This window comes from Rhopalosiphum padi, chromosome 3, assembly GCF_020882245.1.
Source record: "Rhopalosiphum padi isolate XX-2018 chromosome 3, ASM2088224v1, whole genome shotgun sequence".
In the NCBI taxonomy this organism is placed as follows: Eukaryota; Metazoa; Arthropoda; class Insecta; order Hemiptera; family Aphididae; genus Rhopalosiphum; species Rhopalosiphum padi.
Genome location: NC_083599.1, coordinates 39,062,872 through 39,184,922, shown reverse-complemented (window position 1 = coordinate 39,184,922; position 122,051 = coordinate 39,062,872). Strand labels below are relative to the sequence as shown.

At 27.4% G+C, this 122,051-nt stretch overlaps 5 protein-coding genes, 1 long non-coding RNA gene and 1 other non-coding gene across 11 annotated transcripts; 4 read left to right on the top strand and 3 right to left on the bottom strand.

Moving 5' to 3' along the window:
* The first annotated feature begins 7,201 nt into the window (after positions 1-7,201).
* Positions 7,202-20,066, top strand: LOC132925068 (protein pellino). The gene is made up of 10 exons (XM_060989493.1): positions 7,202-7,989; positions 12,731-12,808; positions 12,917-13,046; positions 13,460-13,561; positions 14,992-15,213; positions 15,288-15,476; positions 15,551-15,649; positions 16,109-16,354; positions 16,419-16,540; positions 16,936-20,066. Exons 1-10 carry the CDS (start codon positions 7,979-7,981, stop codon positions 17,048-17,050), a joined length of 1,314 nt encoding a protein of 437 aa, XP_060845476.1. The 5' UTR covers positions 7,202-7,978; the 3' UTR covers positions 17,051-20,066.
* Positions 20,067-23,664: 3,598 nt separating this feature from the next.
* On the top strand, positions 23,665-56,915 carry LOC132927093 (uncharacterized). The gene is made up of 15 exons (XM_060991549.1): positions 23,665-23,772; positions 34,017-34,198; positions 34,401-34,668; positions 40,621-40,863; positions 42,060-42,134; positions 43,131-43,329; positions 45,225-45,471; positions 46,171-46,367; positions 46,850-46,991; positions 48,640-49,292; positions 49,766-50,418; positions 51,172-51,280; positions 51,417-51,607; positions 53,606-53,830; positions 55,685-56,915. Exons 2-15 carry the CDS (start codon positions 34,040-34,042, stop codon positions 56,065-56,067), a joined length of 3,744 nt encoding a protein of 1,247 aa, XP_060847532.1. The 5' UTR covers positions 23,665-23,772; positions 34,017-34,039; the 3' UTR covers positions 56,068-56,915.
* Positions 56,916-58,233: 1,318 nt separating this feature from the next.
* LOC132927094 (heterogeneous nuclear ribonucleoprotein L-like) lies at positions 58,234-72,039 on the bottom strand. Of its 2 annotated transcripts, none has more exons than XM_060991550.1 (17): positions 71,647-72,039; positions 70,820-70,907; positions 68,335-68,402; positions 67,199-67,265; positions 66,696-66,784; positions 66,498-66,588; positions 65,050-65,116; positions 64,805-64,855; positions 63,706-63,759; positions 63,287-63,340; positions 63,056-63,110; positions 62,567-62,687; positions 62,394-62,512; positions 61,818-61,944; positions 60,974-61,085; positions 60,809-60,913; positions 58,234-58,754 (listed from the first exon to the last, which is right to left on the bottom strand). In XM_060991550.1, the coding sequence occupies exons 2-17, from the start codon at positions 70,874-70,876 to the stop codon at positions 58,447-58,449; spliced, it is 1,545 nt and encodes a 514-aa protein (XP_060847533.1). In that variant the 5' UTR covers positions 70,877-70,907; positions 71,647-72,039; the 3' UTR covers positions 58,234-58,446. The 2 variants fall into 2 exon arrangements, with proteins under 2 accessions (XP_060847533.1, XP_060847534.1); XM_060991551.1 differs by having other exon boundaries at positions 71,643-71,681.
* Positions 72,040-78,728: 6,689 nt separating this feature from the next.
* On the bottom strand, positions 78,729-88,557 carry LOC132925042 (dynein regulatory complex subunit 7-like). The gene is made up of 14 exons (XM_060989473.1): positions 88,389-88,557; positions 88,253-88,286; positions 86,832-86,991; positions 85,732-85,857; positions 85,261-85,452; positions 85,038-85,187; positions 84,720-84,953; positions 84,514-84,652; positions 84,187-84,450; positions 83,994-84,123; positions 79,904-79,991; positions 79,233-79,664; positions 79,043-79,168; positions 78,729-78,959 (listed from the first exon to the last, which is right to left on the bottom strand). The coding sequence occupies exons 1-14, from the start codon at positions 88,555-88,557 to the stop codon at positions 78,729-78,731; spliced, it is 2,475 nt and encodes an 824-aa protein (XP_060845456.1).
* Positions 88,558-90,747: 2,190 nt separating this feature from the next.
* LOC132924664 (uncharacterized) lies at positions 90,748-105,201 on the top strand. Of its 3 annotated transcripts, XM_060989091.1 has the most exons (10): positions 90,749-91,034; positions 93,328-93,732; positions 96,176-96,322; positions 96,807-96,995; positions 98,017-98,215; positions 99,441-99,681; positions 99,989-100,229; positions 102,002-102,241; positions 102,966-103,091; positions 104,137-105,201. In XM_060989091.1, exons 2-10 carry the CDS (start codon positions 93,390-93,392, stop codon positions 104,310-104,312), a joined length of 1,902 nt encoding a protein of 633 aa, XP_060845074.1. In that variant the 5' UTR covers positions 90,749-91,034; positions 93,328-93,389; the 3' UTR covers positions 104,313-105,201. The 3 variants fall into 3 exon arrangements, with proteins under 3 accessions (XP_060845077.1, XP_060845075.1, XP_060845074.1); XM_060989094.1 differs by lacking the exon at positions 93,328-93,732 and having other exon boundaries at positions 90,748-91,034; XM_060989092.1 differs by lacking the exon at positions 96,807-96,995 and having other exon boundaries at positions 90,748-91,034.
* Positions 105,202-112,657: 7,456 nt separating this feature from the next.
* Positions 112,658-116,013, top strand: LOC132924564 (uncharacterized). 2 transcript variants are annotated; one of them, XR_009661345.1, is made up of 4 exons: positions 112,658-112,782; positions 112,877-112,969; positions 114,010-114,071; positions 115,503-116,013. It is a non-coding gene; the product is annotated as an uncharacterized LOC132924564 (long non-coding RNA). The 2 variants fall into 2 exon arrangements; XR_009661344.1 differs by lacking the exon at positions 114,010-114,071.
* Positions 116,014-121,133: 5,120 nt separating this feature from the next.
* On the bottom strand, positions 121,134-121,328 carry LOC132928109 (U2 spliceosomal RNA). The gene has a single exon (XR_009661983.1). It is a non-coding gene; the product is annotated as a U2 spliceosomal RNA (small nuclear RNA).
* Positions 121,329-122,051: the final 723 nt, after the last annotated feature.

Below are 122,051 nucleotides of genomic sequence, written 5' to 3'. Positions count from 1 at the left end.
TTTTATGCAGTACACTTTACAATAAACTTGTGGTTATATACGAAGTTTTCAAGAAATTTGAATGTTTTTTTTTTAGTATTTGTATACACACTTGCAAATTGTTATAGTACAAAAAATGGGTTAAACATAAGCCTATAATGCATATATTAAATTAATGATTTAAATTTAAATAATATAATAAAAGGTAATAATATTATTTTATAGCCATAGTCTTACGCTAAAATAATGTATTAAAAAAAAAACTCTAATATAGGTAAATAGAGTTACAAATAATCTACTACCCGCAATACTTACAAATTTTAAAATCATAGAAATGTTTAATAATTTATTACGAATCGGTTGTATGTAATTATATTTTTGAATAATATAATATAATTTGTTGATAAAATAATGAAATGAGTTACTATAACATTAATAGATAACGCTGGTAAACTATTAGAAAATTATTATATAATAATTACTAAATGGTATGTCTTTTAAACTTAAGTTTAAGACAATATATTATCTAGTAATAATTTCACAAAATTAATGACTTTTAAAAGTACAATATTGTGAGCTTATCATCACGATCGTTCGATCGTAAATCATACATGATACATATACATTTTAGGTTTCTATAAACTAGTATAAACACTATAAACAGTAAGAATAAACTTTTATTAACCCTGCATAGGTCGCGTGGATTACAATTGTAATCCATTTTTTTTTTGTTTTTTTTTTTATAGGTTCTAAGTTTTTATTGAACATTTAAATTATAGTTATATACTAAGTACATACCGACAAATATAGTGAGTTGAAGAAAAAATTTATGTTTTTTATTTTTTACTTTAGAATATTAATTTTAACTTAATGAAAATAAATAATAATTTATTAGAATATATTTTCTTAAATTGTAATGCTATTCGATGTAATTAAATTCTTATAATATTTCTGTATAAACATATTAATATTTAAGTATTTTACATATACCTTAGTTCTCTATAAAAAAAATTACAAAAAACAAGAGTACTTTATAATTTTTTACATTTTAAATCTTTTAATCATAAAAAAATGCATTTTTATTGAGTTAAATTGTTTTAAATTGATTCCTCACTCTGTTCTTGATCTCAACACCCAATGCAAATGTATTTCAAATGATATAGACACACCCATACACAACAACATTCTCATGATTTCCTCGTACTTTTGTTTTTTAATAATTAAGTGAATCAGATATTTCAGTACTCGAAAACTGGTTTTCTAATAATGACCTTAAGATTAATTTTGATAAATCAAAATGTATTGCATTTACTAATAATTCTAGAACTGCACCAAATAAAACAGAATTGACCATGATTGCAACACTAAGCACATGTCCTGCCCAAAATTATCTAAACACACATCCGTTAAATATCTTGGAATAATAATTGATCAAAATTTAAAATGGAACCTTCACATAGAAAATCTAACAAATAAATTGAGACAACTTACATACTTTTTCCTAACAGCTAAAAAAATACTAAATAAAAACTACCTAAGAATAACATACTTCGCAATGATTCAATCTTTATTACAATACGGAATAATCGCTTGGGGAGGTTGCAGCACTACATTAAAATATAATTTATCGGTAGCACAAAAGAATATAATAAAAATTATCTTAAGTAAACCAAAAACTTACCCTTCAAAAGAGCTACTCAAACTATTACGAGTACTGAACATTGAAAAACTATACAAAAAGCAAGCGATGTGTTTTATTTACAAAACTAAAGCATTTAAAATTAAAAACAATCCTCATCATTTTAGAAAAAAACATCTCGAAATTCCTTTTACTAACACCACAAAAGCATCTAATATATATAATCAAGTTGGTCTAAGGACATTATAGAGATCATCCCAGATGAAATAAGAGAGTGTTCAAATTATTTGCAATTTAAATACAAACTAAAGAATTGGTTTTATGATAGTTTGTAGAAATTATTTTATTATTCAAAACTATTATTTATGAAAAGTTATACTGAAAGACATTTATTAAATAGCTTACTTATTAAAAATCCTAAATATTCAATTACTAAATGATATTTTATATAATTATGATTGTTAATATACTTTTAAGTTCTTATTGTATTCCTTCTATATCAATACTCAATTTGTGAATTTTTTGCTTTTTAAATTTTATTCTTTATTTTTAATTTAATTTTTAATTCATTCATTACATTTTATTTCTTTATATTCAAAATAAAAATCTAGATAAGTATTCTTGCTCTACGATAAGAGGTTTACCTCAGTGTAGAGCAAAGCTAGTAACTTCATATATTCACCCATTATACTTTGTACACATTTCTTCTACTAGCAATAAATAAATTATTATTATTATTATTATTATTAATTATGATTAAAAAATAAACGTGCGTGAAAGAACGCGCGGCATACACTGGACAATCTTTGAACTCCGATAACAACGACAAATTCTGCAACCAGTGCAACCCTTATTCGAAAACGAACTGATTATATTAAGCAATATGTCATTCGAAGGTACTGTAAAGATGAAATAATTCCATTGGTTTTCAAAATACGAAAAAAAAAATTTTATTTTTAGATGGATTACAATAGTAATCCGCGCGACCTAAATTAATTAATTTATTTATTTAATCATTAAATTGTTTATATATTTTATCAACTTTACGTTTATGTAGTATATTATATATTAATTCAACACAGCCACACGGAAAATTACTAATAAGATAATAAGTTATCCAAATTGCATTATCTACATATAATTATTAATTTTTATTGTCATATTGAATAACCATATACATATTCTAATCTAATAAAAAGTTTTTTCATCATATTTTCGTATAACACTAATAGTTACCAATATGATGATGATGTAATATTTGTATACCTACGATAGACAACTAAAAAAGTCATTTTGTGTAAAATAGTTTGAACAGGTGTAGCTATGTGAATGATTTATTAACTAACATGATTTAAAGATGTACATTGTTGATATGATTATTATGATTTGAATTCTGATACGTATATACAGGGCCATTTTTAAACATCGTATACTAGGACAACATATTTCAGCTCCTCCCAATAAAAAAATGTATTTCTTAAAATGTAAGGTATAAATAGCTATTTGTGTGATAAACAATGTTAGTCCAAAGAAAGTTGATTCTACTAACTATTAACCAATTCTATCCACACAAATATAATATATTGGTTAATTAAAAATGTATTATGTTCATAGAAAAGAGATTATGTTTATGTATGTTTTTGTAAAATTTATTACAACGTGTTAACTAGTGGTAAAGTTAATAAATTTATAATTTATATTTTAATTTTTATGTATATAAGTAAATAATAAAAATACAAATTATTAATTATATAGGTGACAGGTGTATATTCTGATATTCATATAATGGCGTATAATACTATATATTACTATTTACTATATGCTTTTGATAATATGACGTATTTATACATTTTGATGGCGTGGGCTTTTCATGGTTGTTTAGTGTTCCAAACAATATTTTTCGAAGCAAAAAAAAGAATTCAAAGATTTATATGTAACATTTTAAAGCTTTTCAAAAATGCTAACTTTATTAATATGAAATTTAAATTGACTATAATGAACAAATTTTTAATTTTTTTAGAAAGTTTTGAGTAAATTGTAAAAATAGCTTTGTTTAATGGAGGACGGAGGTATATAAGATATAACTATTATTTTTTTTTAAATTTCATTATATGTATTATATTTTTTCATAAATTTAGAAATTAATATAATAGAGTGTTGTTATAAATTCGATCCCAAAACTTTGAAGTACCTACTACCTACTTATAAAATATTATTGGTCACGCCAGCTACGGACTTAGGAATTTATGACACCCTCACTTATTGGCAACCTATAGAATATATAGATTTAATAATAATGGTTTTAATAATGGTTTTAATAATAGTTATTTAAATATGTAATATTGTCCAATTCTGAACTTCAAATATTTATAAAAAAAAAGTTCATATATATTTTTTGGATTTTCTAGTTCCAATTTACTACTTATGAGCAATATTGTTTTAAAATTTCGAATCTTATAGCTATAACAATTGAAGATTTTATAAATGTTTTCTATAAAATACTCGTACTTTGTAAATTTTCTTATTTTGACGAATTTTGTAAAAATTTAAATTTAAAATAGGTATATTTAAATAAAAAAAAAAACTTATATGCAATATCACAGAAAAATTTCAAGTATTATGACCAAGCAAATAACTTTTTATTAATATTTATAGAAATAAATTGAATATAAACAATGCCTATAATATCTCAAAATGAATCAAAATTGTAGGTACCATATAAAGAAAATGATAATATAAATACAATTTGGTAAAAATTTCAAGTTTCTGCAGGCCCGGAAGTTCATGTATTTGTACAAGTTCGTACAGAATGGAACAAACAATTCTAGATTAGCTATAAATTTAAGTTATATTTATACAAAATTCTATTTTGTATAGTTTGAGTATTTTTATTTATACAAATATTCTTAAATTTTTTCTCTGAAGAGAATTAGTGTCAGATATTATGTAATTATCGAAATAAATTACTTCTAAATTCAATAGATAAAATATAAAATTTATTTGAAGTTTTGTTTGACGGCGCGGCACCGATCAAATAAGTCTTTGATTATGAATTTTAATGTTAAAAAAAAATAATAATTTAAAAACTTTTATTATTATCTATTTTTCTATTTACATTTTTAAATTATAATAAATTTATACTTTTAATTACAATCAGTCAACGAAATAAATATAAAAATTGTAGTATAAAAGGTCTTTTTAGTTATATTTATAATTATAAATTTAAAAAAAAAACAATTTAAGGGCATACGTATTTTAGTGTTTTTAAGCGTATAAGTACATGTGTAATCCGGTAGTTTTTTGTATATAAGCTTTCGGGCAGTAACTCATTACAAAACATGTATTAAGTATTACTGTTTTGTTTTCAACTTTTTTTATTGATCAGATCGAATGGAATTATTTTTGAAATTAAAAATTTAACACGTATAACATTTTAGTATCATATTTATGTAAAATATTTGAGTGATGGTAATAATAATTATTGCCGGCAGGTGATAAACTGATCAGTAGCTAGAATTTTAGTTAGCAGATGGAAATAAGATAATGGTATAATACCTAGGTAGTAGGTATATTAAATATAGTTAAAATTATAAAATATTCGTTTTGTTATTTGAGTCGCAATATTCGACCATATAATGTTTATATTTTTAACATAACTAGAGTGGCTTAAATTTTTTTTAAAAGCGGATAGGCCTGCCACTCCAGCATACACACTAATGTGGCCATGTGGCATGTGGGTATAAAATACTGAACGGTTAATAATCGCCACATTGTAGAACGATTTTATCTATATCGGGGTACCTGCAAACATTATACGACGGTTGTAATTGCATTATGCATTATTATTACGACATATCATATCATATCTGTATTGAACAGCTTTTATTACGTATTTACGTATATAAAATATAATTTATAATAATAGGTACACCCTTAAGCACAAAACCATGACTAGTATAAGTACCGTATCTATTATATTATAGTCGTAGGCAGATGCGCAGATGACTTATAGATTTAATAAACACTATAGTCACTACTCACTAGATATTGCAGGAGCAAGTATGCACTCATACGATTTTTTTAAAGATTTAATTAATAAATACCTAGCATTTAAAATAAGAAAATAAAATAATCATCGGCCCTACTTAATATATTTCATATTATTGCCTAATAAATAATAATTACAAATAAATGTCTAAATAATGAAAATAATTGTTATGTTTATTGATAAGGAAATAGTCATTGATCGATGATCGATACTTGATTTGTTAATCAATTGGCACGGGTGTGGTGTGCGGGCGCATCCAAAGCTTATTAGTAAAGAAATAAGACCCAAAAATTAAAAACTCCAAAAAAATTTGCAAACGTGCAAATATATAATATATATTCGGCATAAAATTATATAATTGGATTTGTCGCAACATGTGACAAATTTGTATGCATATAGTTGGTCTTTTTTTACGAATACGCAAGACAAATGTATGCAAATACTAGTGGTCCTCTGCCCTAAACGTAAAAAGCTTCTTATAACGAGTGCATATAATGACAATTATATGATTATCCGTAAAATCATAATAATAATAATATATCTGCGGTACCTACTTACCTACGACCTACTCACAAGTATGCCCGGGGATATAGATTACTATATAGTGTGCAGAGTGATGTAACACAGTAATAGTAGCAATACGGAATAATAATTTATAAATAAAAAGATAAATAATAAGACGATAAAGACACAATCGCAAGCGGGACAAGTGCATATCCGTTGCGTAGGCACACCGCATACAGCGTCGAATCGAATCGAATAATAATAATAATAATAATAATAATATATGACGTGTTTTTTTTGCTCGGTGCGTTCACGAGTCGACCGATAGAATAATATTATTATGTCGCTGTAGTGTAAATAATAATAACGGCGACGTAAACGCACACAAAGCACGCCGCGGCGGGAGCGATACGCCACACGCACACGTTTCGGGTTGGTGTCGTATGTCGCACATCTTCTCCGCCCGCCCGCCCGCCCGCCCGTCGCGGCCACCGCACCACACCCGCCGACCGGACGCGACGAGCAGCAGCTGCGACGTCGCGACGACGACGACGACGGTCGCTTTTGTAGTGCGTTTAACCCACCGCCTCCGCCTCCGCCGCCGCTGCCACCGTGGCGCACATCTTTCAACCTTTGTGCAATGGTAAACAATATAATAATATAATAGCGGACCGGACGAGGACAAAATGCCCATAGTCCCGTCTCCCGCTGCCGCCGAAACAAATAGGTAGTAATAAAAATGACGGCGGAAAAAAACAAAAAAACAAAGAGAAGGCGAGACGCGGTGCTCAGACCTAAACTGCTAAAGAAAGACGCACTACGCACGTTCTTGCCGTATTACTATTATTATTACTATGTGTATTATTACAGTATATAATATACAGCGGCGGCGGCGGCGGCGTTCGCCACTACCCGTCCCGGGCAATCGCTAATGCCCTCCTCCTACCCGCGCCCACCGCTCCGTCGACGGACACGCAACCGCACACTGCCACCACCGCGTCTGCCCTAAAGTGTGTGTACGCCGTACAAGTGTACAACTGTACACCGTAAGCGGACAGTCCGCGCGTTAACAATCCGTGACGTCTCCTATCATAGACATTCATTATTATTATTATTATTATTATTATTATTTATAATATTATTCGTACGTATTATTATTATTATTATTATTATCATCATCTCCGTAATATATATATATATTTATAATAAAATATGTATAATAAACGCAATAATAATAATAATAATAATAACAATAATTCGTACGACGTTGTAATAGGTATATAAATAATAATAATAATAAATAATAATAATAATAATATCATTACATCAGTCAATCGGCACGGTCGCCGTCGGTCGTGCGGGTCGAGCGGATCGTCGCCCGACAGGTCAAAACTTAACTGTACGCGTTCACTGCAGCTGCGGCATCAGCTTCGAGCAGTGGTACGTCGGCGTACGCGTTCCGATCTGTTGAGACGTGTTCGCGAGTTGTGTGTTTTTTTATTTATTCGTCGTGTGTCAGTGTCAGTCGTCGGTGCGTTATTTTTTTTTTACTCAGCAGTTGCGCTCGCGTCGTGTCGCCGCAGTGTCAAAGTCCGCCCGCTCCTTTGTCGTCCCTTCCTGTCCGCCGCGCGCAACCGCTCTCGACCGGAGCTCGACATGACCAGACCCGCGTAAGTTAGTCGACTGTTCGACGACTACCGTGTGCGCCGTGTGCTAGTGTCTTAGATAGTTAGAGGTACCTACGCCTACGGTTTTTGGATTTTCGTTTGTGTTTTACCACTGATGTTGGCTGGACGACGTCGTACAACATGGTTAAAAGGTACGTACTGCTGCACTGGTGTATGAGGTATGCGGTTCGTCTCGAAGAATTGGTTTTTGGTTTTTCGAGGAATGAGTAGAGGTAGGTTATTTTTTTCTTATTTGAGTCATGCAATTTTTTTTATGTAAATCACCATCAACAACACTGTGACCGTGTTACTGTAATAATAGGTATCAATGTGTTTAAATATCAATCGCTGACCTTGTAGTGTTTCTATACAGTTTTTGTATTCATATAGAGTTACGAGTTGCATTTGATTTCCATTTCATATTCATTATATTTTAGGTATAAGTAGATACTGAATCACAACGACATACAATTTCAACGATACTCGTTGCCTCTTAAATGTTTTCGATACATCTGATATATATAGCCATCAACCATATTTTGTAGACCAGTTTTTTTGTAGATGATTTGTCTTTATTTTAGACATTTCTTTCATTTATTGATTAATAATAATTATATTTTGTCGTTTAACTTAGTATAAATTTCAGCCACCTATATTATCAGATTAAACTAAGACTTTTTTATCAATATAATCAACACATATATCAACTAAAACAATTTATCTAGCTGTCACTATTTATTAGTTTATGTATACATCTATCAAAACTTCTGTTATTAATACTGTTAGCCATTTCATAATACACTTGAGGACTTTCTTTATAAAAGCTTAAGATGATAATTGAATAAAACAACTCACGTCTAGGTCAACCATTGTAGGCCAGTTGATATTGCTATCCAAAGTGTCACTTTTAAACTAATCACATTATATAATTGTACCTGTAAGTAATATCATTCATTATGATATGTATATAATATAATAATACAGAAAATGTATTATTTAAACTCCAAACCTATCTAATTTAGTGTTAAAAAATAATGATTACCTGCCTAGGTTTATTTTTAAGGCCAATATGGTTAAAATATTATGTAATAAATTATGAATTTAGGATAATATTTAAAAGAGTTGTAATTTTTAATAAATATTGTGATCCTTAAGAGGACACCAAACCTGTAGTCTCTGTCTTACAAACATATAACATAATCAATTCATATGCAGCAGAATTAATTTTTTGTTATCTATTTAATATTGTAGTACCTAAATCAATTTATTAATAATTATTATTTAATTATATCAAACCAAAAAGCAAGAATATTATCTAGGGCATCTTGTTGGTTTTTATTGATATTTAAATAATTATAAAATAAATTATGTTAAATATTAAAATTTTAATGATAATTAACTTGCTATAAAATGTAAACATCAATAACAGCCTATTAGATACTATTCTTGTGTTATGTTTGATAATACAACAATTTATTATAATATTAAAGCTAACATTAATTTGGTTTTTCTCATATGTAGGTAAATGCATATTTAATCTAAAACTTGGGTGTGCTACAATTATTTACTCCAAGAAAATCTCATAAGCTTATCACTGTATTAATTAATTTGAAAAAAAAATGACAAATGTTTTATAACATTGATATTTGAGCTTCTAAGTTTGATATATGATCAATATTAACGTGAAGTCATTTTATTAGTATTATTACTTATTAGTTATTATGTGTAGTATATCAACTATGGATTCATCACATTTAAATATCTATCATGTAATTGATGCATTACAATAAATTTAAATATAAAATGCAATGCTATAAAGTAGCAAAGTTTTATTAGAATATTATTTATTTATAAAAATATTTACAAACAACTTGGCCACTTGGGATAGGTAAGTATATTTTAGGTAAAATAATACATTTGAAGTATACCCCCTTGGCCCTTGGTAAAACTGAGAACCAAGTGAAAAAATGATAACCTTATGCCAACAGGTATTTGAAAAATATACAAATTTGGTGAATAATTTAGAGAAATATATTAATGAAGTCTTTTGTTTTAAGAAATAAATCCATTGTCACTTAAATGAGTAATACCTGTAGGTATATTGATTTTGGATTCGGTATTTTAGGCTCCATATTTGTTTTACCACTATAAAATATAAATTTATGGTTATTTAAATATTTATATTTTTAAGGTGGTTCTATAAAACACTAGCAATATCGATTTTTTTTCATTTGTAATAATTAAGTAAAATATATTCAAGATTTTTCATGTGACATTAAATATGGGGCCGTTATCTGGTTATCATATAATGCCACTGATATTTGTCAAGTTGAACTGTTTTATGAATTTCGATGGTTTTCACCTAAATATTCCTCACACCCAAATCATGATAATAAGTCTATTAGCCAAGCTCTAAAATTTAATTCCTCTTCAGTTAGGGCAATAAATTTAGTTTCAATTTCATTTGTGGTCTATTTGAGGGTTGAGTCGATGCACCTAGGCTTCTTGTATTATTTTGTTTTTGTATTCCTAATAATACTAGGCTTCATGTTTTTTTTACCCCCTTATCATTGAATCTAACTTCTCCAAGAATGTTCCACTTTTGAAAAATGATGATATGTAATGTAAACTTATTTTAATAATAGTATTAAGGCTCACTTTTTATTTCTCTTATCCTTACAACAAATTGTAACATGTTTTATTTTTATTATCATTCAAGTTTACTAAGTTTAGTCTTAAGTTAAACAATTGTTTTTTTTATTATTATATTGTATTTAAATTATTGTGTATATAGTAAAACCTCAATAAGACAGAACTTATGAATTATGAAATTATGAGCCTTAATTAATGGTTGAGGTAGGCAGAAAGGGTGCATTATGGGTAACGTGACCATACATCTCTCTATGGCAGTGTTTCTCAACCGGTGTTCCGCAGCACATAAGTTTGCCACGAGTCATGACCATGGTACACACGTATAGTATTATTAGGTGTTAAAAATGGAAATTTCCCAGTACTTAAGAGAACGCTATACCTGCATGTGTTGTATCTGTCTTACTAATGTAGATCATACCAAATTTGCGTTCAGCAGAACACATTTTGTGATGTTAGCTTTAATATTAGAGTAAATTTACCTATTATCAAATTTAAAGGTAAGAATATTATCTAATAAGTCACAACTAAAAACATTATATTGGTTGGTATACCATAACTGTATACTGAAATAAATTTTATACTGTAACCCTCATAGGCAATAGACTATAATTTAATTTGTTATAACATTTGTTTGTGTTTTTAATTTGCGTTTTTATACCTATAAAAAATTAATGTTTTTTTTTCTAATAAAAACACTGTTTTACTATATTTATAGTGTTGTCATTTTAGACAAAAAATATTATGGTTTTCCTTTTAAAATTTACAAGTGTTCAGCTTTGAGTAAAAAATGTATGGTCATATTTATTATGGGGCCCCTAATCAAAAATTAGGAAGTTAAGATAGTTATGATTGATACACAATAAAAACTTTGATAGTCTTGTAAATATGAGTTCTTTTTAATGTTTTTATACACTAATTATAAATTATTTAGCCATATAACGCAAATAGTAAATGAATATAAAGTGTTTACTTTATGTTTCTATGGGAATTAATAACAACAATATGTGATAACTGATAATATTATTATTTTTTTTTTGAACCATGATTATTAGTTAAATCACAGATATATAAAACATATAAAACAATTTATAATAGTTTATATATTATTTCTATATAATATGCTCAATCCACGTGTGTCTCACTGTTATGTTCTATTGTTAGGCACTTAATATACTATTAGACAGTAGTACACAAATGGACACAGATTAGTATATTATCTATACAAAATACTTACTTTTTAATTATCTATTTCAGTTTTGTTAATTTTTAATTTTACACGATGGATGATAAAACAAATATATGAGTGGATATCAAAAAAGATAAATGTATTATTAATTAAATAATTAATTTATAATGAGTTATATATGTATATGAGTATGAACATTAGTATGAATGGTTCATGTTGATGTCTTGGTGGGGACTTTTTACTATTTGCTTCAGGTTAGAGCCCATTATTCTATAAATTTATGCTTTTCTATAAGTACTTACATCTATGCAATTACTATATAATAATTAATAAGTAAAAAATATTGAGTTAAAATAGTCCAATTAAATGGATAATGAGGCAGTTATCTAATAAAATATATCATTAAGCTTAACTCAAAGTTTTAGCAGTGTTTAATACAGTGATTTACAGCTTAAGAATTTAGGGTTTTTTAATTACAATATAGTAGTGATTTACACTTTGAAAATGTTGGAAAATTTAAGAATAGTTAATCTACCATGTCCAATACACATATACTACCTCTAATAATTAACAAAAAATTATTGGTTTTTTTTTGTTACTACAATGATTTGTCACTATTAGATCAGGTGTACATTTTATTGAAGTATCAAGTGAAGATAAATTGTTTAATGAATAATAATTGTACATATATTTGTTTATAACATAATATTTAATTGTTGTTGTTATATTTACATTTTTAGTTTATATTTTTTGGTATTATAAACTATTTTATGTACATGCATATCATACTTACATAATTTACTTATATACCTCTAGCTAGTACCTTCCTATTATAGATGAAATTCTGAATTACATTTTTTGTAACTACACAAATTCATTCAGGAATTTTAACAAAACATCAGGATTAAGATTCAAATTAAAGACTGTCTTGTAAAATATGGGGTTGTAACAGGATCCCTTTCTATCAATAATGCTAAATAAAATTTTTTTTATGAAAAAAATGTTTATAGTTTATATTTAAATGGTTAATTTTTTTTTTTATTGGGTTATTTCAGATCTGATGCAACTGAAGCCAAAAAAAATGGCACGAAACATGAAAATGCTATAAAATATGGTGAACTGATTATACTGGGGTAAATAATATATGTATTTAGTTTTGTCTTAGTACTTATGTATGACATTTTCAGTACTGATACTTCAGCAATTTTTTTTTTATGAATAAGTTAATCATTTTGTTTTAGGTATAATGGCCAATTGACAGCTGGTGACAAACGGAGGCGACGCAGCAAATTTGTGTTATGGAAACGTGATATTGCCAACGGTATAAAAAGATCAAATCATTATGTTGTTCCATGCCCTCAAAATTCACATGTATGTACTTCACTATATTTATATAAAATAATTATGTACCTACCAAAGTATTTTAACAAATCTCAAAAAAATTACATAAACATATAAAATTAAACTATATACTATTATGCTATTATTTAAATATGTTATTATCTCTATATAGCTGAGTGTTGAGCTTTTAGAATCTTTATATTATTATTTTAACAACCACCTAGCTTGTACTTTGCTAATAAGAACAAGTATACAATTCATTATTTCACAAAGTTGGTCGTTGGATATTCACTATCCACTTCAAGAAATATATTCATGTTTTAAAATTGGTTTTAAATAAAAAAATGTTAATATTTTTTTTCTTATTGTAATATTTTCAGCCTTACTAATGACTTTATTGCGTACTTTTAGTTAAATATAATGTATTTTATTACTTTTTTTAGGCTGTTCTAGATAAAAATCAGCATTCAATTTCCTACACTTTATCAAGAACGGAAGCAGTAATAGTGGAATATGTTAATGATGATCAAACAGATATGTTCCAAGTAATTAATGATCAACTTACCTATATGAATTATGATTCAATAATATTAAAGCAAATTAAATATTAATTGTTCAATATACCTAATTTATAAAAAAAATATAATTTAAAATTAGTAAAAATAGTTATTCAAAATTTAAAATTATAATAAATAGGGTGCTGATTTTAATGTTATATAAAATATCTAAAAATGCTCTTTAAAAAATGCAATTTTTACTTAAAAGATAAATGTCATTAAAAAAGTCCAAATTGTTAAAAAATCTAAAAATTTCCTCTTCTTTTTCAAAGAAATTTTAAAATATCTAACATGTATTTTTAGAAAAATATCTATTAAAATAAACATGTTAAATATATTTACATATATTATGAATTTATATTTATACATTTTTAAATAATATTATTCAGTTATTTATAAATATGAGTATACAATATAATATTATACATTAAGTAATATCTACAATCATTGATAATGCGTATAAAATATATAATATAATATTTGTAGTTAATAGCTAATCATTTCAACATTTTCTTTTGATCTATAAAAATTCTAGAAGAAAAAGTAATTATAGTAAATAATAAAATATCTATAAATATGATAAAAATAACAAAAATACATTAATGAACATTAAGGGGATTCTATCCCGTGATTTTTTGCCTTTGTCTAACATATATGCGTGATATAGTATTTTAATTTTTAGACATGTTTTTTGCCAAACATACCAAATGATCTATGAAGTGATAAGAATTCTGAAAACAGATTTGAATTTGTCGTCAAGTCTATTTGGAATCAACTTTCTCATAGCTTTGATATTTTCCTCCAAATTCCTAAAAAAAATATGTTAAAAAAAGAGTAGTTAAAAATTGCCATATTTCAATTTTTGGAGAAGTTAAAATCAAAAAGTAAAAAATCTGGGAAAGTCAATAGTAGACTCGACAACAAATTCAAATATGTTTTTAGAATTCTTATTTTTTTATTGGATCAATTGGTATGATTTGCAAAGGATCATTCTAAAATCCTATGTTGCGCGTGCATTAGACAAAAAACAGAAAATCACGGTATGGAATCTCCTTAATGAAGAAAATATGGAAATGTATTTTGAAAGTATTGTTTTAAAGTTTAAAAAAAGCATTTAGAATTGAATTCTGATTAATTTTTGTTTTGTCATGTTTACGATGAGTGACAATTAACACAAACATTGTTATTACTTATATTCAACAATTCAATATAAAGTTAAATTTAATGTCAATAAATATATTATATATATTATTTATATATATATATACATTTCAGTTTAGTTTTAAAACTAAATCGACGTTTGATAATAATTAATTTATACATTCATAATTTATTTATTTAATAATTAGATACCCCTAGTGGTATTGGTTACATAGGTTAACATAATATTTTGTATTGTATAACACTATTATTTGTAGGTTGGGAGATCCTCGGACTCGCCAATTGACTTTGTCGTTATGGATACAAATGCAGAAAAAAATGCAGCTGCTATCAATAATTTACCTATTGATAATAAAAAAGCAGCTGCAGCAAGTACTATATCAAGATTTGCGTGTCGCATAATTTGCGACAGGAACAATACAAACATAGCTCGATTATATGCTGCAGGATTTGATTCTTCTAGAAATATATTTTTAGGGGTAATAAAACATTAACTATTTGTTTTCAGTATGAAGATATTGTATTTTGGATTGTTGGTTGATTTATAATTTAGGAAAAAGCAACTAAATGGAAAGACGGTGAAGAAATTGATGCACTTACTACAAACGGAGTGTTGGTTATGCATCCAAGTGGAAAGTTCCATAAGGGAAATACCGAACCTGGCATTTGGCTGGAGGTATCGGTGTGTGGAAAGTTATTTTCTTTGCGTGGGTCTCGATCAGCCCAACTCAAAGGTGATATGGTATGTGACATAATTGTACTTAATGTTATATGATTCCTATTATTATCAAATATGTATACATATATTTTTTTCAGGTTGAAGATTCTAATAATATTTTAACTGATGGAACATTAATCGATTTGTGTGGTGCAACCCTGCTATGGAGATCAGCAGAGGGGCTCAGCTTATCTCCTGTAATTATAAATTAATGATAATGTTGTTTTTGTTTCTATAACACAACATTTAATTTTTTTTTATTTATCCCTCAAGTAAAGTATTCTATTAAATAAAAAATGTCCTTTAAATATTTTTTTTATTAAAATTAAAAAATAAATAATTCATAATTTAAGTATTAAAATGAAATTTCAGATTTAAAAAAGATATTTGACTTTTAGACTCTAGAATATACATCTTTAAAAATAATTATTTCAATGATTGAAAAATTTATTAAATGTAAAATACTTTTTTTTAACCAAGCTTTCCCTAAATCTTTTTTTTTATTTTTATGAATTTATACAATTTGTTCTACTGTTGTATATTTGTTTAATTATGCTATATTTTTTTTTGTGTGATTCTGTTTTAAAAAAGTCTTATTTTTAAAATAATTTATAATTGTTTCTAAAATTAGGGTGTTAAATTATTTTATATTTTAGAGTAGAGAATATTTAAAAAAGCTGATTGAAAGGACAAATCGTGAACGGCCTACGTGTCCTGTTGGTCTATACACATTAGTGTTTCCTCATCATTCGGAAGACCATGCTGCTGCGGTAGCTTCTTCGGAAGTTGCAGATATAAAGCAACAGCCATATGCATACTTACAATGTGGTCATGTTCAGGGTCGTCATGCGTGGGGATTGAATAAAGACTCCAATAGTAGAACATGCCCAATGTGTTTAAAAGTAATTTGAAAATTTAAGAGTGTTTATCAAAGTTTTAAAATTTAATTAAATATTTAATTTATAGGTTGGTGGAATTGCCAAGTTGAGTATGGGTATAGAGGCTTCATTTTATGTACAGGATAAGGAAAAACCAGATTTATATGCCTTTAATCCATGTGGTCATGTGGCTACAGAAAAAACCGTTAAGTAAGATTTAATAATTTTTTTTTACACTTAATAAGAAATTGTGGTAATATTTTATTTAGTTGAAAATAGAAAAATAGCATTATTTTTTTTTTTATATAATATATTTATATTTTTCCACTTATAATTCTTAATCCATAAATACTTCCAAATTAACCATACTTGGATCATAGTAAAAATAAGCAGTTTCTACGATTCAAATCTAAATAACATTTCTAAATTTCTTTATGATAAGATAATTGAGTACAAGGAATACAGCAGTCAGTACTAATGGGGCACGTTTGTATATTTTATGTCATATACTAAGAGCAGTTAAAATAAATATTTACTTTTAACTATTATACTGTTAAATAAAAATAAGAAATATTAAATTTAAAAAAACTTTTTTATTTTTTTAGATTTTGGTCAAATGTTGGGATACCCTATGGGACAAATGGTTTTGAGGCATTTTGCCCATTTTGTGCAAAACTTCTTGAAGGGTATCCAGGTTATGTGAAGTTAATTTTTAATTAATTTAAGTAAAATTTTTTCACATTATAAAAATAAGTAGATTCCTTTTTATAGTTAATACTTATTTATCCTAAACCTTATAAAGTGTAATGGTATAAAAGGTAGTGTGATAATATTAACTTTTTTTTTTGTTATCAATTTGTGAGTTTTATTTTTGTCCTTGATTTTAAGACAATTTTTTTATTTGTATTTTAAACTGGATAACTAGGTTATTATATTTTATAGGGTTAAAACGTATGTTATTGAACTATTTTTTACTTTTGCTTTTAGTTAAATATTTTTTAATTTTTTATATTATTTTATCACTTCTGCCTATATCACCGGTAATCTCTAATCAATATAATTTTATTTTTATGAGGCAGTTTAAAATTAGCGACAATCTCTAAAAAAACTGTCTTTAATCAACAAATCTCAGTATTAGTTATAAAATTATTATTGAATATCTTTTATGATGTTTATATTTTTGAAGATCTTAACAATACTACTTTTTGAAGATCTTATTTGCTATAATTAAATTTAAGTAGAAAGTATTGTATTAGGGTTGCCATGAATAATTTATTTCTATATATCTACTCAGTCACATACATTTTTTATAACTATAAGTCATGAGTACTTTTAAGTTATTTTTAATAATATATTTTAATCACATTATCACAACATGAATAAATTAATGATTTCTGGGAGTTTTTTGTTTTAAATAACTTAAACATGAGCACTTCACTGCTAAGTAGAGGGGTGTGTCTGAAAAAACTCAAATATTTTTAAATATTAAAATATAATAGTTTTATTTTTTATGAGATTTTAGTTTCTGAAATAATTGATGAATATTTTGCTTTTACACTGTTATATTTTATGTTATTTAATTATGTTCACTAACATAATGATCATGTTTAAAATGTTTAAAACTTTTTGATAAAAGTTGAAATTAGGATAAATGGCAATCCTTATATCTATACTTGATGTTTAGTTTTGATTATATTTTATGTGGAATATCATAAGGTTTTTTTTTATTATTATTAAATTTATTTTTATTACATAGGTAAGGTTTTAATCAACTTAGTAAATAATAAATAGTTTTCATAAATGTATTGATTCAATTATTGCGATATATTTGTAAGAAGTGGTGCAACTAAAATATTATATATTCATTTTTAAATATGTATTTTCTTTCCGTATTGATAAAACAATGTGTTTTAAAGTACAATTTTACTATAGTATTCATACAAAATGTATATATAATATATTTAATTGCACAGTTAATATATTTTAATTATTTGGTGTGTAAGCTGGTGTGATATTTCAAGACTGCAAATTGCTAATAATAATTTAAATCAATAATGGTAATATTATTAATATCTATAGGCTTTTAAAATAGTTTGAGAATGTTAATCTTATAGATATTAATAATGAATGCTTTTAGTATATTTTCTCTACGATTGATTCGTATTTTATTTTCATTATTTTATTATTATTTTTTTTTTTTAGCATTTGCAGTCGTTCTTTCAAATTGTATATATATTTTTTTTTTTTTTGTGTGTGTAAGGAAATAATAGGCATTATATTGATAAATTATTTTCAAAAACACATTTTAATTATATTATTATAATTAGTTTTATTATTAATATTATCATTATTATAGAGATTATTATTATGATATATATTTACACAAATCTTTTTTTTTTTGTGCGATAAAGAAATTCTAAATTTTTGTCAGATGATAAAAATTATATTTTGACCATATATAACAGATAAATATTTATATTTCCAGTGCTTGGAAAGTTACTTTAAAAACAAATTTGTTTCTATTCCTATAATTTATTGCTTAGAAAGAACATTTTTCTGTTCATATTCAACACTTAGTGAACAAGTTAATTTAATTGCCCCATAAAAATAATATTTCTTAAAAAAAAAATAATCAATAACTTTAATACATCAAAAAATCAAAAATAACTTTACAAATTATTAACTTTATAATATTAAATACATAGATTAATTTTATTGTTAATATTATAGATTTATTTCTTTTCTATTCTTGGTAACTATTTTTAAAACTGAAAATTTGTGTAGATTTTTAATTCTTATTTTGTGTCAAAAATAAGTTAAATTATTATTATAACTTTAAATTTCTAAATGATTATTTTTAATCATAAGATCTACCATACTCATAGTTACTAGGAATAATTACTATATTTTTATATTAATATAAAATCATGGAACACATACTTATATTTTAATATAAATTTGATCCAGTCCAGTTTATTCATAGTTGTTGTTAATAATAATTACAATATTTTAATATGTAAAAAATAAACATCATAGATATTATACAGTGGTATACTGTTTATACTATGTAACTATTGATTCAATAAAAATTTAAAAAAAAATTATTTACTTTACTTTTATTTTCTTAATAATAAAATTCTGTTTTTGGAATTTTTTGCCAAACTCGTAATTTTCAAGCACTGGATATTTTATTGTTTAAATGTAGTATGCAAAGAAACCACAAATAAAATTTAATTGTTTAAACATTTTTAGTGTAAAATAATAGAAACGTAATAAAAACTTACATATAATTACTATGTAATATGTACTATTATATTATACTAAAATATTTATGTTTTATACAGTAATGATGTATAAATAATAAATTCGTAGTATATTTTAATTTAAACTATCGAATTTATTTATTTATTTTAATTGAAATTTAGTAAAAATATTTATTATTTTGATGATATGAAATAGAATGATTACATATTCTGATAATTGAACATAAAAATTAATTGTCTTATAATTGATAAATGATAATTATTGTACTTAGCTAAATGCTAATCTAGCTTATTGTAAATGTATTTTAAAATATTTTATGGTATATAGTTATTTTTGTGATTATGTTTTAAAAAGTAATGTTATCATTGCAATTATTACTGAATACTGGTACCTGTCTCATTCAACCTGTGTTGTGTTTTAACTAATAAAATATTTATTTTCAGCTACTGAACTGTAGTCCAATCATTATAAATTTATTATAATTTTTTTGTACTCCTTAATTCATTTTCTTTTCTTTTTAAAGAACAGAAATATTCATGGTATGTTAGTTAAGTTTCGAATATGTCTTATCTCAACTTTGTTAATTTAACGTAGCTAACTTGTGACCAATAGCTACACAAATAATTCTAGTTTATGATAAATATAAATAATATTGTATCATTTTTGTAATTGGGATAGTGACAATAGTGAATATCAATAGGTAATTCAATATTTTCTTTATTTTAACAATTTTATCAACTATAATTGACTTTCAGTCGTATTCAAATGAATGCATAATGTATGGGTGGATAGAGGTATTTAATAGTTGAAATGTAATTTGTAACACCATACAATTTTTAATTGATATCTTTACAGTTATAACAATGTGTTAGTATATCATTTCATTTTTATTAACTAAAATCTTAAAATCATTTTTTATACAAAATCAAAATAAAAGGAATTAAATAAAAATCCTAACCTAAATCATTTTTCTATTGTAACTGAAACTCATAAAGATCATTTAGATTACAATTTCTAGTAATATCTCATAGACAAGACAATTAGACAATGTTAATAATTAATAATATAGAAGTATTCAGTATATTTGGTACAAAATTGGAGGTACTATAGATACCTACCTTAAAAAACACTATGTATTTGTTATTCATATATTAGGAGTTTATCCAAATAATTGGTTCTCAGATTTTATTTAAATTCTTTTCCGTTAAGGCATTTATTCAAATTTAATAAATAATTAAGTTGTGTTAAAAACCATTAACAGCTTTGTATACAAATACAACGTTAGTTAACAAAACCCGACGGTTTTTTTTTTTTATTCGTGTTTTATAAACTAAAACCATTGTTTTTGTCCGCCTATTGCCTAAGTCTAATAGTTAAATATTTTTTTCCTAAACATTATTTCTACTTCCACTGCACTGCGGTCGTGCTATCATGTCTACAATTTAAAGTTAACATATTTTACGTAGGTACCTAATTTAATATTTCCTTTTTAAAACGAGCCTTATCTAATTGCTCATGTAATACCGAACGGCGAACGCTGTTGGAACGCGACGAACGACAACACCACGGCGTTGTACGCATTCCACGACGCGGAGACGTCGTCGTTCAACCATCACCTGATATTACGTCGCGATTGTTTGAACGCACGATATTTCGTTGCGTACAATTTAGAAGCATACACATATCGTACGTCAATTTGTCGCATTCACTTACGAAACAAATAATTTTTGGTACGCTATTTTTTTGACATTGAAAGTGTTTGTTAAATTAAAATACATAAACCTAGGTCTTAAAAATCTAAAGTACATGTACCTACCTATACGGCTTTATGCTTACCTATAATAGGTACATTGAAGGAAGTTAAACCAACGTACGAATCGTATGATCAAGACTAAATTAACGTAATTTTATGACGAAAAATATACGAGTATACATACCCTATTCATTATACATGTCGAAAATGTAAAATAAATCTATTTAGTCAAACACTTTTTTCAGACAATTCATACATTTTCAGATAATTGCAGGTTTCCTTGAACTTAGCATCTTTGATGAAAATTCCAGTGTTCCTACATGTAGTTTTTTTAAGACTAACAAAACAGTTTTTTATATTTCAATTGAAATAAACAATAGTGGTTTTTAGAATTTTATTTCAACGTTTTTTCAAAATATGTTGTTGGGGGTGGTAATATTTTTTTATTTTCGGTATTAGATATCATTATGTGCTCTCTAATAATATCGCAAATAAGATCCTACCTCATTCGCGACACGTATAAATAAGTTGCAAGGGCTACTAATAATGGTTTTAGGTCACTATTTGTACGGTCGAGCATTAAAAGTTCGAAACGCGGACACTGTACCGTCGGGTAAAATTTAAGATAGCATGACGTGGGCATTTTGTACAATTATACACAATATACATAAAGTATACCTATATATAATAATATGAATAAGTCTGAAGTCATTAATTTTACTTTTTATAAATACCTAATTAGGCACCTCATGGTTGTGTGTGGAGGGGAAAATGTTTTTATATTTTACCTATAACCCCCCTCCCAATACAATAAATGTATTTGTCATAAGCATCTTCTTTCAGTGCAATAAATGTCTGTACGTATGTGACACGGCCACACGGGCCACACGGAAACATATAATTACAAATAAATGTAGTTAACGTTAACGGCGGTTACCATTTTTTGCCATGGGGGGGGGGGGGCGACTGCCACTTTTTTCTATTTAATTATACTTCATAAGTCAAATTTTTCATGTATCATCTAGGTATCCATAGATAATTATGTAAAATTAATTAACCACTTGATACCCGCAGTAGATAAAGAGTGTATATTACGTATACTCGTTCAAACTTTTGGATCAGGAGCGGTACTGCGGTAGGTAAATTTGCAACAAGCCATCCCTCAGTTTCTGGTTAACATAATAAAAAATGCATATATTTACATATATTTACATAATTACATTACGTTATCACATATGGTAACAAAATGTTGTAATTATTTGTATTATTTTTATACATAATTGCCATTTATGTACCTACTTTTTAAGTCAGTTTGATACAGGCAGATGTCAATATGGCAATGAACACGTCATGCTTTAACTACCCATCAAATCACTTTTCAACTGTATTTTTTATTTATTAATTGTCGGGAGTATATTTTCTCCTAAAAATTCTCCGTACTTATCTGGTGAAAAAGTATTGATGATCGCAAGCCGCAAGAAACAATCGGTAGAAAATAATAATGAACGTGACGACATTAAATAATATATACCTAATGGCTAATAAACAATATCTTATTCAAAATTCCAAAGTAGATGATAAGTCGAGATTTGATCATATTATTTGATAAGCGTATTTATATATACTAACTAGGTTAGTAGTAAGTCAGTGTAAAATTTCACAATTGGCGATAGCTGATAACTATTTTACCACTGTAACTAGGCTTTGATAAGTTGAATTTTAACACATGTTTAACTATTCGTCATTCGACAAGGCCATCATAAGAGTAAAGTACCAAAGTGTCTAGCTGATGTCCGGACCCCTATCGAAATTCAACAAGAACAACAATTTTAGCAGTTAACACTAAATAATAATATTAGATATTGATCGAGAATACTTTTATATTTTCAATAAATATTTAAAAAAATATATATACCTATCGCAACCCCTTCCCCCGCAGGAAATTCGTTTTCAGTTACGGCCTTGTTATGGGTACAAGATTTGTGTTCGGACATCAAAATTAAATCTGACGTCGGGTTAACATTATAATACAGCAATGCAATTTTAATATAATATAATAAATAATATACTATTAATAATGCATTAATGCAGGCATTATATTTTAATCGCAACATCGCGTATATATTCCGAAACCGCATACCTACATATATTTATACGCGCTTGCCAAACGTCGATGGTGATTTTAAACGGATATCGCACACAATAATAATAATAATATATCGTGTTTCGTTTCGCGTTCGTGTGTTTGGGTTGTCTTGACGACACGCAGCTCTGACCGTTTCGACAAAACGCTCGCAAAGACATTAGACTACAGCCAGCAAGCACAAGCCGCAGTCGGTCATGTGCCATCGGTAAGCAAACGTCTTGCCGTTTGCACGCAACATAACATACAGACCAATCAGCTGATGTTGGTCATTCGTCGGAGGTACGTAATATTTCAATTAGCACCGTATTTAGATTTTCGGTATAGATACTTATTATATTTGTTTGCCATTTAAGAGGATTGCACCTGCAGTTTATGGGGAGGGTGGATATAGATATTTTGTAGATTTGTTTGTTGCGGGGGGAAATATTTAAAAGATCTCACTTTTAAATTACATAAATTCAAGTGCTACACCAAAAAGAGCAGCTCGTCTCGCTCACAAAACCGCAAAAATGATTCTTTCGCCTTGACTCGGAAGGAAAACTATTTATAACGGGGTGAAAATCAATAGTATTTTCATCAAATAAAGAAATGGAAAACTTATTTTAAAAACTAAACGTATTATTTTCAGTAAAATTTTAAGGTCGTGGACACTATTCGCTCCTGTTCATACCCAAATCGTGTTATAATAAGTACTTAATATGAAGATCAGACATAACGTATATTCCATCCATGTTAATATGTTTAATGTTATACGAGTACCTATACCTAACGCAGGGACGCCTTCACACTAAAAGTGCATTAATTGCTGATGCTGCAAAAAACAAATAGAATAAACACTAAATCCATACCCGTGGGGGAGGAAGATTTTTTTGCGACCCCTCCAATCCTAATTGTTATAGATAATAAAATATTTGCAAACATAAAAACAACACATTAAGGATTGAAAAGTTCAAGCTCACTTGATTATAAGAATAAAACATAAAATTTACACACATTTAAACAGAAAATATGTACAACAGCAAAAAATCTAAGTATGATAATTTGTAGAACTTAATAGATTTGACGAAGATGAAGACATTGTATAGAATATACTGCGTGTAGTTATTTACCGGTGTATTGTTTATTTTATTTATTAAATATGTATTATGTATATAACATTCGTATTTTCTTCTTGTTTTTGAAACGTATTCATCGGTAGTTAAGTAATGAGGTCTTAGGTATTTGTTAAGAAAATATATTAAATTTATGAATAAATAAAAAATAGTTTAAATTCCGTAAAATTTCACTCTCAACTGAGTACTGAATTAATTACTCAAATTAATATAATATGTTATATACTCTTGGTAAATGATGATTAAACAGAAAATAATTTTATTTAGCAGAGCTCGGTGTCGAGTGTCGACACGTAGTCGATCGACGTAGATTTACAAGTTTTGGCGCGGCTCCACGCGATAAACACGTACAATATAACTCAACGAGTTAATACACCTTTTTCCTATTAATTTTTTCTGCTTATCATTAAATGACAGTCAAATGATTTTCATAATAGTTTTCTGAAATATAAAATAAGTTCAAAAATCTATCAGCTTAAAAATTAAAAATCGTTGGATATCTTATAAATTTACTTGTTTATGTTAAAAAAATTCATTATTTAAATTTATTTAAATTTCTTGGTTTTTTTTTAAAAAAAAATTGCGATTTTATTTTAAGGAAAAATATATTAAACTTTAAAACTCATTATCTTGAGAAAATGTATCAAATATCTTAATTTTGATATAAATTTACCGTTTTTAAATTTTTTCATTGATTAAATATCTAAATGAGGACAATTCTAATAGCACATTTTTAAATTACTAATAAGACATATTTTTTAAAGTTTTGAGCTGTAAGCTTATGCATTTTTTAAATATAAATACTTTTATCCGTTACTCAATATATTGTTAATTTTTACATAATATTTACTAAAAACTGTTGTGGGTTATTGTCTTTAAAATATATAAAATCAACATAAAATATTAAAGCAATAGATAAAACACAGCAGGTAGTTCGATTTTTAGATTGTTAATAATTACTTCGAAATAAATTATTATATTTTAAACATTTGTTATGTGTTTCTAAGCCAGTGGTGGCACATTTTTATTGTTGAGTGAATTCAGCTGATGTTAAGTACCTTTATATTAAATTGATTAAAATTGGACATAGGAAAAAATAATTTACTGATAGATAACGAAGTATGGTGCAACCAGGCATAAGTATATATATATATTGTGATTTACATACATTTCGATACATCGATATTTAGCAAATTATTGGTAAATTATAAATTTGTTGTTGTGTATTGTATACTAAGGTATTACTATATAAGTACTTAATTGGGAAACTTAATTTTTTTTATTACATAAATACATCTGTAGTCTGTAAGATATATTCTAAAATCTACTAATAAGTCATAATTATAACAGTATTTTGTAATTTTCTATAACTACTATGGAATATAGGCAGAAAAATAATATAGAGGTACAGAAATTTCTAAATGCATAATACGTAAATTCTCCTCTGTTACGAATAACACTTACATATAAAGAAGAATTTATAAGCTTTGAAAAATTGTATTAAATTATTTATGTAGGTACCTACTTAAATGTTTAATTTTTAATTTTGTAAAACTATAAAAACGAAGAACTAAATATTTTGTAATTGTATAAATTATCAATATTTTTCATATACATTTTTTATAGTATCTTTATCTATCCAAAAATGATTTATTTTTATATTAATTGTTAAAACAGTTTTTTAAACACGTTTAACTAACTTCGTTATCGTTTTTAATGAATGTTCGTGTTTTTACTTTACGTCTTTGTTCAAATTTTTACCTTAAGACTTTTAATAGGTAGGTAGTTTAATACTCACAAGTCATAAGTATAAGATTTCATAAAAATAAAATAATAGTTCTTCAAAATTTTAAGTTATATATAATTGTTTTATTATGTTAATAAAAAATATTACGCATGGTTAAATTAGGTGTAATATACATAATACCTCTAATATTATAATAAAAACAGGTCTAGTAATTTAGGCATTAACAACTATTAGGTAATATAAAAATGTTCTTATTTTTGTAATAGTTGTGAGAAATTGTAATATACAAATAATGTCCTAATATGTATAAGGTACCTTATCAATAAAGTTAAAACTGTGAATATCACTTGTAAACTGTATCTATATGTTACGAGAAAAAGTATTTAATGAAATATTATATTTAAAATACTATACATAATGCCTAGCCTATATTTGTATTCATGTTTTAGGGTACCTATATTGCGAGGTAGAGAAAGTTATTAGCTCATTTTTTGACTAATTAAATTAAGTTAATATATAGGCAAATGTAAGCTAAATTTAATGTTGTAAGTTAATTTTTTTTTGAACTTGTAAAAACTAACAAATTAAATGGATAAAGAATACATCCTAATTAGTTAAAAACCATTTCCAATTTTTTTTTTTTTTTAAAAACTTATTTTTAATGATGCCTGCCAAAGTATTATAAATCCAAATTTTAGTAAGTCAAAGTATAAATACACAAAAATATATATAGATAGTAAAAATAACATATAGGCAAATAAGAGTAGTTCACGAAAAATAAGAATAGAATCCCACTTATAATAAAATAAGTTATTAATTATTGATCATTAAATTTTAACGTTAACTCGATATAAAATGTTTTTTGTTATGTCGTGTACACAAATATTATTTTGTGAACATGAACAGATAACGAAATTTTATCCAAAAACTATTGAAAATCCTAGTGAGAACGAATGAAGACAAACCATAAAATGAAGAGAAAGTCACAATAGTTACAATTCAACAAGTTAAACACGCTTTAAAAATATTAAAACATTTTGTTGAAAGGTTGAGACTATTGGTAAAAAAAGATGGCACGTTTTTTGCATTATCCAATTTGGAAGAAATCGTGGAAGTCAGAAGTAATAAAAATACATTTTAATGACAGATATTATTTTTAAATTGATTTTATTGTATTTATATACTATTTGATAAAAACTCATGTTTCGAATTTTTCGATATCTTGATTTTTTTCCTGTCAAGATTCGAATAACAAGAATATACTGTAAATTGTTTGAGTGAGATGGTTATTATCGACAATTTGTATTTATACAATTATTCTAATTCCTATTGAAATTCAAAAATAGCTCATAAAACACCACCAGATGTAGTCTATAATTTGGTGTTCTTGTGTTTAGAATAGGTAAGTGACCTATCCCTATATATACTAGTAACATATTTCTGGTTGTTTTTATATAAAAACAATGATATTTAAAAAACTAAATGCATTTATAATTGATTGTGTTTATATATGAGAATTAAATTGACTTAACGTGACTACATATAACTTTAAAATTAATTAACTGATTAATAATTTTGTATTTTATGGAGAAAATTCAAAATGTATTCGTCAATTTCGAAATTACTTTTATAAAACAATAGTTGGGTAACTTGCTATATGTAACTTAATTTTTTGAATATTTAAATGTCATTTGTCATCCTCGGTGTATTGCATATTATATATCATGTATCTTACCTAATTAGATAGTATAAAATAAATATACATAAATATCTATATGTATTTTTTGTATAATTAATTTTGTAAATCATATTCTTATCTTTTTTTTATTCGTGAGAAGAATAGTTATTATAAATTATAATAACTGGTATAAATACATTTTATGAACAATGAAGAAACTGATATATTGTTAGATTAATTCAATATAATTTGTGTAAAAATTACCTAAATGTTAAATGGATTTTTATGAAAAGTATCCGGTTTTACTTAACTTTGATATAATTATTATACAAATTTAACAAATTTATTGATATCGATGAATGGAAAATGGAAAAAAACCAAATTAGAACTGAAGTTTTGTGAGATTACCCGATTTGGATTGTAAAAAAAGTATATATTTCAAAAAAATTATTTACGTTTCACAAGTTTATATTTTCTTATGCAAATATACAATATAGCCAGCTGTAGTTTTTAGTTATAGTATATATTTTACAATCACAAGAATTTTTCATAAATACATCTTTACTGGAAATTAATTTTAATGAAATGATTCATTACACTGTTCAAACCATTACCTTATTTTTAAGATTTGTTTGAAATATAACTTTTTTTGTCTAATAATAAACAATACTACAGTTGTAAAAATAACTATTAAACTAGCTATTATACTATACTATTGTGACTCAGTAGGGCGTCCTTTTTGTGGCACAATGAGGTCAACTGATAAAAAAGCATAGACTTTTTATTACTAGAAAATGTCTAAAGTAGGCGATAATAAAATCGGGTTAATGTTACATAAGATATTATAACAAAACTAGCCATTTAGGATAACATCACAACCACAAGCATTTGGTCTTTTTACACGCGAATTATATGGTAATCAAAAAGATTGACCTTTGGCTGGCCGAATATTATTTTAATAGTAATTGGGTCGAAAACACTCGACCTCGACCTCAAGACATCGGTTAACGTCTACTATACCGCGTAATTGTGTGTCCGAATAAAATTAACACTAAACTTTTGCGTGCATAATCGATTTCCAAATAACCATGTGACAAGGTCATAGACCATAGTATGTCCATATAATAAATATTCCAGAATGTATATATAGCATTTGCAAATAAATACTCCATTTTGTTTATTGCTTTTCAGTCAATAATTTTTTCAATGGCTTCGCTTTATAAAAATGTAACCGTTGATAAATGCTTATATTTTTTAATTTTCTGCGACAACAAACCTTAGGTATATCTAATAAACATAACTAATGTTGAAATGAAAAAAAGCTTAAAAGAGTAAAAATCATTAATATAAAATATTTAATATATTTAAACATTATACAGTATTTCGATAGGTAATTGTTGAAAAAAAATTGTATTTCAAATATCATAATTATTTAAAACAAAATAATCGTTAATTATAAATCTTCTACGGTTGTCAATAATATATAATTGTTTTAATACCGTCGAGTCACGATAACTCGAATCTCGTAACTCGAAAAACTTGAAAACTCGAATTTTTTTTCATTCCCCTAGAAATATAAATTATATACATATTATAAATTAATGTAAATTTGAGTTAGATATCTTGAAGCAAATTTTTATCTCCCTTCGATTTCGAGTTATTGCGACTCGACTGTATTAAAAAAAATTACAACCGAGAATTTATTTTTATTAAAAGCACCCCCAAGTACTTCTCAAACGCCTATAACTAAGCCATTAGAGTTCAGCAGAGTTGAATCTTTAGAAGTTTATTGATAAAATTCTTGACCTTAGTATTTTATCTAATCCATAGTAATAGCATTTATCTCGTCTCATCAAATATTACATAATATAATTGAACGAAATTGGTATTGGTGATATATAGGTTCCAATAAGTTATGTACTTTATCAATATGCATCGTCGTATCAGTTTGGTAATAATGTACAAGTTTCATGTTTATAGTAAGACATAACTTATATCTGTGCATTTATATTATAGACAGTAAGGTAATATCACTAATATCGAGCGTTTTAATGAATTTGTTATTATTTATGTAAATAATTAATTAAGTAATATACTCATAGATAGAAATAGGATAGGTATTAATAACTTAAAAACAGTAAAAAAATATACTTATTAAAAACATTAAAAATGACGAAAAAGGTTTGGTTAAGTTCTATTTTTCAGATGGTACCTACCTGTTTCCACCAGAACTCGTTTTCACCAAACGAGATATTTACCACGTTTCTCTCAACAAATGTCTGTACTATTTTTGTTTTTTTAATGATTTTTATTGACATTATACAATAATACTTACATAGTATTGCTTGTGGTGGTGATAGGGAGTTACATTAGTACACAATAGGTAATATTATTATTCTTGACTCTTGTACAATAAAAGAATGAAAAAATAACAACAATATTAATCATAAATTAAAAACAGTACAGATTTTATATTATATATTATATATTAATATAAATATTACAATAAATTCATATGCATGGACCGTAAATAATATTATTTTATAGATATAAATAATAATAACTATAGTCGTTCATAAATATTATTTTTAAGATTTCTCGTTCTACAGTACATATTTATTTGAATCAAAAAATAATTGATTTTAAAATGGGTGACTTAGTGTCTCTTAATACTTAGTAGTTGACGAATTTTTGACCTAATGCTTTTTCATATACCTAGTTAATATTAAAAAATAGGGGTGGGCAAGTGGGTTATCGCTCTGCTGTATAGTAGAGGTGGAGAGTAGGTCACTATAATGGATATGTTAAATTTGAATGCAATGGCAGGTATCATTGTATACGAAAAACGATTCTGAACGGAGTTGATTTTTCAGTCTAGGATAATAATTAGTAGGATATATTATATTATTATCTATATTTAAATTGTAAAATATTGTAGTTTTACGTTTTTTCGTAAAAATTGAATTTCATATGCACATAAAATGTTTTCTATATAGACGCTAGAATTTAATATTACATAAATTATTATTTTCAATCATATTTAAAAATATGTTTTTAATTTATCAAAACTATTTTTGTCATTATGAATAGGGAAATTAATTTTTTTATAATTAATTGACAATTTTTTTTGGTTATAAACTAAGTACTTTCGTAAGTTTACGAGTATTTTAAACTGTAATATACACAGTTAGTAAGTTAATTTAAAACACTAAGTTTATCGTGTTAAATATTGAAAAACAATGTATTATCAATTTTAATAGAATAATTTTTGTGTAATTATATTATAAAATTAATAATTCTATACCAGCTGTTGAATCTTAAATGCGTATTAAGTATATACTATGTCACTCAAATGTTAGGTAGCGTTTTAAGACGATAAAAAAGTTTTTATTAAAAAGAAAGAAAGTTGTTTTGTTTACATACAAAAATAAGATTCTTTAGAATTATTAAAATTACACGATATTTTACTAATGCGATGATCGTTAAACTGCTGTCTACTGCTATAGTCCACTCGCCCGTGTTCTGTCTTTGGACCAGTGTTGTGTGTCAGTGCATTCTTTACTGCTGTTACTCGGTCGCCCCCGTTGGGTGATCAGTTAGTAAAATTATTATAAGCATAATTAAAATGTTACTACAGCTAAAATAAGTGGCGGGAGCTCTAAATACGATACTGAAGTGCTCAGTAAGTGGATAGTAATTTAGTAGTAAATGGATCTGTTAAATTTGAATTCAATAATAAATCATTGTAAACGAAAAATGATTTTGAGCGGAGACAGTCAACTTAACACTTATTTTACATAGTACATTTTACGATTTTTTTTGATAGTGCTATTAAAGTAATTTATTTTGATATTAGTATTACGCGGTAGGTGGATTTAATTTCTGCCGAAAACATTGCATTATATTATTACTATAGTATTTAATAATAATAATAATAATACATATTTATACCATATTATTATTATATTATTATTAACTTTTGAATCAATATCACATTACCATAAAAGTGTAAAACAGCGCGTGAATAGTTTCATGGCATGAATAGATAATATCTTAAAATAATCTACATACGTATTTTGAAAATGTCATTACGCAAAGTAAATTTCAAAATATATGTAAAAGTTTTAATTCTCTACAATAAAGATTTTAAAGTATAACAATATATTGAACATCATTGTCGTTATTCAATGTTTAAATAAGTAATTTTATTCAAATTTTAACTTAAACGTGTTTAAAAAATGTATTTTACTTTCCGGAAATATATATTTTTTTTTTAATATAGGTTGAACACTTATAAAAAGAGTCTTGTATTCAATTTTTAAATCTTATGCATTTTTAGAGTATACGTCATTTCGATACTCGTCATTTTGACGCAAGAGAATTGGAGGACGCATATTATTAATTTTGACACGTGTAAATTTGACATAACTACATGTTGACGAATGTCAATTCGGCACTTTTTGTTTTATTTTTGTGCACATTATTTATAATATCAAATTTATCATTGGAAATTCCCGTTTACATCACGTTTATATCTCTATTACATTTCGTATCTTAAAAAATTGTATAAAACAATTTATTTCAAAATTCATAAATGCGCTAAAAAAAATATCATAGCTAAACAACAATTTTTTTTAGTTACTTGTCGGATATAATATGATACATACAAACAATTAAAAAGAAAAAAAATATAAAGATTTGTTGAAAAAAATAATAGATACATATTATATACATAATAATAATATAGTCGTTAATATCCAAAACATTCAACCGATGAGGCAATGAATTATTGAAAAGTATTGCTCACAATTTAAAATTGGATGAATAATAATAATTATATTTTTATATTTTTTATAGATCAATTTTTATTTTTTAATCACAATCAAAATATAATTTTAATTTTATGCATTGAATTGTCTTACGTCAAATTTATCGCGTCCAAATGACGTGATAATGCATTTTTAACTACAACAAATTTACTAATTTTTGCGATTTTGACAAAATTCGTTAAGACTTCAAACGTTTATGAAATTTTGTGAATGCACGCTTACATTTTGTTTTCTAGTAGTAACAATTTATTATACTTATAACGAACCTAAAATTTAATTTTCAAGGTTTTGACCGAACGAAAAATATTTTAAATGACTATATAAGTATAGTTTAAAAACAGTGTAAAATATTTTAAAAATTATGCTAATTTATTTTAAAAATATACTATCATAAATTATGAATATTCGATAATCTAAGTGATGGTCTTAAAACTAAATTATAATATAATATTTTAAATGATGGTAATAATGATGATATCTTATTTACCTGCTTGTTTATAACAATGATATTTATTATTTATTATCATATTATATTAAAAAAAATTGTTTAACTTTTCTTGAGAGTCATAGAAGTTAGAATAATTTATACACAAAAAACATGTGTACATTTGACACTTGTTATGAATGTTGACAATTAATAAGTGTTATAGTTGAACGATATTTCCGTAAATTAAGAACGTAAAAAAAATCAAAATTCTATCCATGTGAATTTTGGTATTTAAATTGTGAAGTCTGGAAATTTTACACATATTTGTAGATTGTAAGTATAATATGTGGTAATATTTCTTCTTTAACCTAAAATAAGACAGTTAGAGTTAGGTATAGCGTTTATTTATCGTTCATGGTTAATTTATTGACACATTAACATTATTGACACTGGTCTGTGTTACAACTAAAAAATTATACTATACATTCAGTATTGAACTTATACTAGTTATTGGTTATACTTTATTATAGACTATAGCAGTGTATTGATAATTGTTATTTATTAACAATTGCGATTAGACATCAAATTATGTAGCAATATAAAACTATTACACAATAATTAAATCATTATCACGATATTCATATAAATTAGAATTACATACCCATTTCTTAAAACTTAGTATACAGATATACTAGTTATATACTTAAATTTAAACAAAAATCTGTTTAAGGTTGGACATAATACGATTTCATAATGACTACATTGCGGACCACTACTACAACCGAATTTCGAAAGCGAGTATATTTTGATGGCTCTCCATCACACGCTTTCAATGAAAAATGCCTAACGCCTTTAATGAAAGCATGTATGTACGGGCGATCCGAACAAGTCAAACTTATTCTAGAAGAAAAAGTAAATAATGACTTATATTGTATTATATTATATTTATGAATTGTGTAATATTATTATATTAATAATTTTAATCGCGAACAAAAACTATGTAACAATCATATTATGTGATTAAAAATGTAGTAAATGTGCTTAAGTGTAAGACTGCTGATGGTGAAATTAATCTTTAATTTATGTTTAATTCTTTTTTTTTTTTTGTGAATAGCCATTGGCAGTAGTAGAACGAGATAGTGTTTTTAAGACAGCGTTGCATTATTGTGCCGAAAACGACGAGGAAGATGCAGACTGCGCTAAACTTCTTCTAGAAGCCGACCCATCTATAGTCGATATACCCGACGACGATGGTCATACGGCCCTACATTTGGCTGTGATCGCCGGTAATTTGCCGTTAGTTCGATTTCTGCTCGTGTCTGGACAGGCCGACCCAAATAAACGAGATGCTGAAGGTCACTCGACTGTACATTGGGCGACAGGTATATAATATTATGGTATCTTAAACATTAATCAACTAATAGTAATATTACTTTCATTGATGATAAATAATCATTATATAAGTTTCATAATATTATATATTATATTTATTTGTAAAATAATCTTCATATTTACTGTAATTATTAGTATAGCGCGGTATATTATAATATAACGTGTTTACGTGTAGTATAGTAAATGAACAAATTTATAAAGTTGGCACATTTTAAAAATGATCCGTTATAAAAGTGAAGGTCCGCATTGGTTAAACGCATCAAACCACGGTGCATAGAAGAATTATGAAGGTAGTGAAAGGTACGATAAAGAGAGTGGTGATCGTAAAACGATCTTATAAAACAGACTCACTGCAGACGTTAATAATACGTAATGTTCAGAAGTGTTCAATACATTTTGAAACGGTCATTAGACTAATTTGGACTGATAAACGATAATATGATATAATTAATTAGGTTTTTAAATATTTCACATTATAAATTGATAGTATCTGCTGTTGCTCCATGTAGGTATTAAAATATGCACACAGTAATTAAGAGTTTCCAAATTTTTTGAATATCCGGACTTGGTATAATATAATTGTATATATTTTTTATCTACGAATATAAACAATTTAATAGTAAATAAAGTTAGTGATATGATTAACAAAGCAACAACCTGCTGCAGCTATATGTATCCTCGAAAATTGAAATCATCCATTTTGTTTTAGAGATTAAGTTAAATATACCTATCTATTTTTTTTTAGATGTTGACTAAGTGTGATATTTATGGCTTAGGTATAGCTATTGATCGTTGTACTCATTATTTGGACCCTGGGTGATACAATCTAACATTTTTAAACATGTTATAAAAACAATAGCATATTAAATAGAATGGTCAAAGAATATAAGTGGTGTAGCTTTTAGAATAAAATGTAAAAAGGGTACTTGTCATAACTCATTTCCATAAGGTTTGTAAATAAATTACACAAAATTATTTTAAAAACCGAAAAATCTAATGATTTGAAGTTTAGGTATCTAATATATCTAATATAGGTACTTAAAATGTATCAAATTTTGAGTGTTTATTTAGTTCTTGTAAACTTGTTTTTATACAAATGAATAATAGTTATTGTTGGTGACACATTTATTTAAAGAGGTTCAAATAATTTGAGTGGCATTAAAACATTTATTAGGTCGTCATAACTTATGTTTCTGTAGATTATATATTTATAAATTCGTCGAAATACAACGAACTTATGAGCAATGATTATATATATTCATGTATTATTTATTAAATTGATATATATCCTATATATTATATGCCATTTGGGTACCTATATCAAGTTAAATTGATATGACTATTTATGCTAATATTTATCTATTTCTTTGAAATAAAAATTCAGTATAACAAACATATAACTAATAATAATCGACCATAAAAGCATATAGGGAAAAATAATTTTAAGCTACATATAACTCTTGAAAAACTGGAATTGTTTTATAGGAATCGCGTGACTATGAAAAAAACTTTCATATTCATTCTTCTTTAAGTTTTTGACTTTTTGTTTAAAATACGATAAAACTATAATAAAATATATACCCTTTTTTTAATCATATAGGTCTTATATTATAGGACATACGTACAACAATTAATAATTTGTTTCGAAATCAATACATAATAATATTCTATACTAAGGGATTGGAAAAACAAACTGCAAACTTATCAACTGCGTGTTGATAATATAGTGTAGGTAATGCGCGTAAGAAATAAAAATACAACATATTAAAAGTTTGTCATGGCGATGAAATCATCATGATTATGATTATAGATATTGATATATTTCTCTAATTCTTTTATTTTGTTATGTTTATTATTATTTATCTCATAAAAAGAAAGTTGGAGCAGTTAACAGTATAGATGATACTAGATAAACGGATAAAAGTGCATCATAAATAAATAAATAATTTATTAAACTGTTAGAGAAACATATAACATTATAATAAATGTATATTACATTGTACACATATTTGATGGAAATTGAATATTATTATGATAAACGAGCCACACGTTGAAAAAATATTTTAACTTTCATACAATACAAATACAATAATGATTTAGGCATGAACAATTTTTACTTCTTAAAATACGTTAATTTAAACACCATAATATTTTATAAAATAATAATTGTTGTCTATTGATTGCTATTTGATGTCAATTTAAAGCCTTTAGATCTTTCTAACGATTATTTATTAGTTTATGCCAAAAGTATAGCAAGCTAGTAAGTTGAACATTTATTTTGTAAATATAATACAAAATGACAAAATAAGATGTGATTTAAATATAGTCATATATATTTTTTGTAATTATTTTTTGAGATTTTCCATTTTAATATTTATACATTTTAGATCATAAGTAAAGTGATAAATGTATTGATTTTACAATGATGTGTATTTTTATTTGTCTAACTTAATGTTTAACGTTTTGGAGCAGTATTTCTTAAAATTCAAATATTTTTAAATTATTTTTGTAGATAAAATCAAACAAATTTTTAATTTCAATAGCTGAAGTCTTAAAATTGAACAAAAGGTTTATCACAATAGTTTTTTGTATAGAAACCAAAAAATCTCAAAAATATAAATGCATATTTTTTTATAGGCATAAGTTCAAATTTTTAAGTAATATAATTTAGGTATATTAGGTATATAAAGTATGTTATTTATATTTTCTTATAATTCTAAAAGTTTGATTCATAGGGACTCAAAAGTTTTCATCACTATATGTCTATATATATTATTATATACTTGATAGTTGATACCATACATTTTTCAAGATATTTAGATAAATTTTAAGCGATTTCTACCATGAACTTATTCATACCAGTCTACGTGATTTATTGGAATATTGACTTTTAAGTTAATAATTTAGTAATAGCTAGTAGGTAATATAAAATTAAATAATATTATCTTATATGCGATTTGTTTTTAGAACCTATTGTATTACTAATTAAAATATAAATTACTATAACATCAAAACATTCAAATAATAAAATATCCATAGAAATAAATACTGACGAGTGACAGACCATATATTCACTTAGAATTGTTTTTCGAATGCAACGATTTATCATTGAATGTAAATATAACACATCCTACAGTGACCTACTCAATAACGCGGAACACACGATTCCTACTGTCTGATGCATTTTTAACTTCTTTGTTACCTACTGGGTCACTGATAAATATTAATATTAATTTTACAGTCAGTTTAAAATCAATATCTATTAAATAATTTATAACATATTGCGTGGTGTATCATTATCTTGCGGAGGGTCATTAAAAAATATATCTACATAGTAATTTACCGTTATATAAGTTTAAATTAATATTTAAAAATATTTCCTAAGAATTTTCTGTATGAACCGGTATTTCTCATATTGAAAACACATTTAATCCAAGAAATGTTCTATTTATAAGATAGAAAAAAGTAATAAAAGTATCAATAAAAAATATAAAATCATATGCATATAGCTGTATATTATAAAACTTAAAATTTTTTATTTTTTACTATCAATATTTATAAAATATGCTTCATAGATATTTTTATGTTAATATTTATATACTGATTATACTGAACGCATAAAGAACATAATTTCATAATATATAATTGATAGTTTAAATATTATTTTGATTTAATTTATCAAATTTACTTGTACCTAATACTCATACGAACATAATAAAAACATTTTTATAATAGTATGCCCAACAAATTTATTATACATTGTATATTTGTTTGTAATATATAATATACAATGTGTAGTGTGTACAGTAATCAGTTTTTATGACTTCGATATTTTTTTTAATAATAAACGATAAATTATTTTTTAAATGTCATTATGAATACAAGCTATATGAGAGGTTAAACTATTGTTCAAAACAATAGAAAATCGAGGTATATCTAATGTTTTTTTGTTTTTTGTGTATGATGACATTTTTTGGAGCAAAAACTATGCTTCGAACTCAAATATTTTAGTTATCAATTCCAACGAAAATATTGTCCAGTAGGTTCATTGGGAAATCTTATGTACCTAACTACATTACCTTCAGTACTTTTCTTAATATTTGATAAAAAAATAACGACGGGAAACAAAAATATTTACACAGCACTAGTTTTTGATAAAATCGAGTAGTTAAAAATATTGAAAATATAGAGTTGTAATTTATTTTATAAGTGTTTTCTGTAAATTTTTATGAAATTGTATACTCGAAACATAAAAAAATAACAATTTTTCATTGATCGGTTTTAATAATTTAACTGTGATATCAATAATCACAAAAACTTAAAACATTTTATAGTTGATTCTTTAACTACGAATATATGTATAGATCATTCTAAGGTTCGTCAGTATATAGATTGAAGTTATCTATAGTTCTAATATTTGTTAATAAATTAATATTTTAGGTTGAGGTAAATATTTTATGATAGTCCATTATTCACCGCCCGTCAGGTTCACTCATATATTTTATACTTTGTCTTAGCCGATTGGACTTTGCGTATACTAATGGAGCCGAAGACAGTGGTGATTTTGGGGGGTTCACAACGGAATACTAAGCAGTTTGATTAAGGCTCAACCGCATTTTCTCGATTAACATCAGAGTACCAGAGTATATTATATACTATGCATATAGTCTGTCGAGATTTATGATAATCTACGATATTATTATTAGAACCGTTGTGGAGGTATATACTGAAAAAGTCTTCACACAAGACACATGTTGCCTATATCACAATATTAGCGCAATACGAAATTTAATAAATTAAGTTTACTGTACAGATGAAAAATACAGTAATCGTAATGGCGCCCATCTCTTTATTATATGTTCGCATATTTTATATAATATTATCGTATCTTTTTTAATATCATAGTCATCCGCTGAAATCGGTATCTAGAATTATGATGTATATTATCTCTCTGTATATTTAAATAATATAGCTTATAAGTATATAGTATAAGAACAATATAACACAAATACTGCACATTATTTTAATTAAAAAGGCAAATCAAATAGGGTCCGAAGGGTTTGTACTGGAAAAATTGTTGGTGGGACGAGTTATCCGGACACGGACGTTTTGGCGCCGCCGTTTGGGCGCTGCCGTTTTGGCCCTGCTGTTTTGGCGCTAGCCGTTTTGTTGCCAACTAATATTTCTATATAATATTTAAAATTACAATTTTGTTAAATATTACAAGTTAAAATATAAATATAGTATAGTAAAAAATTAAATAGTTGAAACATTAAAAATAATTATTGTAGCAAAACATGAATTTTTATATATTTTAATAATTTATAATATAAATGATTGGCATATAATCCAAGACAAAAAAATGTCAATCGACAATAAAGATCGCACGTTATCTATTGTGACTGTAATAAAGTATAACGGTAAAAGCAAATCATGCTGTTCACACGCAAAACCATTAGATCATATATTGCATAGAATCTACAACGTCGATTAGAAAAGAAAGGTCGCGCGTTATCTATATTATATGATGATAAAAATAATATAACAATAAAAGTAAAATTTGGTATATACTTTGACTATATCTTGTAATAATTTTTGAAAACTATTTATTTTTATTATATATTTATGTTTATACTTTGACTATATCTTGTAATAATTTTTTAAGTACAATTTTGATATAAATTCTATTAGGTTAGTTGGTGCCAAAACGGCTAGCGCCAAACCTTGTTAGCGCCCAAACGGCGGCGCCAAAACGTCCTAGACCGCGAGTTATCGCCATATACGGCATACAGGTAAAAATTGATTTCGGCGACACTGGGGCATTGTCACGTCATATTATATCGATTCCCCGCTGTCTACATTATTATAGTTGTTTTAGAATATTATGATCGTTTCCGTTGACGGATTGTCTCACTTTGTCCGTTCTTATATTATGTTCACAGTATGCGCCGACGTGGACGCCCTCGAGTTAGTGCTCAGCCACGGCGGCACGACCAGTTCCGCAGACGTTCACGGCGGATATGCCATCCATTACGCAGCTCAGATGTGCGGCAACGGAGCGTGTCGTTCGGGCGACGCGCGAAACACCGGTGTCCGCGTGTTGCAGTTGTTACTGTCGTTCGGCGCCGACGTTCACGTGACCGACAAACACGGACGTCAACCAATTTTGTGGGCGGCCAGCGCGGGTATAAAAGATTTACGGTCATCGCCAAAGTATATCAGTGGCGTTGTAATTTCATTTTTTTTGTGGTGCTGGTGGGGGGAGGGGGTTGAAGGGGTATTTTTCCAAGTTTATAATACGTTTTTGAAAGTCGGTTTGAAAAGTCTTGTTGGGTCAATCTTCGGCACATTTGGGATTGGCTGATCTCACCACGTCTCCTCGAAATTAATTCGTTTTAATAAAAATATATTATGTAGGTACAATTTAATGTCTTTCCCGACTATATTAAAATAAATTATTGATCTATTGGCGATCGCTCATAACGCGAAATCGCCAATAGTTTTTAATATTGTTGTGAGTATGGTCATATTTTTTCATTATTAATTATTGTAAATAGACGAATTCAAAACCGTATAAATATGTATTTAGTATTTACGACGGTCGCTATCTCGCAGTCCAATTAACCAGTAGGCGGGAATGGCGAAGTGCATACCCTACGACCTACGCAATAAAAGATTTCGAGGAAAAAGGCCCCCATTAGGATAGGTCATCCCCGATTATAACCAATATATAAATTACAAATAAAAATAATAGTTAAAAGTATTAATGAGAGTTTGATGACATAATATATATATAATATAATATATATTTTATGGTTTTATACTATTTACCTTTCTTGATCATCTATGACCTATATAATGTCAACAATCAATACCTATTATATTTTATCATCATAATATGGTAAATTGATAATTATACGTCTATACAAAATTATAATAATATTATTTTAACTTGGTATTTATAATATAATATTAATTATTAATAACTCTATAGGAATATATTATAAATGTATAGTAAAATTAGAAATAATTTATGATTCTCTAAATAATTGAGTGGTTATTGGAAAATTTCGGAAGGTATTGATTGTTATTTAATTATATTATCTGTACAATAATTGTATGTAATATTGTAATATAATATAATATGTAACAAAAATAGTGCACTAGCTATAAAGGTAATGTCACAAAAAATGTATTCCAATAAGCGTGTCAACGAAAAAATTCCAAATTTCTATTTATAGTTAAAAAATTTAATTTTTTTATAATTTGCTTATTTTATTATTTTTGGGTTTTTTTATTATGTATTTTTTTTTTAAAAATGCGTCTAAACTTTTATGGTTTTAAATTATTACATTAAATGGTTTTAATATAATTTGTACAGGTAGTGCGGATGCTATCATAACTTTGGTGAACGGTGGAGCAAATGTAGAATCGCACGACAAAGACGGACTGACAGGTAATTGCTTACGAATTGGAACACAAAATCAGGGACTCAGGAGTTGGGTATCTGTAGTTTATTTAATATTTTATATTATTTAAAGTTTAATCATAACTTACATGTGTCATATTTTATACTTTTTGACATATATTTTAATTAATTAATAATTTTATATTATTTTTTCCATTGACGTTTTTATTTAATTTAGAATACAACCCAAAATTGTTTAATTTAAATTTATTTTAAATTGTTATCATAATATAATGTTGTTGTTGTCTGTTCGTGGACGCATTATTTTCTTAGAAGCGCTTGAGGATCGCCGATTAGATTATTTTTTCGTTTATTTATTTTATTTATAGATAAATAATTGTTACGGTAAAAACAATGATCGATAGTGTCCATACGCAGCCATACGAGTGCTCTGATATATTCACATTTTATGCTCAGTGTTTAGTGTATTTCTAAACGGTCGACTACACGTATTCTGACAGTAATTTATTTTATTTACACAGTTGTTCATTTTTGTACACAACGTGCATAAAGTTTAAGTAACTGCTATATCTTCGCGACTGAAAAAATTTTAAAAAAAATTCCTGTTTTTAACCTCATATCTTGAGTGGTAATGTTTTAAAGTGAATATTTGGTGCGACTTTTTATTGAGCTACAATACCATCCTAGTATCTACGCGTATAGTAGTGACGTCCTAATTATAAACATATTATGATGAAATCGGCGATTTTTTGTTATTATTGACTTGGGACCCACCTAGTAGAGCTAATATATAATTAAAATTATTCTACGAAAAAATCACTTCAGTTTTTATACAAGAATAGGTTCAGCATCATTAGTGAATCACAGGTGGTTTATAATATAATCTAAACATTTACATATCATTATCAATACACACGACGATCTTATATTAATATTATTATTATAATCGTAACGCGATGGTCGTCAACTATAATTACCTGTGATGAATGCAATTAATAATCAGAGTTGGTCGTTGTCGAATAGCGTTGCACTGTGCAGCCAGTCGAGGACACGTTGAATGCGTAGACGGATTATTGACGTTGTGCGGATGCGAAGTCGACGCGGTGGACAGTAACAGTTGTTCGGCTCTTTTCTATGCCGTGACATTGGGTCACGCGGACGCGACCGAAATACTATTGGAACATGGAGCTAATCCCGATCGACAGGACGGCAAAGGAAGAACGTAAGACGATCACTATTGCAGCGATGCGCTTATTGTGCGAAATGGCAAAATAGTTTTTAGAATTGTTTTAATAAATAACGATGAGACTATACTATAATACCTACATACCGTAATCGTATGTATATACCTAGGTGTTGTGTTGAGTAAGTTACTTTTTAAAAGTAACTGAGTAACGTTACAAGTTTCAAAATAAAAAAGGTAACTAGATTACTTGTTAATTACTTAAGAACAAAAGTAATGCGTTACATTATTTTTTTTTACTCAAAAGTAACTAGTTACAATGACGTTATTCTTACGTTATTTAAGTTTCATAAAAAAAATCTATTTTAAATCAATCATGTTTTATATTTATTTTATACAATAATGTATCTCCAACATTTTGATCAGTTATACGTGCTTTTTTTTTGTACAAATGTCTCCAGCTATACTAAAGAGTCACGAAAGTGCTCTCGTAACACCGCGATATATATCCCCCCAAAAATTTAAATATACAAATATAATTAAATTTATATTGTAACGAGTTCTTCTGGTAAGTTACTTCTAAATAATTAACGACGTTACTCTTGCCGTTACCCAAAAATAATAGTAACGAAGTTACCATAACGTTACTGAAAAGGCTAGGTGCTTAAAATTCTTATTTATTAAAATTATAAGTTTACTTCATGATAATATTTTTAGATATTTAAACTTGTTATATCTTGTTATATGAGTATTTTGTATGACACAAAATTTTTTTACCAAATGAGAACAACACTTATTTTTTGTACATTTTTAAATTTGATCTAATAATTTTGAAAATGTTGATGCATCAAAACTAACATTTGAATAAGTAGTTTCTGAGTCATTAATTTTTATATAATAATCTTTCATAATGGTTTTAAATCAAAATTCAAAATTAATATACGTAACATAGATGTAATATTCATTCTAAAATATACCTATACTTATTATACTGAGTTATTATAGTTAATATAGTTGGGCATTTTTAAGAACCATAAAATCTCAGTATAGTAATATTTTAATTACTAAAATTTTTAAATTATCATAACACTCGTAAATATTTATACAACTCATTATCATGTAACATTATTTTTTAGCACATTAAATTTAATAATCCAGCAACTTTTGGTTAAAATGTTGGTATAAACTATAAATGTATCATCATTTTGAAAATTATTATGTGCTTAACAATTATCTACAATAAAAAAGCATTGGTTTTTATTCGGAAAAAAATAAGTTTTTATTAACAAAGAATTGTTAAAAAAATGGCATAAAAATATCTAAGTACGTGAAAATATGTGGTCCTTTGGATTATTGTTAAATATTCTAAAAACCAAAATTTAAATAAATGCATTATTATAGAAAAAACATGTGAATTATCCTTTATAAATACAATAAAAATATTTTAACCGTTTAATAATAAATATATTATAATATATCTACTAATTACACAGTAATTTGAACTATACTGTATATAATAATGTATATTATACAGAAATGATAATGTATAGTTTATGAATAAAGTGTATGTTATAATATAAAATATTTATCACTATCAGCTATAGTTAATGGTTATTAAAATAATTTAAATATTATTCAGTTTCCCTATGTATTTTATTCATGCACCACTTCTGTTATATACTCGTATTATTTAAAAATGGTGATTAAAATATACTCGATAAATATTTCATGGCATTATTCGTGTAAATATATTTCAGTTAATAAATTCCAACTATTAGGTAGTAAATATTATATATTAAAATAAATTGAACTCTTCGAATATGGCGGTGCAACAATATTTAGCTTTTATTGAGGTGTACACTAAAGTCGTAGAGTCATATTATCATTTCTTATCAATAATTATAATTGGATGTGTTTGTATTTTTACATTTAAGGCCAGCTCATTGTGGTGCATTCAAAGGCCAATTAGAAACAGTCCGACTTTTAGCCGAACATAGTGCCAATTTATGGCTGCGAAACTCAAAGGGCGGGTATCCATTGCACGACGCAGTGAGGTCGGGTCGCAAGGAGTTAGTACTTTGGCTGATATCAATGCGTCCCGAGTCTGTAGACTATTATGATGATGACGGTAAACGACCATTGCATATCGCTGCGCTTAACAACAATTTGGAAATGAGTAAGGTAAACTAATTTATATTAACGTATTTTTATACTTAATGGTACCTAGGTAAATGCTATGCCAATATTTTTATTTACGTATTATATTTCTTATAAGCTATTGATTAAAACATAATAATTATCAAGATAGTTAATTTGAACTGTAAGCCAAATTAATTATAATAAATAATTAGATAATTTTTTATAATATAATATTTATCACCACGTATAAGAATTATATTCTTAAAGTATTATACTATACTTTGGGAATATCAATCGTAATGACACACGAGAAATGATGTGCATTCGTGCGAGAAAACAATTTGTACTAGGTTGTTTGTTAGTTTTTATGTCTTTGTATATTATCGCGTTTAATTATATTAAAATAAAGCAACAATTTTCAAGAACTCGATTTAGTTATTTTTTTAACTAATCAATAAACAATATTAGTTGTCTTTTTTAAAGTATATAATTCGTTACACGGCGTTATGTATAGGCATTATAGGTACATACTTGTGTCGAAAAAATAACATGGTAAAATATAATGTTTACTTTGTAATCTACAGCAGTACAGCGATTATAAATTATAATGTAAATTTCGATTAAAAAATGTACAATTTATTTTTGATTATATGTTTAATATTATGAACAGTTTTCACTTTGCAGTTTATGGTATATACATACATTTATTGAAACTAATTTAATCTGTAATAATTTATATAGATTATCTTAGATAACGGAGCATCAATTAATCCAGTAATGAAAATCAAAGGAGAACGAATGACACCGCTCGATGTAGCTCTACGAAAAAACAATAGACATTTAGCGAAGTTTTTAAATCTTTTTGGTGGTAAACCAGCTAGCAAGTTAAATAAAACGTTGTCTAAACAACAATCGACTGTACGTGTTAAAACTAAAAGGTTAGTTGCATAACTTTTACTTAATTAGGCATGTTATATTTGAGTGTAACCAGAAATAACTGACAGATGCAATTAAATTAATTAAAAATTAAAATATGTATTAAATACAATTTTAAATATTGATATAAGAAAAAAAGTTATTAAACAGGTCATAGTTTACTAGTTATATTTTTTTTAGTTATTTCTATACCATTTATACTTCTATAATTTCAATTTCAATTAAGCTATTAATGTTGACACTGTTAAGTAAGTTGAGCAATTTTTCTTTTAACTTTACCTATTAGTAACTATATTACTTATTTTATTATTATACGCTCTGTGAGTAGCAGACACGTCAAAAACTGCGTATATAATATACAGATATACTTATATATAAATATAATACTGATTTATAATAAAATAATATTGTACAGAACATAAATTAATCTTAGTGTTTAATAAAGGTTCCAATATTTATGTCCTAATAAATATTTATATTTCAGAATTGAATGTCGTAGAAATTCATATTCATCCGATTCAATTAACCGCAAATATCGTAACGGTGGTGGCCGAAAAAAACAACTTAATTCACGCAAAGTTGAAAGCCCGAAATCTAACAAAGTATCGAAGGGTCGTGTTGTTCAAGTAAATAAAAATTATTATTTATTTTAATATTGTTGAAATCACTCCCAAGAAAGTTAAATTTGATAAAAAAAAAAACTTTATGATGTAAGAAAATTATCAATATACATGTGCTAATACCTATTAATATGTGTAAGTTGATGCAGACAGTTAGCAATCTTGTACATTAATTTATATTTTCGACTCATCTAAGTTTCATTCTATGCATAGTTGATGTTGTAATATAATGTTTATATTTATGATATCGTTAAAAATGTTAATGTGGAAAATTATGTCATTGACCGGGAAATTTAATAAATTCCCTGAAAATTGGAGAATGTTGAAATTATATAATATTGTAATTACCCGGTCACCGATGCCCGATGTAAATTTGAAATTAACATTGGATATATTCTTACTATTTAAAATCAAACAATGTGTAGGTGCAAATATTTTATATTGTACATTCAACTCGCAGTTCTGTATATATAATCAAAACAAAAATGAACGTATTTAGGTAATAACTATAAATATAATCAGGCACGTATACAGAGGGGGGGGGGGTTCAAACCACCCCTCCCCCCAATTTTTTTTTTGTATACGTGCCTGAAAGTAATAATATGTACTATAGATAATAGGTAAATAGTAAAATTTGAATATTAGTAGGTACTATTTATTTCAATATAAAAGTATTGTTGTAATGTTGTTTGAATTTCGATTAGTTTCTTTTTGGAATACTATTTCGAGTATTTCTTATTCCTGTAATAGGTACGTAATATTAGGAAAGTAATATTTAGTTAGTAAATAAGGGTATTTACTGGTGTCTTACTACTACTGTGTCTTACTACGACGTGCACATGTAATATTTGTAGATTAATTATTTAATAATCATTATACTAGCGGTTCCCAACCCATGGGCTATGGGCTATGCCGTTTACTTGTGGGCCGCCGGCAGCGTGAAACTGGGCCGTAGACCATATAATTTTAACATTAGTATATTATAATAAAGTATTTATATACGTATAATAATATAATAATAATAATATAATTATATACCTAATAATAGTATATATATTATTACATACGTATATAGGTGTGTTTTTAGTCATTAGTGGCCTCAAAGATTTTTTACAAAATTGGTGATCCGCACAACTAAATTGGTTGGGAACCACTGCATTACACTATTAAAAGTGTGGAGCGCCAAGAAAAATGTAATGCTGAAATAATTGAAACTATTATAAAATATATATGTATAAAAAAAAAGAAAATGGTCTGGTCCATTTTGGTTAACATGTTTAACAACAGCATCAGAAACAAATGATTCGTCTGTAAATCGCATATTATTCTCCACGAGCATCATCTACAGAGCACGATATCGGTGAAATTATCAGACTACTATAGCAGAGTTTTCCTCGACCCTTCGGACCTATATAACAGGGGCGGCCAAAGTTTTTTTGGCCGCGATCTACTAAAAATATACTTTTGAGAGTCGACTTCCATAAAAAAGTTTTATGTTGTTAACTATCACCATGATTAATGTTCGTGTGCGTATAGCCTAAAAACAAATTCTAACACGATCGACTTTGAAATCGTTTGCGATCGACGGTTTGGCCGCACCTGCTACATAATAATATATTTGTATACGCAGTGAGTTATTTTATAATCCACACAGGTGCACATAAGGGCGAACGTGTTGACGAAAACGGTCGGCAAGTCGCGAGACGACAGAAAGTCGTGCGGCGGCGGCGGCGGTGGTACACTGCCGAAAGCCCATCGAAAAAAGGCGACGGACGTTGCGAACGAGCAAAAGGAATGTTTCAGTGAAAACGACATGTGTTACGGCGGCGACGGTGACGACGACTACGACTACGATTACGACGATGACGACGACCACGACAACGACGATTGTGACGACGACGACGACGGCGGCGACGACTACGACGACGAGGACGACGTTGATGTTGGCGACGGTGACGATGACGGTGCGGACGGCGGCTGCGTCGAAGAACAGACAAACGGTTCGGCCGCTGCGGCGGCGGCCGACCATTGCGGTAACGGCAGACGACTGCAGAGGAACCGGCGTCGCGGTAACAGGATGGCGACTCGGGCCGGCAATGGTGGCGGAGGCGGTGGCCGTCATCGACGCGACAAGGCGGCGGCCAAGGCGAATACTGCCGCCGACCGACAGCAAGAATTACGCGCAGACGGCGTCGCAGCTAAAGCGACGTCCGGCGAGGTGGACGGCGGCGGCGGCGGTGGTGGTAACGACAGACCCGTCGGCACGAATCCTACAACTCCCGGAAAACTCGACAACAAGGACGGCGAGTGAGTGTTTATCTTTTTAAAAAATGTCTTTTACTCCGCGACCCGTTTTCTATGTGCGCATAATGTGATGCTGCACTATGCACTATTATGCCAATGCATTTATAGATGTGTCCTGAAAATGGAAGAATATTATATCATATGTATAACTGCCCTATAAAACAGTAGGATCTTATATCATACGGTGTCAAACTTAAAGGGAAAATGTTTGAATGTAGTTAAACGCGTATATATATATGATATCGATATCGTGCGTGTGATACACTCAATAATATATCGTGAATTTCGAATTTTATTTATGGCCTTAAAATCATAAGTCCCGAGTTGATCGATTGATGACTGTATTTAACTGATAGCGCAAGCTTTTAAAACGCGCAATGCGTGTTAACATAGATTACGTCGTACATAAGTATAATAATAATCGATTATATAATCCAATTTAATATAGGTAATAATATTATGTGTTTCATAAACAGGAAACCAAAAACAAACGCGGAAAACGAAGACGCTAACCGCGACGGCATCCGATTAAAGGACGGCCAGGCGGCGGAGAAGGTGAAAGTCAAAGACAGCGACGACGTCTTATTTGACCAGCAGCTTGTTTCGGGGACTGGACCGGAAGTGACGTCGCACAACGACCACGACCAAAGAGTCGACGGTCCGACGACGGCCCTGACGACCGTAGAACCGGAAATCGGTGGCTTGACGACTGATGGCCCGTCGTCAGTGACGAAAAGTGGTGCAGCGACTGATGGTCCGTCAGTGACGAAAAGTGGTGCAGCGACCTCGACGGTGACGAAAGGCGGCGAGACGACAGTGAAAAGCGGTGCGACGGCAAAAGGAAGTGTGGCGGCACGGTCGACGAGCCGCGAGGGCGGAAAAATGCCGACGACGGGCCAACCTAACAGTGGCAGGGCCATAGTCGAAGTATTGGATCGCGTGGACACGCCACAACTGTCGACCACGGTCGACGGCGACGGCGATGTCGGGGTGGGAGTCGTTGCCGGAGGTAGAAACTTCGGAAGCGAACCGACGGCGTTCAGTGTGCTGCCGGACTCGGGACGCGACGACGAAAGACCTTGCGAGTGTCCCAATTGTTGCCGACGGAAACCGTTACGGTCGACTTCGAGTAAGCGCTTCATAATATATATTTAAATTAGAGTTGTCCTTATTCTGTATTGTTATTATACTTGTGATATTATGCAAAATAAAAACATAATATATAAGCAACGGGAATATATTTTATATTGTACACTTATATATGATATGATATTAAAAAAATTGATATTCAACAGAAAAAATAAATAACTTATAAAATATCCTTAGAAATAGAAGCTAGCACACCGTTGAACACCACTCATCACAATTGCTATTCTTATACAATGATTTATCATTGAATTCAAATGTTTAATGCATATCCGCGGTATTATAGTAATCAACTAGATAACTATATAGGTATACATTCGATACCTGTTATACTACGAGTAAGTTACTTTCTTGGTTTTTTTTTGTATATATGTTCTTATATAATATTTATACTTTTTACGGCAACATCTTCGTTGGTGTACGTTTCTCGAAATAGTAGTAACCTCTTTTTAAGTTTTAACGGATATCTGTCAATGCTCAATCCTTGTATAAATCTGAAATCTCATCACTAAATTAGTTACAAGTAAATTTCTATCTATCGATTTATTGATACAATAAAATACGGAATAATATAAAAAAAAATAAAAACCAATGTCATTATGTGTGCATGCTACACTACACTGTCTCTTTGTACTATATGAGATATACGTAGGTTACACTGTAATAATTTCAATAATTATAAACATAATTTATATTATTGTATGCTAATGAATGATGATTATATGTTTCGTTTTAGAAAAAATGAAAAGCCGAATTCCTCGTTTGAATAATTACTGTAGTTTAGCGCCTACTTCCGATCTAAACACCATGTCTGTAACGAAAGCTGTCCAATTGAGCAGTAGAAAGTAAGTTGAACTTAAAACTATGTAAAAACAAAAAATTTAAAATTAATTTTGAATCTAAATAGGTACTATTTAAAGATAATCTAAAGAAGTAAAATGCTGCGATAAAATCTCTTATACACACTATATTTTCACTTAGGTATAATTTGGAACGATTGATTTTTTATCAACTGTCTGAATTAAAACGGTTACAAATCAGAGCGGGAAAATCCGACGAACGAGTATTGGTTAAACGGCTGGTTGAAGAGTATGGTAGTACAGGACTATTTACTGGATTGAAAAGATATGACGGACCTTTTTCGTTTAAACGTTTCGAAAAATATTTATACGGTAAGTCTAATCGTTGCACAAATAATACTACAATGCATTAAAAAAAAAAAAACTCATAATAACCGTTTTATTATTAAGTATATGAATCACCCTGAAATGTTCCACGTTACCAATAATATTATTAAACATTTTTAGTTGCACTACATGTAACATAGTGCCTAGTACACAATCATTTTGAACACAATATGCGTGTGTTGCGTGTCTATTGAGTTGTGTAAGCATATTTGAGTGAGCGTAAACATTTTAAGCGTTTCATGCAAAAGTTAGCTTTCTGTTATAGTCCAATGTTAATAATATTGACATCAGAACGATTTATACACGTATATAACTACATAAGTGCTTATATCTATATAATTTTTGATATTATACGTACAGTTATATTATAATTATTGTTAGAAAGTACTATGTATCTGAGAATCGTATCGTGGTTAAATGTGTTTCATGTCATACACTCATACAGTCATACCTTATGTACTCATATAGTTACTTAGGTCATTACAAAATGCAATATACAATACCACTCATAGCGCATATATATAGTGCTATAATTGAATACCTACTTATATTTACAGCTTACGATTTAACATATGTGCCTACGCATAAGATAAATTTAAACAATAACGTATATAATAATAATAAATAATTATAATTACTTACAATTCTTTAAGCTCTTTTTATAATTAACTTAATTTTAAATCTATAATTTTTTTTAAATATTGTATGAAGGTGCATACATACCACAGCATCTTGTAAGTTATAATATTGGATTTATACCCTTTTTAATAATTATAATCATATGCATTTTAAAATAAACAATATATAGTTCTAAAATATATAAACTTTCAGACGCATACATTTTTATATAAATGCGAAACACAAATGTACCTATATACCTAACTAATATTGGTAAATTAATACTTGTGTGATGTATAAAATAATGCGTATTAAAACAAATTTAAGTGCTTTTAAAAAAATTCTATAAGTAGAAACATTGCAATTATACACGTATCTATACCAAACAAAGCTGGTCAAATTTGTTATTTTTTCAATTCGTTAAAATCAAGTTATTCTAACATCATAACAACTATAATTGAGTTGGAAATTAATTTTTTTATTATTCAAAACCCGTTAGTTCAAATGTAAAGTAAATATTAAATTAAATTAATAATTCAGTACCAATTATTTATATCTATAGCTGTGTTTTAAATCGTGCATTGCAAAATTTAAGGGATTAATAAGAAATCGAAAGTGTATCTGTATTATTATATGATTTTTTTAAAGTTAAATTATAAAGTTATTGTTAATTAACTGGTTAATTTAGTGTACAGCTTACCAAACACAAATTTTTAACACTTTTATTATGTATAGAAACTTATTTTATAGTAACGGCGATTTTTGGTTACAAATTTGGATTTTAAAGTTATATTTATTATCTGTTATTGAGTAATTATTAATATGTACATTGAAACCTAACTAGCAATAAGTCAACATTTTAAACTACGTAATTTATTTAAATAATTACCTATATGTTAATTTTTGTAAATTTACCTACACATTTTTTTTCTACTTTTACCATATACAAACGAAATCAACGCCAGCCTTGAGCATAATTTATTAATACGATTTTAGTTGTAGGTATATATAATCTGCTAATGTTATTTAAACAGAAAAAATCTGAAATATAAACACTGCACATAAAATATAAGCTATTGGTCTCGTTTGATTAACTGTAACGTTACATTAAAACTTGACACGTTAAAATAATTTTTAAAATATTTAATTTTTTCACATATTTTGTGACAAATTATGGATATAAATGGTAAATTTTCAGATACCCACGACACCCCACTGTAGAGTGCACATATTATGCATTATTTATTATATAAAATGCATTTTATACCTTGGACATATCATGACATTAATCTGCATTATATTATAATGTATAACTAACAACTATGCTTGATTTTTTTTACATACATTATTTTTTATTATTTATAGATCAACTGTTGGTATTACAAAAACAATCATTAGCCGACGACAAAACCACGGTCCCCAGGGTACAATCAATCGATGAAGTGGAAAAACTAGCTGGAGCTTTGCGACGGATCGACGCCGGAAAAACAGTGTTGGAGAACCCAAACGATTGTCTATCGTGCATCCGGACCACAAACAGGTGTTTTCACGCCACTCACGCATACACTGGTGTACCTTGTGCCGCATATAGTGAGTACTGAGTATGACGCTACCACTTGCACGCGCGCGTTTTAAGTATAGTAATAATATTAATTTAATAACGTACAATCACGTACGACATGATATATGACATGACTAATGCACGGAAATACACGGAAGGGCAATTTCGAAGGTCGACCGTTTTATTGCGTTACCGTTTAAAGGGCGAATTGATGTTATAATTTTGTAGTTTTTCCGTCGACCAATCCACTCGAGACATATTTTAACGAGTGAACATAAATTTACACACGAGACATAAATAAATAATAATGGCAGGTAAAATACAATAATACATAGATATTATATATAGTTAATACTTCCATGTAACCGTATCATTCTAAAATAAGTACCTGTGGGTGTATTAGTTCACACCACATCACATTTCCATCACAAACTTTATCAGATTTTGAAATCGTGAACATAGCGTGTAAAGTTGGTGTGAGTAAAACTTATGTGTTTTCGTTTGTAGTTTTTGTATTAATAATTAAACTTAAACAAAACACTTAAATGAATACCCGACTTGGTTGACTTAAGGAATCTCGATTTTATTTAAATAATATACAGATATTTTGACATACTTTTGTGGACTGATATCAAACTTCACTCCTGAAATGTTGGTATCTACTAAAATATATTTGATTATATATATATATATATATATATTATAAATTATAACTTAATTCGTAATTTACTTATATTTATTATTATTATTTCATCCCACCCCGACGGACCCAAATAAATTTTTTTTTCTAAATAGGTACTTATCTAGAATAAGATGAAAAGAGTTTCTTTGATATCGCCAGTAGAATGGTAGGGTTGAAGGGGTAGTTGCAGAAGGCATCGTAATATTGGAGGCCTTGCGCTACAGAGAATAATAAATTTAAAAAAAAATAGCTTGCAGGAAACATGATACTCATCTGATAATTTCAAAAATTTTAAATGTATGTGTATAATCCTTATACAGTATGAAGTAAATATCATGCATGTATTTAATTTTTAGATACAGCTCGTCAGATGGCGTGACTTCACGTGTTAAACATGACTTATATTTAAACGCTGAAATAATTATTCAGCAACAATTTTTAGACCACCAAAATTACTCATTTTTAAAGCACTATACGTATTTTCACACTAGTTTTTTAAGTTGTAAATTAATTCAAGTAAACACTATCGCAATATAAACTTACCATTTTAGTTATTTTATCTATCGAACAAAGACATTACAGATTCGTTAGATTTCATTAGCTCTTTGGCATGTCGCTACAATCAAAGCCAGTGAATAATCATTATAATACACTCATTAGTTACTATATTGTTTTTTTTTGTTTTGAAATTTCAATTTTTGTATGTCGACATATTTTTATATTTAATTAGGTTATATAATATTTATAAAATGCATAATATGTTATTTATTTCAAAATTATAATTTTAAATCGATTACCAATTATGTAAATGATTTGTTGATTTGTGCAATAGTCAAACAAATCTTAGGGCCCATTGCAAGAACGATCATTATTGTATCATAATATTAGTATACACTATACGATTCATTGTTCACGTAGCATAATGATATTAGCGTTAGGCAGGTCAACAATAAAATCTTAAAAATTAGTATATTCTTGGGCCGAGCAAAAAATGATCTCTGGGCCCCACTATGTTTTCTACTGGCGCTGATGTTTGTAAGAACAATAGTCGATAATATATTATTTTTTTCAAAAATGGAGACTTATTATTATTTTATATTGGTTCCCGCGAGCATCAATGACCTACCCTACATAGCGTGTATAGCTCGTTATTTATCGCATTTAAATTATAACATGACGTCGTCATTCGTATATATTTCAGTACCGAAATTCCGATTGGATCACCATAGCATGCCGAAACCGCCGGCCGACGACGGTCGTCGCCACCGCTTCCTGCCGGACATCCGAACGGGCCAGGACACATCCGGCGGGGCCACCACGCGGTGCCTGCGCAACGTGGACCCGTCCAGACCGATCACGCTGCAGCTGGGCAACGGGCCCTGCGCCCAAGCCATCGACTTGCCCACCGACAAGTTGGACAAGAACAGGCGGTACTTCGTCACGTTCACGATCAAGGGCGCTGCGGATGGCACGCATAACAAACACCGCCCACCGGCACCACCCGCGTTCCGGGCCGACGGTCGCCGCGGCCACGGCGTCGACTGCAATCCGCCGCTCGCCCACACTCACGCCAAAAGCTTTTAGCATTTTAATTAAATTAATTTTTTTTTTTTTTATCCAATTGTAACTGCAGCGGAAGTGAACCTCACACCGGACGTTTGCGGTTCGAACGGCGCTCGCCGGATAGTTTTAAATACAGCCAGACGTCCACCGCAGTACGGATAATATAATATTCTGTAATATGCAAACTGCGTTCGACGACGCCGCTAAAAAGCTAAAGATTTGAAACTCGGCTGGTCACCAATGCCATGTTATATTATCGAAATTTATCGAATCGGTAAAGTCGTCACTTGTCATACGCACAGACGCTCTATTGATTTATGACTAAAATATTAGATTTTGACGCGATATTTTTCTACTGTTTGGCCGCATCCTGTTGCGTTTGTCTTACACGCGGACGATATAGCGAATTTGCGTTCAGCAATTTTAATTTTGTGTTGTTAGATATAATATTAGATGAAATTGGCCTATAATAATATATATATATAATATTAGGTAAATGTATTCTAGTATTAAAGCTAACATCACAAAATGTGTTCTGCTGAACGCAAGTTTGCTAAAATGTACCTACGTTAGTAAGACCGAGACAACAAATGAGGGTAAAACATCCTCTTAAAAATATGGCTCGACCAATCTTATAAATATGCATAGTATAGACCGTTCATGAAAAATACGAGTCTAGACAATCTAGTTATCAAAACGTAATAGGTATTAGTGTATTATTACCAGCAAACCGTACGCGAATCTAGAAATCAGAAATGGGTTAGCTATACATATTCTCCGGAAAAAATACGATTATATTTTTACAATATAATATATTATGTTATATACGATTTGATAACAATAAGTATAAAGATTAACGATTTGATTTATATTTTAAATTTTTTGATTTCAAGACGTATGAACTGTTTTCATTACATAAATAATTACCTACTTGATAATGTATAATATATTTCCTAAGAGGCAAAGCCCCTTAGCTCCTCTCTGGATTCGCGCCAGAATTATACCACTCAGATTTTGCATAATACTATTACTATAATATTACACTATTAGGTACCAATGCACATATAATAGTATCAGAGATTACTCGAGCGACCACTCGTCTGTGATAATTATACGAAATCAAAATCAAAACATAATGTTAACCGATTGACAATAATTACACACGCACAATAATTATCCTATGAATATCGTAGACTAATGTTATTCGTAGACCCGGTTTTAGGACTCGGATTCCTAGGGGCACGAGACAACTGCGATGATAGTATCGTTACAGACGACTAACGGAATAGTAAAATCCGCGTGTCACATATTTGCTTCTCGCAAAAACACATATTTCGTGTCATGACGCCTTTTTTTATGGCATTTTCATTAGAAAAAAAATCGGATTCCGTCTCGTTCCTTCGGCAGATTTTATCTAATATGAACCTATTAAAATCCTCCTCAATTATGAAGTCGCGATTAACTAACAAATATATTTGTCGAGGGTTGTGATAAATAATGGTCGGTTACCAATTTAAAGCTATATGAATACGTTTTTAGTAATTTTATCGTTCTCTATTCCCACCCACCTTTTGTCAAAATGGTATAGGTACCTGTATTATACACAATTGTTCTAAAAAATATTAAAATATATACAAATTATACCTACTTATTTTACCGACTGCTACTGATATTGTTATTTTTGATAAATTCATGACATTTACAATATTTCGGGACATTTTGACCGCCAAAATATTACATTAATATAATAATAACACACGTTTTTCATGCAAGATACCTCCTGGGTCACATACGATATACATTACATACATGTACGTATACATAGATATAATTACGAAAAACAACAATTTTTCCATGTCAAAATAATAAGAAAACCCACAAATGTTTTGCATTTCGTATAGATGAGATATTTAAAAAAAAAAATGTTCTATCTTGATGAAAATATCGACATTTGTACAATATATCGTTCTTTAAACCTATGATTATAATGATAAAATAGTTAACAATGTAATAAAAGTTGTTATTATTTAATATATTTATTTTGTATAACTGTTATTATTTCTGTAGCCATTAATATTAAAAATGTAATATAAATTAGTATAATGTATAAACATTATATTTATAAATATATATATATATACATACCAATACATATAAGTAATGTTCAAAAAAAATTATTACTACCATATAATTTAGAAAAAAAAAAATTAAATACCTCTTTAACAAAAATCTCATAATAAATTAATAATGTCAATAAATATAAATTATCTACTTTCTATAGAGTCATTATTAATTAACGTTCATAATATAACTGTTATAATAAATTCATGTTTTACACATTTTTTTTAAATAGATGCTTGCAAAACCACAACGTTTATAATACAAATACGAAATTTACATTTAAATAGCTTCTGTTTTAATAACTATATTACATTCGGTTTTGATCGCTTTATCTTCTGTTTTGATTGCTTTATTTTCTGTTTCGATCGCTTTAATAGTTTCTGTTTTAATTATTTTATTATCTACTGTTTCAATTGTTGTATCATCTTCTGTTTTGATTTTTATATTATCTTCTGTTTTGATCGCTTTACCAACTTCTATTTTAATCACTTCATTATTATTTTCACTTTTGAGCGTAGCAACTTCGAGTATTGGCATTACTTCAGAAATGAATGATAGTTTCAATACATACTCCTTCGTGTTTCTATCTAAAATAGTACATAATACCTTAAGAAATAAAAATATAAAAAATAGGGAACGCACTAAACATAATATATTTGTACAAAACAATATTTATATCTAAATGTGTTTATAATATTAAACAACACACAGGAATTTAATTTCAAACTAAAAGTTCCCAATGAGTATATTGCAATTTGAGTACGGCCATTCGATGTATGTTTTCAATCACTATACGTTATCTGTGCAAATCTCAGCACTCGCGCCATATAATCGAATTCGACAATATACATATAATATTTAGATTATAAAAGCATATGAATTAGCAGAAAGGAGAGTGAGCTGAACTTTCCGAAGTCTTCAACCCTCTCGACCCTTAAAAAACCCAATTATAATATTTTCTTTTATAAATATTGTCCACAATATCCAGAGAAAATTAACTATACTGTATAGAATATTCTTAGAAAAAGTGGTTAATATTTTAATTTAATTTAATTAAGAAAATATCTCACTTTTTATAAATTTTCTATGTGAACAGTAACCAGCGAATAAAGTCAGACTATTATTTTTAAAATAAATAATAAAAGACAGAGGTCATAAAGAAGAAAAATAATGCATTTGATAATTTCCGTAAGACGGTGCATGAAAAATGCAAGGTGAATCGTAAATGTAATGAGTATTCTACAAAATTGAAAAATAAAAATTAATTGGACAAATATACGTATGGTGTTAAAACTTCATGTGCTTAATTTAGTTGTCCGACACAACGAAAAATGCGTAGAAAACTATAAAATATATCTTTTTTTGGTTAACAAATAACTATAGCTGATTTTGTCAGAAAATCTTACTTGGAATGAATAAATAGGAGACAAGTTTAAATGTTTTTCAATGATTGCGGTGAAATAATACGACGATGAGCGAAAGATAGGTATAAATATATATAATCATTAAATCATATCTAATAATCCTAAAGACGACTATATTATTCAAACTTTAAATGCGATTTTTGTTGCAGATAAATTTATTTTAGATTATCAGATGTAATATTTAAAGCTTATATTAGGTATATCATATTTAGATGCATTTATAAAATATTTATTTATTTATTTAATATAAACGGGCGACAGTCCTAAAACATACTGAAATTAACATTGTGTTACAAATTGATAAGTAAAACAATAATTTATAGATAAATATATAATAAAAATAAGAGAATGAGTAAATAATAAAGCTAAAGTAGATAGGATACAATTAAATATACAAATTATTATTCAAATATAATCAAAGACAAAAGTATTACCTGCAGTCATAAGAAGGTTAGCAGGAGAGTTCAAGATATAATTTTTTGTTGAAAGAAGTGGATAAAAGGGTTTAGGATCTCTAGTATTAAGGTAATTAATTTTAAAACGGATTAAAGAGAGAATTTCAGGACAGTCTATTGAACCTAATATTAGTTTTTGTAAAAATTTAGAGAGTAAAAGTGTACGACGGTCACAGAGTGGAGAAATATTAAGAAAATTTAAAACGTTAATATATGTGCCGTGGATAGGTCTGTTTATGTTAAATTTAAATGAGATAAAACGTAAAAAATTATTTTGCACAGATTCCAGCGTAAGAGCTTGTTTCGAAGTACTGTTAATCCAGATGAGGGGGCAATACTCTAGATTAGAACGGACAAGGGAGATGTAGAGGATTTTTAAGGGAAGAGGATCTGAAAATGCAGCACAAGTACGTTTAATAAACCCTAAGTTGCGAAAAGCTTTATTTTTAATCATTTCGGTATGTAGAGAAAAATTTAATTTACAATCAAAAATTATACCCAAATCTTTAAATTGATTAACAAGCTCGACATTTGTGCCAGAGATTGAGTATTGTGAGTTAACGGGATTTTTAATTTGGTAAAATACTTAAGTTTAATTTCATAAAAATATTAGAACCAAATGCTTAGCTATAAAATAATCAATTGGTACTCGACAAATACATTAAATACAATTATTTTGCAAATCGTTTTTTTAAGTTAACATTTGATTTTTCATTTAACAAAATATCACCCAAGAAAAAAGATACAAAAGTGTACACATACCTTTATTCCAAAAAATGGCATAATTAATTTCCATTACGACTTCAATAGCTTGACTTGCGGTAGAAAACCAAATTTCACCGCTAATCGTCGAACTCTTTTTAGGATCTAAGAACAAGAAAACAAAATAAAACAATCTATTCATATGAGCAGCAGCAATAGAAATACCTTTAGGAGTTTTCACTTTCACCTTGAAATTCTCTACTTTAATTGTTCGTTTTAATAGGGTAATAAGTTTCGCTTCAGTCATACTGGGCGGAGCGCCTTCAAATTTGAGCACCTATAATAAAAGTCGTACAGTCTTTAATTAGTAATAATTAGACGATGTACATTTACTTTATATACTAGTAACATATATTAATCAATACACATTTATACATATTTTTTATTCGAAAATTGATGAAAATATTTTTTAAAAAAAGATATCAAATTCAAAAACTAATAACCATAATTTTCAACAAAATTGTATATTACTATTTAATAATACTAAAATAAATTACTTTAATAGCAATATAGTTAATACAATATAGACTGCAGGCAGCCATTAGTTACAACCGTTTTTCATATGCAATGATTTATTATGGGATTAAAATTTAACACATACATTACATTCATTGATTTACTCTACAAGGACAAGGTATATTCAACACCTACTGTACAATAAAGCGATTACCTACATTTCTCCTTTTTTAGTTAAATAACCACCTACGTGTAATGTGTTTAAAAAACGAAAACTATAGTAATCATTTTTACAAATATTAAAAAATGTAAATTTTATTATTTTTAATCTAAATATAATTTATATTAAGTGTTTCACACTTCAAGTAGAAAAATAGATCTAATATATATTTTTTTAATAATCTTCGATTTAAATATCTTTAGGTACAGTGAATTAGAATAGATGTCGTGAAATCATAATGACAGAAAAATACTTTAAGTAATTAATTGAACCAATACATTGTACATTTATATTCAACATTTTGTTATTTACTATTTATTGTTTTATACGTACTCTAGATGGTGAACATAATACATGTGGTGTCATTTTTCGATCATAGACTACATAAGATGGTGATCCATCGGGCAAAATGAATTGATCGACAGAACGAGTTTTTAATATCCGTTCGCCTTTTAAATACCTAAAAACAATACACATCACCACATTAAAAACTTTTAACTATTTAACTAACGTATTTTAATGGCGTAGCCAAGATTTTTGTTTGGAGGGAGGAGCCAAATTGTTTATCTATCGAGTCATGGATAGAGAAAGGGAAGGATAAACTTAAAGGGTTAACAATAAAATATAGCATCTAATATAGGTACTTGATGATAAAATTGTATTGTTTAATTTTTGTCGGTTTACGCTTATGTAACACTCACTGATATGTATTTAATATTTAATTATTCGTAAAATACTAAATAATATACAATATACATATACATAGACACCCCTTTTCCACCAGTTCCACCCTCATTGACTATGCCACAATAATCAGTAAACAAAATACAAAATTGGTAAACACATAACACATAACATAAGTGTTACATAAGTAATCGCTGATCAATATTTGAATAAAATATACCCTACTGGAATGATAAATTTAATCCGTGTGAAAGATAATGATGTTGAATGTGAGCAAACATATTGATATCATTGCATTTACTGATCTGAACTTCGGCAGACTTTAATTCACGTAAACAATTAATCTAAAATAAATAAAATAATTATAATGTGATGAAAAAAAAATTAAATAACCGTACTTTAGCCACCGTGGCGTACATAGACAATAGTCTGAAAAGTCGATTACAATTGCTTTTAGTCGGGTCGAGACCACGAACAGAAAGAATAGAAAACTCTTCGGAAGTTGAAATGGTCAAGAGTCTGAAAAAAAATTAGTTATCTTAACACATATTACTCACGCTAATATATATTAAACAGACGAACACTCAAACACAGGCATGTACATTGTTGCATGTATCATTATTGATAACCAGTGACCAATCAAGAATTTTTTTTTGGAGGGGAGGGAGAGGAGAATTTTTTATAATATTATATTCAGATCATATATTAATGATTTAATTTTAAGCGTTACATACATAATATAACTGTCAAGGGGGGGTAGGTCTCTATAGGCACGATCTATAGATCATTTACCATACAAATCTGCTGCTTGCAATAGGTATAATATTGATCCATACATACACAAATCGGTGATCGAACAACATATAATAATTATGCAATATACATACGTTTTACGGGTTTTACTATTTGCGGTTTTAATGACCTGTTTCGTACTACTTGTTTCTGAAAAAAAACAAATACATATAACAAAAATTTGTTTAATATTACATTAATTTACACAGTAATATATATAATATAGTATAATCGACAAAATAATATATCATCAAGACAATTAAGTAAAAAAAAAATGCGTCGTGATTTTGTCAATGGTAAAAATCACAATTTGTAAAAAAACTTACCTGGAGCAATAGATTGATCAGCAGGTCTAATAAAATCATAGTTTTCGACCAGTTCTGAAATATTAAATTGTATTAAATTGATTTTAAAAAAAACACATAGTTTAATAGTACACATATAGTGTACACATAGTATTCTATAAATACATCAAAATAGTTATGAACATCAATAGCTCGAAAAAAAGTTTATAGTCATATAGATACTATAGATATAAATAAATATATATGTATGTGTTAGATAGATTTCGAAAATTTTGACAATTCCGGTAACATAATATGTAACCTGAATTACATAAGCAATTCATCTGATGGAATTTCTATAGGAAATACGAATGAAAATAATTAATTCAATAAAACATATATTTTATTTCTATTTCAAACTATTGAAACTTCACTATATCTTAATTAAATGAAAAACTAACCCCAAGTATTGTCGTGTTCTGTCAAGTTTCTATTATTTTTTCCTCGAGGTGAATCTAAAATACAAACAAATTAGGAATAAATATTTACGGGATTAAATTTAAATAATCAACACATTTTTAAATTAAAAAATCATCATTATAAATCGCAATGATGCGGTGCTCAGACTTTTTGAAAGAGAGAATGGTGTTTATGCAGTTTTGACTGTTCGCAGGCCCCTATTCTAAAAAAAACAATTATATTCTAGCATTTACCTGTAGGTATTAGTTAATTATAATAATACTTTAAATACAGAAAAATTTTATTTTTTTAAGTATTATTTAAAATAATACTACTTTAAAACTACAAAATAGTTTGCACTTTTTTGAAAATTTTATCAAAATTTAAACTTTTAACGTATTATATAAAAAAATATTGTGATATACATTTTTGATATTTATCAATTGAGAAATTAACTAGTTGTGACTTTACAAGGAGCTTTACATTACATTTTCAAGCATTTCTACCCAGCAAATAGTTTTTAGTTAACATTTATAGAAAAAAAAATTGAAAATTTATCATGCTTATAAGTCAAATTACTCAAATTCGATCGTAAATGGAAAATCATAATATAAACAGTGTATATTTCAAGTAGGTATTTACAGTTATTGGTTTTCTAGTTACAACTAAAAAACAAAATCTATTTAGCATTTTTCTGTTTTTTTCCAATTATAAAAAAAAAATAGGTACTGTAAATTTTTAATTTTTAATTTTTTAACGTTACCATTAACACACATTTTGTATCAAACATGGCTATTTATAGGCACACAAATAAAAATATAATACATTCAATTATTGATACAAGTTTCTTTCTGTTTTATTATTTTTTAAATTTCAACTTTCTTTTGACATTAGTTATATAATTTTTACTGTGTCGATGAGAAAAAAAATAAAAAAAATACCAAAGTTACAATTCTTTATCTTTCCCACACCTATCTAGCATGCACTTGATAATAATCTCATTATTTCCTATAATCTATATGATATTCATACTAATAGTTTTCTAAATAAGATGATTAAATAAAAGTAGGTAATAATAAAATGAGTTAAATTAATAATTACCTTTTAAAACAGCAGCAATAGACTTTAGTGTAGGTAAACCATTAACATATTCTAAGTGGCATACAAGCAGTAAAATATAAATTAATTTAAATAGTATAACAGAGAATATTAAAGACCAATTATTTCAATACATAGCTAAATTGTATAATTATCATTACTAAGGTTTTGAATATTAAATACCCACAATGAATAAAAATACAATATGTAACTTCATTGATGCTATATAATATTACAAATAAACATACCTAATAAGGGTGACTTTGTGTAGTCCCAAGTTAATTCATTATTTTTTGTTACAATTACGCTGGAAGGCTAGAATCAATATACATGCAAATATTAATTAATATAAGAATAATATATATTTTTCATAAATTACATATTTTCATAGATAAAAAGCCAATGTGGACTTCAAATATAATACAATTACGTAACACAGTAATCACTAAATAAACTAATTAAATCAAATCAAATGTGGATAATTATATTTTAGAATATGTAATATTGGGATTAATATAAACGTTTACAATAACTATTATCATAATAATGAATATGATGTACTTGTATTACATTAAGTTGTTTGAATATAATAAGTGATTAACTATTTGTTATTATATAGGTAATAAATAAATGTATAATTTGTTCAACTGACAAATTAATCACGTTATAGTTAATACAATGATTTATATATACAAAAAAAAAATTGTTTATGAGTATTTAAATAAAATAACCATGAAATATTTGACTATGTGAAACTGGCCTATTTATGATTATTATTTTATTTTTCATAATACAATTAATTTGATGAAAATGTCACTCAATTTAGACATGTTTAACATTTAAATAAAAACTAATTTAGTATGACAAAAGCTCTTAAGTTTAGAATCTTCATTATACATTTTTTTTTTATTTAATTTACATAAAAAACATGTTAAGCAGTTACTGTTAAATAGTAATGTGTATGAGAAAAGCAATAAAACGCCAGAACTTGATTCATGGACACTTCCCCGTCTGATACCTTTCCCCGCTAATATTATATCTATATCATCTTGTAAGGTTAGGTTAAAAATAAAAAATTTTAATGTATAAATCATGTAAATAGAATATACTATAATATTTTCCTTTTGAACTTTTCACGAAATTTAAAGACATAGCAGTAGAAATTATTTATGAATTAAATTAAAATAATGCGTTATAACAATAAACAAAATGATGAACAAATACAGCAGACGGCGTGAAACAAAATTAAGCAAACATCAAAAGCGGACTGATGACCGTAATCAGATTATTATCTCCATCGTTGTCGTAATGCTATTACTTTATCTTCGTATTATTTTGATTTTGCTCCGATAAAGAAAACTATATAACAATAAATGTTTTGTAGTAAAAATATTGAAGTCGTTAACCTAACCTAACCGTAATGGACGAGATAAATGTCATTATAGAATAATATATAATATTTACATGATCAATAGATTAACATTTTTGTATTTAAATTATAATCATTATTCTTATAAGATAATATAAATATAACTATATTAATAAGAAAAGGTATCAGACGGGAAGTGACCCGGTACCAAGAACTTTCTTTTTGGCTTAACCATCTGGTGAGTACAGAAAATCCATGGATTCCATAAAATGAACCTAATAAATAATTTCAATAAAAAAAGGCAATATTTTAAATTTAAATACATACCTTAGCATAATCAGCCTTTAATGTTATATTATCTAAAGCAATATAACTAGATTCATCAATTACTTTAGTTGCAAATTCTTCCTTGCCAAATGTATGAATAGTTAAGAAAATAATTGAAAATAAATACAATCTTTTAAACTTTAAATAGTTAGTATTAGATAAAGATATAAATAAAATATTAATTAACTAAAAGGATATTCAACAAATGCCCTGAGTTGTCGAAATTTTCTGTACACAACAATTCGTAGTATTTCTCCATAAATGATCAAAATTGAATACAATACATGCTAAAAATGGATGAAAATCATTATATTGTTCATTTATTGAACCATTCTTAACTATTGTTGGTTCATTTTAAATACTTTATATTTTAAATATTTTAAATAACAAAATTAATGAATTGTATTAACTATTTAAAATAAAATTTCAGGTATCATAAAATATATGTTTGAAATAGAACTTGATAAGTTATATGTTTATTAGTGATAACTTTTTTTCAATAACAAATAAACTGTCAATATTTTATTTTTTATTTTTGACATTGTTTACCTAATGTCTACTAGGGACTTTTTAAAATGTAAAACAAACCAAAATCTTTAAGAATTTAAACTATGACAACTTAGTAGTTATAATATCTAGTTATCTCTTGTTAAATAGTCTTTTAACATGCTGTCGCTGTGTCTATTTATTATTCTACTTACCGTAGTGATTTTAACTGTAGTCTGTACAATTTCAAAATGTAATACACGGTTTGGACGACCAATAACACTAAAGAAATAAAATTAAAAACTCAGTATACTAGTGAATAATTGTTTAATACAAAACATGCATATAGTAGAACACTGTAAAATAGTGCTTATAATAAACAAAGTTTATTATAAAACTATGTGGCTTAAAATAAAACAAATAATGATAAGAACATTTATTATGTAAGTTAAAATATTAATTTTTCTTGATTAAAAATAAATTAGTTTTCGAAATTCATAATTTCTATTCAGAGAAATGTATATTTTTAGTTTAATACAACATTTGAGAGCAAGGTTAGGCAAGATACTAAAAAAAAAGTATCATGATACAAGATACATGTATCTTTATGCTTTGATACATGATACTTTTATATTTCCAATTTAATTTTATTAACTATTAAACGTAAAAAGTCTATACAAACATACAGTATACACAATATACTATACAGTCCATACTCTATAATAGTTTAGTATTATAGTCTATAGCATATAGATTATAGATACAATAAAATCATAAATATTAAATAATTCAATAAGTCAATACACATTATAAAATGATTACTAATAAATCACTAATATGTATTATGTATATAAATACACCAAAATTAATAAATTACATAAAAATTACAACTTAAATTTTACTTCTATATAATTATACATGTGTTTAATTGATTATGGACTGATCGTTAAAAATAGATATATAAATTTAATTCGTTATAGACAGTTATAGTCCTATGGTTAGTTTTTAAATTAAATGTTGTTTTTATAAATACAATCTTGATTTACTTTAAAAAAAATTAATAAATAATAAAAATTATCATTATTGTTTCATTTATCTAATTTTTGAAGGTTCTGCAAATCAAATTCAAATTTCTTGGTACTATTCAGTACAAATATTTACAGTAATAGTATCTTGTATCCTTTGACAAAAAAAGATACAAGATAGCTCTAAAAAATGTATCATGATACATGATACTTGATACTTTAAAATTATGTATCACAATACAAGATACAATTGTATCTTTGATACTGCCCAACCCTGTTTGAGAGTACCTGTACTAGAAATATATGTTAAAAACAAAAGTACATACCTTTTATGTTTATAATTAACTGGAGCTTGATTTCTATTTCTTTCGGGTTTATAACCATCATATATGTTCTACAAATTAAATAAATATTGTAATTGACATAATAATAGATAAAAAAATATATATTAATAATAAATAGAATATAATATTTAAAATGGTAATCAGTTCTCTTTTTTGTCTTCCGCCAAAACTAAATACATTCATAACTATCCACAGTTTACACTTTGTTATGCAAATAATTTTGAAAATTTTTTAATTGTGATTAAAAGTTGAAAAGGCGATGTTAACTCCTATCAGTATGGAAAAGCTGAAACAACTTGTACAAAATAATACAGTCAAATGTGGTTTAAAGTATTCATAAAATAACACTTAACTGAGTATCTAATTAATCTTACAAACTTGGAAGAATCGAATAGTGAGCTACTTAAAAGTATGAATATGTTTAGAAAAATTGAAGATATTTTAACAAATATTCCTGGTCCAAATGGAAAAAAAAAACAAAAAAAAAATTTATGTATATAATTGAAAAAAGTAAAGGATATAATACTATTAAGTCATGTCAGGTAAAACGGATGTTTATTCAGTTAATATAACGCCTAACTTATTGCATTTTTTTAAACATGTACCAATAACTAGTATAGAAGTAGAACATATTTTTTCTTTGTACAAATATATTTTAAGTGATAAAAGATTTAATTTTAATGAATATAATATGGAAATATATTTAATTATTAATTTTAATTTAAAAAATTTATATATTCATCCATTTTTTTTTTTAAATTAATTTAATTATAATTAAAAATTTAAAGTTTTTTAAATGACACTTTCATTTTTACGTGCAATTTATTATACAATCATTTTTTTGTTTAATTATACAATTTTGGTGTGTTTCTAATGGCAGTTAGATTCAGTCTTTTCTTATAACATATATCCCCCCTCCCATTAAAAATACCTGGGCACGCCACTGAATCACTGCATATAAAAAATGATTCTGAGCGGAGGTATACGTCAATCTATTATCATAAAATATATTTCTATCAATAATTATTAAAGTAATTTATTTTATTATTTATAGTAATATCAATATGGTATTAACTATTAATAAGCAATAGTATACAGTTGATCTAAATATTTTAAGAATTTCATTGCTTATTTAATATAATATAATCATTTAAGAACATTATGAATCCTCATAAATAATATTTTTAATTAGAATAAAATAATTTAAACTATTATTCTTTACTTAAGTATTTTATTTTATCCAAACTTCAAGTATCTAGAAAAAATATTATGTTTAAATATTTTTTGGATTTTCATAAAAATGAAAATTACCAGATAACTATTTATTGAAATACTTATATTGATAAAGCCAATTGGCACTGTTAGACATTCTATACTATCACATTTTTTGTATGGAGTGACAGGTGAAAATAAACAAATATAATATAATGTCCTTGCCTAAGAAGAAACTATTGGTACCTATTAATATTTTTAATAAACTGTTTAATTTAAAAATAACAGTTTTAAATTTTTTAATTATTTGGGTACCAATTTATTACTAATATAAAGTATATAGGTATGATTAAGTTTATTAAGTATCTAAAGTATCTAATGATGAAATGAAATTATTTTATTTTATCGAATAATTAATATAAAATATTATGTAAACAATCACTATTTTTATTTAGATTTGTATACACATACCTAGTCTAGCTACAAAATATGTATACCCACATGTATTAATTAGGCTAATATATGGATAATTTTTATGTTCAGAGTAATTAATTTTATTCTTAATTTTAACTTTTTAAAGAGTGAATTGAAAATAAAAAGATGCTACTCAGAAAGCATATTAAGAATGAAAAATGAAAAATAAAAATAATTAATTTTGGAGCGATAACTCACACATCTTATTTTTGTCACCATTTTTTCAGAAATTACGTATAAATATACCTCAAAAATGTGTTTACAGGAAATATGTAAGTTTATAAGATAAAACCTTTAAAAATAAAGAAAAAAACATTACTGGTAAAAATAAATATATATAAGTTGATGTTCATCAAAAAATTATAATATTAGAATAATTTGACTTATTATTAAGTTTAAAGATAAGAACATTATCTAGAACATAAAAATCACAAATTGGACTTTAGATAATCATGACATTGATCACTGGATATTCTAGAAATCTATTTTCCATAACAAATTGATAAAATAAAACAATTTGAGGATCAAAAATATTAAATCTAATACTAAAGCTCTTATTTTACCATCATTAATATTTAAAAATAAAAATTAATAAAAGATTTCTTGTTCCTATTTTTCTTTATTATAACTTTATATCACATTAATTATTATTAACATTTATAACAATGATTAATAGTTAATACTTTATTCCTTCACATAAGTTTTTTCAGCAAGATTTAGTATTTTTTTGAAAGAAGACTAATTAAATTAAAAATAATAAATATATATGTAAATATATTACCCAAGTACCCGCTTGTTGGATTCTAGAAATCCACAATTTCCAAGTGTTGTTTGCCATTTTACTAAACCAAATAATATTCCGGGCAATTCTAAAAGTTAAGATTAAAAATAGTATTAGTAAATAGAAGAGATATTTTGTTGACAATATTAAATGTCATATTATTACTCATGTTATTATTAGGTACAGTAATTAAGGATATTTAGTTTAAATATTAGAATTTACACAAATTGAATAGATAGATAACTATAGTATAAGATTTTATAAAACTCAATTGAAATATTCTTAATTATTGCATTATATTTTCAATAATCATTAAATAATAAATTACTATAGTGAAACTAACAAAATTAAGTTGACCATGACAATATTTTTTTTAAACTTTATATTCAATATTATATTACAATAATATCTTATACAAAAAAGTAGCAAATATAGTTAAATATAATATTATACTTATTTATGCTATATAACGGAAAATATATATATGAAAAAATTATAAAATTAATCTACTATATTTTCATAAAATAAGTTATTATAATATGCTCCTAGCGTTGCCACTGGGCAACGTCTTAAAACTCAATAACTAATGAAAAGAATTGTTTTTTTTACAATTAAATTTGAGGTCTAATATAATGGTACGTATTTAACGGTTTTAAAGAGTTTTGCAAAATAACAATGAGTAATATATTATGATAATAAGTATCTATTTAATGGCATTTATTAAATTATATAAGACTCATGCATAAGAAAAAATATCTAAGCAACTAATTTGAGTGCAACAGCCGAGTTTCAACTTATGAAGTTATGTAATTAATAAACTTACCTACCACCAGTAAAGTCGATGTGTAGGACTAGGACACTAAGGGTTCGCGAATGTCGTGAATACCAAATTGTAAGACTTTCCTCTCACGATCATTAATTGGTGACGGAGCGATTTTACACCAGTGCCATCATAAGGACGACAATTCGAAAATTATTAGTGCAATTTCAACGAAGCGTACACGAATAAAACACGCGAGGTACGCAAACGACATCGATTATCGCACGAGTGTACGACGTACGAACAATTAAGTTTTGGTGGGAAACTTCTGTTAAATAATTAAATTGTAACTATAGAGACGTATATAGGTATATGTATGACAGTATGGAATATCCGTAAAAAGAACAATCACATCAGCGAACCACGACCGGCAGTCTACGGCGCGATCCCCTCTGTTCAATAATTCTTGTTTATTGGAAACAACAACAAGGTGTCTATAATAATAGTACTCGAATAGTCGTTATCTGACATGTATTGTTGATTTCGGGGTGATAGTGTGTTCACCACATAGAGTAATCTATGGTTCACCACTCCGACGTGTCACAATAATTTACTTTTCTAAAAATAAATCGGCACGGTAGTAAGATTATCGAGGAAGAAATTTATTTCAATGTATCGATACGACCGCTGAGTGGTTGAGTCGTTACATACTTGTATACCCGTTGTATCGGTTCAGTATCGACCGTTTGAGAATATGATATTACGTTAAAGAAAAAAAAAACAAGGTGTAATTAATTATATACATATTACACAATACAACATAATAATAAAATCTATAATATTATCCATTATTTCCATGGATAGATTAAATTTGATCATTTAAACTACAAAGTTTCTATGTGAGTGATTTCTAAGTACTGGAAAAGTGAAAAATGTATACTATAGAAACCTTTTTGTCCTATACGGTTATACCTAACTTCTATTTAATATGTTACATAATATTTATTAAATGTCTGTGTTTTTACGTATTAATTGTCCGTTCTTTATTAATAAATTTAATAATAATATACACCGGGCATTATTATTTGAAATATTTATGACTTCAAATGGAATGTTGCTGTTTGGAATTTTACCACTCAGGGTTTATCGTTGTGAACGTTATTTTAATATTTTTATTATACTCGTGAGTCGTGACTCGTCTCCTTGTCAAATCCTTTATCACTGTATAGCATATAAATTAAGTATGCTTACTTATTTTTAGATGTTTTAAATCTATTAATTCTATAAAGGTTACCTATACGGCTATACCATCGTTTTATGTTTTTACTTATTAAATTAATAAAATATATGTAAATTTAGTTCAGTGGCACAAATGTATATTGTGTATATTATGTATTCTTAATAAAATTTATTTTACCTGAAATTAGACATTTTTCTTTACACCAATAAGAAAATTGTTTTTATAAAATAAAACAATATTACTAATAGACTAAAGACAATAGTAGTATTATATATTAATGTCTAAATAACAAATAGTATAGTTATATAATATTATCTTATGGCTTAAGTTATAATAAACTAATATGAATTAATAAATATAACTAATATGTCTTTTATACTATTTAACGGCATATTATTATTATTTTTTAACTAAATTAATATTACAGTATAATATATTATTTGATATTTACAATAAATTCTTGTATTATTCAGGAAATAATAATAATTAATATTATATTATATGGTTAATTTAAACATTCCATCTAACATTTCGCATTCGCATCGAACATTCCCGCCACACGCCCGCACACTATCACTGCGTACGTATATATATATATATATAGTAGTGTAGTATAGTAATGTGATTTAAAATAACTATATTTTATAGTTGTGTTGAATAAGTTGGTTTTTTTTCGTGTCCGAAACTACCAGGATCCCATACCACCGCATGTCATCACGGGTGTCCGCTCTTGGCGTAGTATATGATTTTAACTATACTTTCATAGTTGTATTAACTAAGTTGGTTGTTTTTCTATCCGTAACAACCAGGATTCTATAGCGCTGCGTTGCGTGATCCAATGCTGTTAGGTATTACCAGTGGCGGCTCGTACATAATAATATGTGCGATGGTGCGGTCGCACTCCCTACAAACATTAAAAATTTATAGTACAAATATATTATTCACAAAATAAATAGGTACATATTTTAGTACATAATATTATAATATTATACATTAACAAATTAACAATTAAATATATTTTGAATTATTATTAAAATTATTTTCATAATTTATTAGAATATCGTTCCGGACTCGCGATGTATAAAAATACCGGTTTCCCGTATAAACTATAGGTATAATATTAATATACGAGTAATAATAACATTATCACTATGGTGCGGCGGCTATAGAATATATATGATGTGCGGTGAATTTTGTCGCTCAAATCGGACGGCAACGACGCGCGACGTGTTTAATTTTGTATTCTTATTTTACTATTTTAATTTTTTGTGTGATGTATTATAGTTCTTAAATTTTTTCATCGCACTCCTGTGCTAAACTACTACGAAGTACGAGCCGCCACTGGGTATTTCTAATAATTACTATTACTACCGTTGGCATACCGTTGTCTGACGGTCAACTAAAACTCGTCTGAATGATTGAATTCATAACCAGCCGGTGCCGGCTTAAAAAGCACTTAAAAATATAGCTTATATAACATTTTTATTGTTTTACACAACTTATTATTGTAGATGAATGTATCATTATTACACACTGTTATTATTAAAAAAAATTTTTTATATAAAAATCATAAGTTTTTAGAATTTTTTGTGCACGTTCAAATGCGCTTTCGGCGCCCCAATTTTGAAGGTTCCCCGAGCGACAGCCCGATTTGTCCGGTGTCTTTGGCCGCCATTGTAACTAGCCTTATACTTGTACATAATGTCATAATATGAACCTATGTCCTATAATATAGGTATAAATAAAAATTTATAAATATTTAATGTACTTGTTTTATTAATTTATTATATATATATAAAAAAAAAAAAATAATAATCCTCGTGAAAAAAAGCATACATAGCAAAAATAAAATACTTCTATAATATGTCACATATAATATATAACATTATGCTGTATTATCAGGCTTCATCAGGGTTAAAATTAATCTATCTCTCTACCGTTATTCATTTTTTTCAGTTGAAATATATAATACAAACACTTAAGAGTCTTAAGTTAAGACACTGCAATTACAACAAATAATTTTATGGTTTTCCATTTACTAATTCTGGTCACTTTTTTTTTATGTTAACGCAAAATTCTACAGCAGTAGATTCGACGAATACTTAAATGCCGACGTATCCAATTAATTATAATGCATTATCATTAAGGTTAGTTTTCGTCTTTATGTGTTAAATTTATTTTCAGAATTGAGAAAGCAATTCATGATTGCATATTATAAATGTCATCATTCTAATTGTGTCCATCTTGAATATTTTATTTTATGATTGGTTTTTTTCTTATTTTAATTTATTTATAAAAAAAATATACATAATACATGCTATATTTCTTCTAATTATAATAGTAACGTAAACTGCAACCAACTTAAATAAACAAAATAATATTCAATTTTCGTGAGCCAAAACTAAATTCACGAGTGAGCTATATAGATATTCTAACCTACAGGCTATACAGAGGTTGAAAAAAATAAACTATGAACATAAAGAATCTATTGATACAATTTTCAATGCAATGCAATTCTGTAAACCTATTAAATAACTATATTTTATTCTTGTATTTGTAGCCAACGAATAATTTTGTTTTAAGAATTTTGAATTTTGCATTCCATTTTTCTAACGTTCACATTAAATAATGTTTCTAAATCCCTAATTTTTAAATTAAGTAGTGAAAAGTTGAAATTGATGCTTTAACGTGTAATAATTTTTGCATTAAGATAAAATTGATTCGGTCCGTTTCCTTTTCTTTTGCTTGTCGATTTATGAATGACGACGATTTTCTAACAAAAGGCGCCGGTTTTCTGACTTTATTTATGTTGTTTGTATAGACATTAATGATTTGTTTTTTCTTTGTTTTTTTGTTCAGAAAACTATACCTCTCCATGGTCAGTTTAGCCAGTTTTGATGGGTTGCTATTGTAATGATTATGGTTCTTCTCAACTCTTCTTTCAATGCTCACACCATGATTTTTTACGTCATAATCTGAAAAAGCACTGTGATGTTTTTTTACATCATTACTTACACAGCATGCGTGATACTTGTTAGTATTACTACTACGAACTTGAGGATTGAAGCTTTTGGAAGATAATGATTGTAATACTGGTGCCGAGGTGGAGCCTTTGTTCAAGTCACCTCTCCGAACTTTAGGTTCAGAGTTTTTTACTGTTAATGATTGCGATATTGACGCTGAAACGGAGTTGTTATACGATTCAGCAGGTTTAATTTTTGGAAAAATACGTGACTGAACGTGGCTTTTTGCCCTAGGTAAGTCACGCCCGGCCACCAGACGATCCGTTTTCTTATGATTATGTTTTTTATTAGTCGTCATTAGTTTATCTTCCTTTTCGTCTCTACAGACTTTAGATTCGGAGTTTTTGTCCTTCAGTGATTGAAATACTGTTGCTGAAGTGGTAGAGTCTTTGTTCAAGTCCTCCCTCCGATGTCTAGGCACGTAATTACTAGCTTTAAATGACCATAATATACTTTTATTGTATTTGATGGGGTCGTTGTAAAGTTCGGTGGGTATTATTTTCGGTAAAACAAGTAATTTATCTTTCACATCACCTCGATCTGAATGAATTGATTTTATACTAGCCGCTTTGTGTGCCGGCAGAGATACGTCACTGTCGCTGTCCCAGATTGACCATGCTCCGTCTGAACTGAGCGCTGTCCTTGAAGGAGCTTGCATAGTATTTAGGCTTTTACCAAGTTTAAATAACGTAGACATTAGACGTCACATGTGCGTACTATTTTTTAATATTTAACATGAAACAAGAAAATATTATGTTCTTTCTACAGATAAATGAATGAATTTGAGATTCAAATAAAGTTCCTATACAATGCCTATAAATAAACAAAATTCTCTATGACAGTACCAATAGCCAATACTATTCTATTCGTTTTAATTTAACATTAACAATCGATTTATTTTCAGTCAGTAAATACAATTGTATATTATAGAAATATCTAGTTTAGTGTTATAATAGTACTATTATGACGCGGACTGTGTATAGACTATATTCAATATGACGTCCAAAAATAAATGTTTAACTATAAACTAAAAAATTAAAGAAAAAAATCGAGTCAAGTGAAAAAGATAAAATATTAGTTAAACAAATTTGTGAACTTTTCAAGCATCAAAAATAAAAGTTAATCGTATACTACAGCAAAAAAAAAAAAATGAAATAAAAGAACAATGAATGAATGGTAAGCTCGACTAAAAATAAATGTGAAACTCAAAAATTTAGATTTGAATAATTTTCATTTTAGCCTTTTAGAAAATGAACGAATGAAAAAAAACCAATCCAAGACGAACGAAGAAATTAATTATTTGACTTAGAAGTGGTTAGGTTAGGTTTGTAAGTGCTAAAAATAAACCAATTATACAATCTAAAGCACGTCAAATTGCTGAAAAATGTCAAACAATGAATTTAAAGCGTCGAATGGCTGGTTGGGAATTTTCAAAAATCGATAAAGCATTGTTTGGCATCAAATTTGAGGTAAATCAGAAAATATCGACGTAAAAAATATGATGAATGAACGGAAAGAAAAATTAAAACCATTTATTGAAAGTCATGAACCTAAAGATATTTATAATAGTGATGAGAGGGGTTTATTCTTTTACGCATTACCAAACTAAACACTATCATCGAAAAGTGAAAAGTGTAAAGGCAGTAATAGCTTTCCAAAGAACGTTTAACGATATTTTTGTGTGCTAACATAGAAGGAGACTTTGAAAGACAAAGTACGAGTATAATATGATTAAACAAAACATTATATTATTCCCTCAAACTCATCCTAAACGCCAAAAAGTAAAATCGATAATTCCATCGCAATTATTACAAGACAATTCATTGAGTATCCGTGTATCTTTAAATATTTCTTAGACACAAAAACCGCTGTCCTGTTCCATGTTGGTTCAGCAACATTAGTATACGCATCATAATAAGTACATATTATAATAAAATATATAAAAGTATATTATTATGGTAATTTATAATTATTGAGCTATATAGGTATCTCTAAGTACCTATAAATAAAACAACAATTTATTGTTTTATACATCTGTGGATAATGTGTATGTCAGCTACTTATCAGCCATGCAACTTTTCTGGTGGTCGCACTGGATGTAACGAAAATATTTGTACTATACTTTATTACTATTATATTTTTCTTGGGAGTATTTTTTTGTAGTAGTCGGCGGTCACCATTTCGCCAGTATGGTCGATTAATAGAGTTTTTAGTTAAAATTTCCTTTTGGTAAATTTTTTTTTAAAGAATATAAGTATCTGATATAAAAATAAAATACTAAAATATATCCCTTTTTTGATTATTTACTTTGATTAACAGACTTACCTGTAAATTTTAAGTTGAAAAATGGTAATACTAATAAGTTGTACTAATACACAATTATAGGTACAAAATAACAAGTAGGATTATACGGATTTCAAAACGTATAGTTTCTTATATGACGTCAGAAAAGGTTTTGATTTTGAAAAACGTACTTAATACATAATTATATACTCTAAGATTTGAGTTGACGATTACCATATAATATCAGAATTAATATAGATACCACAATTTTTATTAGGTACATACCTAGTTATTAGTATCTAATAAATACAAATTTAAAGATTTTGATATCAATAAAGATGTTTCGTGATGTTATTTATTATGTATATACGTATTTCGCATATTAATGTTTTAATAAAAAAATTTACCAGTTTTTTTAATGTATTATATTATTATATATTTATATTACAATTACATAACCTCGTGAACAATGAATATAATAGTCAAAGAATATTTAAGAAATATTTAATATTAAAATATATTTTATGTTTTTAATATTTTTTTTTTTTTTTTTATTTTTTCCTTAGATTTATTTTATTACATCGTATACACGTTGTTGTACGCCTAATGATCACACAATTCTAAAGGTGATAACTTTTCATAATCAGGATTACTATTTATGTATGTTGCCAAATTGTTATATCTTTTAATACGTGACTCTTTGTATCTTTTTAATTTCAACGTCATTATATTCAACTCGTTTTTCAATGAAGAACATAATATTAAATTTCTATCCCTGCTTTCTGCATTGTTGGATTCTAGTGACTTCGTCAAAGCGAATAACTTATTTTTTTTCTACAAGAAAAGTAAAACTATCTAATTATATAAAATAATATTTAAAAAATATTTTTAATTAATAGTAAATCATTTTAGTATACCATATCAAACAATTGTTTAAGTCGTATAAACTGATTTTTGGTACTTTGTCTGAAGTGTTTTATGATTTTGTCTCTTATACTTGAAACAATAGAATCTTTTACAGCAATTTTTTTTTTTTTATCTTTCTAAAAAAATAATTTTGTTAATTCTACGCATATTATAGTTATAATGTTATAAACATAAAACTACTTTATCTTGGAGTAATTTTCTAATTCTATGATTTCGGTCCCAGTCCAATGAATTGATTTTTAACTTAAACTCTGATCGTTCTCGACTTCTGGTTTCCAGCATTTGTATAACATTATTTTCTAATTTCGTAACGTTAATAATTGCGTTTTTTTCGGTTTCAATCATGTCTTGTAACATGATGTACGCTTCATGAGTTTTCAAAGAACCTATATATGGATAAACGATATCTTCAGTGACAGATTTAGGATTGAACTTTTCATTTTGTATTGAACTGTAAGTTGGCTTTTCAAATAGTCTACTCGATTGTGTGATCTGACCTTCGCCATATTGATATTGAACATAAATACTATTATCTTCAAGACTAAAAGTTATTGTAGCAATATCTAGATCTTTTTGTTTTGATTCATTTCTTAAATATTTTTCAACTATACACTGCAACATATTTCAATGACATATTACCTAAAGAATACTAAAAATATACCTACTATATGTAAGCTACACGTTGAAATACCCAGGTAAAGTATTACAATATATAGGTATACGACTTAATTAAAATTGTGTGAATGTGAAACGACATAATTTACGTTTCTATTCGTATGTTCTACGATATAATTTATGTAGTGTTACTTTTCTGTATAAAAATTATTATATTAAAAATAATCAATATTCACCTTAGGTTTCCTTTTATCGTTTATATTTTGGGAACCATTGTTTTTCGTTCTATAAAATATACACAGGTGCCAGAATAATAAGTCCGATCTGGAAAAATTATGATTGGGTATTGAATAGCATTTATTTTATAAGACACATTTTAATAACATAATATTATATTATACACTGATACGTTAATACTTTTGAAGTGTCTAGAATTGTATGCACTTGCATATTTCTATTGATTAATTAAAAAAATAACTAAGTAAGATACAATTCAAATCTGAGCTTAATTAGTTATAGTGAGTGAAATTAGATTTTGTATATTTGGTATATTTTTAATTATCATGCGTATATTAGTATATATTAAGGGGCCGCTACGCCTATATTGTTCCTATATTATGTAAGAGATAGACAGAGTAAACAAAATATGCTGGGGTAGCGGCTCCTTAATAGGAAAAATAGGTACCGCTCTGCTGTGCATTAAGTGTCGAGTGGGTCGCTGTTGTGGATATGTTAAATTTGAATGCAATGATAGACATCATTGAATACGAAAAACGATTCTGAACAGAGATGATTTGTCAGTCTAAGATATATTATATTACCTATAATTAAATTGTAATATATTTTTTTTTGATAAAAGTAATTTATTTTTCAAGTAGGATTTAGGACGGGTTGCATAAGTCCATACGGCAAGGTTAAAAAAATCGAATATTTCAAACGCCTATAACTATAGTTATAAAAATAGCATACAAATTAGTGAAAAATTTTAAAAAGAAAATACCAATCTCAACTACTGGAGAAAGTCCATGTTTCTACGATGACTTATACTCTTTGAATAACAACAAATATCTTAAATCGTTTTAGGATATATCGTTATTTTACACGATTTCATACACTCCAAAAATTATTTCTATATTGTCGCTGAAGTCTTTTTTACAGTTATTTGAAGGAAAACTCAAGAAGAACCTTGTATATTAGGTTTTTTAATCTTAGAACAGGTATAAATTACAAAAATTCTATGAATTTTCTACTTCAAAATTCCTTGCAAATTTTTGCTATTTTGACATATTTTGTAAACATTTGAATTTTTTTATCGGCACTTAAAAAAAAAAAAACTTAGAAAAATCGAAAATTGTCTATAAACAGCTTTAAAAAGTTATAATATTTTGAAAATTCGATCGTAAATAGATAACGCTAATATAAACATTTGGTGAAAATTTCAAGTATTTTAAATGATTCATTTTTGAGTTACAGCAAAATAAAAAAATCGATTTTGTCAAAATCTGGTTTTACATAAAAAGGAGCTGAAGTCAAAAATCAAATCACTATTACTACTCCAAAACGTGATAACAGACGAATAAAATAACGGAAGACCTGCTATTAATCAGTGACTAATAAGTATATTTCCCATTTCTACAGATGTAGAATGAAGTTTTTCTTGTTTTGAAAATATACTTAGTGAAAACCGGCATGTATTTTTAAAAAAATCTTCTATTTACTACATATCTAATTATCTGTTTGTTTTCATAGATTATTTAAACGAATTAAACGAGTAAAACTCATCAACGATCAAATGTATGCTTGTCAATTGTGGAAATTATTTTTAATAATTTTAAATTATTTAGTGTAAATTAATTAATTAATTAAAAAATCTTTAAAATGAAACTTATTTTATAAAATTACTATTAAAATAAATAATTATTTTATATATTCGTAGATACAATTTAATTTTAAATTTTGAAAGAAGTGATGAATGCATTGAATTTACAATAATTTATATTTTTATTTTATTTTTGTGTATTTATACGGTAAGTAGACTATAAAATGCTTAAATTTTCACTTTGAGGGTATTTTGGATAGAAAATTGGATTTAATTTGTACTTTGAAAGAACATTTCATTCCTAGTATTTTATTTTTTACGAAATTCTTACATACTCGTAAATACAATTTTTGACAAAATCGATTTTGGTTTTTTTGTGTAACTTGAGAACGAATAACCGTAGATTTTTGAAATTTTCTCCAAATGTTATATTATCATTTTATATTTACAATATCATTTTCAAAATATTTCGACTGTTTTTGCGCTATTAAAAGGCATCAAAAATTTTTATTTTTAGTTCTTTTTTTTTTATAAAAATCGATTAAAAATTATTAGTTGGATAGAAATGCGTGAAAATAAGATCTCACCTCACATAAGTTTTTCTTATATCTGTATAAAAATATTAAAAATACACAGGTACAATTTTTTAATAACTTTATAAGTAATTGATGTTACAATTGTGTCGTCAAAATTCGTCAATATCGCAAAAAATTGCAAACTATTTTGTACCAAGCTAAAAACTCATAAAAACTTTTCATCTTATATTTAAGTTTATAAAATGTGATACAAGTTAGATTTCTCATAGGTAGCTCATACTGAAATAATTAAATCGTATTTATAAAGAAAATTATTTTTTATAGACATTTTAAGTTTAAAGTTGAACGAAATTACTTATTTAAAGATAAATAACGGGGTTAATTATTGTGTTACAATTTAAAAAAATATTCTTTGCAACTTAAAACTTTTCTGTATATTATATTATTATGCATTTTTAATTTTACTATACGCAATGGCATTTTTGATTCATTTAACAATATTATCTATTTATATTATGAATCTATTTTTATTGTTTACGGTATTTACAGAGAAATGTTTTTAAATTTTGAGTTATATAAGTTGATATAATATGGTAATAATATATATTATTATTATACTTGAATACTAATAATATGGATAAATGCAATATTTTCAGAATAAATTATATCAACCTACCGTAATATTAAAAGTAAAATAATTTACTTAAACAGCTATTATGTATATCGAAAAACATATGAAATAAAGTTTGCGAATTAGGGTTTCAGGCTGTCTCCGGTTAAAATAATTTTACGTATTCACTGATATTCACTATCATTGATTCAATATTTCAAATTTAACACACTCATAGTAGTGACCCACTCGTCACCTAATGTATAACACCACTTTCCTATCATTTTTTTTTGCATACCTATTTGAGTATTTCAATGATAATAAGTGCATATAAATGCATGCATACAATTTCGTACGTTTAAAGCGCATATAATTCCGGGTCCTATTTAAGAAATATCGATTTGATCTTACATTTTCTCAAGCTGTAAGCTTAAATTATTATAACTAAAATATCTATATTATTTGATTTAGCTACGCACACTTTTCACTCAAATAACACTTTTTATTATTTCGGTGCAGAATAAGTGCTACATATTATATGCTATAGAAGTATAGAGGCTATAAAATCATTTAATTCGATATAGGAAATATAAGAGCGACACATTTTTTAGCTAATTAGTGGTATGATATCAAAATCTATTAACATTTTTGAAAATATTGATTTTAATAATTTCCAGTCTAAATAAAACAAAAATTGTTAAAAAAAAATTATATTTTTATAATTTTAAAATATTACTTAATTTATAAATTTTTTACGTTTTTGAATGAAAACATATATTTTAATTTCAAATTGTGATCAGAGTATTTCGATACATAAAAATTGAAATTTGAGCGAGTAGTATGTATAAGTTTATGAGTTATAAAATTATAACTTATACATACCTATTTAAAACTAAGATGAGCGGAGTAGTAGCCCAACATTTTGCTGGATATTCCCATACAACTCCAGTTACCTATCTTAAATTCTTATAACTCAAGAACAATTCGTCCGAATTTCTCTTTTAATGTATCAAAATACTCCGAAAATTATTTTGTATCAAAATATTAAAAATCATTCAAAAAAGTAATAATTTAAAAAAATATTGTAAAATATTTCCAAAAACGTTAATAGATTTTGAAATAATAAGTGATAAAAGAATCATACTCTAGCTTTTGTTGGTAGATGTCATATCTGAACAATTAATTATTCACATTATAAGAAATAAACAGTCCAATCAAAAATATGTAACTTATAGCATACTGCGTTTTTGTGGTATTATAAAGTGAATACAATATCGATTTTTGAAATAAACTCGGAATTCTCTAATAAGCATTACATCTATACAATTTACTATTTAGTAATAAATATAGAACATACAAACCTATCGTTATACGTTATAATGAAACTATCTTGATTAATTTTAATCTCAGCGATTGAATCAAGCCTCAAATTATAAAATGTGAACAAACGTGCGGTCTCTATATTGTAACAATCGCCATAAAACTTATGTTCTGTAAAAATATACATAACACATTTTGAATAACTTATTTTTTTTAATATTCTTAAGATTGTACTTTTTAAATAGTCATTCCGGCCGGGTCTAAAATATTCTATAGTTTCAGTTCCTTCGACGGCATATTTTGTGTCAATACAGATCAATTTGTCTACTCTATTTTTGTATTTTTCTTGAATAAATATTTTATTCAAATATTGTGGTTCGATATAAAATGTTGTTCTTTCAATCAATCCATTAGGCATAACGTAATCAGCATAAAACTCTTTGATTGCATTCATATATTGCACGGTTTTGGAACCGTTCGGATACAGCATATAATATTCTATGTACAATTTACGTTATTTACGTAAGTAAAAATTTTAGTTTTTTAAAAAAAAACACTAACTATTTACAGGAACGTCTATAACAGTAACCCACGAATTGGGCATCTCAAGATTTTTGAAATTTCCTTTTTGTGCACTTCGAAGTTTATCTGATAAAAAACTTTCCCAATACTTTGTATTTGTTAAAGTAAAGTTATATTGCTTTATAAAATACAAAAAAAAATTAAGTTAAAAAAATTTATAAAATGTAATGATCTGTAATACACACCGCACAACCTCCTTCCAAGGGCTGTAAATTAACCCAATAATTATTATGATTCCAAACCACCTCTATTCCAATGTAATTTTCATCAAAAATTTCTTTTCGTTCACCTGAACTAGGTTCAATGAAATATGGAGCCTCAAGTATATATTTATCGTCTTCAGTTTCCAATGGCATAACCACGACCCATGCATGTACTCGTTTACCAAATAGCGGATCGGAAAAATTATCAAATTCTATCTGAAATTTGTGATTATTTGGTAAATACAACGAAAATAGCTTACACATTTTTCATAAATAACATTCGGGTTTATACAATTGTACCTCTTTTATTTCATCATTTACTACATCCTTATTTTTTTCTTCTTCCATTAAAAAGTTAACATAATCATTACACAAATCAATCATAGGTTCTACAGCATAAGGATCATCTATAACATTTTCTTCACTCTCAGATTCTAATACGTGTTCATCCTTTAATCATTAATTCACTAATATCATTAATATCAATATAAATTAATTTCGAATAAATATTGTGAATACATACGATTGGTTCTTTTGGAAGATCTATTTTGATTTTTTTTAGATCATTATTACACACAATATCTGTAGCATATCCGTATACAACAAAAGCATTGTACCCACAACCGATTAAAAATGATACTAATAATACTGCCAATTCAAAACTATTAGCAGTTTGTGTTTTTAATGTCGTTGCAGGAGATACAATCTTGTCGGGCTAAAAATGTATGAGCTTAATTATTCTGGTGAATGTACTTTTGTGACCTAACTCTAGTTATTTCTCCATTTAAACAGTTAATGTATTATATTCAAAACTATGAAATAATACTATTAGGTATTAACATTATTTACGCAAATCAGAAAATTATAATTTTAGAATTCTAACGGTAATTTTTTATTTTATTATAGGTATTAAGTGCAGCATTTTAAGAACTTTTACACTAATACATTTCACGTACGAATAATTATTTAAATTTTACAATAGTATATACTATACCAAAGATAGAGGATCGCTTAACTTGATATATTTTATGTGTTTAGCCACAAATTGACTGTAACTGGTCATTTCGATCAAATCAGAATAGACTAATCGAGATGGTTTGATTGTAGTACAAACACATTTCTAAAAACATTATATTATATAATATTATTAACTGTAATCAAGTTATAAGTATGATTGTAATTTCTATTTAAATACATATGTAGTATAAAATATAACAAATTTATTTGGTATAGGTAGTGATAAATACATTTCGCTTGATTTGTAATCAAATTAAGATATATTTAATTTTACATATTTTCTCGTTAATACATATTTTACATATTTCATAATAATTCGATATTTTATTTTTAATTCCAGAAAAAAACTTAAAAGCCTAAGGAATACATTATCAAACCTTAAGTGTTAAAACTAATATTTTATAAATATTTAACAACAAAATAATTTACATCGTTTCATGATTCTAATGAATTTCGTTAAAATTTAGACTTTACACACTTGTAAAAAATTGTGACTATATATGTATTCAATATTATGATAACTTTTAAGGAATCATGTTTTAATTTTCATAATTTTGTACACAAATCTAAAAAATCTAAAAAAAACAAAAATTGTAAATGTCTATATATTCTATTAAAAGAGTTAAGGAGTTTTCATTTTTTTGAAATGGATGTTTTGGAAAGATATTTCTAAAAAATTGAAATCTTTACTGGTATTAAATTATAAACAACATTATAAAAATCAAATCAATTTTGTTAAAAATTACTAATTTTCTTTAATTTAATTTTTGTTATTCCTTTGTTAAACACTACCTACTCTAATTTTTTTTTACGTATGACCTCCAAAATATAACTACTAACTAAATCCAACTTACTATCAGAAACCACCCTGAAAGTTAAAAATTAAAACAATTTCACAGCTCTAAAAGTTATGACAGCAAAAATAAAAATATAAAATACACACATAATTATAAAAATCAATTCTAAAATAATAATCATAGTCATAAAGACATTCATAGTTTATAATTATGGACATTTCTAAATCCTAATTAAAACTATCTTTTTAATTTCAGATATTTTACAGAAACTTTATCTTACTTGAACGCCGCATTCGTTTTTTGGTATTAAAACCAATGGTCGTCTATTTGGATATTTTACTTTAAACTGTTCAATAAAATTTTCAGCGCAAAAAAGTATTAGCTTTTCAATATTTGAAGTTTTTGTATATGATTCTGGAAAGATTTCTGGTATATTTTCGCTACAAAACATTGTTTAAATAATAATAAAATTGTTTTCATGCGCCTATGACATTCCAAACAGCCGCATATACATTTAATCAAAAATAACCTTTTTCTATTCGTAATGAATACAACAGATTTTAATTCAACGCCGATAGATATAGATAAACCTATTTTTTGTCTATTTCTACTCAACTACATTTAAAAAAGAAATTATAAGTAAAAAGAAAATACTATAGCTATCCCATTTTATCAATATCATGAAAATGAAATTTAAATTTTATAATATGTAGGTATATTAAAATATTAATAATTAGTTACTTCTAACAACTTTAATTAGATTGATATAGATAATTTTTTTCAATTAGAAAATTAATGGTATTCGTTTATTTTAAATTTATATTTCATACTTATTGAACATCTTACCATTTAATATCTAAGCATCCCGGATTTATTTATTTTTAATACAGGACGAGAAATGTGATTTAAAATACTCATAACTTATATAAGCAAAAACAATGGGGACAATGGGGTAAAAGGGTAAAAGTATGATTCCTCAAAATATATTATGAAATCATATTTAACAACTTATTTATACTTATACTAGATAGTTTTGTGTCTGAAAATTCTAAAGTAAAATTGATGTGTTAATATAAAAATAAATATATATATATATATGTGTGTGATATTTCTCATATGACGTCTTAGTAAAATTACTTTTCACCTCAATGTAACATTATTATTCCACTATACTTGTTAAATATACTTAAATAAATGAAAAACTATGTTTAATATGAAACTATGTTATATATTTTGAATAAAACAAAAAACAAATATTAGACATTAGGTAACTTTCCTTATGATCGTTAATAAGAAATAGTTTTAATACTCTGTAATACTGACTACTTAAAATATATTACAGTTTTTTAAATAAATAGAAATTTGATATTTTCTCAACATTTACTTGAAAATACAATTTTAAAATTCTTTATATATTTCGTAAATAAAATATTGACCAAGATATTTTCAATTAAAATTTATAAAAAAAAGGGAACAAACGGTATGGATGAATTGAAATTTGAAACAAAAGTGAAGTTTAGAAATTTTTTGTGGAGACCAGGATGCTTGATTCAAATACTGGACAATCCAATAAAAAATGGGAAGTATGGGATCCCTAGTTTTGATGGGTCACTCGAAGACTGTATACACCAAATCTGTTGAAATATTTTACCTCAATGCTTTGTAAGTTCTTATAACTATATTGTCAGATGTTGAACTAACTTAATATCATCGACATATTCGTTCAATTTTTCTTTTTCTATTTCTACTTCTTCTTCCCCTTCTCCTTCTCCTTCTCCTTCTCCTTCTCCTTCTCCTTCTCCTTCTCCTCCTTCTCCTTCTCCCCCTTCTTCTTCTTCTATTTTATTATCTTTGATTAACAACGTACAATCAATATTGTAATTAGAATCGGAGCTGGTGTACGAATCATCGTCATTAATAGTATTCAAATAATCGTCTTCGATTTCTTCAACCAGAGAATGTGAATTCAAATCTTCCCATAACCACTTTAGTGAATTGGAACTCATTTAAGATGAAACTAAAATAATTTTTAACAAGAAACAAGATACGAAATATTTACGTAGCTAAAAAAATTAATTGAATAATAATCAATAATGTTTGATCAACAACGTTAGTTACCAATTAGTATAATACAATAATAATGAAAATAATTATTTATACTTAATTAATAATTTAGATACCTAACGGCTAACTTAATATTAGTCTAAATATTTTAAAAATAAGAATATGTTCCTATCTAGTATCTAATACCGTAATAGCAAAAAGTTTCAAGTCTTTACGATTGATGTATTTTTAAATTAAAACATAGTACTTAACTAAAATTGTTAGAGAAAATATAGTTATTTCTTAAATATCCAATTTTGTCAAATGGATAACTTGAAATTTCTACGAAAAATATCGTGCTTATGTTTTGGAATATTTGACCTAATGTGAGCAAATGATTCATACTGCAACTATACACTGCTTTAACATCAAGGTATTACCAAAATGCTGATATGACATTATGATCATAACTTTTATCATAACTTTAAGGCTAATACCTAATGTCATTCAGTTAATGTCATGTCTTTGTTCAGTATCGTTTTTGTATGTAATAATTTATCATTGAATTCAAATTTAACAGATATATATTAAAATATATTACAGTGATTTACTAAATAATAATGGGGTACACTCAACAGCTACTGTACACCAGAAATGGTTACCTAATTTCCTCATTTTTTTTTTTAGTTTTTATTGCATGAAAATAAACATAACAATAGACTGTGCAAAAAAAATATACGTAAATGATGAGCATATTTTAGATTTTGTACATTTATTGGTTTTAAAATAATGTAAATAGATGTTTTTATTTTGTATGTCTGTAAACACGTCATGTAATCGAAAAATGCTTTAATATTGAGTTTCTGCAGGTAGGAAATTAGACCGGACTTGTACTTTAGAGAAGTAAAAGTGCTCAGTATTTTCTAAAATAATCTGGAAAAAACAAACGAAAAACTAAGGAAAAATGGAATTCTTACTCAAAACTAGTTTTAGTCAAAATTTTGATTTTTTTGTATACCTTAAAAATAAATAATTTTAGATACCTGTATGTTGTAATATTCACGATTTGCGTATATTATCATTTTTAATAGGTACATGATAAAATCGTCATTATTCACTATTATGTCAAAAACCTTGAAAATTGAATACAAGATCCCAAATAAGTTTTTCTTATAGCGATATAAAAATATTTAAAGTATACAAGCACAATTTATTTTTATAAGCATTTTAAGTTCATATTTTTGACAAAATTTTCATGAAAATTTAAGGTAATGTAATACTCAAAGTTAATAACAACAATATAATATGGTATGAATATGTATTATATTATGTAAACATTACTTGTGTTTATGTATAAAAAGAAATTATTTGCAAATAAATAAATATTATTATTGTTATAAATAAATATTAATAATACAATTAATGCAATGTTTCCAACAAAAATTAAATAAATCTAACGTAATACTTATAGTGGAATAAATTACTTTAAAAACAATATCAAAAAACTTACTTTAAAATTATCTATAGCTATAGTGATATATGCTGACGACCATCTTCGCTCTTAGAATCGGTTTTCGTTTACAATGATATATTATTGAATTCAAATTTAACACATTCATATTTATTACAGTGACTCACTCGACATATACTGTACGACTAAGTGATGCTCACTTCTGACACGTAAATACATGGAGGTTGAGGGCTTAACCTCTTTTAAAAATGAAAAAAATATGTATTATTAATTATTTTAATTTTTTTTTGTGTACGTTGCTCACTCGCCCACCTTCTATGATTGATAATTATGGATAAATTAAATTTTCTTGTAAGTATCTAGTTGCTTATTCAAGATTAACGATTAAATCCGAAAAGTAAATCAAACATATATTCTACTCGTTAAGATTGGGCTAACTTCTAGGTATTAGTGCTATTATTACACATTTCGTCAAAACATTGGCAGTAGTATATAAAAAAAAATAATAACAAAATCAAAAACAACTATAACACAATTACAAAATAATAATAATAAAAAAAAAAAAAATTTAGAATGTAATAAAAGTGATAATAGATACTCGTATATGATTGTGCCCACCCACGGTTGTAGCATAGAACTATATAGACACTATCTGATTTTATTAAATATCCTTTTTCGGTCTTATGCCGGGCACGTGCATTTGATAGCGATAGCGATAGTTACCAACAACCGTGATTTCGATTTATAAGTCTACTGATCTATGGCCATAGATAATAAAAAAATAATATTATATTATTTTATTACCTGTCTATATCTACGGGCGCTATGCTACTATGGAATATTGTCTATCGTCTCATATCGTTGAACACATTACTTATTATTCAATATTCATTTATATAGGTACCTACGAAAGTGTCGTATACTCCCGTGTCCAACATCCACGCGAGTTCCCGGGACGCATGTTCAAAGGTATTAAGCCTCACGTATAACAATAAATAATACAACCTTAAATTAAAATATGATATTATGATAATATTGTGTCCAATTTTCAATTCGGTGCGCATTAAAACACTCAACCGCCATCCGCTGTCTTGTGATTTATACCATTTTCAACACTATCTTATGTATTTATCGTATTTCCTATACAGAATGATTTCTTTGACTGAAATATGTCTTGGCTTTGAGTCTATCTGAAATTCATAAAACGCTTTTTTGTCACTTTCGATGATATGATTCAGTCGCTGTGACGAATGATGAACGCAATTCAAAACATTTGAAACGATGTGTTGGACGTAAAGGTTATGTTTAACTTGTTTTCTAGTAAAATATACCTACAATGTTGTGCTTATCAGTTATTTGTAGTCAAGGTTTATAGATTATACCTAGTATACAATATACTATATTATATTATATTATTATATGTTGACCTTGGTTTGTAGTCATATTTTTTATCGACAAACACACATTATTTTCAAGAATTCCAATAAATTAATTTTTTCGTTAAATTTTCTTTTTGTAATTCGAACATTTTTGTTTATAAAAAGTACAGATAGATAGGTATTTTTTAAAATAATATTACTAGGTTTTCTGCCAAAATAACTCCAGTAGGTACACACTATAACTTATATAGTAGTGATGATAAGAACATAGCCGTAATAATAAGCAACATTTTTTTATGGTGGGGAGGAGCAGATGTCCCCCCCGTTATAGTCATTAAGATAGACATGGAGTTTTGAGAAAATATCAAAAATATTGTTGTTAATTAATCCATAACATTATACGAGTATTCCATTTTATTGTTTATCTATTGAAATGCATATTAGATATAGAGATATATAGCAGATAACTATAATACATACCACCGACTATAATATATAATTATACTTTATATCTTATATACCTGAAATCTTAGTCTAGAAAGTCCATGCTAATACAAAACCACATTGATTGTTGACGCTCAGAATTATAACTTTATCATTATGGACTACATTGTATATATATTGATTAATAGGCATACTTTTTGTGGTGTTCGTTGTCATTGTTTAATTGATATAAATTATCGTATTTATCAGTTAACATCGATTATATACTTAAATTAAACACAATACATATATCTACTTCTACTAGTATTATATTATATTTATGCAAAAAACCAAACTTTATAAATATCAACTTTCGAGCATGACAATAAATTTTTTGTTTTTAATATTTCGGTCACGACGTTGTCGGCGTATCTATTTTTTTACGACTGGGTGATTTACCGTATTTTTATACGAGTATACTCTATCGTAGTTGTTCGCAGAGAACTTCGAGTACCTACAGAGATAGTATCAAAAATAGATATTTGTTATACGTTCGAGTGTTATGACTAATATTTGGTTTTTTTAACAATATTTGGACCTATTAAATTTAGTACGAGTAGGTACCAATAAAATAATATAACGTAATATATAATAAGTAATAACTATTAACTTAGGTGCTTGTACCTAGGTATTGTACGTATAAAATCAATAAAATAATGACAACAAGTACCTTGTAGGTAGGTAGGTATCTAACGTATGGTCTGTAAGTAATGTGTAAGCCTGTAGTTATTGTAATTGGAAAATATATTTATTGTAATTTGTGATATAAATATTATGTTCATTATTCAAACGTTTTTCAAGTCTTCCTGTGTATCATAAACATAAATATAAATTATGGGGACGAAGTAGCTGAATAAGCACCAACAATAAAAATTTGTAAAGCACGTTTGAATGAAAAAAAATGAATTTCTACTAAAATAATATACAAGATATAGAAATAGGAAATTTACTGTCCAACAGTGTTTGTCATGTCTGTAAAAAAAAAAAAAATAGAAAGGAAAATGCTAATTAAAATTTTTAAACAGTTTTTCGACATACTTTGTAACAACGTGTATAGTCCATACTCAAGGTCATAATAATTTTTTTAATCATATCATTTTCATAAAAATAATCCAAAAGTTTTTCGAGCCCTGGAGATTTTCCACGAAAAAGCTAGCCAAAAATAATCATGCGATTGCGATAAATGCAAAAATCAAACTATAGGGCTCTTTTATCTAAGAATAATTTTTTTTATCTGCGTCAACGTCATGAAAGTAATTATTATTGTTATATTGCCCAACTGTCGACTACCGTATTTTAAAGTAAAGAAAAATCTCAATGATGGTCTCTCTGCTTTTAAGTAAAAACGATTTTCATTAACCGCGTTTGTTTTCTAACTATTTTTTTTTTCTATTATACAGCAGTTATATTTCGATATAAGGCGTGACGATATTTTATTACACCGCCAACACATTTCATCACAATGTCGTCGTCACTGGACAAGGATAATAATATCGCTGAACCAAGTACTTCGTATGTTTCGAGTCTTGAAGAACCGTTCGTAGAGTTCGAGTCTTCGGAATTAAATCCGAATCCGTCGCCAAAATTCGACGACGCGTACTTGTTTGTCGTGTTATGTCCACCCGACGGCGGTCCCTGGGCCATATTCACGTGCACACTAGGATTTCTGGCCCTTTTGATCTGCGACGGCATTTGCTTATCTCTTATTCTGCTCGACGGTCGTGTCGGAATGGTCGAAAACTTGCCGCCCGGAACACGCACCTTCGAACACTTGGCCGTAATCTATTTGTTCCGCTACTTGACCGGTACTTATACGATAATTTTAATCTATAATATTTAGATATGTCCTTGTGTATGCATACATATAATGGTAGTTTAAAACTCTCATGTATATACCCATATACTGTATAGGGTCATTGTTTAAAAGTTTTTGCTGCCGTACCAATGGACCACGGGGGTTATAAATTTGGCAAAATTATTCACATGTAATTATGGCTTACGTGTAGTATAGTATACTTGTAATTTCATAACATAAAATGTGTACAAATTCGCAACAGTGTAAGTTTAATATATCTGTGTGATGAACGTGGTTATTATTATATCTTATATGTAATATATATATATTATATATGTATGGCGGCGCCGTGGAAGTAATGCTAAAGCAGTTCCCACGGCGTCGTCAGTTCAAAATTGAAAAAAAAATGTAATATATTATAGTTAATGACGTTAACTAAAAATAACATTATTCATCATCATCAGTGTTTATTAACGTTGTTGACCAATACATAAGTAATAATTATTAAAAAGTATAACAGTAGATAAAGAAGAGTTGACAACCCCTTCAACAACAATTTTTTTGAAAGTTATGTTGCGCAGTTAAAGTGAAGAACAACAGTTTAGAAAAAATCGCAAGCGAATGCCGCTCTGCTGTGCAGTAGATGTCGATTGAGTTACTGTAATAATGAATATGTTAAATTCAATGATATATTATTGTATGCGGAAAACGATTGTAAACGGAGACGGTCTATTATCTTATCATTTTTAGAAAATGCTAATTTAATTATTTGGTAAAAATTTCAAGTATCTATAATTCATAATTTGTTAATTGATCTATAAAGTTATATAAATTATTCCTTTTTGAATTTTCTACAGCAAAATAACACAATCAATTTTGTCAAAAACTGTAGGACTTTGCATATAATTTCCCGTTTTTCCTTAATTATTTTGTTTATTTTTCTCTGTTATTTTGAAAAATATTAAAATTTTTAAATTCAACGTCTCAAAACTACAAATTAGATCTAATTTTCTATCAGAGTTATCAGACACTACCTTTGTCCTTCAAAGTTGAAAATTGAAGTATTTTTTCAACTACTTATCGTGTCTATAGACATTACGGTGTATATGTATAATAATAATTCATAAATATTCCGTTTGCGTATCTGGTTATTACCAATATTTTCCTTTTCATCTTATTAATGTGATTCACTAAAAAATTGACGATAATTTGTAGCCAAAGAACATTAATAATCATATTACGATATAACATAATCTACTGCAGCATACCTACTATTAAAACCTATATACATACTATCATATCATATATACCTACTATTATACCTTATACGCGGAATATTATAGTTTTAGTTAACTTGTGAGTGCGAAATTGTAATAGAGGCAGCATTATGCAATTATTTTTGTGTGTTTCTGATTACGATGTACAATTTAAAAATTAGCGGTACCTAATTGAGACTTTTAGCTAAATTATAATATATTATTTATTATTGTGTTTAAATATAGCCTAGTAACCATCACTCACTTCTAAAAATTTAATTCAAAAGTGGGGGGGTATGCTTTTATAGTTCTACCAATAATACGCAAACTTACCTATATTTTATATTGATAGTCAAAAGGATTTTATGTATTTATTCTATATATAATCATAATGTATAATGCTACTATAGCCTACATCTAATAGGTTATCTAAACATTGTTTAAAAAAATTGTACATTTTATAACCAAATAAATTGGGAACCATTACAATTTTTCTGTTTGCCTTTATAGTCATATAATTCATTAATAAGAGACCTAATGGAAGCGTGTTTAAAAAACAATTAATTGCATACGAAAATGCAAAATATAAATTTTATATTATTCCGCCTCGTGTATATAACCTTCATTCGACATTTTTTACGACCTGTGTATATTTTCGTATAGTATACATCGCGTAAAATTAATGTATATAAATATATAATCGCATGTCTTATCAGTAATCCATTATTTTATCCTTCCTACTAGCTCAGACGATAAATTACTCTATGTAGTAAAAAATCCTAAAATTTGTTATCAACTATCATGCACTCGACATATAATATATATTACAAATCATATTTCGATGTTTTTTATTGTTTGATGTTCAATTATTATAAATTTTTAGCTAACAATATAATACAAATACAATATAAAATATGAAATTAATTTTTTTTGTATGAATTTTAAATATGCTAAAAATTAATTTTTTTCAGAATATTATAATGAAAAGTATAAATATTATGCATATTTTATTTATTAACATTAATTTAGGTACATTTTACTTTCAAACTTCAGTTTACAATATCTTTAATATAGTGTTTACAGTTTTGTTAAACGCATATATATTAATATATTATAATACATTTAAGTAAAAATAGTACAAAATACACTCACACGCACATTATAATATATATATAAATAATTATATTTTGTTTATAGAACCGTTTTCATGTGCATACATCAACCTATATGGTTTTAGATATTGTTTACTTATTGGCAGTATATTATCCGTCGCATGGCTCACATTATTATGTATTATTGAAAATACATTTACTCACGAACATTACGTTTTGGCCATCATTGGTGGTAAGTTCAGAAAACACTGTAGATGTGAACGTATAATATATTAATATATAATTTATATATTATATTATTACACATTCTATAAGTTTTGTAATCATTTATTATTAATACATCCATTAGAATTACAGTACCTACATAGTAAAATAATTCAAATAATTTGTGTCATAAATTCATCACTACTATGTTTTAAATTCAAGACAGATTATAGATTCTACTATGGTTTAAAATTTAAATGAACGAGTGGGTACTGGTCAATAGGCATAGGCAAAATAATAATGATCATCATTCATCAATAATTAATGTAATATTTTAAATAATATATTATCTAAAATAAAGCTTTTTTTTATTAAAAAAAAAATATTATATTCTAACAACTAAATAGATAATATTATACCTAATACGAGTAAAATATTATATTGTACGAATACGATGTAAAATATTTGACAAACATTTTATATTTTTATATTGTATAATCAAACATATTTAGGTATTGGAATGGGGATGATTAAAACATCATTCTTCGTTTTGCTGTCCACGCTGTTCGTTGTAAAACGCCATACGGCGCATTTATCTCTTCATTTAGGAAGCTTTACTGGCATGCTGATAATTCCATCTATTACTGAATTCAAGTTATTAGTAACAGCAGACTTGAAATCAGCATTGTACGTGAATTTAGGTTTGTGCAATAGTAAATAATGAAGTGGTGTCGTCAGGATTTTAACTTTTTGTGGAAGGGAGGAAAGCTGATAATTAATTGTCATATAGGTTGGTAGACTTACAAGGACCCCTCCCCCTATTAGTTTAATATATTGATGTTGTGAGTATATTTTAAATTTTGGTCTTTATATATTTTATTATCTATACTTAAACACGTATTTAATTAATCAATCAGTAACCCTTAGTAGTCCTCAGCATTGATTTTTTTAATAAAGTTATATATCTATTATATAGTATTATTATAAAATCAATCACTTTAATTGAAAAAAAAAAGAAAAAATGACTAATTTTTTTTGTACCTGTAAATAAAATCTTACAAATTTAAACTACGGTAGATGATAATAATAATATAATAATATATAATCTACCGTGATTTAAACATTTAAACATAAACAAACTCTATCGAATAAAAAAACAAAACAATAGTAAAGTACTTAATATAATAATAATATTATTATTAACATTAATAATATTCAACGTTATTTTTAATCAACAGTTTTAAGTAACTGTCATTAAATTATAGAGATAAATTTAACTTTCTTGTCATTCCACAATAAAAAAAATTGGTCCAAAATAATTCCATCTAAAATTTATTTCAATATTTCTATAAATAAATAATAAAGCTATATCTATAAGTTTGAATTCTGATAATCGATGTTGCATTTCTATAGTGTTATACTATTTCACATCGACATTTAACAAAACTACTTAAACTACTTTATACGTTTTTATAAATTTATAAATTTCATAGAGTTTTGCGACAACATTCATACATATTACAATTTGAATACATAGTTCAAAGACCACAATCAGTTTTACATTTTCCTGAAATTTTGGGTAGTGTTGCAACCTGCCTACACCACTGGCATAGTATTAAATGAAATATTATATACTTAACAAGTTATACACTTATATCGTTACAAATTCATTACTATAGTGAAATAAGTTTAGGATATATACAATATACTTTATTAATATAGGTATAATGTGTCTTACACTGGTATTCTGGTTGTTTGTGTCAACACCGGTGACGTTAAAATTGGACATAGACGATGGCGAATCTATTATCGATACTACCTCTCCTCCACGATCAAGAGCCGAGACAATGGCTTGGAACATAGAGAACTTCCACAACGTGTACACAACTTTAACTGTACAGGACACGATCGGAGATCGAAAGTAAGGCTTTTCTTAACCTTTTTTTTACAAACACATACAAAATATATTTTATCCAATATCGCTTATGATACATATTATACAGTCATACAAATTTCAGCAATCAATAGTGATTTTATATAAAATATCCATCATTATAACTAAATTATTATTTATTGGGAGAGAAAAGGCCAATTAGAAATTTAAAAAAATGTACAGTTTATTATAAAATAACTGTAATTTTGTTAAGTCCCAACACAGTTTAGTTATTTTTTTTTTTACAATCAACTATCAATATACTTAAATCTTGCGTTTATGTTATTAATGACTATGTGTTATAATTAAGTTTCACGTTGTGAATTTTTCTATTGTTATTTTTTTCATTTTAATTACCTCTTTGCTACATATTGTTATATATGTATCTATTTGAATGTATTTAAGTAAGCAAATCGATAATCGATAGTCATTAATTGGTGACTAGTCACTATACAGTACTCATTGAATGTATCGACTTTTTATTTTTAAGTAGGTACATCGTCGTTATTTATAAATTATTCTTTCGAAAAATGTTATTACTCGGACTCAGTTTACCTAGCACGTTAAAATGTTAACACATTGTGTTTATGAAAAACGAGTTAAAGCAAAATAAAAATTTAATATTGACAAATTAAAATAATTAATATAATTTGAATAAAAATAAAAATAATTAAACAGGATTTATAAATAAAAAAAAAATATACCTTTTGTGTATTGACGTGGGTACCTACGTATTTACGTAACAAAAATGGTGAAGAAAAATTCGATGAATTAGTATTGTTAAATGTACATAGACACATATAGCCATATAGGTGTTAACTGTGAAGATATCCTTAATATAAATATATAATGGCCAAAACTTCGCGAAAATTAGATTTAGTATTGTATTTTTTTCTTTATATCAATGTTTATACTTAAAAAATATAGGTATTGTACCTAAGTAGATACAGCTAGTTTTTATAAAAAAAATTTGTATGTTTATTAAAAAAAAAGTTCTACTTTTCTATAACTGATTTTCAAAAACACCCCCCAAAACTTTTTTCTACGTACGTCCCTGATGTATATGATCTAAGTTAGGTACGATATAAAAGTGAATATACTCATAAAATATGCTGTATGTATGATAATATGATTGACAAATGATGACAGGCGTTTGGCAATTTACCATTTTACTGTAGATCCAGTATATCATTAATCGCTATTGTTATTGCAGATTGTTTACGAGCTTGTTTCTAGCGAGCATGCCGATAGTCGTGAATGCGAAACCACTGAAGTATGCCGTCCGAAATTTAAACTATTCGAATTGGATCTATGAAGAATATCGAAACCGGAGGTTATGCGTCCGAAATATCACTAACATGTTCCAAAACCGTGTAATAGGTAGTCGGCCGATGTATAGAGATGACGTACTCTACGACGGAAACATCTCCTTATTGTTGATGGCCAATATTAAGGTTGTATTCGGTACTAAAACATATAATATCCCTTTATGTCGCATATAGATAAATAGCTTTTACTACAATCGATGTGATATTTAGGAAATTTAAAAAATCTATACGTTTTTGAGATACCAAATAATTTTGCTAAGACATATCTATCTTTAAAACTATAATATTTGCGAGACCCTTAAAAAAATTGTTTTAAAATCATCATTAAAACACGTATATTATACATTTTACGTATTCTATCCTGCATACGTGTAAAACGTCTATACGCATTCATATTTATTTATTTATATTTAATTTCATATATTTTCTATAGAGTAAAAATAAAAATATCGAATACAATGAATATCTGATGACGATGACTCGTATTTATACCGTGGCTGACGTGGTTGAAGAAAGGAGCAAATGGTTCAGTTTTAAATTCCCAATAGCCATAAATCGAGTTTTGAAATGTATGTTTAACATGTCAATCTGGTTCAACGAACAATTTCTCTTAATGGTAGTCAGTGAGGCATTGATTCACGCTGCCTGTTTGGTACCATTCATGTTCATTAAAGGTAGGTATTATATTATGTCCAGATAAATCAACAACAGTCGACTATATTATAATTATCTTACATTCAAAAGAACATTCATGATGATTTTTATTTTCAATTAAATCCATAAATACCTACTTAAATTTAATTTTATTCTGCTTAAAATTATTAATCCACGTTTACTTAATTATATTACAGGCAAAGTAGAAAATCGGGTATTGTACACAATGTCCAATTTTAATAACCAATCTAGAGAAAAGTATATATTGTCCGGACATTGTATACAATGACCAGATAAAGATGAGCAGACTAGTTTAAAAATATAATTATAAGCATATCTAGATAATATAACTTTTTGTATAAACAATAATCAAACTTAAAATGGACGATGAACTTAAAATATTAATATTAAACCATCAGTAAAACAAAATTTGATTAAATAATAAATATATTAGATATATATTATTAGAAATATAGTAGAAATATCAAAAATACATTTTGTAGGTATGTACTAAATAATATAATTGAAGAAACATAAGATAACTAATCGATTACGACCTTAACTAAAGGGGCAGAACTTAAATCAAAATTACATGATCTTTCAAATGAAAATAATGATCTAGTAATTTTACTAAATATTAATGCCAATAGTATTGGGCAAAAATTTATCAAGACCTAACAATTCTAAATTGCTTCAAATATGCCCCAACCGCTTCTGTTGACGTCCAACAATTATTGTTCTCGGTATTTAAAAATATGTTGACGGATAAATGTCACAGCTTCACTGAAGAAAAACTGAAAATGCATATGGTTATTCATTTTATTTTAATAATAAATAAAATATAAAGAAATACATTAATTTATAGTAGGTACTATAGGTACCTACCTTTTTTACAATATTTAAATATAAGTATCAATATAAATATTTCTATTAATATTGTATACATTTTTATGTGAATAATTGACATTTTCTCGCCTATTTGTTGCATATTTATTATTATTTTTATAAATTTTAATAATAAATACAATTAAAAAAACACATTAATTTACAATACCTATTTTATAATATTTAAATATACAAATTTATGATGTAAATATTGAAATTTTATTGCATATTTTCTGTATATTTCCATATTTGTTGCATATTATATGGCATATTTTGATACTTTTTAGTGCATAAAAATTCGCGCTCTAATTATTAATTATTAGTTATTACATTAAAAGTATTTCGTCATTCATTATTATTTTTAATTTATTTATTTATCAACAAAATTAAATTTAAATCAGCTATTATAAATTTAAATATAGGTAAGGTACAATGGTTAATCAAATACAAAATAACATTTGTTTTCTATTAAGGCGTCCTGTGCTAATGTAATTTGACTTATAAAATACATTTTTTATTGGAATAATATGGGCTGTAGAAAGTCTTCTTCTTTCAGATTAAAAATCAGTTATCAAAATCCGACAATTCTACGAGGCCTGAGAGTTTTTCCTGTGATGTAATTTTTGTTAATATAATATAATACCACCGTAACTCCCCCCCCCATCAGCATCAAAAGAAACTATATATAAAATAAAAATATATAAGTATCATCCTACAGTATATCTGTGGAAAAGTTATAACTAAGGTGGTGACTAAAATATAATTTTTAAATTTTATAGAATTGTGTACAATTTTGAAAATCGGCACCGGGGCCCTTATAATTTATGCGTCGTACCAAAATAATAATGACAATTATTTCTCTGTTATGTAATAGTCATAGCGTATACCACGTATCATTATTATATAGGTCTTTCGGGTCAGAAGACGTCTGCAGAAGCAGTGATTACCCTTATGGCGGGCTGCTTTGGTTTGTTGTATGGTCGGGGACTCGGTCATGTGATGCACGGAAGGTCACCAGATCCAGTACCTCTGTATCATGTTGGCCTAGTGTTGATAGCTAATGGACTATCGTTGCTCCTATGCGCCACGACCACCAATGATATTTCCAATCTATTGCCGTACTTTGGATTTTTTGGAGTTACTTTCGGTAAACTTATGTAATATCGCGAATAATAAATATACCTAATACCTATGATAACATAAATAACGAATGCATGTCAAAATATTAAACAGTAAAAAATACTTATCATTTGGTTTTTTTAAATAAATGTTGATTTTACTCTCTTGTCATCGATTGGTGATTATCGACTGTCGTTATAAAAACCGTCCAGACCATTCATCATTATACTATAATATCGTTCGGTGTCTCCAAGCAAACAATAAAGTGTTTAGTACCTATAAACGCTTTTATATAGGTATAATAATAATTATATGGCCATTTTCCAATTGTCCACTTGTTACTTTTGTCGATTCTCGCCGAGGATCTTAATACATTATTATTATATAAAATAAGCCCTACACAGTGCAGTGTACACATTACCTATATTATTACTTACCTACTTATATAGCTATATCACCCGTGTACATACGATAATGCTTTAATATGATTCAGCCTCCTCTGCAATCATCATTCACGTAATTACGTAATTATAAAAAAAAAAATATTTTTATTATATTCTACATGTATATTATGTGTTTAACATAAAGTACGAAACCACGTCATCCTGTGCAAATATGTAAACGATTTACACGTTATGTAGCATAATATAACGTTATATAGATAATTCGAAATATTTTAAATTTATAGTAAAACAATATATTGCTATTTATTTATATTTACTACACGGTATTTACATTCCGCTATATTCCAGGATATTACAAGTCGATTCAAAACGTAGTGCTGTACACTGCTTTTCCGGTTAAGAAATTTAACAATGTATGCGGACAAATTTCATTGGTCCGAGGTGTATCGTCGTTTGCCGGGATTCTGATAGCGGGTACATATCATATTTTTTTTTTTATATAATCATAAGTATTTAATATATATAATATTAGTAGGTATTGAGATATAGAACGATATGAATGCTTTCGTTTACATAAATTAAATATTAACTATGCGGGTAGATTATAAGTAGGTACCTATATTATATAAATCATATGCGACGTACCATAATATGTGTCTGTTTTCTAAATTAAGTTTTTGAATACATGTTACCGTAGTGTAATTATTCCTGAACCGACTGACCGAGTGGGTATGTATTATATAATATTATAATGAAATTTTATTTTATTAAATATTCTTGAATAATAATGTTTAAAAATGTATTAAACTTGTTCAATTTTATATAATAGAGTCATAAAATCGATTACTGTTAGGTGAAGTAAATCAAATTAAATTAAGTTTATACCTATAGTAAACTACGAATAACGTATATTTTGTCGGCATGTCAAATAAAACACTAATGTAATAAATATTTTTTTGCAAATGCTTCCAAAAAAAATAGTATAGTTAATATAATAATCTATACAATTGTCAACTACCAACATTAATCTTAAAACGAAATTTTTAACATTTCAATTTACGCGTATAAATATTAATCTAAAAATGAAAAAACACCAATTTTAAACCTAATTAAATGTTCAAAATACTCATTATATATATTTTACCAGTCTTGAAAGAGATTTGCACGACTGTCGTAAACTCATAAAGTTAATTACCACTAGAAAAAAAACGTATAGTGCGTTTAAATTCCAATCCTAGTTATTATGATATTATCACAATTTTATCATCTCAAGTCAGTCAGTTATGGATAAATTCATATCCCCAGAACCCCCTCCTCCATTACCACAAGACAAAATATTTATTACGCCGCACGATGAAAACCGTAATGAACCATATTAATTTGGGTCTGAAAGGGTTAAATTGTATATTATTAAAACAATTATAATACCAATTATAATTTATAATGGCCGTCTAAAGGTAATAATTTACATCGGTCTTATATTGAAATATATATGATATGAATATTCGCTGTTTTCCAGTAAATATCATGCGGCCGGAGAACGACGGTCGGCCGGCCACGAGCTGCCAGGGAGTATACGTTTACGCAGGAATACTCATGATGATCGGAAGCGTTTGCGTGACCGTGTTGCAGCAATCGGCCAACGCCCTCAATCTGCGATCGCCGTACTACAAAGTATCAGCTGTACGTCGATGAAACTTGTAGTCGGCGTAATACTCACGCGTGCCGTTATACATTAAACCGATTTAAAAATATATATTATATACATTGAATCTAACCTAACGTTTAAATACCGACTTATTGCATTATGATTATATTGTCTTACCATCCCGAATGTTGTCATAAATAAATACATATTTAAATATTTTGTAAATAATAAAAGTATAGATTATATTTTCATTATTATCATAACGTCGACCTAAGGGGATGGTCACGCTTATTCTTTGTAGTTTTTTATAGCTAATTATTTTGTAACTGTACTGTTTCCGATTAGATAGGACGTGTATACCCGCGTGAGTGACTCCGTTTAACCAACATATTTATTATACCATAACAAATTTTAGGTTCAAAATAATCAATTTTACTCGGTTGATTTTAATATTAGAATAATATTTGATACAATTTATTGGTACGAATATTATTTATGGATTCATGTTGGAGACTTGTATGATTAAATTTAAATTAAAAATTGTATAAAAAATTACATTTTAAGGGCATTTCATTCCGCGCGCTATTTAAAATGGACATTTTTTTTTAAGAACGAGTATATGTAAATGTGTGCGTAAATGATAATTGGTATGCTTAACTGTAATGTAAAATAAATAACGGACCTCTCTCGCCCGAGTGTGGAGTACATAATTACCTTGCAAATTACCTTGCAATTATTTGACATTATTCAAGTTTTTAATTTGAAGCAACTATATATTTATATATAAACTCTTCTCTAATCCAACTTCATCCAATGTAAAGGTTTATCCGCATTCAATGAATTACCTGTAGAAATTAGATTAATTCGCAATAAGAGACTTTAAAAAAAAAATTAAAAATATCCTATACCAGAAAAACATTAATGCACAACACCACAAATGAATTGACCGTTATTTGTTGTCATATTTAAAAATGTTCAAATGTTCTATTTAATATAACTTTTTAATATAGACTGTTGTTGTTTATTAGCATTTTATTATCTATATATATTAAAGATATATTATATATTCTTTGCTTATGTATGTTGTAACTACTATTTGGATTGTATAAATTAATAACCATCGATAACCACCAACTCGGCACAAGCTCTAAGCTCAATGAGAAAGGTATAATCAATTATTGTAATTATACTATGTTATTAGTATTGAGTTGAGTTGAAATCAAATTTTTGAAAAAATTAAAAATTACATTAATTGAACATTTTTTAACGGCAATGTGCGACCATCAATCATATTTTGATGCAGAATGCAGATAAATGGTTTTATTTAAGATGGTGCTGATGACTTAAAACGTAAAATTCGGTACTAGAAACATATACGTAAGATAACCTTGTCGACAAGACGATCAATTTGGCACAATCTGTTCACAAAGACTTTAACGTAGTATTACACCTGAATAGGATGAATACGATTTCTTTCGTTTTATTTCTTATCGTTTTTAAACAAAGTATTAAGTGGATGGCCGGCCAAATTATACGTCAGATATAGCTATATAAATGGTATTATTGAAGAGGGTGACATAAAACGCAAAATTTGGTATTAGGAATATATGCGTAAGACGCATTTTGTGGCAGAAGGTTCATCCCTGTGGCATCTATAGCTGTAAAATACATTCATTCCACCGTTTTCTATATGAATAGGACGAATACGATTTCTTTTAAATACAATGCACTCCAAAAACCGTTTTCGAACCAATTATAGTGGACAGCCGGCCAAATCATACTGCAAATATAGCTACATATATGCATATATAGATGGTATAATTGAAGAGGGTGACTTAAATCGCAAAATATGGTACCAGGGCTACATGTGTAAGAAGCACCTCGTCGACAAGACGATCATCCGGGCTCCGTCAGTAGTTCACAGAGACTTTAACGTAGTCGTGTTATACATGAATAGGACGAATACGATTTCTTTCGAATACAATACACTCCAAAAATCGTTTTCGAACCGAGTGTAGTGGGCGGCCGATCAAAATATACTGTATATATAGCTACATATAGATGGTGTTATTGAAGAGGGTGACTGAAAACGCAAAATTTGGTATTAGGAATATATGCGTAAGACGCATTTTGTGGCAGAAGGATCATCCCTGTGGCATCAATAGTTGTTTAATACATTACACCGTTTTCTATATGAATAGGACGAATACGATTTCTTTTGAACATAATACATTCCACAAATCGTTTTCGAACCGAGTGGAGTGGGCGACCGATCAAATCATACTGCAGATATATAGCTATATTCCGATATCAGCGGTTCCAAACTGTGCTCCGCAATGGCTTATAAAGGGCTCCGTTCGTAATACCACAATAAATTTACACAGACAGATGAAAATTAACGTTAAATATTTCTTGGGGGCTCCACGACAAACTTCTACTTAAAAAAATGCTTCGAGGCTAAAAAAGTTTGGAAACCGTTGGCCTATATATAGCTGATATATTATCGAAGAGGATGACTTAAAACGCAAAATATGGTACCAGCTAGCTAGGGCTACATTTGTAAAATGCATTTTGTGGCAGAAGGATCATCCCTGTGGCATCCATAGTTATCAAATAAATTACACAGTGTTCTATATGATTAGGACGAATACGATTTCTTTTAAATACAATACATTCCAAAAACCGTTTTTAAACCATGTACAGTGGATGGCTGGCCCAATTATACTGCAGATATTAGCTATAAAGATGGTATAATTGAAGAGGGTGACTTAAATCGCAAAATATGGTACCAGGGCTACATGTGTAAAGAGCACCTCGTCGACAAGACGATCATCCGAGCTCCGTCAGTAGTTCACAGAGACTTTAACGTAGTGTTATACATGAATAGGACGAATACGATTTCTTTTAAATACAATACATTCCAAAAATCATTTTCGAACCGATTGTAGTGGGTGGTCGATCAAATTATACTGCAGATATAGCTATATAGATGGTATTATTGAAGAGGGTGACTGAAAACGCAAAATTCGGTATTAGGAACATATGCGTAAAATGCATTTTGTGGCAGAAGGATCATTCTTATGGCATCTATAGTTATCAAATACATTACACAGTGTTCTATATGAACAGGACGAATACGATTTCTTTTGAATACAATACATTCCACAAATCGTTTTCGAACCGAGTGTAGTGGGCGGTCGATCAATTTATACTGCAGATGTATAACAGGTATATAGATGGTTTTATTGAAGAGGGTGACTTAAAACTCAAAATTCGGTACTAGGAACATATGCGTAAGATGCACCTTATTGACAAGACGATCAATTTGGCACAATCTGTAGTTCACAAAGACTTTAACGCAGTGTTATACGTGAATAAGATAAATACAATTCCTTCTAAATACAATACGAGTACATTCAAAAAATTGTTTTCAAACCTAGTGTAGTGCAGGGCGGACGATCAAATTATAGTGCAGATATAGCTGTATAGATGATTTTATTGAAGAGAAGGACCTAAAACGCAAGATTTGATACCATTGCAGCCCCGGCCTATTTTTTAGTGAACCCCGACACAAAATGTGTAGTCCGATATTGTAAGTGTGTAGGTATACTACGGATTCGAGAAGTGTGTATCTATTAAATACTAATAAATATGACTTCTAGACACTAGTCACTATGAGCAGATTTTGCATACAAAAAATGTCCAGAAGCGTGGAAAAAAGGAAGCATTTTTTTATAGCATTCAAGTGTCCGATAACGCTAAATGTAGTAAATGTGACTCAAAATGTCCAACGTCTCTTTCATTGCTACTTGCTAGTGTTTTTCAACGTTTGTAATCCACGCTCGACATTTATAGTTTCGCCGACCGAAAGCGATTTTACAAATGAAACAATTACCCGCCATTTAGTAGGCTATGTAATATAAACTTACGAATAAGCAGTACTTATAATATTATATTATAAATAAATTCAAAACTCAATGAAAGAGACGATGGACATTTTGAGTCACGTATTATTACATTTAGCGTTATCGACAGTTATTGCTAAAGATATAGAAATCGATGACCATAGGTACTGACGAATTTTTAGTTATATTGAACAAATAATTGCACAAAATGTTTCATATGAAGATGTAGAAGGTTCTAGCGCTATACTTCAACCATATATAGAACAGTTCAATGGTATTTTGGAAAAAATACAAAATCGAGGACCAACGGCAAAGTTATGGGTACAATATTTTTATGTGGTATCTATACTTAAAAATTTTATTAGTTGTGCTACGTGCTCTGATGTCCAATAATATAGTACACAATAAAGGATACTACGACGTAGGCCTAAGTACTAGGATAACAATTACCCATAATATATGATAATAACATGACGCGCAATAAGAATACTACGACGTAGAAATAAACATATTACCAAATAATGCGAGAGGGGTAGCTATCGTACCGAAACGGTATTGTGTCGGGTCTAAAAACAAAACCCATTTTTGACTCTAACCCTCAGGACTGGGAGATGAACAAATCCAGCGATGTATTAACCTAACCCAACCATAGGCCTACAATTATATATTATAAACATATTTTTAATCACATTTCGAGTTCTGGGAACTCGGATACAGTGATTGCGGTTGACCACCTGTGCGTGGGCAGATCGCCACCGGATGTCATATCGAGATTAATCATCGCACGTGCATCCTGAAATACGTAATAGTGTGAGAACAAATGACGCACTTAGGAATAGGCTAGATGGTACATGGGTAGTAGGTTGGGGGACACAGACTATATAAGGGGGCCCTGGAGAGGACTCCTGCAGATGTGATTTATCAGAGTTAGCGCAAGCACCTTCATGTCAGTCTATATCAGAAATCTATCATTTGGACTTAGAATATTTTCAATTAATTAAATAAACGACACTTAGAAATATTTCGACTCTTTTTATTTCGACACGACCTGCAATTTCGGTGACCAGTTGCTGGCCCACTACAGATCTGAAAGACTAGGAAATTGGGACGGACACTTGAGTGCTATAAAAAAAATACTTCCTTTTTTTCACGCTTCAGGACATTTTTTGTATGCAAAATCTGCTCATTTATATTTGCAGGATATGCTCAAATTAAAAAATAATATGGATGAACAGGCATTTAAAAAATTTACCGACGAATTTTTTTAGTAAATTTAGTTGTGGAACCTGGAGTGATATTGTAATCGAGTAATCCCTAATGAAATCAACGAAGAAATGCAAGAAGACGAGTGCGAAGTTAATGATTAATAATAACTAAAATGTAATATTAATTACTTTGTTTTGACTATTAGATAACTTTACTATGATAATATAATTGTTGAGTGTTGACTACATGGATTAGGCCTACTGGGGAACCATGAAAAAAAAACACGCCGTGCTTCTACCTCAATGGTGGTGTGGAAACAAATGCAATCTTATTATCGTTATTTATTATATTATAATTATATACATACATATTATATAATATTACCGTAATTTTTTACGGTAAACGTTAAAATTCGAATACCGCAAGTGCGATTGGATATATATGTATAACCCATCTTGTAGATAATTTTGTCCTCTACAATTTTTGTATGAAAATTTTTTTTGTATAACCAGTATAAAGCGAGATATTCGAAAAGGCTACTTGTTTTTAGCAAAAAATTCATATTTCATTAAAAGTGTACATTTTGATGGCCGTATAACGTAAAAACTATAACTTTTACGTGAAAATGTCATAAGACCTTTTTTATAGATAATTACTTCCTCTATAACATATAACTATAACTTTTTATTGTATGACTCATAAAAAGCGAGATATTCAAACAAATGCCAATTTCGTGACCTTTGACCTCGAATAACCTTTGACGCGTACATGATACAGATGGCGACTTTTCACAAGTTGTTTACAACGATGTCATAAAGGTGTGTACCAAAATTCAGCTAGGTGGGAATTTTTCCGGGCTGGACCCCTTTTTACGTCTAATATCACTGAGCTAATTTATTTATAGTTTATTTAGAAGTATTTACAATTGCAGATAACTTATATAGAGCTCTAACTGGCAACACTTTTAATGTTTTGTAATTTAATGATGACATAGACAGGGCTGTCTATCTTTTTTGTCCATACATATTCTTACCGCTGAGTTCTGTTGTACTATTAGAGGTCTTATTGCATTATCCGCACATTCTCCGCAGGGCCCAGATTATTAACCGCGTATTGCATAATGGACTTATGCAGAGCTTCATATGACAGTACGCATGACTTCCATGTTGATAGTATTTTGTTCAATTTATAAAACTTAAAAATTACTGATCTCAAGCGCATTACTGTATTATCAATATGTATATTCCATCTCAAATTTGAGTCAATAATAACACCCAGATATTTTATTCACGTTAGGTACCCTTATTATATCTTGAAAATTACAACTATTGGAGTTAATATTACCACATGTATATATAGGTATATCATTAATGGGAATTAGGGTGTTGTTTATAGAGAAAGTCATAAAATTGGTTTTTTTTTAATATTTAAGGTTAGTTCTTTATTATTTAACTCTTGAAATAGTTTATTAAGGCCTATAATAGTTTTTTCTTTTACAATTTCCCAAGATTTTCCCGAAAAAAGAAGGCGAGTGTCATCAGCATAAGTAACCACTAATCCACCTGTATTTGAATCACAAATAGTATTAATGTATAAAATAAACAAAATAGGTCCCAACACACTGCCCTGAGGAACACCACAATCAATTTTTTTTTCACTACTTAACTCATTATTTATTGAGACTATCTCTTGTGTCCTATTTTCCAGATAGCTCTCGAACCAGCTTAGGCTTTCCCCATTTATTCCAAAACTTGGCAAAATATTTATCAATTTCCTATGGTCTACAATATCGAATGCCTTAGCCAGATCCAAGAATATTGCTATGGCTTTTTCATTATTACCTAATTTTTCATAAATAAGTTTTGTTGTTGAATATAAAGCATTAATGGCAGTGGTGTATTGCTAAAAATATTCGTGGGTATACGCCTTCTAGATCTTAGGTGTCAATGATATACCTATAACATTGAATCAAAAAAAATTTTTTCTCGCTTCCCTCGAATTCACTAACAATCTTTATTCTAATTATCAGTACCTATCACTTTGACCAAAGATTAACTTAAAAAAAATAGTACAGTCTAAGAAATTAGAATGGTTACTAACTACCAATAACTTAGTGATTAGTACACTAATCATGATTTCTAGGGCCCGGAACTTGATGCATTTGCATCTTTTTTTCTAACGATTACATTCGAGGGTCGTCTTTACAGAAATTTAATTCATCAAAAATAGAATTTAATAGTACAGTTTTTATTTTGTATTTTTAGGGAATTTTATTCATTTTTGAAAATTCTAACAGGTATACGGGGCTATACGGCCGTATACTCGCGTATCGTCGTTTATTTAGAGAGTATACGCTAAACAAAAAAATTGAGAAGTAAGTATACGCCGTATACCCCCGTATACCCTCCAATACACCACTGATTAATGGTACTCCTACTGGAAATTAATAAATTATTATTTATTAATTAATTATAATTAAATAAAAAAATATATTTTTTAACTTTTTTACTAAAACATTAAAATAAATTAAAAATGAAATATTTTTAGTTCTTATCCCTGTGAATCGTATTAAAAAAAACTGAATTATGATAACTCTATTTCTATTATTTCAAGAGATATCGCAATGGGTAAATCAAATTACATTATTACATGATATATTGATATTATAGTATAATTGTTATTTTTTATTTAAACATTTTATAAATGTAGTTGTGTGAAAAAAGCTTTAAGTTATAATGAAGGGTATAATCTAGCAAAATATTAATCTTCAGAGTATGAAAGAAAAAAATGTTGGGAACTACTGAAGTATACGATATAGGTAATATAATTAACATTTTGTTCTTTTTTTTATGCAACAACAATCATTTTCTCTCAATACAGTATTTCCCAAACTTTTTCTCTGCCGGAGCCCTTAATAAAAATTAAAAATTAAAACAACAATAAATAATGATAATAAAACGATTGCTTTATTTTCTGAACTAAACTTAATTTACGTTCGCGGACCCCCTCTGGTACCTATACGTACGAACCACAGTCACGCTGTCTTCATATTATATTGCCTGATTTTACTGTAGATCGGGATATCGGGTCACAAATACACACGTTTTAAACGCAACAACCCCTGTTGAGCACGATTTCTGTGGGATTTTAATACCAACCAGAGCACACTGAACACGAACTAAACGAACCACACACATGCGCATATTATTTTTATATATTACGTTGGTAGCCTGGTAGGTGGTTGGCGTCTAGCGACCGGTGTCGTACACGGGCGTCGATGGCGCCGCATTCTTATTTCTTACGCATTTCTTCGTCCGGACAAAGGTTTCGCACTCGTTTAGCAGACTAAACGATGGTCGTGTATGCGCGGCCACTTATATTCTGTATTACTGCGATTAAACTAAAGGTAAGTAGTAACTATTTTTTTTTTATAGCAATACTTATGGTAGTTAAATATTTTGTTTTGTAATAAACAGTAAATATTATCTTAACTTTATTAGATCCGAAAAGATGATTAGAGGATTTCGGAATTGGCTGACGTTCACCATTATCGGGTCAACGCTCACTCTTCGGCGCCGTAGACGACTCACAATGTAAGTTTTACATTATAATGTGATTTTATCAACAAAAAATATAGATACAAATTTATAATCATTACAAACATCTGGTTATCAACTTATATTAATTATTTTCGGTATTAGGTATTACTAAGTTTTTCTCGTCCGTTATTAACCATATGCGCTGACTTATTATCGATAGATTTTAATGTTAAGTAATAGATGACTTACGTTATAATATTATATAATACGTTTGTAGGAATATAATTATGTGACTGCACGATCTATGTATATAATTATAATAGTAATCATAATTCTAATTTTTTTTTTTGTATAAAACATTCAACAACTTTTACAATCTAAATAACATTATAATACATTTTCTATAATATGTAATTGTATAACTAATTTGTTTTTCGTTTTCCGTACTTCAAAATTGTATAACAAAAAAAAATGTCATATTTAATATTCTTATTTATAAATTGTTTCTATTTTATTTTATTTTAAAAACAAACATATTGTTTAAGACATAAATTAGTTACCTTAAAAATCACAGATAAAGCTCTTTTTTAGAACAAATCAGTTTTTTTTGTTTAATGTCTAATTTCTTCCAAATTTGAACTTAAAATGATAATGAAAAATGTTTGACTTCATAATATTTGTAACACTTATAATCGACGGTTACTTATTCATTTTTGAATTACAAAAAAATAAGAAAAATTGGTTAGGTTAAAATCTAGTTTTGCTTAAAAATTCCAGTGTTTTCTATTTTATTTTTTTTTTTTTGTTTTTTCCCAATTACTTATAAAAGTAGGTGCAAAGGTCTCTCGCGGTACTCCTACTAAAAAAAACTGTATTAATTAGAATCACTTTTCTACAAGAACAGATTGAAATTTAAAATTGTAGACAAAAATATCAATGTATTGCCAATCGTATATATTAATAATATAATAACTATTTTGAAATAGATAACCATATTATAATTAAATAAATATATAGATTAAATATGAGCTTAATCATATTTTACATTTAATTAGAAATCTTAATTTGTTTATATTTTTTATTCTCGAATCTAGGACATTTAACTATCATTACTATTGACTACCAAATAAACAAGAATACTATACAATTTATAAAGGTAAAAAACCTACAATCAACTTAATGTATTTAATGAATAATAACTATAAGTTGGCTCTATATAGTAGAGGTGGCTAAACCATGGCTCGCGTCATAGACTTTTGCAGCTCGCATTTTATCATAACATTTTTACAAAAAAAAATTTTTAATATGTATTTATGTATGACTATTTTTTGTTCTGCACATTTTGGCTCTTCCATATTTATTAATATATTTGGTGGCTCGCGATTCTCTTCTCGCTGTCCACCCCTGCTATATAGTGTTTAAGTAAAGTCACTGTACTTGTACTACTACATTCTACAATATTAATTAAATAATTATGGTGATATATAACTATAAAGTAGATAAGATAAATTATGATTCATAATTATATTAAAAGTACCTGTAAATACCAAACATTGTTGCTTATTAATTTGTATCGTATATGAACAATTATAAAATAATATATGTATATCAATACAATTTTAAATTATAATATTAAGTATTAAGTTGTTATATTTACTACTTACCTATGACTCAATGTAAACAAATTAAATTCATGCAGTATTTGCCACTTGGTAAAACAGTTAATATGTAATAACTAGGGTTTGGATTTGAAGGCAATATAATCAATAAAAAAAAGCATTTAAAATATAAAAAAAGGCAATTCATAAATATACTACAAAATAAAATAGTAAACATTTTTTAAAAACTTTTAAATGCACACATTTTGAGAAAAATACAAATAAAATTTGTAATTACAATATAAAATTAATCCATCGGTTGAAAAAATATTTTCACCGAATTCTGAAACATACTTTTTCAACTTGAAATTGTGATTTTGTTTAACTTTTGGCATAATTAAAAAAGAGAATAAAATAAATGTGTGGAAAAATTATTGAACGACAATTATTGCAATCGACAAATGCGGGCGGACTGACGAACAATCATGAATCTACACATTACGAACATATCTTAATCTTTAAATAGGTGTACGGATAATTTTATGGCCATACCAAATACTCGATAAGACGATATCGATAAATATTGCGAATAATAAAACCCATTTGTAGCGATAATACGCAAGCTGTGTATAAAATTATAAAATCAACTGAAAAATTAAACACAAAATAGGCATTTATAAGTACAAAAGGTAAAAAAAAGGCATTTATAAGTAAAAAGGCAAAAAAAAAAGATCCATCGTCTAAGAAATTAAATGAAACACATTTTTGTATAAAAATTATTTTTCTATTATGATTAATAAAAGAAAGGCATTTGCCTTCAAATCCGAACCCTAGTAATAACTAATAATTAATAATTAATATTTAATAATAATGTAATATATTATGAATTAACAATTACATAATTATTTATAAAATAGATACATAAAAATATTATCATTTATTTATCAACTTGTCAATAACAACACTTGTCTATTTTGTATGATTTACAGATTGAACTTTCAGTAGCAACTACAATATCGTACAATAAAATCATAGAAGTAATAATAAGCAAAAAAAATATCATCTACAAACTGGCAAAATGGATAAAGATGTTCTTTAAGTTTTTAACTATCTTTGTTGTAATGCTAGATTACAGATGCTTCATTACCTTTGGGGCTAAGCAATGTGAAAATAGTTTGGCCCCCATGTAATGATTTACAAAGAAAAAAAAAGATGCTTTATTACCGTCAATTTCCAACTGACAAAGAACACGAGTTGTTTTCATAGGTCGAACTATGTACATGGTTGACCAGTATGATTGTGTTGGTGTCAGATCCTGACATAATTGATAGCAGCCCATTCTGCTTTGGCTGCAGTCAGCATTTTCACCGGGGACGAAGAAAGGTGTCAGCACTTTGTCTAACGCATAAACAGCATTTATATAAATATTCATTTTATGATCTGTATTCCGAATTGTGTGCCTATAATATCATTAAAATTGATTGAAGTTGTTGGTCGACACTTTAGTCTAGGTGGCATCTGCATACTTGTTATCCTTAGCCAAATCCACTTCCAATATACAGTACTTGGTTTCCTTTACAATGTTCGGCGAAAGAACTGTTGGAGTCCAAAAATTGTGCCAGTGTGAAATCCACCGTGCTCAAAAGATTATTACCCAGACTTAAAAAATTTAGAAGCTATTTTGATACTACTAGGTGTTTCAGACTACACTCATATGTCCAGGTTCATCTAATGTAAAAACTATTCACCAACACCATTTTCTATTCTGCTTTTACAAACTATTTCTACCAACTAACATTGTAAAGTGGGCCAAATACTGTATATTGTTGTTTGTGAAATTGGTCACGGAAAACAAGTTTACAGCTATCATCAAGATTATAGTTTTAGTCGTCCATTACCAATTACCTTCATTGATAATGTTAGTCATTCAACCCGGGTTCATATTGTAAGAGCGATATTTGTATAGACGTTGTTTATACGGAAGATGAAATGCTGACACATCTCTGTTTCCAAAGAGTATCAATTGGGGCACCAGTAAAATGACCAAAAAGGCGACCTGCCTGTAGGCGGAGAGAACTTTTCCAAGAATCTCTCTCTCAACCACTTAACTAAGGTTCTGACTGCTTCCACATACATCTGCACCATATGTATATTTTTGTAACGCATTGTTGATCGTTACTAGTATCGATGTAAATTATATGTGAAACATACTATTAATTTCAAACATTTGATAAATTTAATAATGTATTAATTAATAAATATAAACACATTGCTTTTAATTTTGTAAAAATTAAATTGTTGTAGTATTTTTGGTTTACATATTATATTAGCAATTTCATTATTTCAAATTATATTATAATGAAAAACTTTATTTAGCAAATATGATGTTGACACATTAGTTGTTAGTAAGTACATATCTGTCCAGTTTCCACCAAATTATCAAAAATATTTTTGCCTAGTAAATATAATGTAAGTAATATAAAATTTGCGATATAAAAAAATAATGTTAATTAGTGTAAATTTTTTAAAATTACTAACTTCTTTAATAAGTTTATAGTTAATTTCATATTTAAAACTTTAATAGTTACATAATATAATATTATAATAGCATGATAATCAATTTATTACATAAAGCAATATTATGAGTTGTATAAAAGAATTATTACAATATTAAATAAAAAGTTTGCATTTTATATATAATTTATGTAATTCAATACTGATTAAAATACATCTCAATGGCAATGTATATTAATATACATTTATAATCAATGATATTACGGTTAGATTAGGACTGTTCATTGATCTTAACAAGACATTTTTTAGCATGCATCAATATGGTTTAAACAATTTACGATGAAGGTCTTGAAATTACATTAGTTTTTTTATTGATGTCTATATCTTATGCACAGAAAATTGACAACCAGTGCAATTTATTATACTATTATGATTTATGGTTAATCTTAAAAATGTATTTATTTTTTATTACCTACTTATAAATTTATTTTTTATATATATTACAATTTTTGTGCATATTTGCATACACATTTTCCATTTTTGCCCATTTACTATTTAGCTCTTATAACTTACAATCTCTATAATTATAAATCACAATTAACAAATTTATTGTTGTAATGATTGTGCCAATAAGGGCAATATGACAGTATCGACTTCAGCCTACAGGTCGTCACTTTCAGTTTCTTAATAAGTTTGACACTTATAAAACTAATATAAAAATGCATTTACAATTTATGGTATACGTGTCGTATGCTATCTACAGTCGATTTATTGGTGTCGCATGCTATCTACATAACTGTAGAGGATTATTACAGAGGAAGACTTCGCCTTGGAGATTGTAAACCTGTTGATAATGAAGGTACTGATGGTAATACTACCGATACTTCCGAGGATAATTCTAACAAAGAAAATCATAACTATCATACTAATCGATGAGTGGAGAGCATACAGCACTTTAAAAAATCACGGTTTTCTTCACCAAACTGTTAATCATAGTAAGAACTTCATAGATCCGCATACAGGTGCTCAAACTCAAACAATTGAGTGTTTATGGAGACACCTAAAGGTCAACTACAATATAAGATCACGTGGTGCAACAAAAACGAAAAATATATATTACTACAAAATGGATATCTTCATACAAGAAGATGTGGACGACTGTATTATGCTGAGGTGTATAGTGTATTTGACGTTGTACCAAGTACAAAAATATAAATGTACTTCATAGTTCATATGGTATACGGTACCTATACTCAATTACTCTAAAAGAAATAGGCAATTATTTATTATAAGCAGTAAGTTTCATATTTTCTCGACATATTTAGGTATAAACAAACAATAACAATATAAAAATAGTATACAAATTAGACATGTGATTGGCTAGCAGATTAAAAAACTATAACTCAAATAACTATTCAGCGAATAAACTTCCAGCAGGACCCTGTGATCCTCTGGTTCTGTGACTATCACCCGGATTGTGTTCAGCCTATACCGGATGATGGTTTCGCGCACACAGAGGGAAGAAACGAAGAAAAAGAAAAAAATCACTTAAATTCACCGACAAAATGTAAAAATCACTTGACTAATTAAATGTGTAATTGGCTAGCAGATATACAGCTATTCATCAAATAACTATTCGGCGAATAATCTTCCAGTTTAAAGAAAACGATTTGACAAATGTTTTTCAACAAAATTTATCTTCCTAATAAAAATTTGCCTTTCGTAGGATAAAATTAATCAGTAGATGATAATAAATAATAATAATGTTAAGAATTGTGCATTGTGGAACAAGTTGAGAGTCTGCTCTATTGTAGTAATCGGTTAAAATGTCTCATCAGTGATAACATCATTGTTATTATCACAAAAACAATGTTTATAGTTTATAATTTATACCACCGAATTAAATAATAAATAATATTTAATATTCTAAAATTCTAAATACATGTATATGTATGTATCTATACATTACACATTAATACATTATAATTTTAACTCATTAATTGTTATAGTGTAATTCTAAAATTCTGTATTATTCATCAAATAAAAGAAGTAGGGAAACTAACTATACCTTTGAGGAAAAATAATTATTATTGAAATATGTACTGGAAAAATGGAAAATAAAGTGTTCAGCTCTGTGTTCTCAAAAGACAAAAACCAGAGCTGGTTAAACATTAGTGAGGTATACAACTCAACTACACGCTGTACGTAAACTAAGTAAAAACCATTGATATCAAATATTTTTCAATAAACATGATACATGAATTATAAATTCTTTTTTTATTAATATCAACCCAGAGATGCTATGAAGGAAATCTAACTAGTCTTTATCATCTCAAAACTTCATTTTAAAGAATGTTTGTTAAAAATTAAAAAAGTGATTATCTGAACAATATGTTAAAACTAAAACATGTTGATAAAGAAGTTAGTGCAATATTTATTATTACTTTCTAAATAATATGTTTGATCATTACACTATGCTCTATTGAAGGTTAATACAACCGATGAAGATAATAATTTATCTAAAATCCAATATGTTTCAAAATGTATACCAACCATTATAACTTTTTTAATTTCTAATATTCCAAAATAGGATTTGCCATGATGGAATCAAAACAATTTATTGTACCTGTATGTAACAATATTGGTGGAAATACAGTTGAAAAAAACGTACAAAAAAGTAAAAACACCACAAATTCAGTATTCAATACATCATTTGACTTTTTACAAATGTTTATATAATTACAATTAAATTTTAAAAATAAGTAAAAATTCTTTATAAAACTTTTTTTACATTAATATTATATTATTACAGGATTTTAGCTTGAAAAAGATATTATAAATTATAAGTATTAAGCTGAATTCTATACCAACTCAAAAATTTTAATTTTCTATTTACAGTAGTCATGACTTCATGAAACATGGACCAACAAATGATAAATTTTAAAAATACTCTACTTTTCCACAACACAAGCTTTGGCACAGATATTTTGTCAATAAACATATATAATTAATTATATATTTTTAAGTACATTAAAGTACATTATTATTTATTACATTTATAGATTTATTTTTCTTCGAGTTAAATATTATAAAATAATTTATTTATTATATAAATACCTTATATTTCCCCAAGATCAGTATTATAGGGTTTCTAAAAATGAACTCAGGACAAATGAAAATGCAACGGGCCCAAGTCTACATTTTTACATCGTATTGAATACAATTAGTGAAAGTTTAATTTGCCTAACTTTCAAAGGAAATATTGTTAACGCAATACAATGTATTTCTATGAGAAACACATTATTTCTTTATAGTAGTTTATACCTTGTATTTTCGTTTTATACGAATAATACAAAAAAGTTCGATTTCCAATATATAAAAAATAAATTCTCCATAGGAAAATAAAGTTTAGAATCTAATTTACTGCCTTAAATTGCAATATCGTCAAGATGTAATAATATTCTATTGTTCATGTATTCACGTTTATAGCGCTCTAGTCCCACTACTTTTCCGTCAAATGCTACCGCGACGCCCACACAATGAGCAGTCTATTAATACCAAACCCTGTACACGTAGCCGTCGTAGTCGTAGTGGAGGTCATAATCGTGTGGTGTACACACGGCAGGCCGCAATGCACATCGATTTAAAAAACACAAAAATGCTATCGTAATACAATTTTATAATTATTTATCCTTCATCTTTATGAAAAATCAAACACTCTCGCTATAATAATAGTCAATATTAAAAAAATTAAATATTATTCACAATTCATGAATCGCAAATAAAGTTGATCAGTGCACGTCACACTACACATTTCATATAAATCGTACGAACAAGATCTCTATATACGATACATAGCTACGTTGTAACTTAAACACACGTACATAATTTTTCTAACAATTGTCAAGAATGCAATATTTTTTCTACATACATAGTAATAATATAGCGACATACGTAATTTTAGACGCTAAATCCAAAATCCACAAAATTTTGGGAAAATGAAATAATTTCCAAAATTTTGGTTTTTGGATTTTGAATTTTCAAAATTTTCAAAAAAGTTTTGAATTTCAATTTCCTATTACTATTAACTATAACTATATCATTTTAATATGTGGGCCGTTCCCGGTGGTACTGCAATACCGGGTCAACCCGCGGTGGAGCAGGAGCAAGCCCCAAAATCTCCACCAAATTTTGAAAAAATTAGTTTAACATTTGAACCTCTCAATGAAAGGTGTATCAGATGTTAAGCTGATAAGAACAGATACTACACTTTGATCTTAGCCGATAGGCCGAGAAGCGATACTCTTTCAAATTCACAAAGCTATCTTAAAGGCAAAAACGATTCTAAGACGATTGCAGTTTTCAATTTTGACGTTTTCGAAAAAAGCGAAAATATCGATTTTCCGAAAACCGGATTTTGAAAAATTGCTGTAAATGTCAATAATGTATTTAACCACACCTCACTTGTCATCGATAATTGATTTAAAATACATTATTTCATAAATTAGTTGACCGCACTTCGATGATACAAATGGTACAGCTCGTTTGCGCCATCTATCGTCAATAAAAAACGACGCATATACCAAATACGGAACCGTGTTTTTTGTGGACGACGCATCGATTTCGATCGTGTATCGTTGGCGCCCTCTTGTTGTTCTATAACAATGTTTCTAAATAAAAATCCTCGGAATACAATATCATAACACATTAAGAAGTCATTAACACAGTACACATATAAAATTTTGTTTTAATATTTCTATGAATGAGATAGAATAAATATTTTTAAAACATTGAATAAATACGTCATTCTGTTTAATACAGACTGTATTTATTTCTGTTTAATATTTAACTACAATTTACTATGAATACATAAATATTTTACATTTTAGTATTTTACCTACTTATGATTTATACCTATAGCTTATACTAATATATTATCAAAAATCACATTATCGTCAAAGCATAGAATATCAGTTCTTTTTTCCTTGGTCTTTTTTACCGATAACTCAAAAGCTCAATAAATG

Excerpts from the sequence above, each read along its gene's own strand:
- LOC132924664 (XM_060989091.1), top strand. The coding sequence starts at position 93,390 with ATGTCGTCGTCACTGGACAAGGATAATAATATCGCTGAACCAAGTACT. Across the intron at positions 93,733-96,175 it reads TTTGTTCCGCTACTTGACCG|AACCGTTTTCATGTGCATAC; the intron begins GTACTTATACGA and ends TTTTGTTTATAG. Across the intron at positions 96,323-96,806 it reads CGTTTTGGCCATCATTGGTG|GTATTGGAATGGGGATGATT; the intron begins GTAAGTTCAGAA and ends AAACATATTTAG.
- LOC132925042 (XM_060989473.1), bottom strand. The coding sequence starts at position 88,557 with ATGAGTTCCAATTCACTAAAGTGGTTATGGGAAGATTTGAATTCACAT. Across the intron at positions 86,992-88,252 it reads GAATATGTCGATGATATTAA|CGAAAATATACCAGAAATCT; the intron begins GTTAGTTCAACA and ends AATGTTTTGTAG. Across the intron at positions 85,188-85,260 it reads ATCTTCCAAAAGAACCAATC|GATGAACACGTATTAGAATC; the intron begins GTATGTATTCAC and ends TAATGATTAAAG.
- LOC132927094 (XM_060991550.1), bottom strand. The coding sequence starts at position 70,876 with ATGGCAAACAACACTTGGAAATTGTGGATTTCTAGAATCCAACAAGCG. Across the intron at positions 62,688-63,055 it reads AATAGTAAAACCCGTAAAAC|ACTCTTGACCATTTCAACTT; the intron begins GTATGTATATTG and ends ATTTTTTTTCAG. Across the intron at positions 62,513-62,566 it reads TGTACGCCACGGTGGCTAAA|ATTAATTGTTTACGTGAATT; the intron begins GTACGGTTATTT and ends TATTTATTTTAG.
- LOC132925068 (XM_060989493.1), top strand. Across the intron at positions 12,809-12,916 it reads GGTGAACTGATTATACTGGG|GTATAATGGCCAATTGACAG; the intron begins GTAAATAATATA and ends ATTTTGTTTTAG. Across the intron at positions 13,562-14,991 it reads ATCAAACAGATATGTTCCAA|GTTGGGAGATCCTCGGACTC; the intron begins GTAATTAATGAT and ends TATTATTTGTAG.
- LOC132927093 (XM_060991549.1), top strand. The coding sequence starts at position 34,040 with ATGACTACATTGCGGACCACTACTACAACCGAATTTCGAAAGCGAGTA. Across the intron at positions 34,199-34,400 it reads AACTTATTCTAGAAGAAAAA|CCATTGGCAGTAGTAGAACG; the intron begins GTAAATAATGAC and ends TTTTGTGAATAG. Across the intron at positions 50,419-51,171 it reads ACCGTTACGGTCGACTTCGA|AAAAAATGAAAAGCCGAATT; the intron begins GTAAGCGCTTCA and ends GTTTCGTTTTAG.